This window comes from Oculina patagonica, chromosome 10, assembly GCF_052425735.1.
Source record: "Oculina patagonica isolate OP01 chromosome 10, crgOcupat, whole genome shotgun sequence".
Lineage (NCBI taxonomy): Eukaryota > Metazoa > Cnidaria > Anthozoa > Scleractinia > Oculinidae > Oculina > Oculina patagonica.
Genome location: NC_135767.1, coordinates 19,033,403 through 19,154,297, shown reverse-complemented (window position 1 = coordinate 19,154,297; position 120,895 = coordinate 19,033,403). Strand labels below are relative to the sequence as shown.

General features: G+C 38.3%; 10 protein-coding genes, 1 long non-coding RNA gene and 1 pseudogene across 14 annotated transcripts; 2 read left to right on the top strand and 10 right to left on the bottom strand.

Moving 5' to 3' along the window:
• The first annotated feature begins 1,088 nt into the window (after positions 1–1,088).
• LOC144667322 (uncharacterized) lies at positions 1,089–1,730 on the top strand. Its single transcript, XM_078528712.1, has one exon. It carries the CDS (start codon positions 1,089–1,091, stop codon positions 1,728–1,730), a length of 642 nt encoding a protein of 213 aa, XP_078384838.1.
• A 3,558-nt stretch (positions 1,731–5,288) lies between these two features.
• Positions 5,289–10,654, bottom strand: LOC144667321 (uncharacterized; annotated as a pseudogene). The gene is made up of 4 exons (XR_013573301.1): positions 10,618–10,654; positions 9,859–9,940; positions 8,317–8,464; positions 5,289–6,190 (listed from the first exon to the last, which is right to left on the bottom strand). The product of XR_013573301.1 is annotated as an uncharacterized LOC144667321 (transcript).
• A 4,485-nt stretch (positions 10,655–15,139) lies between these two features.
• LOC144627951 (uncharacterized) lies at positions 15,140–17,343 on the bottom strand. Its single transcript, XR_013566182.1, has 2 exons — positions 16,311–17,343; positions 15,140–15,348 (listed from the first exon to the last, which is right to left on the bottom strand). It is a non-coding gene; the product is annotated as an uncharacterized LOC144627951 (long non-coding RNA).
• A 4,482-nt stretch (positions 17,344–21,825) lies between these two features.
• LOC144629176 (uncharacterized) lies at positions 21,826–22,954 on the bottom strand. The gene is made up of 2 exons (XM_078487390.1): positions 22,833–22,954; positions 21,826–22,519 (listed from the first exon to the last, which is right to left on the bottom strand). Exons 1-2 carry the CDS (start codon positions 22,942–22,944, stop codon positions 21,876–21,878), a joined length of 756 nt encoding a protein of 251 aa, XP_078343516.1. The 5' UTR covers positions 22,945–22,954; the 3' UTR covers positions 21,826–21,875.
• Positions 22,955–25,921: 2,967 nt separating this feature from the next.
• Positions 25,922–81,517, bottom strand: LOC144629148 (uncharacterized). Of its 2 annotated transcripts, none has more exons than XM_078487350.1 (5): positions 81,501–81,517; positions 81,363–81,403; positions 79,723–79,810; positions 27,083–27,228; positions 25,922–26,824 (listed from the first exon to the last, which is right to left on the bottom strand). In XM_078487350.1, the coding sequence occupies exons 3-5, from the start codon at positions 79,794–79,796 to the stop codon at positions 26,184–26,186; spliced, it is 861 nt and encodes a 286-aa protein (XP_078343476.1). In that variant the 5' UTR covers positions 79,797–79,810; positions 81,363–81,403; positions 81,501–81,517; the 3' UTR covers positions 25,922–26,183. The 2 variants fall into 2 exon arrangements, with proteins under 2 accessions (XP_078343476.1, XP_078343477.1); XM_078487351.1 differs by lacking the exons at positions 25,922–26,824; positions 27,083–27,228 and adding exons at positions 77,663–78,585; positions 79,299–79,375.
• Positions 36,635–41,075, bottom strand: LOC144628941 (uncharacterized). Its single transcript, XM_078487063.1, has 2 exons — positions 40,062–41,075; positions 36,635–36,678 (listed from the first exon to the last, which is right to left on the bottom strand). The coding sequence occupies exon 1, from the start codon at positions 41,031–41,033 to the stop codon at positions 40,173–40,175; it is 861 nt and encodes a 286-aa protein (XP_078343189.1). The 5' UTR covers positions 41,034–41,075; the 3' UTR covers positions 36,635–36,678; positions 40,062–40,172.
• Positions 44,911–49,170, bottom strand: LOC144628768 (uncharacterized). The gene is given in 8 exon segments (XM_078486886.1): positions 44,911–45,274; positions 45,996–46,064; positions 46,366–46,562; positions 47,182–47,289; positions 47,605–47,690; positions 48,010–48,111; positions 48,114–48,333; positions 49,165–49,170. Coding segments are annotated over 8 exon segments (1,152 nt in total).
• On the top strand, positions 51,935–54,327 carry LOC144628767 (uncharacterized). The gene is made up of 3 exons (XM_078486885.1): positions 51,935–52,970; positions 53,028–53,252; positions 53,696–54,327. The coding sequence occupies exons 1-3, from the start codon at positions 51,935–51,937 to the stop codon at positions 54,325–54,327; spliced, it is 1,893 nt and encodes a 630-aa protein (XP_078343011.1).
• On the bottom strand, positions 55,603–60,140 carry LOC144667493 (uncharacterized). 2 transcript variants are annotated; one of them, XM_078528914.1, is made up of 3 exons: positions 59,925–60,140; positions 57,338–57,483; positions 55,603–56,540 (listed from the first exon to the last, which is right to left on the bottom strand). In XM_078528914.1, the coding sequence occupies exons 1-3, from the start codon at positions 59,996–59,998 to the stop codon at positions 55,894–55,896; spliced, it is 867 nt and encodes a 288-aa protein (XP_078385040.1). In that variant the 5' UTR covers positions 59,999–60,140; the 3' UTR covers positions 55,603–55,893. The 2 variants fall into 2 exon arrangements, with proteins under 2 accessions (XP_078385040.1, XP_078385041.1); XM_078528915.1 differs by lacking the exon at positions 59,925–60,140 and adding an exon at positions 58,235–58,434.
• Positions 61,988–63,985, bottom strand: LOC144629150 (uncharacterized). The gene is made up of 3 exons (XM_078487353.1): positions 63,657–63,985; positions 63,115–63,260; positions 61,988–62,905 (listed from the first exon to the last, which is right to left on the bottom strand). The coding sequence occupies exons 1-3, from the start codon at positions 63,710–63,712 to the stop codon at positions 62,253–62,255; spliced, it is 855 nt and encodes a 284-aa protein (XP_078343479.1). The 5' UTR covers positions 63,713–63,985; the 3' UTR covers positions 61,988–62,252.
• LOC144629155 (uncharacterized) lies at positions 68,981–70,597 on the bottom strand. The gene is made up of 3 exons (XM_078487362.1): positions 70,542–70,597; positions 69,972–70,117; positions 68,981–69,716 (listed from the first exon to the last, which is right to left on the bottom strand). The coding sequence occupies exons 1-3, from the start codon at positions 70,595–70,597 to the stop codon at positions 69,073–69,075; spliced, it is 846 nt and encodes a 281-aa protein (XP_078343488.1). The 3' UTR covers positions 68,981–69,072.
• A 5,113-nt stretch (positions 81,518–86,630) lies between the features above and the next one.
• LOC144629151 (uncharacterized) lies at positions 86,631–90,690 on the bottom strand. The gene is made up of 3 exons (XM_078487354.1): positions 90,494–90,690; positions 89,596–89,741; positions 86,631–87,588 (listed from the first exon to the last, which is right to left on the bottom strand). Exons 1-3 carry the CDS (start codon positions 90,547–90,549, stop codon positions 86,936–86,938), a joined length of 855 nt encoding a protein of 284 aa, XP_078343480.1. The 5' UTR covers positions 90,550–90,690; the 3' UTR covers positions 86,631–86,935.
• Positions 90,691–120,895: the final 30,205 nt, after the last annotated feature.

Here is a 120,895-nt window from a genome sequence, read left to right as displayed (position 1 = left end):
ACTTTAAGTATTATGTGTTTAATAGTTTTCAACTGAAAACTTTCACCAGCTTTGTAATTTATTTTGAATGTTGAAATACGATGTGTAAAAAACGTTTTTAACTGAACGCATGTGTAGCCTTGCACTGATCAATCCTAGCATTTATTACTTTGCCAAATCAGGTTACATCTAAGGTTATAAGGTAGAAACCCACTTGCATGTGCAGTATTCAAGAAAAATAGCTGAGCGTTATCTCAGAAGGTCTGAACAGTTAAGGGGGAGGGAAGGGTAGTGATGGAAACCCTGTCTCAAAGAGGGAAACTGGATCGGCAGTACAGTTGTCCTTAGCTGAAAGGATAGCCATTGAACAAACACGTAGAAAAATTACAGAGGTCTTTACTGTGACTCAAATATGATTACTTGGAATAGTTTGGTCCGAATTTCAGACCAAATAAATGCTCTACGAATCATGCAATCATGAACTATTTCATTTGACTGTAGACATGGTATCACTCAAATAATAAAGACGTTAAAGTTTAACCTGTGTAAATCGGTGAGAAAAGAAAATTGAGACATTATATTCCCGTAAGTACACCTCATGTTTTTTGTAATGTTTAATAAATGAGCAGCAGTGTTTTATCAAGTTTAAAACACGAGGCGCAGCCGAGTGTTTTAGACTTGATAAAACACGAACTGCGAATTTATTGAACGGCTTAAAAATCTTCTGATGTACATCAACTCATTCTTGCACTAATATTTAGATTTGGGGTTATTTTGACCTAGAAAATTAAAGTAAAGTTTAGCCGTGTCTTTATCAGATATAAAGACACTCATTAAACATTAATTTCTTTTGTATTTTCTTTATGAATTATTAATGAGTTTTTTAACGTTCCTTCAAGCAGTTTCTGTGGAGTCCTGGGACTAGTATAGTCGTCACGTGACAAGAAGGCCGTGTACGATCGAGTTAGTTGAGTTCTTGCCATGTGTGTGTTGTAACTCGGAGTTTACACACTGTTTTCTGTACTAAATACACCACATTTTTGGCGACGAGGAACGTGATCGAATACCACGACCAGGTAGACTAGAGTGAAGCGAAGTCTACGCGGAAAATGCCTACATTTGGGAAATTAGACGAATACAACGAAACGGAAGATTGGCGCCATTACACTGAGCGTGTAAATCACTTTTTTGAAGCAAACGAGACAACCGATCCGGACAAAAAAAGATCCATTTTCCTGGTTAGCGTGGGAGCCAAAACCTACAAGCTTATACGAAGTCTGGTCGCTCCGGAGGACCCGAAGACCAAAACCTCTGAGGATTTAGCGAAACTCGCCCAGGAACATTTCATGCCAAAGCCTTCCGCTATTGTACAACGATTCAAGTTTAACACTCGCACTCAACAACCAGGTGAGACAATTGCCATGTTTTTGGCTGAGTTGAGGCACCTGACCGAACACTGTGAATTTGGGGCAACATTAGATGAAATGCTACGTGATCGGCTTGTGTGTGGTGTTCACGACATCAGAATACAGCGTCGTTTACTAGCCGAACCGAAATTAACCCTGAAGCGAGCGCTCGATCTGGCTCTCGCCATTGAGGCCGCGGATAAGGATGCCTCGGAGATACAAAAGGGGGACCCTCAGGAAGGGAATACTTCGCTCAACAAAGTCGATTTTAAAGTGGAAAAGGGTGGCGAAGTTAATTGTTATCGCTGTGGCGGTAATCACTACCCCAAAAGCTGTCATTTTTAAGGATGCGAAATGTTATGCTTGTGGAAAGTTGGGTCACCTATCTCGAGTGTGCCAGAACAAAAAGAAAGGGAAACTACCACCTCCTAGTACTAATAAGAAGTCAGACACCCCACAGGATACCCATCTCCTAGAGGGGGGAGAGGAGGCAATGGGGAGAGAACAGGGTGTGGGTGCATATTCTTTGTTTACCCTTGGGGGTAAACGACTTTTGCCATACAAAGTACAGCTGAGTGTTGGTGGGCAAGCACTAGAAATGGAAGTTGACACAGGGGCTTCATTGTCAGTGATAAGTGAAGGCACCTACAAACACCTTGTCTCACAAAACAGGGCACCGCCACTGGAGAAATCAGGAATTGTCCTTCGTACATACACTGGGGAAGAGGTCAAGCCCGAAGGGGTGTGTACAGTTGATGTACATTATGAAGGGGGCGAATACTCCTTGCCATTGTTAGTTGTAAGTGGAGAAGGCCCAGCTCTGTTTGGGAGGAATTGGCTGGAAGAAATTAAGCTAAATTGGCCAAGGATTAAGCAACTTACTTCGCATGACAAGCGACTTGGAGAGATTTTGCAGAAACATGCACAGCTATTTGGGGAGGGTCTAGGGACCCTACAGGGGACAAAGGCCAAGATCCATGTGGACCCCACAGCCACCCCCATTTTCCATAAAGCCAGACCAGTGCCATATGCTCTCAGGGAGAAAATTGAGCAAGACCTGGAAAGACTTGAGAAGGCAGGAACCATTGAACCCGTTCAATATTCCGAGTGGGCCACACCCATTGTCCCAGTTATGAAAAGTGATGGCACAGTAAGAGTCTGTGGAGATTACAAGCTTACCGTCAATAAGGTCTCGAAATTGGATGGCTACCCTATCCCCAAGCTCGATGATCTATACACAAAGTTGGCTGGGGGTCAAACGTTTACTGAGTTAGACTTGAGCCATGCTTATGAGCAGATGCTTGTGGATGAGAACTCAAGGGAGTTTTTGACAATTAACACCCATAAAGGCCTTTTTAGATACAACCGCCTTCCGTATGGGGTCTCTTCAGCGCCCGGCATCTTCCAGAGAACCATGGAGGGTTTGCTGCAAGGAATACCTTCGACAGGAGTCTTGCTAGATAATATCCTCATCACGGGGCCCAGCACGGAAGAGCACCTAGACAACATCGAGAAAGTTTTGGGACGCCTTTCTGATGCCGGCTTGCGGCTCAAAGCTGAAAAGTGCCAATTTATGAAGCCCGTTTTGGAGTGCCTGGGGCACCGCATTGACGCAGAAGGGTTCCATCCAGTTGAAGCAAAGGTGAAGGCCATCAAGGAGGCCCCAACCCCAACCAATCCCTCTGAGCTGAAGTCCTTTCTAGGAATGCTTAACTTCTATGGCAAGTTCATGCCCGACCTATCGTCCACCCTGGAGCCACTGCACGAGCTTCTGAAGAAAGATATCTGTTGGAAATGGGGCACAGAGCAACAAGAGGCGTTTGATAAGGCGAAGAATCGACTTCAATCATCAGATGTACTCGTGCATTATGATCCTGAGAAAGAGTTGGTGGTATCTTGTGATGCTTCACCCTATGGTATTGGGGCAGTGCTGGCCCATGTTATGAAAGATGGCTCAGAGAAACCAGTTGCATATGCCTCACGAACACTCTCCACAACAGAGAGGAACTATGGCCACCTAGATAAAGAGGCAATAGCTGTAGTTTTTGCCGTAAAGAAGTTCCATCAATTTCTTTTTGGACGTCATTTCAAGGTCTACACAGATCACAAACCACTTTTGGGGCTGCTTAACTCTGAACGAGCCACACCTCTAATGGCCTCAAGTAGGATGCAGCGATGGGCATTGACTTTGCTTGCGTATGAGTATGAGCTTATTTATCGCTCTGGTGAAGAGAATGGAAACGCAGACGCCCTCAGTCGTCTACCCCTTCCAGTTGCTCCAGAGACCACGCCCATCCCAGGGGACATTGTACACCTTCTAGAGACCATCAACACCAGCCCAGTGGATGCCACTAAAGTGAAGTTGTGGACAGCCCGTGATCCAGTACTTTCTCAAGTTCTGCAGTTCGTCCTTCACGGATGGCCCATGGCAGTCGAAGAAGAAGCCCTGAAGCCTTATTTTGCTAGAAGAGAGGAATTGAGTGTACATGCTGGCTGCCTACTTTGGGGATCCCGGGTCGTGATACCCCCACAGGGGAGAGAGGAAGTGTTGAACATACTTCATGAGTCCCACCCCGGTATTGTTAGAATGAAAAGCCTAGCTAGGAGCTATGTGTGGTGGCCGAAAATGGACTCACGTTTGGAGGAAAAGGTGAAAAGCTGTGTTACCTGCCAAAGCCACCAAAAGAAGCCACCCAGTTCACCGTTGCACCCTTGGGAATGGCCAGGCCGCCCTTGGTCTCGAGTACATGTAGATTATGCCGGTCCTTTTATGGGCAAGATGTTTCTCCTAATTATTGATGCGCATTCTAAATGGATGGATATCCATTGTGTGAATTCTGCCACTTCCAGCGCAACCATTGAAAAGCTGAGGACAACCTTTGCTTCACACGGCCTACCAGAGATTGTAGTGTCAGACAATGGGTCCAATTTTGTTAGCAGCGAGTTCAAGTCATTTCTACAGAAAAATGGCATCAGGCACATTACCTCTGCTCCTTATCACCCATCATCAAATGGCCTCGTAGAACGAGCGGTGCAGACGTTTAAGCAAGGGATGAAGAAGCAAGGTGATGGTACCGTCGAGACCAAGTTAGCTCGGTTCCTATTAAGTTATCGTATTACCCCCCAAAGCACCACGGGTGAGTCTCCTGCTCAGTTACGCTGGGGACGAAGTCTGAGGTCACATCTCGATCTGCTGCGACCAGATGTAGCGGCAAGGGTACATGCAGCACAGTCAAGACAGAAGATACAGCATGATCAGCATAGCCGAATGCGTCAAGTGGAAGTCGGCGATTCAGTGAATGTTCGAAACTACTCCAGAGGCCCCAAGTGGATTCCAGGAACTATCATCCAGGAAACTGGTCCTTTGTCTGCGAGAATTGAGTTGAAAGATGGAACTGTGGTTCGAAGACACCACGATCAACTAGTTGCTCGACCCACAGAAAGTTTCAACCCTGGTGTCACATTACCAATTACTAGCCCATTGCAGCAGGAAGGTGTGGATCCAGAGATAATTGTACCTGATGTAAATGACCCCGAGGTTGCCCATGGAGACAGAGAACCACCCAGTGCAACAATGGTTCGGGACTCGGGGCCAACTACCCCTGTCAGGCGATACCCAGCGAGGAATAGACACCCCCCACAGCGTTTTTACTAATGAACTCATTCCCTCCCCCGTGAACAGTTTTAAGTTTTAGGGCAGAGGCGTTAATTTTTTTTTCTCGTTGACGTTTGTTTTCTTGCTTGTTTAAGAACTTGGGGGGGAGGAATGTGGAGTCCTGGGACTAGTAGAGTCGTCACGTGACAAGAAGGCCGTGTACGAACGAGTTAGTTGAGTTCTTGCCATGTGTGTGTTGTAACTCGGAGTTTACACACTGTTTTCTGTACTAAATACACCTCAGTTTCCCTACAGTTTTACAAATGCCACATAAAAATCTATGAAAAATATTAATATGATAAGTTTGACAATGATAAAAGAAGCGATATAACGTTTAACTCATTTTACAGTCTAACACTGATTATTAAAGCTTCTCTTCTAGTAAACCAAGTTGCAGTTCATAACTGCTTTCATCTTTGAGTATAATGCTGTGAAAACCCTTATATTTTATTCTATTAAAACCCTTAAGCAAGCATTGGGAAACTGAGTCTTCATGTCACATAAAGCGACAACTTAACGAACAAAAATATTTCCGTGGGGATTAGCCACACCTTTCAACTGATTTGACTGGTTTTTCCACACGGATCATGGGTAGGCCAATTTTCGTCCGTGTTGCCGTCAAAATAATAGTTAGCGGAACTCGCTGAAATGATCGGTCCGTTGCAGTTCAGCGCCAATGATTTTGGCACCACACCAGCACACTGCTTAGAAACCTGTTTAACCAGTTTACACGTGATTGACCCCGCCTTCAGTTGCACTATGCTGCCAGTGCCTTCCTTGCATGCGATCCAGTTGTTGATGTTGCTCTTGATCAGGATCTCCTTTCCAATGGTGCGCAACAAAACAAAGTTCATGGCCTCGTAATGCGTCTCACTCAGTGGAACTGTTGTAGACACTCGGGTGTTAGCTCCACTGGCTGTCCAGGTTGGACGCGGGGTGATAGCGTTTTCTCCCTTGTTGAAATTTGAGTAATCTGTGTAACTCCAAACTAATGTCCAGCCCCGTCCGTCCGTCTATTGGTCGCAGTAGGCCTGGAATGCGTTACCATTGGAACCACTGTCTGGATCAATCCAGTAGACACCTGATTGAACTGAAGGCACTTTGAGCTTGAGGTCCTGACAGTTGGACGCTGGGAAATCTTTGGACAATCCTGTTGGTACAAAGTAGTTTCGTGAGATTAGACCAGAAAAGTTAATCGGAGTCACTACTTTCTTAATCCGTCGTTGATAATAGTCAAGGATACTTTAGGCTAGCTCGATATAAGTATTTCAGAAGTTGCTTACAGTGTTCCGTTTAATTTTTTATGTCATTTCTTAACGTCTACGTTTGTTTTGTTTTGTTTTTTTTTTACCTGAAAACAATAGAACTGAGGCAAATTTAAGGAAAATAATAATAAAAAAGCTTTATAACGTCAGCTTTATGTTTACATCAATGTCTCGCTTTTAGAGAAACAAAGGTCATGTGTATTTGAATTATGGCAAGCACAAGTTGAGGTTATCAAATTCTGGTCTGAACACTGAAATTTATAATTAGTAGATTAAATTAGTTGTATATCAGGCATTTCAAAAATAAATAAATAAATAAATAAATAACCATCGAGCTGATAATAGATCTCAATGAATTTCGAAATAAATGAGCGAACAACCCCAAACGACGTTAGTTAATTTGTCTTTTGGAATAGACGGTTCACTCTCTCGAGAATAATGAAACAAAAAGATAAAATTTACAAAATCGGTTGCGGACAATTATTTTTTGGTATTATTTTATCGGTAGCCGACATTTACCATGGGAACCACCATATGGATCAATCCAGTAAACGCCTCATTGAAACGAAGGGACTTTGAGCTTGAGAACTTGACAGTTCAACACCGCGAATTCTTTGGAAAGTCCTGTTGGAACAACCGAGTTACCGTATTTATTCCCTGGGCGTTTATAAAATTTTTGGACCTTGAGAGTGGGCGCTTATTCAAGGTGGGTGCTTATTCGAGGCTGGGCGCTTATTATTTTCACTATTTTTTTGCAAGTAGTACGTTTATTTTACAAGAAAACAATTTATTATAACAAAACTTGAAGATGTACCGAAGCCGAATTTTAACTGTTCATTGAAAGTTTCTTTAAAATACTCTTTAAAATACTAAAAAGCGGCCTTCACACGACAAACTAATGGCCAACTCGTGTTGGCAAACCCAAGTTGGTGTGTGTGAATGACGCATCAACGTCAAACAAGAAGTTGGCCAACTGTTGGAGACAAACAGAACTTGTCTCGATTCTCACCAACCGTTTGCCAACTTGTTTGCCAACTGTTGTTGTGTCGTTCACACACAGCTACTTGAGTTTGCCAACATGAGTTTTGCCAACTTTAGTTTGTCGTGTGAAGGCCGCTTAAAGAAAACTCGATGTTCGGGGTAGTCTCTTACTAGTACTTAGTCAATTTCAAACTCAATTTCAATAACAACCAATACATCCTGTACAATACAACCAATACATCGTGTGCCCTCTTTTTAGGGGGGTGGGGGGGGGGGGGTGGTTTTAAGCGCTTATTCGAGGCTGGGCGCTTATTAACTTTTCCTACCTTCAGGGTGGGCGCTTATTCGAGGTCGGCGCTTATTCGAGGTGGGCACTTATTCGAGATTGGGCGCTTAATCCAATAAATACGGTGTGTGAGGTGGAGCAATAAAGGTTAATAGTAGTCATCAGTCCTAAATCGATCGTTGATAAAGGTAAGTCGGATATTCAGGGTTCGACTCGAGGATAAGTAATTTTATCGTTGTTTACGAACAAACATTCTAGAAAGAATATCCTCTTGCTAGATTTGGAGCTATTACAAATAGTTGTGGGAACACCGGCTTCTTATTGTGTCTTCTTACGGCATTTTTTGTTGTCCACTAAACGATATTTTGGGAAATTTTAATGTTATTTTAAAGGCTTTACAGTGTGTACATAATTGGCTACTTTCTGACTTTAACTAAATACACTGCCACTTAAATATAGTTATTCTTTTTCTCTTTCGCTCAATCAATCGTTATTTAGCTCGTTTGCTCGCTCTCGCTCGCTCGTTTGTTTGTTCGTTTCTTCGTTCGTTCGTTCGTTCCTTCGCTCGTTCGCTCTCTCACTCTCGCTCATTCATTCATTCGTTCGATTCGTTCGTTCGTTCGTTCGTTCGTTCGTTCGTTCGTTCGTTCGTTCGTTCGTTCGTTTGTTTGCTCGCTCGTTCTTTCTTCATTATTCAAAATTGTTTATTGTCCCATGGTATGCTGGATTGATGGAGTGTGTTACCTAAAATGCTCGGTTCAGCCAGTCTGTAAGTTCCTTCAGTCAGTCGCTTGATTACCTCGCTCACGCATAGCAGTGAAGTCTTGCGAAGATAAAGAGTTCCGTTCGCAGGGCCATTTCCAGCACTTTGTATCTTGGCTGATCGAGTCCACTATTGTTAGAGAAAAAACGTTGACATGACTTTGTTATTTGCAAGTCTCATTTGACCACTAAAATCTAAATTGCTTAGTTCTTGGCAGTTTTACTTTGTAATATTTGATTGGAATCGTGTAAAAGCTTCCGTAACAGGGATTGTCATTCCCAGGCGCCTCTCTTTGGTCTCTTTGGTGCGCATTGAGTTCTGGGACTGCTCGCGTGTCGCATCCATCCCACATACCTCGTGCTCCCGCCCTACACAGCTACAACGCACGTACGGGAAGCCGTCAGATCTACGAAATTCTTATCATATTATTAATTAAGTATTTGTGATGAAGTATTTGTGATAGGATCATGATTAGAAGTTTTCCATTCATATATGTATGTATTTTGACTCACTTTTCCTTTACGAAAAATATCAGACAAACAAAAGCTATTATCATTCGATGCAATTTTTTCTTCCTTTTCATTGGCCGAGAGCCCACCACGTGATCTGCAAATAACTGCCTACAAATAATGGTCTGCTTGTGTGTACTAGCGTTTGACAGTGATTTTGCTACAAATAATATTCTGCCCATGCGTAGTTGTGTCCACTTGCGAGAAAAAATGGCAGCTAGTTTTCTAGGGATGAAGAAGAGCGGTTGGATTTTTCTGCTAGGCCCGAAAAACAGAGCGAAGCTACAAAGAAGGCAATGGGATCTCCTCTTATTGTATTTTGGCAATATCTGAAAGAAAGAGAATTGGATGAAGACCAGCTCGTATTATCGAAGGCGAAGTTACGCTTTCGTCAGCAAGAAATAGTGCGATTTCCACTCTGAGGGAAAGCTAACGCTACCCAAACCAAATACCAACTATTTAAAACGAAGTTTTCCTTACAGCGGCGCTATACTCTGGAATAACATGCCCAAATGTCTTAAAAATGCCGCATCAGTTAATAATTTTAAGACAATTATCAAGAAGGTAGCTGACGTATCGGATTCCCACACGGCAATCATGTAAAGCAGTTTTAGTTTTAGTTTCTTTAATACTTGAGCTAATTGTAACTGATGGTTTCCCGTGTTTAAATAAAGTTTTTACATTACATTACATTAGTTCCCGAAGGTACTTTGTGCGAAACAAATTCAGTGATCGAATGAAAAAACAATTATTGAACTCGGTTCTCGCAAAATATCGTGATTTGTCAGTGTCTCGCAGATCAATTATTTGCCTCAGCCTTCGGCTTCGGCAAATAATTGATCTGCTCGCCACTGACAAATCACGATATTTTGCTCAACCTCGTCCAATAACTGTTAATTCACTGGTATCAGATAGCAAACCATCACGTTGGATCGAGTTGTTTGTGATGTTTTCGACTGAGAAAGTACCGCTAATGTTAACGGTGCATTTTAAACATGTAAGCTATTGTCTTACCTTGCTGTTAAGAAACTGGTTGAGAAGCAAAACAAAGCGAAACCAATGTGGAAAACATTTTGAAGTTTTGCATCAGAAGAACCTCACGAATACTGTGGTACGTGAGATCTCAGCTCATTTGACGAATGCTTAAAAAGATTGGCAAATTACTGATAACTGACATGAGGCACCTTTACTTCCTAGCCATTGGGGTTTATCCAATGGGCTCCTGACGTGTCAAAGGGCAGATATAGAAAGATATTTTATGATCAACATTACGTGCAGCCTCCTACGCAGGCGTTCTTGATGAGCCAAAAGAACTTCTAAATAGGAGGCTGAATTACGTGCTTTCTTGGACTAAGTCGTTTACTTAAGGTATTGTACTATTCTGCAATTTTTTTTCCACTAGAGATGACTTATTTGGTAAACATGTTTCAGTGCATGTGGTAAAAAGCTGTGGGGTGCAACCTTTGGCTCATTTCCTAAGCCAGGTCTGAAACGGAAAGGGTGTGTGGTAGCGAAATGGACTCTGAAAGTTCATGACCTTCAGCTGAGGTGTTGCACTTTTGAAAATATATCGATCTTAGGAAAGTTATGCATCTTGCGTCTTCTAGATAAATTACAACACTTTTGGTAAGCCTTTTTGTTGCTTTGATCTGCTTGAACTGAGCTCTGTGCTTGATGATAGAAACCTGGTAAAACACGGCACTAATATTTTTACTTCCGAAATTTAAGAGGGGGAAAGTTCATGAAACAATGCTAGCACCGATTTTATTTTACCTTCACACGTGTATTTCCAGTTTGGAACTGGGAGCATGTTTGCACCAAAGACATTTGATAAAAGACTTTATGTTTCAATTGACAGTCAAATCGGTTTCCATGGTAACACTTCTTAATCTAGCTCCCTCCTCCTCCGACGAAAACAGTTTTTTTTTCCTCGAGGGCTGGGTAAGGCTGTAGTGTAGACTGCTATCCCATTAATAAGAAAAAAAGAGTACTGGTTAATTCATCGATTCACTTTTCAATTGAAAGGGAAGTAAAATGTCGATAAAAGTACTATACCTCCGGAAGTTAGCGGTACATTTTGGGAATCCTTTAGTGGTAAGTCTGTTTCTCGACTCTCCCTCCGGTCCCAGTTCAAACTTGCCACCTCGCCCTCGTTTGCCACTCGATTGTATAGTGCAAAGGTGACTATGCTCGAAACAATAAACAAACCTTTGGAACTGTTTGGGACACCTTCGGAAAGGGAGGAACTAGGTTCAGAGAGAAAACAATTGCAACCTTTGAAGCTTTGAGCAAATCAAGAAATGACCAAGTAAACATGCATCAAACTAAACATGAAGTCTTAGATATGAGTCTCAAAATTTCTAAAGAAAAACAGGAAGGAAATTTATTATTTTTGGTATGATGTTTTTAATTACAGCTTTCAAGCGATCGCATGTGGTCATGAAGACTTTGCACGTTTTGTGCATCCAATAAAATTGTGGCATTCAATACTAAAAATCAATCTAAACGAATCGAAGGATGGGTAAGGTTGCTGATGAACATCCCGTGGGGGGATTAATAAGCCCTTAAAAAAGCGCATGATAAGTTACAAAAGACTCTGCTGTTACTCCTTTTTGCGTGCTTGGAAGAGTCTGGTCTGAATTTCACAATAGAAATGATTTGCGTATCATGCATGTAGTGTTCATTTGGCTGAAGACATCATATCACTCAACACTCATCACAAAATTATTTAACCTGGGAAGTTTCCCGTTAGTAAACCTCATTATTAGTTTTCAGCAGTTCCCCTTTATGAGTTTGACAATGATAAAAGAACTGATTTGAGCAAATCAAGAAATGACCAAGTAAACATGCATCAAACTAAAAAGAAGCTTCTTTTCTAATTATAATAAACCAAACTACAGTTTAAAATAAATGATTTTATCTTCCAGTATAATCCTCTGAAAAATCCGTATATTTTATCCCATTTAAACCCGTTTGGGAAACTGTGTCTTTACGTCTTAGTAAGCGAAGACTCAACGAACAAAAATATTTCCGTGTGGATTAGCCACACCCTTTAACTGATTTGCTTGGCCTTTTCCACAAGGATCATGTGGAGGCCAATCACTATTTGCGTTACTTTCAAAGTAATAGTAGATGTCGCTGCCTTTTAGGTACAGTCCTTTGCTGTGTAGCACTAAAGAGTTTGGCACCACACCAGGACACTGCTTAGAAAGCTGTTTAACCAGTTTACAAGTGATTGACCCCGCCTTCTGTTGCACGATATATAGACATGGTACAAATAGGAGAAGAGTTATCTACTAAAATATCTAAGAAAGGTAATTTACCCTCTAACTGCTTTTCAAATGTAACCAACCAAACATTTGAAAAGCAGTTAGAGGGTAAATTACCTTTCTTAGATATTTTAGTAGATAACTCTTCTCCTATTTGTACCATGTCTATATATCATAAGAAAACCTACACTGGTCTTCTTACTAATTACTTTAGTTTTACTTCATTTAAGTATAAAATAGGTTTAATTCATACCTTAGTTGACAGAGCTTTTAAAATCAATAACTCTAATTCGGGTTTTCGCAAAGATCTCGCTAAATTAACAGAAACTCTTAAACGTAACTCATTTCCCTCCCACATAATTGACAAAATCATTAAACGTTATCTAGATAATGTTAGACTTAATTCCTCTAGTGATGTTAGTATTAGTAATTCTAACAACACCAGCACTCGCTATTTTAAACTACCTTTCATCGGCAATGTATCTAATATAACCCAGATAAAAATTAAACAGTTATCTAGGCGTTTTTGCAGCGACTTAAACATCAAGTTAGTTTTTTCCTCTTTTAAAATAAAGAATTTTTTCAGTTTTAAAGATCCCATTCCTGATGCTATTAAATCCTCTGTTGTTTATCAATTTACTTGTGCGGGATGTAACTCCCGTTATATTGGCGAGACTTCCCGTCATTTTTCAACAAGGATCAAAGAGCATACTTTAACTGACAAAAATTCACATGTTTTTAAACACCTTAACAGTTCATCTAATTGCAAAAATTTATACACATCTGATTGCTTTAAAATTTTGGATTCTGCTCAAACCGTTTATTTTCTTAAATTAAAAGAGGCCTTTTACATTAATAGTTTAAAACCAGATTTAAACACTCAAGTGCAGCATGTCAACACCTTTTTATTTTAATCTTTTGTTCTATTAGTAACGGTCTAAAGCTCACACTGTGAGTAATTACTGTTCTAGACAGTACCAGACAGTACCTGCCACTTTGTAACGGCTTTACCGTTATCTTTTGTTATTGTAATTTTACTTTGTATACATTTCTATTTTTGTATTTGTAGCTTGGGTATATATATAGCCCTAGATTTTAAATTCTCAATAAACTGAAGATGGCATAAGTCATGCCGAAACATGTCTTTAAAAAGTTGTTTCGTGTTTTTAAAATTAGTAATTTTACTAGTGCTTACAAGGAATTTATATTTTACTTGAGAATCTCGCAGCTTTCCGGACGCATTCTGCTTATTTGTCGCTTCAAGAACTAGCTCCCGCTGAATATTCAAAGAAAGCGTTCAACCCAAATAGAAAAACCAAAATTTAGCCGTCGTGGCTGACATTGTCCAAAATACGCAGAATTTCGTCATTTCATGTTGTTGTTCGGCAGAGAACGGCTTTGAAGTGTACCAAAATTCAAAACGCACGTGCATAGTTAAAGCGCGTGCAGATAATTCTGCTCATTAACGTTAAATGCTAATGAGAAAGAACAATAGAGATTCCTGATTTGTTTTCACACCAGCGTGCATTCTACCTATGTCTCACATGACATGCAAAACGACAGCAAACAAAACTTTAAGCTATTTTTGAGCTTTAGCTGTTCTATTTAAAATCAAAGGCCCTTTGGGCTGTCTCGTGTCGTGTATACGAAAGTGATAGCGTTGTGGCTTTGAAGCAAAGAATTTAGATTTTTGCTACTCTATAGTTTCATTGTCTTTTGTGAGACAACTGATTAGCCACAAACTGCCATAAAATTGCGTATAATTAATTAACATAGCGGATTTTGCCAAGAATGCGAACAAGATCTTCCAGGCGTCCGTTTCCCTTTTCGGATCAGTCCCACTAAGCCAAGGGAATCGTTAAAGGGGAGAACGTCTGGGCACTAGGCAGATGTGAGCGGAATCACTTAGATACAGAACCGCGAGAAGACTGGGTGCAAATATGGCGGGAGCTATAAAATTGGCGGTATTTTGAGTAATATTTTCACTTCAGAGACACCGAAAACTGCAATGTCAAACTTGAAATGTAGATCAGGTTGTAAAGAAGGAAATGATAAGTCCGGTAACTCGAACTGGCATAACATGTAGTGTACTATTCGCATCATCATCATTAATTCCTGGGTAATTTCAGTTGTTCTGGTGCGTTGGCTTTCAGTTGACTACTGCATAATGTTTGGTTCTTTTCTAATACAGTCTAAGCCTGCTATTTCGTACTCTGACAATTGGAAGTGGGCGTTATCTTAGTTCTCGCTGTTTGTAGCCGGCTATATATACCGGGGTTTTGTTAGGCTAGCTAAATGCAAATTACTATTTATCATATCCTAAGTTTCGTTTTTATTCTACCTTTCCGAGGGATCAATATCGACATACCTATAGTTTATTCTAAGGCTGTCCCCCTTTTTTATTCTTTTACCTTCAAATGCGTTTTCTAATTTTCTGTCTGATCGGCATGTAATCAACAATTCACATAATTTGACGAGATACTAATGAATCCCTAACCCTTTATAAAGGTGTGTAGCTATTCTGTAGGAATAAATGACCATTCTGATTGTATAGGAATCCTGCTGCTGAAAATAGTGACCCTCTTAAGATCCCAATTGTTGAGATTTATTTAGTGTGGGGTGGATTGAAGAAGTAAAAGTGTGAGCTCTTTGAAAATTTCTCCGGGGTTTCCCCTACAATGGCTTGTACAGGAATGGTACATCTATCACAAATTGAAGTATATGAAAGGTTAGGGAAACAATTGCAACTTAGAAAAACGGGCAGAAGTGCAGTATTTTTTTAAAAAGGTATATGAGGGGTACCTTTTACAATACAGGTAGGTATTGGGGAGTGGGATGGGTAAGTTTAGTTTTACAGGTTAAGCCTCATTGTCAAAGATTATCTCCAGTTCTAAGTCACGCGCGTCCTGCCTAACAATTCAAAAAGAAAGGTGGTGGTGATGGTACATGTCATTGTAATCTAACAATTTTAGTCGCAAGTTCTTTGACTTGCAATCCGCTACTTACAAATAAATCAACACAACACTGTGATACATAAAACAACTTTTAATAAAATTATAATATTTACAAAGACTTGAGGAAAAACAAAACAAAAACAAATTTAAAAAATATCATTCTGCAATTACTATTTACACAAATCAAAAAATTTTCACTTAAACAGGCAATTAAATATTTAGAAAAAAAAAATCAAAAAAAGAAAACAAAAAGCAATAAAATGTAATCCAATCTGTGGAATCTGTAAAAAAACAAAAAAAAATATTGTGCACTTCATTAACCTCTGAGCCTTGCTCTTATTTTATTTTGGGGCGTGTTTAAAACACGAAATGGCGAAATGGCGAAATGGCCAAACGGCGAAATGGCGAAATGACGAAATGATACTGAAGATAAAAGCCAAAGTTATACGATATTACCGTTGTACTGGAATTTTCATATGTTGCCGAATTTATCCTTGTAGATAAGTCCCGAAAAATAAAAGAAACTGCAATCACAAATTCTCCGTCACGTAGACCCGTCACGAACCTATGGGTAATTTGGATTCCAGTCTCTCCCTGTTAACAAGGCGCTGTTTTATACGCCTAGGACATTCTTGATCAAGATCAGTCGGCGTTTCGTTTAGACATCGGAAGAAAATGATTTGTTTATCTCGTATTTGCCACCGAGTCTCGGCTATGAAGTGCTTTAAGCCCCAACATTCACAAGAAATAAATTAACAAACAAAACCTACTTTGCAAAAAAGTTCATACACGATATCAGTGGCAAACGTTCTTTGCACAGAAACGGAGTAACGTTCGATGTCTATATCAGTCCTTCGATACAATGTAAGCTCTGTAGTGCAGTGCAGATACTGATAGGCAACTTGGCAAGTACTAAATTAAAAAAAAATATATCCTGGTGTGCTGCGACCTTTCAGCAATACGTTCAATTTGGCGTTGTGATATGTGACAAGTATTCATTATATTCCTGGGCCAGAACATTGACAGAAATGTTCCCTTGAAATAATTCAGTCTAGACATGTAAACAGAACTACCTTGAAGTTCAAAAGGAAACCAAACTATATTATTTACGTGTATTTATCTTAACATTTTGCCATTTCGTCATTTCGTCATTTCGTCATTTCGCCATTTCGTGTTTTAAACACGCCCTTTATTTTGTTTACTTGGTGGTTTAGGGTTAAGGAAATGTAATACAAGTACTTACTACATGCTATATATGTCCGGCCACACAATAATAACAGTAACCTAACGGGAACAATAACGGTAACGGACGGGAAGGCCCTACGAAAAAAAAAAAACAAAGTTTATTGAACTGAAATCAAACTTTCAAGAAGCCGCAACTTCTAATTTGTTTTGTAGTAGTCAAATTGTTATATAATTTCTTCATTTAGGGTGGCAATGTTAAGCTCTGGGGGGGGGGGGGGGGGTACTCGACATAATTCCAGGTAGAGAGGTGCATCCTTGGCCTCCTATCCCTGATCGTGTTTAAGACTTGATCGTGAATCAAGCTAAGTATCAATGCTGAAATCAACGTAAGTCAGCAATACGGAAGAATGTGTGAACATTCGGCTTGTTACACCTCTGCAGGCATATAAGTCTATCCTGTCTGACATTGGTGCATGCAAGAATACCCCATTTAAGACAAAAAGGGGTGAAATATATACCCCGTTCAAGACAAAAAAGCCTGAAAACCATACCCTATCGGGCTGCACGTGCCCGTTTAGCCCTAATAAGGGAGTGCCCCCACCTCGGGTGTTAAGCAATGCATGATTATAGATCTGGAAAGATACCACATGGGTAGATGCAAAGTTGTATTTCAAAATACCTATGAGCAGCTATGAGGGTCTCTCAAAAAGAACAAATGCAACTGCTTTCTATAGATTTTGCAAATTAATTCTTTCTATATAATTAATCTTTCAAGCACTACAGAAAATTAAAAAAATCCAAATTAGAAATTCTAACATTTTTCTTACCAGATGGTGTGATAATATAAAATGTGACAGGCCAAACACGACTCTCGCTGGTTGCGAAATGTTAGCCTTCAGTCTGTTAACTGTCGCAAAACATTTATCTGTCCAAGTAACGCAACCCGTGACATGAAACCTTAAAAATATATCTATAGCGTGCACGTAAATTTAATTAACCAAAACATTGCTGGCTCGCCTTAGCGAGACAGCACACTATTCTGGTAGTCCTGTGTGTAATGGGTATTCTGTGTTGTGTGTGCGGTTCGGAGCCAAATTCATTCTCGACCCCAGAGCTCTTCTCTTTTGCGCATGACTGACGGCGAGAAGAGCTCTGGGCAACCCTGGAACAGAGCCTATTCTCATTTGAAGTTCGTTGAAACAATGAAAACACCTCTGATTGGTCGATCTGTAACGCGCCAAAATTTGAACGTGCGTTGGGATGGTTGTCCTGGCCCCTGGGGAATTGAATGTCTGTGCTTTATGCAAATCAAAGCTTGTGCACGCAATCGTAATATGTGCTGTTTTCGGATGTATTTCTGTTTGAAGACGACATCAACAGTCTCGGAGCAATTCTTCTTCACTCAAATAAGCATTTTTAATGTATAATGATGTTTAACAACAGACAATCGTCCAAATACGGCACTGATTACAATTACGTGACACGATCTAAATTTGCATAGAAAGCAGACAGTCTAGTCTCTGGGACACACTTGTACAATAGGAGTTGTGGCACAAACCGTGACAACTCGCTCGGCTCGCCCAGGCTCGCCTCGCTCCTTGTCACAATTTGTGTCCACAACTCCTATTGTACAAGTGTGTGCGGAACGCAAGACGCCTTTCTTACCCCCCTCGCGAAACGAGTTGCAAAAAAAAGACGTTTAATCCCAGAAAACTTAAGAAAAAAGAAAGCTGCAATCGTTATGCAAAGCATGGTTAAAACTAACAAAAAAATCGGGAAAGCAGGCGTGGAAATGGTAAAAAAAGGAGGAAAATGTGAGTGGCTTTCACATTCCTAACTTCCTGAAGCAGATTCGCCGGACCCGACAGTGTACCAATCGTTGTATGGCGCCATTGTATTAAATTACAACCAACCTTTAATTGCTGTGCCAGAAATATTTTTCAATTGAACATATAGCACTACTAAGTAAATGGAGCCAACGAGAGAAATTGTTCAACCAAAAGGACCGAGAACGAGAAAGTTTTACACCCAAACCGAAAAATTTTATGACCCAATTTTAGAGCGGTATAGGACCTTTGACTCAACAAAAATTTTTCACGCCTTTATTAAAGAAATCTCAAAATTTAAAACTGATGAGATTAGCAAAGAAATTTTTAAAGAAATGTTGGAAAAAGACTTCACTTTTAAAAAACTTATGAAAGTAAAAAAACCAGAACTTTTTGGTAAAAGTGAAGACTTACCCATTAAGGAAAAAAACGAGGAATTTATTCCCGTAACTTCAGTTTTACCAAAAAAAATCGTTAGATTACCTTACTTTAACAAAATATAATGAAGCTTTTTTAAGATTAGGAGAAGTATACGACTATGTATATGATTTTGAAAATATCCCAGAAAACTTGAGGCAAAAAAAACTGAAATCGCTAAGTAAATCTTGGCTAAAACTAACAAAAAAATCAGGAAAGCAGGCGTGGAAATGGTAAAAAAAGGGTGAGTTGCGTGACATTTTCAGAGAGAGTCTGGAAACCATATTTCTAGTTCTCAGGCCCTTGGACGAGCAGAAAGAAACATGGCGGCCTTATCAGGATTTAGTGTTTGGGCCGATAAAAAACGAAACAGAACAGATATTACAAAAAAAATACATACTACTTATTAACCGAGAGTGAGGTCATTACAGGGGAATCTCAGACCGAGGCCTTGATGTATTGACCGAGCGACAGCGAGGTCAATACATCAAGGTCGAGGTCTGAGATTCCCCTGTAATGACCGAACGGACGAGGTTAATAAGTTATTTATTATATGGCCTTTAAGCACTATTCAAAAAAGAGTATAATCAAGGGAAAAAACACTGGAGGTAAAACTCGCTCTCTGTGGCTCTCTTCGTCGCTCATACTAAAGAAGAATCGGTATGCTTATATTTTTCTTTCAGTTATTGAAAAGATAGTTATATTTTGTCGGCATTTTTGTTGTTTTTGCCCCCTCGCTAGAAGCTTTTACTCAAAACTCAAAAAACCGTCGAGCCGAGAAAAAATTTTCATAATGCCCGGTCATTACAAGAAAATAATGCCCGCTCAGCAGCCAATCAGAGCGCGCGTACTATTGTAGCCATATAATAAAGTACAGTATTGCCTTGATTTATCAATTTTATTAAAATTAAAATACAATTGTGTGCATATATATTGATTTCATCTATTGGTAGCCTAGTATGTTCCTTATTTTAAGAAACTTTTTTTAAGAACACTTAAGAACACTTACAGGCTGATTTTGCAGATTATAACCCTTTATATAAGAACCAAATCAGCCTGAACCGCCAAAGTAGGTGTTCTTATACGCGGGTTTTTACTGTATCACTGGTCTTGTTTCTCCTTTCTTTCCTCAGGACACTCCTGATAGCGTGTTTTCACCAGAGGCAATTGTCAGTCAAGTCTCTGGTAATACTATTTAATCTATGTAGCCCAAGTGTAGCTCCCCCCTCCCACCGAGGGAAAAAACTTGTTTGGGGATGACTATGGCTACACGTAGACTTTAATCTTTATCTCTTTGTGTGGGCTCCGAACTGTAACCATACCTTGGCTATTAACTGATTAAATCAGCAGTTACGCTTGCAGATGAGAAAGAAGTTAAATGTCGACAGAAGCACCGTCGGAAGTCAGCGGAACTTTTTTTTTCGAAAAAGTTATGCCTGCGAGCAGGCTCACCAACAAAAAGCCTGTTTCGGCTCGAAAAATGTTCCTGAAAAGTTGGAAAATAATAATCAAAACTTTAAAACTGTTAGGCACACCTACAGAAAGGAAACTGATCTCAGAACTTTTAGTTCAAGTCGAGAACTAACAAATTTAGCATGAAGTCCGAGATATGATTGAAGGAACTTTTAAAAGAGAAGCGCGAAAAACTTTAAGTATAATGTGTTTAATAGTTTTCAACTGAAACTTTCACCAGCTTTGTAATTCATTTTGAATGTTGAAATAAGAGGTGTAAAAAAAACGTTTTAACTGAACACGTGTGTAGCCTTGCACTGCACCGATCAATCCTAGCATTTATTACTTTGCCAAATCAGGTTACATCTAAGGTTAGAAGGCAGAAACTCATCAGCTGCGCAGTATTGAAGAAAAATAGCTGAGCGTTATCTCAAAAGGTCTGAACAGTTAAGGGGGAGGGAAGGGTAGTGATGGAAATCCTGTCTCAAAGAGGAAAACTGGATCGGCTGTACAGTTGTCCTTAGCTGAAAGGATAGCCATGTTAAAATACCGTAGAGAAATTACAGAGGGCTTTACTGTGACTCAAATATGTTTCCTTGGAATAGTTTGGTCCGAATTTCAGACCAAAGAAATGAATTACGAATCATGCAATCATGAACTATTATATTTGACTGTAGACATGGTATGACTCAAATAATAAAGACGTTAAAGTTTAACCTGTGTAAATCGGAGAGAAAAGAAAATTGAGACATTATATTCCCGTAAGTAACCTCTTGTGTTTTCGTTCTTTCAAGCAGTTTCCCCACAGTTTTACAAATGCCACATAAAAATCTATGAAAAATATTAATATGATAAGTTTGACAATGATAAAAGAAGCGATATAACGTTTAACTCATTTTACAGTCTAACACTGATAAAAAAAGCTTCTCTTCTAGTAAACCAAGTTGCAGTTAATAACTGCTTTCATCTTTGAGTATAATATATAGATTTAGGCACGCCTAAAAGCGGAGCTCCCCATTTATTTAATTTTCACTGGAGCTTACAATGTTTTCATTCTATAGTGAATAAGCGGCTTAGTACTAATGTTTATGGCGGTTTATAGGTGCAAGACAAATTTAAATAGCTCACGGTTAAACTGAATGTCAGCAGTACGACAAAAATAATAATCTTAAAGCGGGGCAAAATCATTACTCATGGTACGAAAAATTACTTTAGAGTTTAGAGTACAGTAAATTATCTGCTTTCTAGCAATAGAAAATAGTTTCGCGATCCTGTTATAGTTTCGCAGCAGTTTAGTAGACTCCACAATATCTATTACATTGATATAGGATATATTCAACGTGCATTACAGAGTCTGTCGGATTAGCTCAATCGGTAAGGTGCCAGTCTGCGGCTCGGGAGGTCGTGAGTTCAAATCCCAGAGGGTCAAGTTTTTTTTTTATACCCCGTAGCAATAAAATGGTTTGTTTATTATATCAACCCGATTTAGCTTTCGAATGCTCCTTCATGTACGATGCTGGCTTTACAGATAGACACGAAAGTCATCGATCGATTATGGCTCTCAATGTCCACTTTTTTAGCGGTCGATTACTTTCTACAAGTAATTTTCAGCCACATTTTGTTTCATTGCTTCTTGTTTTTCTTTTCAAACCTCTTTAAATTTTAAAGGCCGCCTTTATACGGCCTTCTTGCTTCACTCTTTCTACCATCAAACTATGGCCGCCATGTTGCGCGACTCCGTACGTATGTACGCCGTACGTACGCGCCCGCGAACCATGCCGCTATCCCTGTTGACCATGAAAACTCATTTCGATAGTGTTCCTTCTTTCATGGTTATGGTGCTACGCTTAGGAGCTCCGCTATAATGCTGTGAAAACCCTTAAGCAAGCATCGGGAAACTGAGTCTTCATGTCACATAAAGCGACAACTTAACGAACAAAAATATTTCCGTGGGGATTAGCCACACCTTTTAACTGATTTGGCTGGTTTGTTCCACACGGATCATGGGTAGGCCAATTTTCGTCCGTGTTGCCGTCAAAATAATACTTAGCGGAACTCGCTGAAATGATCAGTCCGTTGGAGTTCAGCGCCAATGATTTTGGCACCACACCAGCACACTGCTTAGAAACCTGTTTAACCTGTTTACAAGTGATTGACCCCGCCTTCTGTTGTACTATGCTGCCAGTACCTTCCTTGCATGCGATCCAGTTGTTGATGTTGCTCTTGATCAGGGTCTTCTTTCCAATGGTGCGCCACCAAGCAAAGTCCATGGCCTCGTAATGCGTCTCACTCAGTGGAACTGTTGTAGACACTCGAGTGTTAGCTCCATTGGCTGTCCAGGTTGGACGCGGGGTGATAGCGTTGTCGCCCTTGTTGAAATTTGAGTAATCTGTGAAGGTGTAACTCCAAACTAATGTCCAGCCCCCTCTGTCCGTCTGTTGGTCGCAGTAGGCCTGGAATGCGTTACCATGGGAACCACCATCTGGATCAAGCCAGTAGATGCCTGATTGAACTGAAGGCGCTTTGAGCTTTAGTTCCTGACAGTTCAACGCTGCGAATTCTTTGGATAAACCTGTTGGTACAACATAGTTATGTGAGATTGGGCTACAAATAAAAGGTTAATAGCAGTCTCGATCGTTAATATGCTTCGATACAAGGATTTCTATTTTATCGCGTAGTTGTTTACAGATCTACAACCATAGAAATAATTTACTCGTAATAGATTTGTGGCAACTAGAAACAGTTGTGGGAACCCTTGCTACTTCTTGTGTTTTTCCACGGCATTTCTTAACGTCTACTTTTGTTTTTGTTTTTCAGTAACTTATTTATAAAATATAATATAAAATAATAATATTTTATATTTTGCTTTTCTTGGAGTGGGTTACCTAAAATGCTCGGTTCAGCCAGTTTGTATCTTCCTTCAGTCAGCCGTTTAATAACGTCGCTCACACATAGCAGTGAAGTCTCGTTAAGATAAAGAGTTCCGTTCGCGGCCATTTCCAGCACCTTGAATTTTGGCTGATCGAGCCCACTGGCACTAGAGAAAAAATATTTGATATAACTATGATATTTGAAAGTATCATTTGGTCATGAAAATCGAAATTTCCTAGTTCTTGGTAGCTTTTACTTCGTAATATTTGATTCGAATCGTGTGAAGGCTTCGGTAACAGCGGCTCTCATTCTCAGGCGCCTTTCTTTGGTCGTGCGCGGTGGTGCGAGTTCTGGGACCGTCCTAATCGTCATTTCTTCAAAGCCCCCCCCCCCCCCCCCCCTCCAATCTCGTACTCAACAATGCCACAAAGTCTGAAGGCCAGGGTTAACGTTGCAAAAAAGAAATATAATTATTTTAAGGCTTTTTGACATTTTGAGGATTGCCGGGATGCAACAAGATTAGTTTAACATATCTAATCATAGAAGCTACAAGGCACAAGGCATGTACGGGAAGCTGTCAGATTTACGAAACTTATGCTATTAATTATGTGTAAAACATGAACTATTTGCCATACGATCACACGAATGGAGGTCTTTATCTCATGACTTTCATACAAGTATTTTGTCTAACGATTTTTTTTACGAAAAATAACGGCACATGTGCATTCTACCGCGCCAAACCAAAATTTTCAACTAATCGCGATTAATGCATTAATTTTAAACAAGTGAGCTATTGTCTTACCTGGCTGCCAAAAAAACTGTTTGAGAAGCAAAAGAAAGAGAAACCAATGAGGTAAAACATTTTGATGTTTTGCATCAGAAGAACCTCACAAATACTGTTGAAACACTCGGATCTATCCCGGCGAAATTACACTGAACTTGCACTTGTGGCTGTGTTTGGTACGTGAGATCTCAGCTCATTTGACAAATGCTTTAAAAGATTGGCAAATTATAACTGACATGAGGCACCTTTATTCAATTGTTATTTTGCGTTTATCCAATGGTTGTGCCAAAAGGCAGATATGGAAAGATGTTTCATAATCAACGTCACGTGTAGCCTCCTACACAAACGTTCTTGATGAGCCAAAAGAACGTCTAAATAGGAGGCTGCAAGCTGCTGCATTACGTGCTTTCTTTATTGGACTGATTCGTTTACTTGAGGTATTGTATTACACTGGAACTCGTCTACTTACTCCAAAAACGTCGTAATAAACATTCAAGTCATCATAATTGGCTCGGGCACGTCAAAATTCTGATACACGTTTTCAGTTTGGTAAACATTTTTTAGTGCACGTGGTAAAAAAGGCTGTGAGTCGCAACCGTTGGCTTATTTCTCAAGCCAGGTCTGAAACGGAAAGGGTGTGTGGTAGCGAAATGGACAATGAAAGTTAATGACCTTCAGCTGAGGTGTTGAACTTTTAAAAATATCGATCTTAGAAAATTCATGCATCTTGCGTCTTTTAGATAAATTACAACACTTTTGGTAAGCCTGTTTGTTGCTTTGATCTGCTTGAACTGAGCTCTGTGCTTGATGATAGCAACCTGGTAAAACACCGCATCAATATTTTTACTTCCGAAATTTAAGAGGGGGAAAGTTCATGAAACAATGCTAGCACCGATTTTATTTTGCCTTTACATAATTAGAATAATTGGAACTGGGAGCGTGTTGGCACCAATGAAATTTGAAATATTAATGGTATGTTGCAGTTGTCAGTCAAATCTGTTTCCATGGTAACACTACTTAATCCATCTCCCTCCCCCTACGACGAAAACAGTTTTTTCCTCGAGGGGTGGTAAGGCTGTATTGTGGACTGCTATCCCATTGATAAGAAAAAAGAGTACTGGTTAATTCATCAATTCGCTTTTCAGTTGAAAGGGAAGTAAAATGTCGATAAAAGTGCTATACCTCCGGAAGTTAGCGGTACATTTTGGGAATCCTTTTGTGGTAAGTCTGTTTCTCGAGTCCCAGTTCAAACTTGCCACCTCGCCCTTGTTCGCCACTCGATTGTATGGTCCAAAGGTGACTATGCTCGCAGACTAAAAAAAATGGTAGAAATGTCCCTGAAAAGTTCAAAACAATAAACAAACCTTTGGAACTGTTTGGGACACCTTCGGAAAGGGAGGAACTAAGCTCAGAGAGAAAACAATTGGAACCTTTGAAGCTTTGAGCAAACCAAGAAATAACCAAGTAAACATGCGTCAAACTAAACATGAAGTCTAAGATATGAGTCTCAAAATTTCTAAAGAAAAAAGCAAAGAAATTTATTATATTTGGTTTGATGTTTTTAATTACAGCTTTCAAGCGATCACATGTGGTCATGAAGACTTTACACGTTTTGTGCATCCGATAAAATTGTGACATTCAATGCTAAAAATCAAGTTAAAACGAATCGAAGGATGGGTAAGGTTGCTGATAAACATCCCGTGGGTGGATTAATAATCCCTTAAAAAGCGCATGATAAGTTACAAAAGACTCTGCTGTTACTCCTTTTTGCGTGCTTGGAAGAGTCTGGTCTGATGAGGGCCTCTTTACATGAGAGTTTTCGTCCTGGGATGACTTTCGTCCCGGGAAGAATTCGTCTCGGTGTCTGGTCATTTTCTTGTTGCTGTTTACATGATGAATGATACATGATTTCATCCCGGGACGATTTCATCCCGGGATGAAACACCGGGATGAAATGTCATCCCGGGATGAAACGTGACGGAAAACCCATGTAAACAGTCCTTCCCGGGATGAAATGTAATGTTATGTAAGCACGGGCGAGATGAATTCAACTCGGGCGGGACGACTTATCCCGGGAAGAACACGCTCATGTAAAATGAAATTTTTTTCATCTCGGGACGAAATTCATCCCGGGACGAAACTCATCTCGGCTCTCATGTAAAGAGGCCCTGAATTTCACAATAGAAATGATTTGCGTATCATGCATGTAGTGTTCATTTGGCTAAAGACATGATATCACTCAGCACTCAACATAAAATCATCCTTGGAAAGTCGAGGACAAAAGAAAATTAAAATAAAACACACTAGACATTATTTCCCCGTTAGTAAACCTCATTTATTTGTTTTCAGCAGTTTCCCTTTAAATGCAAATGCTACTTTAAAATATGTCAAAAAAGTGATAACATCTGTTACAGTTCTACACTGATTTTAAAAGCTTCTTTTCTAGTAAACCAAGCTACAGTTTATAATAAATGCTTTCATCTTTGAGTATAATCCTATGCAAAATCCTTATATTTTATGCCATTAAAACCCTTAAGCAAGCGTTGGGAAACTGTGTCTTCACGTCATACTAAGCGAAGACTTAACGAACAAAAATATTTCCGTGTGGATTAGCCACATCTTTTAACTGATTTGCTTGGTTTGTTCCACATGGATCATGGGTTGGCCAATTAGCACGCGTGTCACCATCAAAATAGTAGAAGTGACTGCTATCGTCGAGGGATGGTCCACGGACGTGCACATGAAAGGATTTTGGTACACCGCCGCATTTCATGTTGACCTGTTTAACCAGTTTACAAGTAATTGACCCCGCCTTCTGTTGCACGATGCTGCCAGTGCCTTCCTTGCATGCGATCCAGTTGTTGATGTTGCTCTTGATCAGGGTTTCCTTGCCAATGGTGCGCCACAAAGCAAAGCTCATGGCCTCGTAATGCGTCTCACTCAGTGGAACTGTTGTAGACACTCGAGTGTTAGCAGAGCTGGCAGTCCAGGTTGGACGCGGGGTGACAGCGTTTGCGCTACTCGTGAAACTTGAGTATGCAGTGAAGGTGTAACTCCAAACTAATGTCCAGCCCCCTCCGTCAGTCTGTTGGTCGCAGTAAGCCCGGAATGCGTTACCATGGGAACCACCGTCTGGGTCAATCCAATAGAGGCCTGACACGAGTGATGGTGCTTTCTGTTTCAGGTCCTTACAATTTAACGCTGGGGACTCTTTGCACATACCTGTGTTAAATAAACAAAAAAATAAAATAGAAATAAAGGTAGATACCTTCTATTGCTTTTTCAGTTTTCACAGCAAAAGGTGCATATATTTTAATTAAAGTTTTAATCAATATATTGTTAAAAAAGCTCTACTATTTGGTTTCCAAACATTTCTAACAGTATTAGTCGATGGGTATTTGAAGGTTAGCGCACCAAACGTAAGCGGAAAGGCACTTAAATTATAACTTGGGTAAAGAGGTAATAAATTACTGCAGTTACCTATATTACCTTCATCTGCCAGACGGTATGTTCCATTGATCAGTCGCTTGATAATCTCATTCTTGCAGAGCAGTGCAGTCTTGTAGAGATAAAGATTGCCTTTTTCGTCCATGTCCAACACTCTGTATCTCTGCTGATCCAATCCCCTGATGGTTGAGATAAAGTTTAGTTTTTTCTATTTCTTTTCTCGTCGGCTGTAAACTATTTTGAGATTTAGTACGAGATGGTGATCGTTTAAAAGCAATATAAAAAAACGAATAGTAAACAAAAGTAGGCGGTTAGGTCGCGGGGGACACCTTGGGCTCATCACTATGCATATAAAGATAGCACACACAAGGTGTAACGACTGACGTCAAGAAGTTTATGAGACATTCATGATTGAATAAAAATACCGTATTTACTCGAACAAGCGCCGCCGCGCTAATTAAATTTTTCGCGCCTCAAGTGCGGCGCTTATTCGAGGGCGGCGCTCATTTAAAATGTGGACGTCCGGCACCAAGAATCTACTCTTTTTCAGTAAATCGAAGTCGCGGTAAATCAGGGCGGTAACCAGACCTTTGGCATAGACGTTGCTAGGAGGTTCTTAGGACATACCCCCAGAAAATTTGGAAATCTAGATGCTCGAAAAATCTTTCTTAATTTTTTTCTCATATAAAGGTATTTCTTGAAAAATCTCAATTTTGTTCAACTGGTGCCGATTATTTTCCTAATTAAACATATTCTCTTTACAAGTTTTGGGTAAAAATCAAGTACCTCGTCTTGCCTCTTGCTAGTTACGGCCCTGCGATAAATTCGTCCAAAAATGGTCTTGGTCGTCCTGATTTTAGAAAAGGCCGCCATATTCGACGTTTTAAAACAACCATCGCCAATCTTAAAACGAGAAATTTTCTCGGACATTGCATTGGAAAAAAGTTAGAAAACTGTATTGTCTTACCTCGCTGGTAAAAAACTGCTGGAGAAGAAAACCAAGACGAAACAAAAATGGAAGAACATTTTCGGACTTTGCCTCGGTAAAAGATCAGCTGAAAAGGAGGAAAGTATGGAAGATTAGCAAATTACAACAGACATGCAGCGGCAATTTTTATCAGCCATTTAGAGTAAATTTAGCCATAGGAAGACGGTGAACAAAACCAACCTCGTCCCAGCTAGGGCGTTTTCCCTGGTAAGTTGGAAGATTTTTTAGCGAACGTTCTCAGGTTATTGGAGCGAGCCGTTGAGGGAAAGTTTAGCGAATCGGGTGAGTACTAAATTCAAAACCTTGAACGTGAATCTTTAATTACTGTTTTGCAGTAACATCACGAAATCACATCATAGTATGAACTCTCATCCTGCGCCGCATGCTAAGGGATTAAAAATCCAGAAAGTAAAAGGAAAAAAACCCTCAAATTATCGTTTTCTAACGTAGAAAGGCAACAATGAAATAATAAAAACTCGAAAATAAACAAATATGGTTTCGACTGACGAAGATTAAGACGGATTACAATCGACAAACTTGAATTTTTTTTCAAGATGCCTTGTCCGTGAAGTAGCTCCTTTAACCTCGACCTCCTTGTTCTTCAAAGGGATTTAACAGTGAGAAGTATTAAGATGGTTTCCACCCAACATTCGAGCAATACAGGCAAAAAGAAAGTTTCCAAAAAGGCCTCTTAGCATGGCAACAGTTTAAGTACAGCTAACAAAAACCGGTCAAAAATTTGGCACTCAAGCTGACCCCGCGAGAGAAAAATGGATTTGAAATTGTCTATATTTTAGTTAAAACGGGCGTTTCACGCCAGTTCAAAACAAAGTGGCGCGCGTTTTAAACATTTTTACGAGGATTGACTTTAATTTTCTCGAGAATGCTTTAGAGTGTAATTACGGGGTCACTAAGACAAACGAATTTCGATAAGATCTTTAAAATAGTATACAAAATGTTGCCGTGCTATGAGTAGATTTTTGGTACTTAATTTTCGCACTCGTTGCTCGAACCTTCCGCGGAATCCGTCTTAAGTTTCTCAAAATAATAACCAATTCGACAATAATTATTAAAAAAAAAAATTAAAAGAAAGTTCCCGAATTGCTGCGCACATGAAGGAATCTGACAAGTCCGTTTAAAAGCCTACTAGGATATTTTGAGTTTTCCAGTAGGGAGTTGGTGCCACTTCGGTCATTTCGTAGTTTTAGCTACAAAGGTAAATTGCCAGAGGTCAGATAAAAACAAATCACTAACCTTAAGGTAACTCAGCGCCTGGAAAACAGCTTAAAGAGAGAACAAAAGAAAAGAAGTCAAATTCGGTATCGCATAAAGAAAAATCAACAACTAAACCAGCGCTCCTTCGATACTCACTTTTCGCTATTTCAAACTGAATGCGCCTTTTGTTGAAGAGCGATACGTTATACGTTAGAATGGCTCGTTAAGTGGTCAATTTGTCCACTGAAATAAAGTCATCAATTCTTTATTAATTTGTTTGTCATGTTTTGTTTTCATAGCCTAATTCACTGAAGTGAATTGCTTCTAAGGTCGATTCGACCTGAATAAACAAAAGTGACTGTAGCCTTCATATCAAATGGATTGCGATTCTATTGAGTTTTCTAACTGTCCTTTGTTAACAAAAATTCAAAACATAAGTTATTGCAAAAGATTGATAAAGAGAAAAGAAATTCTTGCCCTTTATGCAAACTTAGCTATGGTGATTAACAAACTTGAGCAATAGTTTAAACTGTTAGAAGGTGTTTTGGACAACTTTGAGAAAACGAATCTATGTGTACAAAGCTAAATTAAACTTAAATGATTTTTTATTTAACCGCTTTGAGAACACGGCACCTGTGTATATAAACCTAAATTATACCTGTATAATTGCTTTTAACGATGAATTTGAAAGCATATCGTGTTTGCAAATCATTTGATTTCACACAATAGTATTTGTCAAACGAACACGAAACTCCAGTCCTCGTGCGTTGTATTTTTCTTTCAGTTTAGAATCTTTAAATTATAATTTGAACTTATTTTAAAAGCAATGGCATTGGTATTTGTCGAATGGACCGTTTTCTTCCGAGATGTGGTACAACTATTCATTTATTTGTCAGTGTGAATAGGCACGCAAATTTCGTTGGTGAGAATATAACATGTGTTATATTTGAGACCTTGTCAGTGTCAGTTTGTCCCCGGGGTGGGGGGAACTGCCTATGTAATAAACTTTAAGGTGAGGCTCCGCCCGAATGGGGTACCGTTTTCAAGCTGTAGGTATATAAAAGGCTAGGGATTTTACGAGTTGGAGTATACAAAAGGATAAGGAAAACTGTCACTTAGGTATTTAAACGGCTACCAACTGACGAGGTTTATTGAATAAACTAGCATTGTAGTCGCGTATGTAGATGTGTGTTAAAGTTAATGCAAATTACGTTTTTCCTTATCAATAAGGTATTTAAAAAGACCTTTGAAAATATCTCGAACATACCCACCTAACGGCCGTTTCATTAAGTATTTTACGGAGTTATTCACGTGAAAAATTAATAAGAGAACGGTAGTCCTTTTCTACGTATGTGAAAAAGGTACCATTTTCCTATAGAATGTATAAAGAAGGGTTACCTTTTCTGTCTTAAATGGTACGGGAAGGATAAGGGTTAAGACTTCGGGGGGAGCCTTCCCGTATAAATTAAGTACCCCTGGGGTTTGTCACATCAATGCAAATAGACTCTAAGTAGTCCGTTGTCTAATGTTTGTTGTTGCCTTTGATGATTTGTTTAAGACGAACAGCTGAGATATACGTTGTCTAATTTTTGTTTAGGATTTTACGTTACAGTAAAAACCCGCGTGTAAGAACCTGCTTTTTTAGAGTTTGGCAAAACAGGTTCTTATATTTTGGGGTACTTACTGGCATTTTTTAGCTTCCCTGTGCAATTCTTGATCTCTAAAGACATCCTTTTTGATAAAATACAGTTATTGTATTATAAATAAAATAGTTTAACCCCACATATAAGAACCTTTTGGGGTATTAAGGAAGCAAATTTCTGCCAGGAGGTTCTTAATTTCTAGGTTCTTACACGCGGGTTTTTACTGTATTTGATCACGAATGTTTGAGTTCTCGGTGATAAGTGTGTTTGTTTGTCACATTTATGCAAATATAAAACCTCATTTTTAACCCTAAAGGAGCTACAATGCGTGTCATTAAAGCCATTTTTCTGATTTTTTTCAATTCGAAGGAAACCTCAAAATAAGAGTTTTTCTAACCTAGAAAAACATCAGCGGAGTGATTTAAACCCGAAAATAAAGAAGGATGGTTTCGACTGATGAAGATAATGATGGATTACGAACGACCAACTTTAGATAGTTGCCAATTTTTTCATGGTGCTTTGTTTTTGACGTAGCTCCCTTGAATATTGATTTCGCATTTCTGATCTTGTAAATATAACATGAATACTCGCATGGACTCGAGACCAGGGCTGAGCATATATAAAATACAGAAAGTAAAAAAAAAAAATTATAAGAACGTCTTATTTACAGTAGTCAGATATCTTGGTCGTAATCCTTGACTTGCATACTACGTAGGTCTTTCATTTTCACTCACTGATGTAAGCGTCTCTGGTCGTACTTTCTATTAAGTGTGATCTCAGTGTAGTTTCCGACTTGAAAAGAGCGCGTATGACTCGTGCAGTCGTGTTTCACTCACGATCGCCCCTAAAAACGACTGCATTGGAGGTTACGTTGCTGTACTTAGCGGCGAAGTTGTTCAAACAGTCAAATGCTATATGGAAGTATATGTTAGCCTGCAAAAGTTGGTCAGAACTTCAGATGAAATAATTTCTGTAGCGTGATCACCCACCACAAAACGTTGAATCCTTTAACGTAGGTCGACAAACATGAGTAGTGCCTTGAAATTGAGAAATTAAATCCGACATTAATTTCTCGTAAATACAAAATTATTGAAAACCCATTCTATTGCAACATTATATTAATCATAGGTTTCCTTAAGAATACCACAAAAGTATACAGCAAAGTATTTAAATGATCAGTTTCATCTTGATACATTTTTACATGATATTCAGTTCCTTATATACAGTCTACTAAAAGCATGCTTATTTGTTTTCGGAAAGCAAATGAAATATAAACCCAGGTTAAATTCAGCTCCTTCCGACAGCTTTATAAAAAGCTCTTTAATGGAAAGAAATCATTCAGTTTATAATTTACAAGCAAATGCAATGCTTTCTAAGAACCCTTAGCCCATTAAATCTTTTAGCTGGCGTTGGAAATTTTTGCTCTCAAACAGCTTCACGTTATTTTTTACAAAGTCAGCCGTTTAGGAATTAAAATGTTTCCCTGTGGATTAGTTACACCATTTAACTGATTTGGTTTGCATGTTGCACATGGATCAGGAACAGGACCTGTGTTTTTAAAAATAGCAGCCAAGTTATTCCCGGAAAGTGCAGACCGAAAAGCTTCGAGGCTAACCAAGGAGTTTTTTTTATTTTTTTTTTATTCATTTATTCATTCACACACAAAAAAAAATACTTACAATATTACAACGCTATTTACAAAATACTATATACAATTCACAATACAGTGGCGACGGATCAGAAATATTACAAATTAATATAAGAAGCGGTGGAAATCTTTCACTAAACAATATAAAGAAACTATATACTACACATAGGAGAAGGCGAAGAAGTTGTCAGACAGCTGGTGTATATGTACTTAAAGAAGTTGTTCTATTCTATATTTATAAATGATTTTACTTATAAAGTCCGAGATTAATAATGAATCGTTCTGGAGTTTCATTTTATAAATATAATAACACATGTATAAAAGAGTGTAGTTTAGCTTTCTCTTTAATTCATCATTCGGTGTATTGGGAAGGCCAAATAAAATCTCTTCAGTATTGAGTGAAAAGGACGAGTTGTTGGTTGAATTGAACCACTGCAACACCTGCTGAATGAAAGACTTTGTGAAATGACAGTCAATAAGCGTATGGTCTCTCGAATCCGTTTCTCCGCAGTATGTACAATCTCCATCCTCCTTAATCTTAAATATGAAAAGCTCCTTTTTAGTTACAAAAAAACTATGAATGACCTTGAAATGAAATTCTCGCAACTTGTTATTCTTTAGCAGTTTTGTGAACCGATTGGAATGTTTTCTTCCAGTTGATGTTTTCGGAAGTAAGTGATTTTTCCCAACGTTTCGGCCCCGTGTGGCTGTTTGTATGGATTTTATTCACTAACAGCCAATAAAAATCTTTGGCTTTGGCTTTCGTCAAGTTTAAGAAACTGTTATTGTCGACCTGAAAGGACGTCATATCTTCAAAACATATACCGCTGTCTTCAGAATTAAGTAACTCTCTCGCTTTTTCGAGTAGGTGGTTTGGAATTGCACTTATGGCTTGATAAAAATGGAGAAACGATGTCTTTTTAAGATGAAATTTGGATTTAAAATCCGCAAAAGATAGAACTTTACCCTCAATGTCTAAAAGATCCATGACCGTCTTAATTCCTTTGTTTAGCCATTCATGAAACAAAAAGGGTTTCCCTCCTATTAGTATTTCCTTATTATTAAACAGGATTGTGTCATGAATGTTATGACAATTGTAAAGCGATTTGAGTTCTTTAAAATATAATAGAATGTCCCTGTAAAAACGTGATATTTCTTTTAAGTCCTCCATCCGATAATTACACTTCAGTAGAAATTCCAATCCGCCATATTTTCGGAAATAGTAATTCGGTACCGCTTTCCAATTTGGGTCCCCATTTTTTAACAGTCTAGGGATCCACGCGAGTCTTAAAGCCTTTATCATTATCTCTATGTCAACCATTCGCAGTCCTCCATTTACGTGGTCCTGGTAGGTACTAGTTCTTTTAACCTTGTCTCTTTTATTTTTCCATAAAAATTTAAAAAGACGGCCCTGCACATTTCCTATAATCTCATTTGGTACGTCGATATTCGAAGCAGAGTAAACGAGGGACGATACACCCATTGCCTTAATAATAAGAACTCGATCTTCCAAATAAGGTCAAATCTCGCGATCGCCAAATGTCTAAGTTTGCCTGAAGCTTTTGAATTTTTAGATTAAAATTGTGCTGATTGTTACCGTTACTATCATATGAGAAAAAGATTCCTAAAATTTTCACTGGGTTTTTAATCCAAGTCAGTCCTAATGGTTTGTCGCTCTCATTGACTAATTTTCCAAGCCACATAGCCTTTGTTTTTTTCTTAAATTTAGTCTAAGTCCTGAGATATCCCCGAAGGATGCTATGATATCAAGTCCCTTTTTCACTGATGTTAAATCTGCACAGAAAAGATTAGTGTCATCAGCAAACTGACTCAATTTGATTTCCCTATTCAAAAGAGATATACCTAAAACCTCGCTGCTCTGACGGATCTTATTGGACATAAGTTCCGCTGTAAGGATAAACAGGTATGGAGAAAGCGGACAGCCTTGTCTAACTCCAGCAGAAGGTTTGATCCAATCTGTTTGTTTACCACTGCACTTTCAATGTCACTATAAAAAACGGTAATCCATCTTCTAAGTCCGTCTCCAAAGTTAAACAACTTTAGGGCATGTTGTATACAGGACCAGTCCAGGGTATCAAAAGCTTTGCGAAAGTCTAGCGACAAAAGAATACCTGGGATATTACATCTCTGCGTTTGTTCCATTATATCACTAATGAGTCTTATATTTTCCCCTATATATCTGTCTTTTAAAAATCCTGTTTGATCTGGATGGATAATTTTCGACAATACCGGTTCAATGCGTCTAGCAATAGCTTTGGAGGCGATTTTGTAGTCTATATTTAACAGCGTTATTGGTCTCCAATTTTGAAGGTAATTTAGGTCAGAATCGTCTTTAGGAATTAAGCTTATAATTCCTCGGCGTTGTGAAATTGAAAGTTTTCCCTTTTCATACCCTGCGTTAAGGCAGTCAACTAAATCATTTCCGACAAGGTCAAAAAAGAATGAATAGAATTCAGCAGTGAAACCATCTTCCCCAGGATACTTGTCGTTTCTAAAAGAATCAAGAACTGTCTTACATTCCTCATAGGTTAAGAGGCCTTCCAAATTTTCGCGCTCTTCATTAGAGAGTTGAGGAACTGTTATATCCTCGGTAAATTGATTTAACTTTTCTCCCATTACGCCGATTTTCGAGGAATAAAGATCCTTATAAAAGTTCTCAATTTGCAAAAGAATTTCTTTGTCGTCCGTTATAGTATTTCCTTCTTCGTCTTCAAGCTCAGAGATAACCTTTTTATTGTAGTTCTTTTTCTCGAGGTTAAAAAAGTATTTCGTTGGACGCTCGCCATTTTCAAGCCAGGCGCATTTTGCTCTGAACTTTGCTGCCTCTCCTTTGGCTTTATATAATTCCTGTAATTCCTTTTTAAGAGCGTCATACTGCTTCAGTTCTTGGTCGATGTTTCTCAATTCATCACTTGAGTAAATTATCCAATCTAACTCATCTAGTTGGTCTTTTACCTCGAGTTCACGACTCTTTTTAACTTTTACTTTCCTTTTGGCATATGAAACAGTAAACATACGTATTTCCATTTTCAGAAGCTCCCAAAGAATTTGCTTATTAGTGACATCTTGATATTTGCTTTTGTATATAGGAAACAGTTCGCGTATCTGCTGGATATAGTTTTCGTCTTCTAGTAGACAATTATTAAACTTCCAAAATCCTGGACCTCTTGTATTTTCTTTTCCCCATTGAAATGTCAGGCAAACCAGCTTGTGGTCTGGAGCGATAGAGCTTTGGATATCAGCTTTCTGAACAGACATCCTTAGAGTTTTAGCTATTAGGAAATAGTCTATCCTTGATTTCATTTTTAACGCCTTAGATTCGTAAGAAATTTTTTTAACATTTGGGTGTTTGACTTTTTGGATATCTATGAGATCAAACATGTCCATCGTGATAAGTAAGCAGTTTCGGAACGCCGTAGGCTTCCACGGTACACCACCTTTTTTGTCATTCTTTGTCAAAGTGCAGTTCCAATCACCACCTATAACGAGAGATGTTAATTCTGATTTGTCGATTAGGCAATTGTTAAGTTCCTCGATGAATTGAAGCTGATCTTTTTTATTATTAGGTGCGTAGATGTTGCAGAGAGACAATTCCACACCATTAAAATTTAAGTTAATTAAGACTATTCTTCCCGAGTCGTCGTTTTGTGGTTTTGGGAATAAACTATTTTTGTGTCTCGCACTGATGGATCTATTAAAATACAAACTCCTCTACTATGATGAGAACCATGCGAAAAAATTATGTCGCCACCCCATTCGCTTTTCCAGAACGATTCATCGTTAAGACCAGAGTAAGTTTCTTGTAGGAAGTAAAATGACGCTTTTTGATCTTTGAGGAATGAAAAAATACTTCTTCTCTTTTCACAATCTCTCAATCCTCGAACGTTTAGTGAAAGAATTTTGCATAAATTTTTCTTTGACATTCTTTTACGATGACCACGTTGACACTGAATAATTAAACTGATAAACTTGAATAATAAATAAAGAGTATCTTAATAAATAGCTAGATAACAACAGACGAAAAAAAAAAACACAAACCGAGTAATAACAGTACAAAAAGTTAATCAGAATATGAGAAACTTGCCCCTTCCTAATCTAATAAACCTATTCCCAACTTTTTTTTTTTTTTTTTTTTTTTTTTAATTTTTTCCTTTATTGATATTTACACACTTAACATTACATAGGTGATTGGAATAAAAAAAAAGTAACAAGTGTTAATTTACATTTAAGTAACAGATGATAATAATTTTCATATAGCAAGTTTACATCAATAGTTTGGACTTTTAATAATCGAAATTAAAACAAGCAACAAAAAGAAATAAGCAACAACAGCAAAAAACACACGGGAAAAAAAAAAGCGAATCTAGCACTATAATTCCTTACTTATTATCTGGGACAATATATCCACTTCTTTTCGAAATATATTTTCTTATTAATTTTCTTTTCAGTTTCATATTTAATAAGTATTTTGTTCTGATAGCCTTGAATTTTAGGATATGTTTGGTTTCTTCTGCAGTCCCACAAAAACAATTTTCCAATAATAATAAAATAATTTAGTAAATCAAGTGAAGGGCATTGTTTTGATATTATTCCAAACAAAACGTTTTGCAAAGTAAGACGAACTGCTTGATTTGACAAGAGGTACCAGTAAGATTCAAAATCATTCCAAAACTGCCTGACGTGGGGGCACTGGTAAAAAAAGTGATACAAAGTTTCTGGTTCCGCCTTACAGAAAGTACATAAATCATTTGTTCTGTAACCAATTTTGTGTAATTTCGTGTTCGTGTAAAGAATATTGTTAAGTACTTTGTACTGAAAGGCCTTTACATATGATTCGAGTACAACAGAATGAGGTAATGCGAAAAATTCTCGTAGTTGATCATCCGAAATATTGAAATCGCTTTTCCATTTATGAACAATATTAGGAGGCTGTGCTTTGTTCATAACAAGAAGCGAATAATAATCTTTTGATTTCTTTTTCTTCACGTCGAAGATGTTGTGGTCAATGAAAAATGAAGGAGATGTAAGTGACGGGCATGTATATCTACCTTTTAAAAGGTTGGGTATAGAGTGGCGGAGGCCTGTCCATTGTAAAAAATTAGTTTTACTTATTTTATATGAAACGCGGTCAAAGGAGTCAATATTGTTTAAATTGAATAGCAGATCCTTTATACAGATGATTCCAGATTCAACATAATTTTTGTAATAAACAGGCTTTTTGTCTATTCGTATTTCTTTGTTATTCCAAATGATGTTTTGCCAGTTCCTTTCGGTAGCAAAATTTTCGCGGAATTGCGACCACCACAATAACAGTTCACGATAAAACTGGGAAGAGATTGTATAATCGTTAACATCGTAGTTACAATTAAAAAAGAAAAGACCCCCAATGGATTTTAATTGGCGTTTTAAGTACTGCTTCCATGTTCCATCATTTCCATTAAATATTCGTTTTAGCCATGCTAATCTTAAAGATTTAACCATGCTCTCTAGGTCGATCATTTTTAAGCCACCTTTCCCATATTCATTTATTGTTGACAAGCGTGTTACTTTGTCTGTTCCTTTCCACAGGAATTTAAATAGCAATTGATTCAATTGTTTAATCAATTCGTTAGGTGTGGGCAAAAGCGAGCATGTGTAAACAAATTTTGGGATTAGAAATGATTTTATAATTGTCACCTTTCCGTAAATTGATAGGCCTCTTGAGGACCAAATGTTGATAAGCTTTTTGATGCTGTCCAATCTTTCAATGAAATTCTTTTCTTTAAGCAGTTTCTGATCATAAGTGAAATACACTCCAAGGGCCTTAATCGGTTCATTTGGCCATTTGATTCCGAAGGGTTTCGTTTTGTTTTTCTTAGATAATCCAATCCACATGCCTTCGGTTTTTGTACAGTTTATCTCAAGTCCCGAAATCGCTTTAAAACTATCCAATAACTCAAACAATGTTTTTGCTGAATTAATGTCTGAGAGCACTGCAGTTGTATCATCTGCATATTGTAAAAGCTTAGTTTCCTCGTTCTCGATCATTATTCCTTTAATACTTTTGTTTTGACGAATAGCGATTGCCAGAGTTTCAACAACTAATATAAAAAGGTAAGGGGAGAGTGGATCTCCCTGTCGGACACCTCGCTCAAGCGTAAAATATTGTGAAGCAGTACCATTATTAATGGTGCAGCTTTGTATGTTTTTATAAAACGTTTTGACCCAGCGAATGAAGTCTGGTCCAAAATTAAAAGCTTCTAGGCATTTCAAAAGAAAATCCCACTCTACACTGTCAAAAGCTTTTTTGAAATCAATAAAAATCATGAGGCCTGGAATGTTTTCTTCGACAGTGTAGTCCATTACATCGTAAATAGATCGAATAGTTTCGCCTATAAAGCGATCCTTGACGTATCCTGTCTGGTTGTGATGAATAATCTCGGGTAAAACATTTTTAATTCTTGAAGCTATTACTTTTGACATAATTTTCGTATCAACATTAACAAGGGAAATTGGGCGCCAATTTTCAAGGAGTGAGCGATCTTTTCCTTTCTTCTCGATAAGAGTGATCACCGCTTGTTTTTGGGAGCAGGACAACTCACCTTTTTCAAAACACTCATTTGCACATCTTATAAAACTGTCGCCAATTAGAGGCCAGAATTTTTTATAGAATTCAATAGGAATGCCATCGTTTCCTGGTGTTTTGTTATCGCGAAAGCTATCAAGGAGGCAAGAACATTCTTCTAGCGAGATTTTACCCTCACACGCTCTTTTCTGTTCCTCGGAAAGTTTTGGTATATTTAAATCACCTAAAAAGGTGGACCTTTTTAGGGCAGTGTCTGGATCGTTATTGCCACTTTTATATAAATCACAATAAAAACGTTCCTGTTCCCTTAAAATGCAAGTCGGATCTGTATTAATTATACCATTAATGTATAATTTTCGTATACATTTCTTGACATGATTTCTTTTCTCTAAGTTCAAGAAATATTTTGTACTTTTTTCACCATGTTCGTGCCATCGAGCACGTGTACGTATAATTATTCCTTTTGTTTTCTCTTCATAGAATGCTTCCAGTTTTTCCCGAGCTGCGTGATAGTGAAAAGTGTTGGAGTCACTTAACGTTTTATCTAGTGTTTTCTTTGCCTTGTCGAGTTCATTTTGAAGATTTCTTTCTTTCTCAACTCTTTCTTTCGCTCTCTTTTTCGAATGCATTATAGTATGCGCTCTAATGTTATATTTAATCCAATCCCAAGCGCTACGGTCGTCTGAAAGTTCTGTTTGTCCTTCTGCCGTCCAAATTGGAATCATTTTCGTAACACTATCTACATATTCTTTATCTGTAAGAAAGGAACAGTTCATCTTCCAAAAACCAGGGCCTTTAAGCTCTTTATCTATCTCTTCAAATTCTAAGGAAATTGCGTCATGATCTGTTCTTATGGCAGCGACTATATCAGTTGATTTTACAAGATCGTTTAAATTATTCGAAATTAGCCAATAATCCAGACGACAAAAAACTCTATTCTATGGCCTAGAATATTATGAAAAGGGCGGCATTTTGGCGACTAAATGATTGCCGGAATACATTTTCAGTTAAGCTTTTTATGCAGATTAGTCAACATAATAGTACTAAAGTTCATCTAAGTCTTCTTCGCGGAAAATTCTTACAGGTCTTCCTTCAGGGGAAGTCTTGATAAATACTTTCCCGTCGATCGACCATACGCTGGAGACGAGATCGTCCTTTTTCATTCCGTTAGCTTTACCAAAGAGATAGCGTCTGAAGTTTGTTAAGTTCTCATTTATAAATATTCGATCTGTGTTAATGGCCGACGCAAAACTTGGATATAAATCGGCCAACTTAATATCTTTTAACTTGGTACGTTGCTTATATAACTTGCTTTTTGCCTTATGGCTAACAAACTTTGCTATAATCGTATTTCTAGCTCCTCGGCGCTTTAATTTGTGAGAAATTTCAATATCATTAGGTGTTAGGTCAACTTCTAGCACGTTAGCTACTTTCAAAACTACCTCTTCTGTCGACGTATAACAGGTTTCTGGGACTCCTGAAATCTCCAGCGAGTTTTTCCTGGTGTACTGTTCCAAGTCATCTAAGGAGGTCCACAGGTTATCTGTTTCTTCTTGTTGTTTTTCCAACTTCACTTTCGTGCGAAGAAGTTCGCCCTTGAGTGATTCGTTTTCCGACTTTAATTTGTCGACTGACTCTTTTAATTTGTTGAATTCGCGGCCTTGAGCATCAAATGAAGTTTTTAACGCAGATATTTCGTCTTTAAGGCTTTTATTGTCCTTAAGAATCGCATTCACCGACCCCTGCAAATCCAATAGCATCGCCTTCAAGTCTGACAGTATTGGCTCCGCTTCTGCTTCTTTGGAGGTCTTGTCATCCATATTAAACGGACGCTTCGCTTCGTTTACCTCATCATCAGTGGAGCCTCGTGCGCCTCGTTTGTTCTTCTTAGAGTTCTCCGGCATAAGGTGACATTAAAGCACAGATTTCGAGCGAAGTTTCGGCCAAAGAAAGAGGGAATGGCTCCCGCTCAAAAAACACAACCGTCCTCGTGGACGTCACGCATGCTCTGTGTGGTAGCGAGTTAATTTCAGAGAACAAAGCAACGTGACCATAAAATAATTGGGAACTAGGGAACAAAAGGAAAATCAAGCTGAAAATACAGAAACAAAAGCTGTGTTTCTGATGTTTTGGGTAGAGGGATCATAAAAATCGACACAATACTTTAACGCCTTTTACGGAACAAGCCTGGGTCGTGAGATAAATTTCCTTTGAGGCCCACAGCTTGCGAAACGGCGGCAAAATTGGTGTTAGTTAAAGCGCTGACATTAAAAGAGCCTGCTGGTTGTGCAGGGTTCTGTTCTGTCGTGGGAATGGTTGATGGTTGCACTGTCAATTTCAAGCGCGTTTTCTCTTTAATCCGATGGCCTGATCGTCTTGGCCCATTTTGCTCGTTTTGGGCGGACAGACAGGACGAATGACTTTCCCCGAGGACGCTTTCTGGGAGACATGACTTAGAAATGACTAAGAGATGACTAAGCTTACTTAAAAAAACGTCGTAATAAAAACATAAGTAATATTTTGATACGCGTCTCAGTTTAGTAAGCGAGGAGTTGCAACAAATTAACTGTTGGTTCATTTCGCAAACCAGGGCTGAAACTCTTAGAAAAAGTGTGTTAGGTGTGTGGTAGCGAAATGGATACCGAAAGATGACCTTCAGCTGAGGTGTTGCACTTTGAAAATATGTCGATCTTTTAAAAATTTATTTATGGATCTTGCGTCTTCTAGATTAAGTACTACACATTTGTAAAACATGACTGTTTGTTACTTAGATCTGCTTTGGCTGAGCTCCGTGTTTAAAGGGACACTGGCAACCAGTGTCCTTTGCGCGCCTCTGTTGTTGTTATTATCCGGGAAATCGCTTGCTCGTTTCTCAATGAAAGTGTTAACGCGCGTAAAATAGAAGTTGGACTGTAAGTTGTGAAGATGGATGAAAGTTTATTAGATGTTACAGGAGAAGAAAGCAATGCAGATTTGCCAGTTAATCACTATGGCTCACCAGTAGCTCCCAGAAGCCTACAAAATCATCCAAGCAGAGTGGTGAGTCTCAAGAAAATTCTTACGCCGGTACCTGTAAAATTGTTTTGATCTGGCCCAACTTTCTCGTTCACGATTAAAACAGAAATATAATTAGAAATATTTATTTTACGTTGGTTTCTTTCAGACATGCCAATGCAAGAACACTTGCAGCGGTAAAAGTGGAAAACACCGCGGTTGTGTATGCAGAGATGCGGGTTTGAGTTGCTCGGCGAACTGCGTGTGTGGCAGCAATGCCAAACCGTGCAGGAATAACAAAGCTGCCCCTACCTCGGCCATAAATGAAACAAACAGACCTCAACCTCCAAGCAGCGCTTTAGAGAGGCATCAGCTGGCGCTTGAAAGGGAAAGAGAAAGTGTGCAGGTAATTTTATTCGAAACTTTTTGTGTTAGATAGGCGTTACAGTACAATGATGAACAAAGTATGTAGTGATCAGTAGTACTACGTCCCTTGCACTTTTCAACTTTCACAAATCTCATACCACTCGAATCTTAATTTTACCGGTTTTAGGACTACTGTAAGTAGACGACTGTGTTATCAGCTAAATTGTTTTTTTAGTTGTCAATTGATTAAATTTGTTTGATGTTTATATGTCAAATTTTATAGCAGTTATCGAAGACTTCCTTCCCTTATTTTTCTGTCTTTTCGATATTCATTAACATCCACAAGTCTTTAGTTTTTTGACTGTCAATTTACACTTTAAAAATGACAGTTCTATTGTAGCTGTAAAAATTCTGGAATTGTTATTGCCTGTCTACTGATGGCAATCATTTTTCTGGAAAATTTAATTGCATTCAAGGTCTGATAGCTCAAATTGTTAGAGTGATTTCATTTAACCCGTGAAATAATATCTACCAGTTTGTGCGTAGTAGTCAAAAGGAAACAAAAGAAAACAATGGAATTTGTGTGTAATAGTATCTAAAAGTGTAATAACTATTTCACGGGTTTACTGAAATCACTCTATTTCTCACAATTATCAGGCTTTCATTTTAACACTGAGCAATGAAGAACGAAATAGGCTCCTCCTTGATGTGCTCTGTACAAGACGTGGAAGCCTTGATTATGTAAGAAATCTCCTTAGTAGAGACAATGACCCAGAACCAGATGGTCCAGATGGTAGAGAAAGTGTCAACTGGTGTGTCTGTAACATCTGCATTGATATGGGCAATGACGAAGAAAACAAATGTTGTGGAAAGAGATCGCGTGTCACCTCATATGAAATGTTTCGAAATGTGGTCTTGGACAGAGAGGTACTCACCTTAGCAATCCGGGCAAGATGCGACATTCGAGCAGAGGATGCAGAGTATGAAATGACAAGTTATCGTAAGGCTGCCTATCGCCAATATATTCTCTGGAAATATGGAAAGTTGGGTCGAGGGAATCGTAGGGTCTGCCCATCATGTGTTGTAAGGGTTGTCCGTGAAGCATACCCTGCACCAGAGGGTGCTGCATATATGGGCTTCAGAAGAAATTAATTTTTTCTTAACCTGTTATCATACTAGAAAGGCCATGGCTCTGGACAATCTTCAAAAAAACTAGCGGCATACGAGCCTCGACTCTGTATGTACACCAAGAATAAAAAGCTGGCTTGTTTTAGGCTGTTCAATAACCCGAACAAAGGTCATCTGATCTACATGTACCCTCCAGAAACCTCTCCTCCCCCAATTTAACATAGAAAGGACTCAACAGACTGAGGAAATATACCTTTTTATTTCAGGGAATACAATTTTCGTTTGTCATAACTGACTCATTGCCTCTATCTTTTACGAGGAGAACAGAGTGTAGCTAATTAATGTTAACATTGTTTTCTTTACAAAAAAAACAGCTGTTACTAATGATAATAAATAGAATTGTGAATTAAAAGGTGTGGGTAAGTCTAATAAAAGTACTCACACAAGTTCCTTCTTGCTTCACACCAAACCACGAACCCATAGTCCCCAGGCTCCCAAGTGGGGCAGAGCGAAAAAAGAAATCCGCAAACAAAGGGAGCACAGCGTTGCCTTGGCGTAATAGCAACCACCCTTGGCTCACTATGCCCCTATTTCTTTTTGGCCCTGCTCCACTTGGAGTCTTTTTGCAGGCTACCACCCCCCAAAAGGTTTTGCCACCTAACTGATTTGTTGAGTTTAGACTAAAAACCGAGCAAATAATGGTAGCAATAAATCATATCAACCACATTTTTTCCCTCAGAGTACTACATTTTTCAGGGACTGAATCGAGTTGACTCCAGATTTGCATCTTCAGCGAGATTTTCTATTAAAATTTCTGTCCTCCATTTTTGACTAAACTGACATATCTCAAACTCCACAAAACAAAACCAATATATTCATGTAATCACCTTAAATTAATTTAAAATCCTAGGTAAGTGTTAATCAGCTTTCAAACATTTTAGCCAAGAAGAGGGGCCTAGAGGAATGAAATGGGAACTGGGATTTGGGCAAATTTTCATTGGGGAAATTTGGTTTGGGTCACTGAGACTGGGAATCGCAAACAAATAAATAGTAGAACTGGGACTGAAAATTTGGGAAACCAATAGACTGGGAAAAGGGATTCGGGCAAAATTTGGGTTAAGAAAATGGGATTTATACCCCCTTGAGGAAGCTCTGAGAAGTGTCAATGCTACCAAATAAAAATACTGTAGTTTTCAGGTCAATAAGATTCCAGAATCTACATACATGTTTATACCAAAACTCAACAGACTTTAAAGGGTGCATAACCCCAAGAATACTGAGGTCTACATTAACTCACTCAGGAATGCACTTCTTACTAAAACGGGACAGTCTATCCTTTACTAAATCCTTAGTGGCAGGTGCATCTTTCATGGCAATGGTTGCTGCAAGTCGCTTAGGGTGGTTTGTTGGAATTTCCATTCGCTGAACAATAGACTCAGGATTAATTGCTCTTTTTTGAAGGATTTTTGCTGCCAGCAGTGGCCAATGTGGATATTTTTTTCCTTCTTTCACTGGTTCCGCACGCCAGTTTTTCGACCTCTTACTGTACTTCCTTTTGTACTGTACTTGGCCACTAGAGTCTGACACGTCCTCACGGTACAAGTTAAAGTTGTGATCAAGTGCAGCCAACAGCACCCTTGCTACAAAAACATCATAACTGGAGAAACAAAGAAACATCCCATAAATGAAGGCATCCCGAAGAGGGGGGGGGGGGGGTACTCCGGTTTGTTGAAGACGGGTATGATTTAAGGAATTTTCGGGTTTGAAATTTTCGATTCCTTGATTTTTTGGGTTGGAAATTTTGGCAAGTATTTTTTGGTGACTTGATTAAGATAAGGGGATTTTTTTGGGTATTAAAAACCAACTTAAGTGCCTGGCGCTGCCTTCACGTATTTATGGTATGATGAATAAAAAATACAAGCGTCCTTTGTGTTTTGTTATTGCCCCTACTGGCAATTTTGAGGTAATTTGACAAGGGATTTTTTGGGGGTTATTTTGGTCCATGGACTTTTTTGGGTAATGTTGGAAGACTTAGGGATTTTTTTAGGGTCCTGAGTTTTGCCTCCATTCGATCATCCCCGTCATTTACAGATCAGAGTACCCTCTTGGGGAAGGCATATTGAAAAATACCAAATAGTATGTTACGTAAAGGATTAACAATGAAAAGTATCAATTGATTGGAAATTGGTAAAAAAGTGCACACATAAACAAAAATGAAAAGGGTGATGACAATATTCCCGGTAATGTTTCTGTCAAAATAATAATTAATTTGGGGTTGACCCAAAGCTCACCATGCGCACCTAAAAAGTAAATGCAGTGGAATCAATAATTATGTACAATAAACCTAACCTATCTATCTGAGAGAATACGTAACTCACCTAAATGTAATTCTCTTGGGTGCATACTTCAACATCATTGAATTAAAACACTCTAGTTTGCTGGTATGTCTATTTACATAAAAGGACAAAACTTATGTTAGTTTACATCTTTATAGGAAAAGCAGATAGCAAACCTGATGTCAAGAATAATCAAGAATGAAGACGTTGGAAAAAGGATCAGATTTAAAATGTACATCTTTTCTATTACAAAGGCTGAACAGCTGGTACTTTTTTTTCTATTGCCAAGGCTATACAGCTGACACCACAGTTAAATTAAAAAACTATTAAATAAATGTTATACTTTTGGTATGCAACCATCAGAGTATATGCATACAAGATCATTAAATAGTAACACACTTACAATACATACCTGAACTTAACATAGAATGCCAATGACTTTAACCAATGTCGATCTGCAACTATGTCGCGTACTGCCTTGTGAGCTTTTGAATCCATTTGGAGAAATGTCTTACCATCCTCAGTAGATACAAGGGGGCCATGTGAGCATTTGCCCTCCCACCACTCATGCTCACCACAAATATGGTGCAAGACACCAAGCCACATGTCCTAGCAAAACATTTAAAAACAAAAACAAGAACTTTGTTGCATCGATGCAAGCAAAGGAACAAGATGACAAGAGTTCTAAGGGTCTTGCAATCCACCTTGAGAAAAAAAGATGGGGGGCTATACCACTATATGTTGCAAAACTAACACAGCTAATACAAACATATAAAGCTGGTTTCTTTTTCAACAATGTGTCCTTGTACTGTACAAACAGAGTTGCATGTGCTAAGTTTGAAGTTTTTATAACTTTTACATGTACACCTGAATGTATGTTTTTTATAAGCATTTTGTAGGTTTTTGTGCACCAAGAACTATGGGTAAATGTACCAGTGGCCATCTTTTGGTGTACTGTGGATTTAAATCACCTATGGTGCTGGTACATCTCCACCCTAGATACACACATGCAAATATTGCACAATTAAAAGGTGTAAAATATATCCACTGGAATGCAACACTTGGAACTATGTTTAGCTGAGGCCAAGCACTTTTTTAACTCTTACTTTTGCCAACATTTTACATTTCAACTTTTGCCAACTATTAACAAAAAGAGTGCTTGAATGCCAGTAACAAATGGTCCACAACAACTACATAATATATTATTTTTATAGCTATTAAAACTAACCCTCAGTGTTTCTTCATCCCCATCACACTGCTCAGCACAGTACCAAAAGTGATTCCGTATTGGTTCAATCCATTGTGCAATATCTTCACACCCTTTAACCTTAGCAGCCTGGCAATAAAACAATCACAAAATTAATCGAAAACTGCACCGTATGTGTGATCACTTGTTTTTGTAGAAGGCACATGTACACACAATATACGGAACCACTTAACTTTACTTTCAGTGTTTATTTTCGTTTTGATTTTAAAGATGAAACTTGCACGTGTAATAGCTGAAAGAAAATAATTATTAACAAGAAACACGAACCATTATTTACCATTTGATAAAGTCCCCAAAATGTCTTATGGTAAATAACTAAAATGTAATTATTATACTATTTGCAAAAGAAGGCCGTAGATAAAAACCACAAGAAAATAAACTTACTGCAGTCAATTTGGCTGTCAATTTGCATGACTTGTGCCAAATGTCAAGAGAGTGAAAGAGTTGTGCAAGATCACTTGGGTTCTGCTCTATGAGTACAAGAAAAAATAAAAAGTGGTTTAAAACAGTTCAACAATACATGTAACAGACAATCTACTCTGGTAGAACAATGGGGCACTTAGCCTTTTGAATTAGCAATCATTAAACTAAGAAGGTTATAACTACTGACAATTTTAATTCGCTCCAAAATGCCATCTTGAGAAGTTGGTTCAATGGATCAGGAAATGTTCAAGTACTTATGGAAGAATACTATTTCAAGATAAACTTCCAGAATTATTCCACCTGCACCTAACAATATGAGTATCGTGAGATCCTAATTTTACCAATTTTAATTTCATGTACTATTACCTTTGAGAGATCTTACTAGGGCGATGATCATATTTGAGGCATCCGTGACTATGTCAACAATTTTAAGGTCTTTCATTGCACGCTCAATCAATCTTTATAAGGCATGGTTACCGAAGTCCCCCCTGTCTCTCGATTGTCCACTACCTCCAGGTCTACTATTACATCCAAATAATGTTCCATGAGTGTATATACACAGTATTTGGCACTGTGTCCTGGGGAGTCGTTTCGTCCGTCACCAGCTAGGACAAGGTCACTTCCTTGCAATACCTCCCATACCTTTTTTACCTTTTTCCTCGTACTCGAGGAGCCGGCGTTCGAGGACGGCTATTTTGCTTCGCACTTGAAGAGTTTTTAGAGTTTTTCAGAATTTCCCCATGTAAGAGAGCTTCTGCGAATTCACTGTTAGAATTCTTCTCGAATCAGAGCTCCTTCTTCCTCTGATTCCAAAGTTTCAAAGTGGAGGTCGCCAGCCAAACAATATGGCGCCTTTCCTTTCTTGGTGGGCGACCTTTTTTACAGGCTTCATGTCCCTTTTTAAACGAAAATATCATCTCAATGGGCTTTAAAACGAAAAATATAAATATAGAAGAAACTACTTTTCAAACTTTGGAACATCTAGATGTCTGAAGCACAGCGATGGAAAGCGATATATATTTACCTCTCGAAAGTCAAGTAGTTTCTGTAATACAGAAATAGTTGCCGGGACGAGAGCGTGCCCGCAATGTATTCTGGTTGCTAGTGTCCCTTTAATAATAAAACCCTGGTAAAACACCGCGCCAATGTTTTTACTTCCGAAATTTTAGAGGAGGAAAGTTTCATATAGAACTGATTTTATTTTGCTTTTACATGTTTCAGTTTGGTACTGTAAGCATGTTTACACCAAAGACATTTGAAAAAATGTATGTTGCAGTTGTCAGTCAAGTAACACTACTGGCTAATCCACGTGCGAGCAGGCTCACTAACGATAAGCCTCTCGACTCGCTCCTCTGGCTCCCAGTCCCCACTCGCGCGAATCGCCCAACGGTAATCTTGCTCGCAGACTTAAAAAAAAAATATATAAATTGGACACGAGAGAATTGAAGTCATTAGTTTTAATCATTATGTTGTGCGTGAAAATAGTTGTGTAATATCTTTTTGTTTCTTTTGTTTTTCTACCGGCATAGTTCCGTTCGTTCCTTTGCTTTAGTTATTTATGTAAATTTAGGTTTCGTTTTCGTTTCAAGTATTGTCAAGTAGATTTTCATTATTATTCGGGTTTCAACGTTGGATGAAATAAAATCGTTGGGACATTTTCGAAGTTTTCGAGGACATAAGGACAATCTTCGTTTAAGTAGATCATTGGACGTGTTTATAGTTTTGGAATTAATCGAGTGTATCACGTAATCGGACATCGTGGAACCAATGAATGTTTCTTGTGAACATTTTATGGTAGCAGAGCGAGGTTTCAAATCATGTCAGTGGACGGCGAGCATAGCGAAGCATTGGACGAAGGAGAGGAGCGAATTGAAAACCTAAAGCAGGAAAAAGCGAAGGATAAATCGGCATTTACCAGAGTAAAGAACAAGCTGTTGTAAGTTCTGGATGAAGAAGATTATCCGAGCCGGCGGGAAGTCAAGCAAGTTTGTCAAAACCTTTGCGAAGTGTAAGAACGTGCCGTGGACACAATGGAGAAATTATCGCAAGAGTATTTACATACCAAAGAGAAAGAGAAACGCAAAAAGGTTGGAGACGAAATGGACAAACTAGAAGTAGAATTTTCCGAAGCTCATGACAAGGCACAAGAATATTTGGACAATCGAAAGGACGACTTATCGAGTTTGGCAACTGATGCCTCGGAAAATACTCGCCGGCGCCGAATCGAAGAAAGCGTACAACGCAAAAGCGTGGAAAAGCAAACTCAAGAAGCGGGAACAAGACATCGCTCGTTCTAAAGAAGATTTAGAAGAATTAAATCGTCAATATCGTAGTCGCTTATTAGAAGAAGAACAGCTTCGAAATTTGAAAGAATCGCCGGAAAAGTTTGAGCTTGGAGGGCTGAAAACAACAAAATTTCGCGAGGAGAAATCGACAGAGAATCGTTCAAGTACGCCATCGCTTGGCAAGGATATGTGGAAACAACTCAAGCGTGTTTCAATTCCCGTATTTAATGGAGATAAAAAATTGTACGAAGGATGGAAAACAGCGTTCATGGCATGTGTTGACAAAGCGCCCGCAACACCAGAGTACAAGTTGCTTCAGTTGCGTCAATATTTATCAGGCGAAGCACTAAAGGTCGTGGAGCCTTTGGGACATTCTGCGGCGGCCTATGAGGCGGCTAAGGAAAGATTGGAACGAAAGTTTGGTGGAAAAAGACGTCAGATCGCTCTACATTTAGAAGAATTGGAGAACTTCAAGCCACGTCGTCCTGGGTATGCAAAGTACCTCGAGAGACTTGCAGATTTACTTGACGTAACTGTGGTCAATCTAAAGGAGGCCGGTCGACATGACGAGTTAGGAAACGGATCGCTTTACCTCAGTTTGGGTAAGAAATTGACGGAAGCAATGCTAGCGCAATATCATCGGTGGATTTACGAAAATGGTCGTTGGCAGTCAGTAGAAACACTGAGAGAGTTCATTATCCAAGAAGCAGAATTCCAGACTGTGGCATCGGAAACAATTCGAGGCTTGAGCAAACGTGGGAACAAGAAAGATAACGGACTGACTTTCTTTGGCAATACGCAGAAATCGTCAGGAAACCAGAGAAAAGTTGGATTTCGGCCGTGTAAAGTTTGCAGTGGTCACCATGGAGTTTGGCGTTGCAAGAAATTCAAAGCTATGAGTCTCCCAGAGAGATGGGAAGCCGCTAAGAGCCTAAAACTGTGCTATCGTTGCCTAGGAGGAGACCACAGTGGAGAGGAATGTGTTAGATCGAGGATCTGTGGGATAAAAAATTGTAAGAACACTCACAACCGATTGTTGCATCGAGATTCTGTACCGTCAGATCGAAGTGATCAAGCGAACTCTGTTGATCAGCGGGAAAGAGTTAATGGGCCATCAGAAGATACCCAAGCTGATGCAGGCAGTGAAGCAAATAATGGCATGGAGAGAAATCCAGTGGTCGTTTCTCCTCCCCAGGAGCCAGTTGAGCAGCCCACAGAGAGGTCACACACCAGAATGACTACACATGGCGTTCAACCCAGATTTGTGGCACTTCGGACCGTACCGGTGTTTCTACAGAACGGCCATCGCAGAATTAAAATAAACGCGTTATTGGACGAAGCATCCACTAAAACCTATGTAAATGCTGACGTCGCTGCTGAGTTGGAACTTCAGGGTGAACCCCAAAAAGTGACTGTGAATGTTTTAAATGGCCAGACTGAAACCTTCGAGACTACGCCAGTTGAGTTCGAGTTGGAGAGTATGAATGGTAATGTGATGACCAAGATGAGTGCATTCACAGCAGAACGAGTCACCGGAAGTATGAAAGTCATTGACTGGGAAAAGCATGTTGGCAAATGGACCCATCTAAAAGGGATACAGTTTCCAGATCTCGGCAAACGCCCAATTGTGGACTTGCTGATCGGAGTCGATTATGCGGAGTTACACTACTCATTCGAGGTCAGCCCGGAGAACCAGTTGCCAGGCTTACACCATTGGGATGGACTTGTACTGGAATTGTTAGTGGGCTCACAGGTGGTAAACTACAGTCAAACTTCGCGCAAACGTATTTTGTACGAGAACAGTCAGACACAGATGAGATTAGCACCTTCTTCGAAAATTCCGGGAAATCAAGAATCCTATTTCGTCACGTGAGTGTCAAATTCTCAATCACGACGAACAGTGCGCGTTACAGCAAGTTCAAAAATCCCTCAAGTACGTGGATGGACGATATCAAGTGGCAATTCCATGGTAGGAGGAAGATCCCAAACTACCAGATAACTATGGCATGGCGCTGCGCAGATTGTGCAACACGGAGAAGCACTTACTGAAAAGCCCAGAGATAGCAGAAGCCTACTCGAAAAATTTTACTCAGTATTTGGAGAAGGTCTACATTCGCAAGGTCGACCCGGCCGAGGAGAAACCATCTAAGAAGTGGTACCTGTCTCATTTCCCAATTGTGCGACCCGACAGAACTACAACTAAGACTCGAATCGTATTTGACGCCTCCGCGAAGTGTGACGAAATCTCTCTTAATGACGTCATCTATCAAGGTCCAAAATTGCAAAGAGATTTGAACGATGTTTTGCTGCGATTCAGAAGACGCCCTGTTGCACTCATATGCGACATTGCCGAGATGTATTTGAGAATTGAAGTCGCTCCAAAGGATCGATCGTGTCAACGGTTCTTATGGAGATCGTTGGACCAGCAGAAAGAGCCAGAAGTGGTTTTCGGGGTTAACTCGTCGCCGTTTCAAGCCCAGTTTGTCTCTCAAGCTCATGCTGAGAGGCATAAAGATGAGCTGCCCTTAGCTGCTGAAACAGTGTCCAAGTCAACCTATATGGACGACAGCATGGACTCGGTGTCGGACGATAGTCAAGGTATTGAGCTGTACAAGCAGTTAGATGAGCTGTGGAACAAAGCCGGAATGCACGCTTGTAAATGGTTGTCCAATTCTCCCAAGGTACTAGAGAAGATACCAATCGAGGACAGAGCATCAGAAGTGGACATCACTAAGGAGCCCCTACCAACGGTGAAAACACTTGGAATCACGTGGCTACCAGAAGAAGACGTGTTTACGTTCAAGGCAAATCCACCTGAGGAAACCTATCAGTTCACAAAACGAAATTTCCTAAAGAAGATTGCCACATTATTTGATCCAGTTGGTTTCTTGGCACCATTTACCGTTCGGGCGAAAGTCATGATGCAAGAAATGTGGATCGCAGGACTTGACTGGGACGAGCTATGCCCAGGAGAGTTGATCCACAGATCTCGAGAATGGTTCTGCGAGTTGGAAGAATTGCCCGTGCTCAAAGTTCCCAGATGTTTACGATTTGGCCCATAACAAGTTGCGCTTTCAGAGACGTTGCATACATTTGTAGATGCGTCGCAAGATGCTTATGGTGCTGTTGTCTATTCAAGAGTTGTCTATGAGAGTGGATCGGTATCGACACGCTTAGTCGCAGCCAAGTCAAAAGTTGCTCCACTGACGACAACAAGTATTCCTCGTTTAGAACTGTTGGCGGCAGTCCTGGGACTAAGGCTTACTGAGTCTACTTCCAGAGTTTTCAGTGGTGCACTGGGTCAAGCAGTCTTCTGGTCTGTCAGTATGAACGTTCTGTGGTGGATTAGAGCAAGAAGTCGTAGATTTAAACTCTTCGTAGCAAATCGTGTGGGAGAGAATTCAAAGTTTAACGAATCCAAAACAGTGGCGCTACATTCCAACCCATGAGAATCCTGCTGACCTAATTACGAGAGGCATGAGAATATCCGACATGGCCAAGGAAGAAAAGTGGTGGAATGGTCCTGATTTTCTTCAAAACGAAGACCACACTGGCCTGTCAATCGAATTAAAGCAGATCTGGTGACAGAGGAAAAAGAAATCAAGAAAAAGGCTCAAGGCAGAAGAGACAGCTCACAAGCAAGTGAAAGAAACGAAGACTGGACAATGGTTACAGTTCACGATCATGATCAGTTGTGGCGTCTCAACCCAAAACGCAAAGTTGGTCAAGGTTGATAAGAGTTCAAGCATGGGTTCGCCGTTTCATAGACAATTGTAGAAGTTGCAAGAGAGAAAATGGAGAATTAAAGTCCGAAGAAATTGAAGACGCTGCTATCCAGGTGATCAGGAGCGTACAAAGAAAGGCGTTTCCCGATGAGTATTTAGCACTCCAAAAACAAAGAGAACTACCAAAGAAGAGCAAGTTACTCGGATTACAACCATGGCTTGACGAAGAGGGTCAAATGAGATGTGATGGACGCCTCAAGTATGCGGAATTCCTACCACATGACGCTCGCTTTCCAATAATTTTGCCTCGGAAGAACTGTGTGACGAAGTTGATCGTCAAACACTATCACGAGAAAGGGAATCACGCGGGAGGCACGAATCAAACGTTGGCGACCTTATCGACACGCTTTTGGATCATTTCCGGTCGAGAAGAAATTCGTGAATGGGAGAAGGAGTGTAACGATTGTCAAAGAAGGAAAGCTAAAGCGGCAAAGCAAGTGATGGCTCCTCTTCCACAGATCAGACTTCGATCTCGCTTGAGAGCCTTTTCTCGGACTGCCGTGGATTTTGGAGGGCCATTCGTCATCGTGCAGGGAAGAAGAACACGTACACTGGCCCTTTGGTCGAATCACCGAAGTTTTCAAAGGAAAAGATGGGCACGGAGCCGGAAGTAAAGAGAAACTGACTTGAGAAGTGATTGCAGAAGTGATAACAGACAATGATGATGATCACGAGAATGAACTAAGAAGTTTTGGATTTAAATATCTTTAATGCTGAACTGAAACTAAAGGAACACTCCCCTTGTTACCGACATTATCATTGTACTAATATGCTATGGCATATCAATGAGCGGGAGAAATGGACACGAGAGAATTGAAGTTATTAGTTTTAATCATTATGTTGTGCGTGAAAATAGTTGTGTAATATCTTTTTGTTTCTTTTGTTTTTCTACCGGCATAGTTCCGTTCGTTCCTTTGCTTTAGTTATTTATGTAAATTTAGGTTTCGTTTTCGTTTCAAGTATTGTCAAGTAGATTTTCATTATTATTCGGGTTTCAACGTTGGATGAAACAAAATCGTTGGGACATTTTCGAAGTTTTCGAGGACAATAAGGACAATCTTCGTTTAAGTAGATCATTGGACGTGTTTATAGTTTTTGAATTAATCCAGTGTATCACGTAATCGGACATCGTGGAACCAATAAATGTTTCTTGTGAACATAAATGTCACTGAAAAGTTTGAGAAGAATAAAAATAAAAAACTTTGGAACTGTTTGGGACACCTTAAGAAAGGGAGGAACTAAATTCAGAGAGAGAACAATTGCAACCTTTGAACCGGCTTTGAGCAAGAAATGACCAAGTGCTATAAATGCCATAATTGACCATGCCTCAAACTAAACATGAGATACGAGTCTAAAAATTTCTAAAGAGAAGCTCAAAAGCCTTGCTCTTTTAACAAAGCTGCGCGCTTTGGAAATTATTATTTTTTTTAGTATGATGGTTTTAATTAAAGTTATTAACCGATCTCATATGTAGCCTTGCACGTTTTGCGCATCCAATAAAATCGTAGCATTCAATACATACTGTGGAAAACCAAGTTACATCGAAGGGTTGAAGATAAAAAACTTGCACGTGCATTGATAGGGATAGCTGAGCATTATCTCAGAAGGTCAGAACACATAACAGGAGAGGGGTGGAGGTACTGATGAACATCACGTGGGGGATAGCCATTACAAAGCGTATGAAAAGTTACAAAGGACTCTGCTATGACTCCACTTTGCTTGCCTGGAAGAGTTGGCATGAATTTCATAAACTAGAAACGGCCTGCGTGCAATGCATGTAATGTTAATTTGGCCTGAGACTTGATATGACTTAGCATTCAACACAAAAATATTTAACCTGGGAAAATTGAGGACAAAAGAAATCTGAAATGAACCACATTAGACATTAGTTTCCCGTTAGTAAACCTCGTGTTTATTTGTTTTTTGCAGTTTCTCTACAATGTTGCAAATAGCGCATAAAAAATAAAAAAAAATATTAATACGATAAGTTTGACAATGATAAGAAACCGATATAATGTTTGACTCATGTTACAGTCTAATGTTACAGAAGTTTCTCTTCTAGTAAACCAAGCTAACTTCATAATGTTTTTTGCAAAGCTGTGTAAAACCTTATATTTTTTTCCATTAAAACCCTTAAGCAAGCATTGGGAAACTGTCCTCGCGTCACAGTTAGCGACGACTTAACGGACAAAAATATTTCCATGTGGATTAGTCACACCTTTTAACTGATTTAATTGGTCTTTTCCGCATGGATCATGGGTAGGGTAACTGTCACCTGTGCTACTATCAAAGAAATAGTACGCACTGTTGCTGGAGAGGTACGGTCCGTAGGAGTTATGCACGACGAAGGATTTCGGTACTACACCAGCACACTGCTCAGAAACCTGTTTAACCAGTTTACAAGTGATTGACCCCGCCTTCTGTTGCACTATGCTGCCAGTGCCTTCCTTGCATGCGATCCAGTTGTTGATGTTGCTCTTGATCAGGGTTTCCTTGCCAATGGTGCGCCACAAAGCAAAGTTCATGGCCTCGTAATGCGTCTCACTCAGTGGAACTGTTGTAGACACTCGAGTGTTAGCTCCACTGGCTGTCCAGGTTGGACGGGGGGTGACAGCATTTGCTCCACTGCTGAAACTTGAGTAAGCTGTGAAGGTGTAACTCCAAACTAATGTCCAGCCCCCTCCGTCCGTCTGTTGGTCACAGTAGGCCTGGAATGCGTTACCATGGGATCCACCATCTGGGTCAATCCAGTAGACGCCTGATTGGACCGATGGTACTTTAAGCTTCAGGTCCTGACAGCTCTTCACTGCGAATTCTTTGGATAGCCCTGTAGTCCAACGTAACAAGATTAGACTAGAAAAGTTAATACCTGTCACCTCTTTCGTAAATCGATCGTTGATAAGAATCAGTGATAGTTAAGGCTCGATATAAGGATTTCTATTTCAGTATTTGTTTACAGATCTAACCATAGAAAGTTTTTCCTCGTGATAGATTTGGGCAACTAGAAACAGCCGTGGGAACCCTTGCTACTGCTTGTGTCTACTTTTGTTTTGATTCGTTTTTTTCTCAATAACTTTATAAAATACGGAAAATTTTAATGTTACATTGTATGCTGGATACACCGCTACTTAAACTATTCGCTCGTTTGTTCGTTCGTTTGTTATTTCGTTCTTTCGTTCGTTCGTTCGTTCCTAGTTTGAACCGATGTGCCAAATTAAAGGACTGCCAATTAAGATGCTGCATACGTAGGATCTGTGAAAGATCTAATCAGCAATGGCTCAGTAGATCTTCCTTAACGCGACATTGGCATGATTTTCAATTTTTTTTGCCTATTTTTCAATAGACATGCGCTGTGACGTTCCAGTTGGCAGACATTTGAATGTGACGGAGCTCACCTGAGGTCATCACCATGTGCTATTTACAAGACAACTGATCTTCTACTCTTAAACTGCTACATTATGCTGACGAGGCCCAGCCATTCGAGGCAGCTAGCTGGCCATGGTTGCATTTTGGCTTTCATTTTGTGCTCTATCATGCCGTTTACATATTGCCAGCCTGGCTTATTTTATTTGCGTTCATATTTTGCATCTCTTTATTATTCATAGAAACTCGCATGATACATACCTAAGATGCTCGGTTCAGCTAGTCTATAAGTTCCTTCAGTCAGTCTTTTGATAATGTCGCTCACACATAGCAGTGGAGTCTTGTGAAGATAAAGATTTCCGTTTGCGTCCGTTTCCAGCACCTTCAATCTACCCTTAACCTGCCCACTAGAAAAAATAGAAAAAAAAAATGACACGATTACACTGTTGAAGTGTCTCAGCTGTTCATGACAATCTAACCTGATCAGTTCTTTTTAGCTTTTACTTCATAATGTTTGGTTTTTATCATGTAATCTTTTCGATAACAAGGCTGCCCTGGGGCTGACTCATCCCCAGGCGTTGCTCCTCGAGGTACGCGGTGCCCGTTGAGTTCTGGGACTGTTTGCGTTTCGCCGCATTCCCAAAAGCCTCGCGCTCCCTGTTTTATCGCACTTTACAGAGGAAATACAACGTGCACTCTGAACTGTTTCTCGATATGTCATTGCTTGCAACACCTCCAACTCCCCCCCGCCTCACCTTACCCCGCCAAAAGAAAATATAAGTGCATAACAATAACGCTATCTAGCTTTTTAACGCTTAAAAAAATTTCTTGACATTTTTTGTATTGTCAGGATATGCAGGATAACATTTACCTCTAATTATAACAGCTACTAGCTAGACACGCACGGAAGCCGTCATGTTTACGAAAATCTGATATCATGAACTATTACATAATTGATTGGAAATCGGCAATTCATATATATGTTTTGTCTCGCGCTTTCTATACGAAAAAATTCATACGTCCATTCTGCCGAAGCAAACCAAAAATTTGAACTACAGAACGAACAAGAGCTATCAAACCATCACGTGGGATCGATTGTTTTCAACCGAGAAAACAACACTACTGAATATCTGTTCAAAAAAGCCGTAATTGTATTACCTTGCTGTTAGGAAACTGCTTAAGAAACAAAGCAAAGTGAAACCAATGTGGAAAAACATTTTGAAGTTTTGTATCAGAAGAACCTCACGAATACTGTACAAACACTCAGATCGATGGACTCGAAGTTATACTGAACTTATGGCTGTGTTTCAGTACGTGAGATCCGTCTCAGCTCAGACGAAGAACTGAAAAGGAAGTCTTCTGGAATATAATCAATATACGCGAAAGGTTGGCAAATTATAAATTGATACGAGACACCTCAGTTTATCAGTTATTTTGCATTTTATCCAATGCACGGTGGTGGATAGAGATTCAGTGTCAAGGGGTAGATATAAAAAGATGTTTCATGATCCAGATTTTCGTACTTTCTTCGACGGAATCGTTAACTAAGCTCCTATAAGAGTCCTATTATGAGTGGTTTAATTGGGTACCTAAACATTCCTCATAAGTGTTTACAGGTTATTGAACATGTTTTGGTCCACTTGGTTAAAAGCGGTGAGTTGCAACAGACTTTTCCTTAATTTTGCAAACAATGTCTGAAACGGAAAAGGCATGCTAGCGAAATGGATACCCAAAGTTGACCTTCAGCTGAGGTGTTACACTTTCAAAAATATGTCCGTCTTAGGAAATTTATGGATCTTGCGTCTTTTAGATTACTGATCACGACACATTTTTAAATCACCATTCAGTTGTGCAGTCAAAACAACCATAAACTGGATGGCGTTTCCTGTGTGTCCTGTAGCTACTATTATTAGATGTGTTTCGCGTCAGTACATGTCAAGAATGTTTATTACAAGCTGTAAAATGCTAGATAGCGTAATTAGTTGAAAATTATTTGAAAAAAGTAATCATGATTAGGAGTGTACTAAGAGAAAAAGAGGCGAAACAAAAGCATGCTAGAAGTGTATGAACCTCCCCCCCCCCCCCCCCGTTAATTTGCAAGTTAAAAGCTTGTATGTTTCTGCGGAAATAGAATCACGGCAATGTCGTGTTTTTTCAAGCGTCTGATTCCAGCGTTTTGTTATCAAGCACATAGCTCAGCCAAAGCAGATCAAAGGAACTAACAGCTTATAATTAAGATTGTAGACAATGAGACGTCAGTCTGATATTTGTGACCTAATTTATGAATCGATCTTTGTGCATTGTATAATTAGTTCTGTGAACTTTGTACTAAGCTATCATTTTGAAATGGAGCGAGCAGCTTTTGCCTTCTTTCTACCCCCACCTACCATCCCAGGGCGATTGTGTATTAATTTCTGATTTACTCTTTTCCTCTTAACTTTGATAGCAAAATTTGGTTTATTCCTGGTATCAGGTCTTGCATTAATCTTAAATTCGAAAACTCATCTAGCTTATGTCATTATTTTGCCTTCAATCTCGTTAGTTTCATAGTCGCTGTGGACTTCCGAAATCCGTTGTTACGTAAAGCATATGCATGAACAGTTTGCGGTGATAGGAACATGATTGGAAGTTGTCGATTCATATATACTTTGTCTCACATTGTCTTTACAAATAACGTCACACGACGTCCATTTGCTGAACCAAACACAATTTGGAACGACAGAAGGAAGTAAAGCTACTGCTATCAGTTAGCAAACGATAACTTTGAATCGAGTTGTTTACAACTGAGAAAGCAACGCTAATATGTATTTAAATGCATTTAAAAAAAACAAGTGAGCTAATGTCTTACCTGGCTGTTAAGAAACTGCTCGAGAAGCAAAACAAAGCGAAAATAATGTGGAAAAACATTTTGGAGTTTTGCATCAGTAACACTGCACAAACACTCACTCGACAAATGGATGGTATCGAAGTTATACTGAACTTGTGGTTGTGTTTGATACCGTAAGATTTCAGCTCAGTCGAAGAACTGAAGAGGAAGTGACTGCTGGAATATGCGTGAAAGTTTCGCAAGTTATAACTGATATGAGATACCTATATTTATCAGATATTTGGCATTTTATCGAATGGACAGTGGGGATTAAGATTCAGTGTCAATGGGGTGATATAAAGAGTGTTTAATGATCCAGATTTTTGAAATTTCTTTTACAGAGTCGTCAACTAAAACTCAGTTAAAAGTCAGTTGAATCATGATGCTCGAAAAGTTGACAGCCTGTGACTGACATGAGACACCTCTATTTATCAGCTGTTTAGCATAAAGATTCAGTGTCAAAGGGGAGATATAAATAGATTTTTAAAAATCCACGTTTTGGTGCTTTCTTTGACGGAGTCCTTAACTAAAGCTATTGTAAAAGCCGTAAAAAGTCAAAAACAGTTTGGATGCAGGGGACCACACAACGAAGTCATTTATAAGTGATTCGGGGACATTAATATTCCTCTTAAGCGTTTACAGTTTGGTAAACATGTCTTATTGTACTTGGCAAAAAATTGGTGAGTTGCAACAGACTTTTGGCTCATTTCGCAAACAATGTCTGAAACGAACCAGGTGTGGATAACGAAATAGATGCCGATAGTTGACCTTCAGCTAAGGGGTTGCACTGTCGAAAAGATGTCCATCTTAGAAAATTTATGGAACTTGTGTCTCCTAGATTACTGACCGAAAATAACTGTTTGGTGCTTTGATCGATCTACTTTAGCTGACGTCTGTGCTTGAAAATAAAACTCTGGAAAAACACGAAATTGCCATGTTTGTACGTCCGCAGAAAAAGACAAATTCCAAACAAGCCGTACAAGTTACACTCAGATAGATCGACTCAAAGATACTCTGAACTTGTGGTTGTGTTTGATACATGATCGACGCCTTAGCAGCTCAGATAAACGACTGAAAAGGAAGTCTGCTGGAATCATGATGCTACAAAGGTTAACAGCTTATCTGACATAAAGACACCTCTTTTTATAAGCTATTTTGTATTTTATCCAATGGACAGTAGTAAATAAAGATGCAGTGTCGAAAGGTAGATACAAAAAGATGTTTTAAACATCTTTAAAATAATTCGTGCTTTCTTTGACGGAATCTTTAACTAAAGCTATTGTAAAATTCGTAATAAGTCATTACAAGTGGTCCGGGTATCGTCAAAGGATTTGCATGTTGGTAAACATGTTTCAGTGCACTTGGTAAAAAGCGGTGAGTTGCAACAGATTGCTGGCTCATTTCGAAAACCAGGTCTGAAACGTAAAAGGTATGGGTAACGAAATTGACTCGAAATGGATGCTGAAAGATGATCAGCTGAGATGTTGCACTTTAAAAATAAACCGATCTTAGAAAATGTATGGAATTTGCGTCTGTTAGATTGCTGATTAGAACACATTTATAAACAACTGTTTGTTGCTTTGGCTGAGGTCTGTGCTTGATAATAAAAGGCTCGAAAAACACGACATTGCCATGTATGTACTTCCGCAGAAACAGACAAGTTTTTAACTTGCAATTTGAGAGGTTAAAGGCTCATACACTACTGCTCTCTTAAATTAAACTGACTCAGCGATATTAGCGAAAAAGTTTTAAATTTTTGAAAATTAAAAGGGACGTAGAAAGTGGAGCGACGCATTCCATCTTCCAGAATGGTGATGCGAGTTTTCAGCCCATTGACAATTAGCAGTGATTATGAATATAGGGAAGATAAAGGCTTGCTACGATAAGTTTGGTCTGATCCTGAGACCAAAGAAGAAAATGGTGATTCCGAAATGTCGATTTTGTAAAGGATTTGATATCATTTAGGACAATTAAGAGCAATGACTCTTTGGATACACAAGGATGAGTAAAAACTTAAAATAGAAGAATCACATCAAACATTTGTTCCCAAAGTTTATTTTTTCAACAGTTTCACATAATTGCAAATACCAAATGAACATAGAAATGAAAAAAAAAATGTCGTGACATTCAGTTCCTGCTACAGTTTAATATAATCAACTGTTTTAACAAATTAAATCATCGCTCACAGCTAGTTAGATGCTTTACATATAATCATTGTCAGGAAAATTCCTACCCCATCATTTTTTAAAACCCTCAAGCAAGCACTTAACGCCGTTCTTAACTTAGCTATGTCAGGCGTCACGAATTCGGTTAACGAACAAAAACATTTCCGTGTGGATTTGCAACTCCTGTTAACTGATTGCCTTTATCTGTACCGCATGGATCATGTGCTGGCCAGCTACCTTTCTTGCTTGCGTCAAAATAGTAGTAGGCACTGGCACTACGTCTGTTGAGGGACGGTCCGTTGCTGTACATTCTGAAGAGGTCTGGCACTACACCAGAACATTGCTTGGTAACCTGCTTAACCAGTTTACACGTGATTGACCCTGTCTTCTGTCGCACCAGGCTGCCAGTGCCTTCCTTGCATGCGATCCAGTTGTTGATGTTGCTCTTGATCAGGAATTCCTTGCCAATGTTGCGCCACAAAGCAAAGTTCATGGCCTCGTAATCTGTTTCCCTAAGTGGAACTGTTGTAGACACTCGAGTATCAGCTGAGCTGATAGTCCATGTTGGACGCGGGGTGACAGCATTTGCGTGACTCGTGCTGAAACGTGAGTAATATGTGAAGGTGTAACTCCAAACTAATGTCCAGCCCCCTCCGTCCGTCTGTTGGTCGCAGTAGGCCTGGAATGCGTTACCATGAGAACCATCATCTGGGTCTATCCAATAGACGCCCGACACGAGTGATGGCGCTTTCTGTTTCAGGTCCTTGCAGTTTAAAGCTGGGGATGCTTTGCTAAAACCTGTGTTCAGAATGAATAGAACAAAAAATTACTTGAGTGTGTTACGTATATGGTCGTGACTTTTCCCTCGGATTTCTTCATTAATTAGGCATCCAGTTTGAGTACATTGTTTAGCAAGAACTGTGACTATAAAATAGCAATATCTTTTTTAGTTGAGATTACAAGTAAGGCGTTTAGGATTTCCATATTATGATAAACTAAATAATTACCTATGGCGTTCTCTTGTACCAGATGGTATTTTCCATTAATCAGTCGCTTGATAATCTCGTTTTTGCAGAGCAGTGCAGTCTTGTAAAAGTAAAGATTGCCTTTTAAGTCCATCTCCAGCACTCTGTATCGCTTGTGATCCAATCCTCTGAAGGGTAAATGAAGCAAGTTTAGTTTTGAAATATCGCAATTTGGTTAGTCTTCTCTGCGTAATAAATCGACAGATTATGTGGCAATGAAGTGCTTAAATCTTTCCTTTCAAAGCAGTGTTAAACAAAATATTAGGAAAACTACATTTTTGAATTTCATGAATTCAAACGCTGTTCAGTGGATGAAATAAATATCTTTACTAAGGTAATTTGCGCATATATGTTCAGTCAGTAATGTTTTCATTTTTGTTTCAAAATTCCGCTACAAATTTCTGGCCGAATCGAGAGCAACTTAAAACTACCTGTCAATGAATCTGCGCAGTCAATTATTCGGACAAAATTTAATGAAAATCACCAACGCTATCAAATAAATCGAGGAAGAATAATTTTCTCACCTGATTGTTGAGAAACAGAAGACGAAAGACAAACCAAGCAGAAATCGGAACAACATCGTTTTCTTTCCGCGATCGCAAGCAAGAAGAAGGAAACTTCTCTGCTATCTTTGCTGTACTCTTGTTATAAGAATAATGATCTATAGAGAAACATTGACTCAGTAAAATCGAATCAATGTATAATTTATAAGATAACAAGATAAAACTCGTAGCATTGTATGTTTAACTTTCTGAGTTTTATTCAATGGTTGAGTTGGAAGAAATGATTTTTATGCAAAAGTAAGATACGAACAATGAACTGACAGAAAGACATTTCTTCGTTTACCTTGGAGCATTTAGGCAAATGAAGTTTCTTTGTTTTTAAAAGATTCTGTATTGTAGTTTCTAGGAATAACGAAGCCAGCCAAAGAAATCGAAAATGAAACAAACTTATCGCAATTTTTTTCTATCGCTCTACTTTCTTGTAGGTGCAGCCTCCACGTAGTTAAAACGAAAAAACGTTTTTTTTATATATTGCTGGGAAATTTTTCTTTTTCTGGAATACAGAAGTAGATTAATCAAAATAGCTGTTATTTCTGAAACTTTTGAAACGGCTCGATCAAACACTGATCAAACTTTTACATGTTCCCTGTAATAGTGTCATTAATATATGTAAAGCAGAGCTATTTAGATTTGGATGTTAATTTCACTCACAACATTTGGTTTAAATTTAACTCATTTGCGGACGCTCGCATTAATGGCTAGAAACGTCGCGTTCCCCTCTAATAAATTGTGGAATTGATTTATGTGCCGAATCACAGACAGGCCTCATACTCCAGGAAAAGGGCACTCAGCAAAGAAATTTGGCTTGACTGTGTATTTGCGCAGCAAAAATTTTAATAGAGCATAGCTTTTGAAATAAAAGTTCTCTCCAGATTATCGTTTTACTGTAAATTACTCCATTCAGTCCATTTAACGATAGCCGGTCAAAAGATTTAGCTGGACTGTTGACTAAATTTGAGACGGTTTTTGTTTTGTTATTTTGTCACCCGTGAAAAATATATTGAGCTTTTACAGAAGAAAGAGAACCTCTAGAAAGATAGTTGTGGCCAAAATAAACTGGAAACGAAGACGCCAAATAGGACCGACTCAACTGACAACTACATTTCGCGCTCGTATGCGCCAGGTAGTATATGCTTCATATTAAGAAACTTTTGTTTGTTTTTGTCTCGTCTTTCAGTTATGATATTCAGTGTTCTCGCGACAATCGAGGGCGAAAATATATTTATTGAATCCTAGTACAAGAACAACTTGTGGGTTGTATCTGTGGTCAGTTTATTTCGCTATGATTGAAATGGCCAAACGAAAGTAAACAAAACCACCACAATATGGCGGAAATAATTTGCTTTTATTTTGACTTACTTGACATGCTGTTTGTCTCTTCACTGGTGGGTCTGTAAATTCCACTCTCCCAGATCAATTAGTGTCCTAAGCAAAGTTCGTAGCGCCCATGCCCGCGCTTTTAGTTTTATCTGTTCTTCTCTGCCCTCGTGTGCCAGTCTCTCCTTCTCTACACGTCCTTCTCTCCACTGAGTCTTGAGAGCTGTAATTTCTTTATGATCATTACAATACTCGGGTTTCCTTCACCCTCCATTCGTAACACAAGTTCTATTCACTGGCACAGTTTCAGCTTCGTCTACTGACTTGTTTAATCACTGACCGTCTCGGTTCGCCATCCTAAATTTCTCATTCCTAGTTCACCAGCCAGTTAACCTTTGATAGTTTTCTTTCAAAGTCAATCCTGTTGGCATGTGTTTAGCTGGGGCTCGTTATTTTGTAGTATTTGGTCGATCCAGCTATTTGCAATGCGTTTTTTAAACCATTTAGTTTTGTAACCGCCGACCGGTTAGCTCAGTTGGTAGACCGACGGACTACCGTGCGGGAGGTCTCGGGTTCGAGTCCCAGACCGGACCAACACTCAGGGTCTTAAAATAACTAAGGAGAATATGCTGCCTTGGCAATAACATCTGCAAATGGTTACTGGATATTCTAGTCTTCTCGGATAAGGACGATAAACCGTAGGCCCCGTCTCCTGCATCTTCAGTGTTATGGTCAGCAGGGGACGTAAAAGAACCCACACACTTATCGTAAAGAGTAGGGCATGGAGTTCCCGGTGTTGTGGTCTGGTCTTTGCCCGTTGTACTGTGCTTACGGTGAAATGCTCGGAGATATTAGCTGTATAAGCTACTCTACAAATCCGAGGGTAAACAAAAGTGATGATGATGATGTATACGCGAAGTGGGCGCGAAGGAAGTTAATTTCCTCTTGTGAATTAAGTCTCGGTGATCAAACAATGCACAATCGCTAGCGTATAAATATGCGAATTTGCGTAGAACGAAATGTGTTCTCACAAGTTGTCACTCTATAAGAAATAAAGTCTATAAATGGGAGCATGCCGATTTAAAAATCGTCGCACAATTTTCGCAATTTAGAAACCGATGTGAAATTTAACAGTGTCTGTAAGGTGTTCCGATCGCGAAGTCAATTTAAATTATGCCTTGTGAATTATTCACAATAATTTATTTTATTAAAATTGATAAAGCACAGAAGAAAAGGCGAATAACAAGCTAGAAGAATTCTTTAATTATTTTTTCGTTAGAATGAACCTATATGGAAAAAAATATGGTAACGGGAAACTTGCAGTCGTGTTGTTATTTTTAAAAGTTCTTTATTCATTTGTCTGTGAATTTTACGCAGATTTTGAGTTGTCTTTTGGCTCGACGTCGAAAGAATGAAGCGATTGACATAGCAAAGATAGTAATCATGACACCAGATAGTTCTTTCTTCAGTTAACGAGTGACATTTTGTAAACATCGATTTTGTTTTTTGACGGGATTCTGTCCTTAAAGATGAATTCCAGTCCGTACTGCGCAATCTCGGCTGCAATGTTTATGTGAGCCTCACACGAAGGAAATGTTTACAAGCAAAACTAAAATTCCGCGACAAACTTACCTTTTTCTTCATTATTAACGCCAGATATCCTTGCAGAACAAATAATAACGAGTAGAAGAACCTTGACGCTATTTCAAACCGACGTTTCAGCTCATCGGAAATTCTTGAACGAAACGAACTGTAATGGCGGACTAAAAAACTTCATGTATGCTGTCACCGAAGTGTAACGTTTCAACGAATTCAAAACAAAAACGAAAACAAACCCCGAGTCTGCGCAGTACGGACTGGAAATCAGCTTTAAAATGTAAAATAGTTACTATGAACTTTCGGAAAAAAAAAAAAAACAGAGAAAAATAAACAAACACACTGAAGGTTGTTTTAGCGAACTGAAGCAGCAATGCAGTAGTTATATTCAGTGAGTTTAATAAAGCCAAAAAGGTGATTAGGAGACTATTTTTAGGTAAGAAGTTGACGAATTAAATATTAAGTTGGCGCTATTGCTAAAACATTTCCGAAACTCTTGATACGGCCTTGTTCAAACAACGAACTTTTACTTGTTCGTGACGCAGTGTATGCAAATGAATGTCTTGAAGTTTTTATTATTAATTTTTATCTGTACATTCACCAACGTTCGAAAGAAGTGTACTGTCCGCGAATGATTACTTCGTATGTTTCTGCATAGGAATTCAACCGTAGAATTGAATAAACTACCCGCAAACAGTAAAACAGAGACCAAAAACAAGGAAATTAAAAATGCTTTATAAAGTAAGTTTTAATGTCTCACTTTGAGCGAGACAAAGGTCATATGTATTTCATCATGAAATATGGCGAGCACAAGTTAAAGTTATCAAATTCTGATCTGAACACTAAACTTTATTAGATTTAGTTGTATATCGGGCATTTCAGAAAAAAATAACCCTCAATCTGTTAATAGATCTCATTGAATTTCGCAAATAAATTGTCGAACAACCCAAAACAACGGTAGTTAAGTAATTTGTCTGTTACAGTATACGCCGTTCACCCTCTCAAGAATGATGAAATAATAAGAAGATAAACTTCACAAAATCGGTGGCAGACAATCACTTATTGCTAGAAGGAAAAATAAAACTTTTGGCATTTCTTTGTTCGTACGATTTTTTTACGTTTACTGCTATCATTAGTTCTTCTTGTCTGTATCACATTCGAGCTGCCGCTTCAACTCCGATGTAAAGAAGGGAAACAAGTTTCCTGTCGTGAATTCATTTTTGGCTCACTAAAGGAAACCTTATTCTTTATCAAATGTAAGACGTTGAACGGAAACAAAGATAGGACAAGTTATCTGTTATGGCTTATACAAGCTGTGGTCAATAACTTCTTATTAATTAAGAGAATTCATCATAAACTCGGCCGACAATGGCTGAAACATTCTGAAAACGTGGCAAACTTGGTGTGAAACGGACTTAATGTTTGCATAGAAATCGCCGATATAAACCATCCTAGCGCCCAAGCTTTCTCTCCTGCCTACTTTTGACGTCATGAATTTCTGTCGTCCGATCATGACATCACAGACGTTCATGACGTTCTCTCGCGGGTCGGTCTATTTCGTTCCAAGGCCGTCATTCACGCTTTGCACTCGCCAATGAAAAGACCCGTACATGGTCTTGATTGAAATTCCAGGTTTTTTCTTCTTCCCGTCCCTAAAGCGACAGAAAGAGAGACCAAGTCATGCTCTGTTGTTTTAGGAATGGAAAGAAGAACAGCCTGGGAACGAGGTTGTGTGCACATGATGCGCATGCCCTTCTTCCTTTAAAAAAGTCGTACAGTTACATTTTTTCAATATTTGACTTTAGATTTGATCATTTTGAATAGGCACTTGGCAGTTATAGACACGTCACTAGGCTTATTATTGCCAGAGTCTTTATTCGTCCTCCCCTCACATTCTAGGGATAAGAGGAAGATCCAAAAACTACACCAGCGATGTAAAATGTGCCCCTCCTAGAAAAAACTACCAAGGGCTATGATAGCTTTAACTGCCAAAGTTTGTTTTTAACGTCGCACAAAAAGAATTAATGATTCATACATGAGCAATAGCATTTGAATAAAAAGGAATCACTCAGCATCTTTGGACTAAGAGGACAACTTAAAGCTGGTAATGAAGCTTGCGTTTTAAAAGAGAATAGAAAGATCACATCACACATTGGCTCCAGTTAATGAAAAATCCCATGCCGGGTTGATTTCTTTTCAGCAGTTTCCTTACAGTAATTTTGCAACAGCACAAATTTAGAAATGTTAAGTAGTGTGATTAGTACAGGTTTAACACTGATTAAAAGTGACAACACATTAAGTTTTCTTTTATCTAGTGTTTTATCTAGAAACAGCTGTCTTTCCAACAGACAAAATCATTGAGTTTTACCTAACATAATGCCTTGACTATAAGTCTGTGACAATTCTTATCCCATTAATACCCGTTAGCAAGTTTTTTTTTTTTAGCGAAGTCTGCGAAACTCGTTTAGCGAACAAAAATATTTCCGTGTGGATTAGCCTCACTTTTTAACTGATTTGCTTGGGTTTTTCCACATGGATCATGCACAGGCCAATAACTACCCGTGTCACCATTAAAAAAATAGTATAAGCTTCTTGCTGCAATGTACGGTCCGCTGCTTGCTAACTTAAAAGAGTTTGGCACCACACTAGCACATTGCTTAAAAACCTGTTTAACCAGTTTACAAGTGATTGACCCCGCCTTCTGTTGCACAATGCTGCCAGTGCCTTCCTTGCATGCGATCCAGTTGTTGATGTTGCTCTTGATCAGGAATTCCTTGCCAATGGTGCGCCACAAAGCAAAGTTCATGGCTTCGTAATGCGTCTCACTCAGTGGAACTGTTGTAGACACTCGAGTGTTAGCAGAGCTGGCTGTCCAGGTTGGACGCGGGGTGACAGCGTTAGCTTTACTCGTGAAACTCGAGTAAGCTGTGAAGGTGTAACTCCAAACCAATGTCCAGCCCCCTCCGTCCGTCTGTTGGTCGCAGTAGGCCTGGAATGCGTTACCATGGGAACCACCATCTGGGTTTATCCAATAGACGCCTGACACGAGTGATGGCGCTTTCTGTTTCAGGTCCTTGCAGTTCGACGCTGGGGACGCCTTGCTCAGTCCTGTGTTCAGAAATAACAACAAAAAATAAAAACAATTGGCATACATTGCCATGACTTTTCCTTGGGCCGTCTTTGTTAACTGAGCATGCAATTTTTGTACATTTTGGAGCAATAGTTCGGTTTCGTGATCCTCTTGAACTATAATATCTTAAGTTAATGTAATAATTTCTTAGTGTTGAAGGAAGATGCAAGGAATAATGTTCGATAAAGTGTTCTAAGAGCATTTTAATCTTGTAATAAACTGATATAAATTACCTATTGAGCTCTTTTGTACCAGATGGTATTTTCCACTGCTCAGTCGTTTGATAATCTCGTTCTTGCAAAGCAGTGCAGTCTTGTAAAAGTACAGATTGCCTTTTAGGTCCATCTCCAGCACTCTGTATCGCTTCTGATCCAGTCCTCTGAAGAGTGAGTGAAGCAAGTTTAGTTTTGAAATATCGCATTTTGGTTATTCTTCTCTGTGTAATAAATCGACAGATTATGTGGCAATGAAGTGCTTAAAGCTTCCCTTTCGAAGCTGTGTTCGAGGTTAAACTATTTAATTTAATAATGTATTGGGAAAACTTCATCTAAATTTTCTGAATTCAAACGCTGTTTTATAGATGAAATTAACATAGTTTCTCTCGTACTTTCCGTAGAATATTTTAGACAGTTCTCCTTGTTTTTTCAATATTCCGCAACAAATTTCTTCGGAATTGCTGGCCGAATCGAGAGCAACTTAAAACTACTTGCCAATAAATCTGCGCAGTCAACTATTTGGACAAAATCTAATGAAAATCACCAACGCTATCAACTAATACGAGGAAGAACAATTAATTTTCTCACCTGATTGTTGAGAAAAAGGAGACGAAAAACAAAGCCAACAGAATACGGGACAACATCGTTCTCTTAGCTTTCTGCGGTCACAAGCAAGAAGAAGGAAACTTCTCTGCTGTCTGTGCAGTAGTCTTGTTACAAGAATAATGGTCTCTAGAGAAACCTTGACTCAGTAAAATCTAATCAATGTATAATTAATGGATAACAAGATAGAACTCGCAGCAGTGGATGTTTAACTTTCTGTGTTTTATCCAATGGTTGAGTTGGAAGAAATTATGTTTATGACAAAAGTAAGATATAAAGAATCAATTGACAGAAAGACACTTCTTCGTTTACCTTGGAGCATTTAGGCAAATAAAGTTTCTTTGTTTTTAAAAGTTTCAGTATTGTATTTTCTAGGAATAACAAAGCCAGCCAAACAAATTGAAAATCAAACAAACACATCGCAAATTTTTCTATCGCTCTACTTTCTTGTAGGTGCAGCCTCCATGTAGTTAAAACGGCAAAAACGCTTTTTTGTGTGGCTGAGAAATTTTTCTTTTCCTGGAATACAGAAGTAAATTAATCAAAATAGCTGTTATTTCTGCAGCTTTATTTTGGAAACTCTTGAAACGGCTTTGATCAAACACTAATCAAACTTTTGCATGTTTACTGTAGCTGTGTTATTAATATGTTATTTGAATCAGAGCTGTTCAGATTTCGACGTTAATTTCACTCACAACAACATTTGGTATAAATTTGACTCATTCACAGATGCCTCAAATACAGTTCAAATTAAAAATTAGCAACGTTACGTTCCCTTCTAATAAATTGCGAAATTGATAAATATGCCGAATAAACAGGCTTCATACTCCAGAAAAAGGCTCTCGACGAGGAAATTTGTGTATTATCTCTGTATTTTAAGAGATCAATTGCGCAGCAAAAAATAGGTCACCAAGGGTGACATGAGTCTAATGCCGTATGGCATAGTGATACAGATTGCGCGGTTTTCGTAAGCCGGTTAAAATTGGTTAGAGGTTTGTGTTCGGGAGTTTAATTTAAAATGCTTATAGCAAGCTAGGGGCATCGTGGATGATTATGGATGAAAACGAAACAGTCATAAATGTTATATGCTTCACAAAATTTAAAGTATGAACAGGAGTTGATGTTACTTCTTCCGTATTGTCCGTAAAAGCAGAAACGATTAAACATTTGGACAAGATTGCGTGACGATTTACAAAAAGCATGTTCATTACAACAAGGGTTGAAGAACTTCACATCGTTTTCTTTCAGATTTTTCACCATTTTGATGATGACTCTTGAAACAGATTTTGCAATAAAAGCACTTGAAATAGTGACTGTTACTCCATTGTACTGTAAGCACTTAGTGACAGATTTTCCTAAAAACGGGTGTAAATGCTCACGTCAATATAATGATGACCTTTTGAACGCTGGAAACTAGGCAATTATTATCGAGCTACCATACACAGGAGCGAAGACTGTTTATCATGATGTACAAATTTCGCGAATCATCACTTCCATATCAATGTAACCATTTTATGATTTTTCTAGCTGTAAGAAGAACTTAAGATCTCTGAGAGTCGTAAAAGCATGAAATTCGATTTCAGTGTATGACAAAGGCCGGGACAGTCTAATACTGCAAAGCGGCCAAACAAACGCATTTTGATTTAGTCGCGTAACTTGATTTACATTTATCCATGTACATCTTTTATTTTTGAAGGTTTTTGTTTGCACTGTAAAGAAAAAATTGGTCAAAATTCGAATGACTTAAATACAAAAACCGAGGTCAAGTTTTCTATTTTTTAAAACAAAATAAATATTTGGTCGCATTGTGTAAATAAACGCGAGTCGCCGTCGAAATATTTTTTTCTCAAAGACGTCTTGCTTTTTAAGCAAGACGAAAACACAAGTGCTTAACTGAACTGAAAACGAAGATTTATTTTCACAAAAAGCTTACAAATGTCTTAACTGGAAAATTATTTCGTCCTGTTCAAGTGTTGAATAATCGTGACTTGAGAAAGAACTTTTAATTATGCGTGGGAACACGTGTCGCTGATTGGCTGTTTTTAATTGAAACTAATCGTGCGTGTCCGTACGGAGTCCGTTCTTGCAGCTGGTCATTGTTTTCTACATTACAGCGAACGATTATCGATCCCGAACCATTCCCTTGGGATTGCTAACAGCATTTTTCACATTCTCGTTCCCAGAGCCTTCCGTTTCTTTTGGTCACGTGGTCGGCGAAACGAAGGGCTCTGGTAACACTGACTACCGGATGTCGTAAAATCCACGACATCCGGTAGCGCATGCCCACTGCATAAATGTTCGTCTGCGCCTGCTCAGTAAAAGAAAGGGGAAGGCTGGGGCTGACTGAGACGAGAAGAAAGCGAATTTGAAAGAAGATACGACATTTGAGTTTGGCGTTCGAAAGAGCCGTACAGCAATCCTTGCTACAATTGTCGGAAGACATCAAGAAACAAGGAATGGAACAGGAAGTCTGCAGATAGAAAAGTTAGAATCCAGAGGAATTGGAGTCATAGTGTTTTAAAAACACGGAGTCGAGGATATCATCAGCTGATAACATTCCGACGGTTGATGATACTGTGAAATTTATTTATGGCCATGCGGAGGTATTGTAGAAAATTCAGAGCTAAAAAAGCGGCTGAGCGATGAGGTATCATTCTATTGAGCGGCGGTAAGAAATATCACATTGAATTTCAAAGTCTTCATGTATTCATGAACTCCATTTAGTGTGTATATCTTGTGTAAGCTAAGTTGATAGTGCAAATGTTTGCAATATTTTTAATGCAATAAAAAGTACAACCGAGTTACACCTTACAAAAGATGTACTTGTCATTTGTTCATAAACAAAGGTCTGCTTCGTGAATACGTTATTCCAACAAACTCCCAGTGTTATTCGGTCTTTTTCCGGTAACATTTTCAAACTTGCCCGCTACATCTTCAATTGTTTCGATGACCGGAAGTATAACGAAAATTGCGTAGAAGAGTTTCATTTTTTTACCTAATTACGCATGCAGTTTTTATCAGCCAATCAAAATCATATTTTTTACCGTTACCAGGGCCACTACGTCATGTCATTTAAAAAAATACGCGTGGCCCTGGGGAAGAGGATGCTTTTTTCATATAACAAAGAGTCTAATGCGCATGCGCAAAGCGCACGCAAGCATTAGACTCAAAAAATAAATGTTAATAGAGCATTGTTGAAAAAAAGTTCTCTCCAGATTCTCGTTTACTGTAAATTACTTCAATTCATTTAACGATAGATTTAAAAAGATTCAGATGGACTGTTCACTAAATTTGAAAAGTGTTTTTGTAGTTTATCATCCGTGAAAAATATATCGAGCTTTTAAAGACGAAAGAGAACCTCTAGAAATTCCTCCCAGCGTGATAGTTGTGGCCAAAAAAATTGGAAACGAAAACGCCAGATAGGTTCGACTTAAACAACTACATTTCGGGCTGGTATATGCGCAAGGCAGTATATATGTCATATTAAGTCATATTAAGGGCATTTTGTATGTTTTTGTCTCGAAGTTCTGATAAAATCTTTTTATCACCGGAATATTCGGTTACGTTGTTCAGTGTTCTCGCGACAATCGATGGCGAAAATATATTTATTGAATCCTAGCACGAGAACGGCTAATGGGTGATATCTATGCTAAGTTTAGTTCGCTATGATTGAAATGGCTAAACGAAAGTAAACAAAACCACCATAATATGGCGGAAATATTTTTCCTATTTTGACCTACTTCAGTCACTTGACTTGCCGGTTGCCTCTCCATGCACTCATGGGAAAAGGAATGGGCCTGTAAATTACTCTCCTCCAAAACAGTCTGTCCTTTTCAAGGCTCGTAGCGCCAATGCCCGCGTTTTATAAATGCATTTATTCTTCTCCAACCTTGTCTGACAGTCTCTTCTGGTCTTCACTTGTTTTTTTCCTGTCTTGTATTCTGTGTCTTGCTCTCCATTCGTAACGCAAGTCCTATTCACAGTTCTATCTTCTTCTTCTAACTTTTTTAAATACTGGCCATCTCGGTTCGCCTTCTTTCACTTCTCATTCCTCGCTCACCAGCCAGTATACCTTGATAGTTATCCTCCAAAGACAATCCTGTTGGCATGTGTCTAACTGGCGCTCGCTATTTTCTAGTATTTGGCCTATCCAGCTATTTGCAATACGTTTTTTTACCATTTAGTTTTGTATACGCGAAGTAGGCGCGAAAGAAGTTAATTTCCTCTTGTGAATTTAGTCTCGGTGATCAAACAACACACAATCGCTAGCGTATAAATATGCGAATTTGCTTAGAACGAAATGTGTTCTCACAAGTTGTCACTCTATAAGACATAAAGTCTATAAATGGGAGCACGCCGATTTAAAAATCGTCGCACAATTTTCGAATTTAGAAACCTATTATTTCGATGTGATTTTCATCCGTCACTGTAAGGTGTTCTGATCGCGAAGTCAGTTTAAAATATGCCTTGTGAATTGTTCACAATTATATGTAAACAGAAAGAGCACAGAAAAAAGGCGAATAAGATGCTTTTAAATTATAATTATATTTCATTAGAATGAACCTATATGGAAAAAATATTTTACTGATTAATTTTCAGGGAATTAGGCGGGCTTTGGTGGCGGGAAACTTGGAGTCGTGTTTTTATTTTTAAGAGTTCTTTATTCATTTGCCTGTGAATTTTCCGCAGATTTAATTTAAGGTGATCTTTTTGCTCGACGTCGAAAAAATGAAGCGATTGACATAGCAAAGATAGTAATCATGACACCAGATAGTTCTTTCTTCAGTCAACGAGTGGCATTTTTGTAAACATAGCTTTAGTTGTTTGACAAGATTCTGTCCTTAAAATGTAAAATAGTTACTATGTACTTTCGGAAAAAAAAACAGAGAAAATTAAACAAACACACTGAAGGTTGTTCTAGCGAACTGAAGTAGCAATTTAGTTATATTCAGTGAGTTTAATAAAGCCAAAAAGGTGAGTAGGCGACTATTTGTAAGAAAGAAGTTTAATATTAAGTTGGCGCTATTGCTAAAAGATTTTCGAAACTCTTGATACGGCCTTGTTCAAACAACGAACTTTTACTTGTTCGTGAAACAGTGTATGCAAATGAGTGTCTCAAAGTTTATATTTTTAACTTTTATTTTGAACATTCACTAACGTTAGAAAAAGTGTACTGTTCGTGGATGATTACTTCGTATGTTTCTGCATAGGAATTCAGCTGTAAAATCGAATAAACTACCCGCAAACTGCAGTAAACAGAGACCAAAAACAAGGAAATTAAAAATGCTTTATAAAGGAAGTTTTATGTTTATATTAATGTCTCACTTTGAGCGAGACAAAGGTCATATGTATTTGATCACGAAATATGGCAAGCACAAATTAAAGTTATCAAATTCTGATCTGAACACTAAAATTTAGTAGATTTAGTTGTATATCGGGCATTTCAAAAAAACAATAACCCTCAATCTGTTAATAGATCTCATTGAATTTCGCAAATAAAAGGGCGAACAACCCAAAACAACGTTAGTTAAGTGATTTGTCTGTTACAATATACGGTGAATAAGAAGATAAACTTCACAAAATCGGTGGTAGACAATCACTTATTGCTAGAAGGAAAAATAAAACTTTTGGCATTTCTTTGTTCGTACGATTTTTTTTTTTTTACGTTTACTGCTATCATTAGTTCTTCTTGTCTGCGTCACATTCGAGCTGACGCTTCAGCTCCGATGTAAAGAAGGGAAGCAAGATTCCTGTCGTGAATTTAGATTTGACTCACCAAAGAAAACCTTATTGTATATCAAATGTAAGACGTTGCATGGAAACAAAGATAGAACAAGTTATTTGCATGTTAGGCCATATACAAGCCGTGGTCAATAACTTCTTATTAAGCGAATTCATCATAAACTCCGCCGTAACATTCTGATAACGTGGCAAACTTGGCGTGAAACAGATTAAATGTTTGCATAGGAATCGCCAAATGTAAATCATCCTAGCGCCCAAGCTTTCTCTCCTGCCTACTTCTGACGTCATGAATTTGTGTCGTCCGAACGTGACGTCACAGGAAGGCTTTTGGCGGGAATTCGTTCTCCAGCGGGTTGGTCTATTTCGTTCCCAGGCTCTTGTTCACGCTTCGCACTCGGATATGAAAAGACCTCTGTATGGCCTGGATTTAAATTTTCGTGTCATATGAAAACAATTCCAGGTTGTTTCTTCTTCTCGTCCCTAAAGCGATAGAAAGAGAGACCAGATCATGCTTAGCCTGTGTACAGTCGTCCCCCTTAACGCGGTGGTAAATGTGAATTTGAGTGAAATTTTAGGAGGTTTAAAGAAAAGGAAAGGAGAAGTAAAATTGTTTTTGAAAGACCACCAGACAGTTGACCCTTACGCAAGAGCACTCCAGGTTGTCAGGGGACTGTTTTGGTGTCTACCTACTAATTTTAAACTTCAAATTCTAATTTAAAATCACACTAAATATTCAATACTTCTTATTTCTCCAAATTTTACTACTACGAGATATTTGCATTAAACCCACGTTAAACGGTGGAAAAACGGCTTACACATGAACCCCCGCCTTAAGAATAAAAAGCAGAACAGCCTGGGAACTACAATCATTGACAAAAGTGTTGACACATTATTTATTAAGGCCCTATTTTATTGTTATTTGGTCTTTTTTCACTCCATCCAATGTTCTTCAACATTGGATGGAGGAAGGGGGTATTTTAGTAGACAGTCATGAAATTTTAAAACTAGTGATTATTTTGAATAGGCAGTTGGTAGTAAAGGACGCGTAACAAAGCTTATTGGCAGAGTCTTTATTCTTCCACTCCTTAGATACTGGGGATGACAGGACGATCCAAAAAGTACACCAGCTTAGTTAACCCTTCCCCTTTTAGAAAAACGGGAAGCATTAAAACAGGTCAGATCAAAAAGCTACCAAGAGCTATGGTAGGTTTTGCTGCATCTGTTGGTCGCATGAGAAGAATTAATGATTCTAAAAGGGACTGTGTCATGGCTGAGTTAAGTTTATTTTATTAAGTTTTGCTAAATACTGGCTGCATGAGCTTGAACATAAAACAGAAAAAAACACATCACACAGTGGCTCCCGTTAATGAACAATCCCATGTTTATTTTTTTTCAGCAGTTTCCTTACAGCAGTTTTGAAACAACACAAATTTATATGATCAGTATAGTTTAACCCTGATAAAGACTGACATCACATTAAGTTTTTTTCATCTAGCTAGTGTTATAAAAGCAGCTGCTCTTCTACATGTTCTTCTGACAGACAAAGTGATTGAGTTTCACTTATTAAATCAATGCCTTGACAAAAAGGCTGTGACAATTGTTATCCCATTAATACCCGTAAGCAAGTATGCGAAACTCGTTTAACGAACAAAAATATTTCCATGTGGATTGGCCACACCTTTCAACTGATTTGCTTGGGTTTTTCCACATGGATCATGGACAGGCCAATTAGTGCCCGCGTTGCCGTCAAAATAATAGTAAATAGTGGAACTCGCTGTTATGTACGGTCCGTACGTGTACAATATCAAAGAATTTGGCACTACACCAGCACATTGCTCAGAAACCTGTTTAACCAGTTTGCAAGTGATTGACCCCGTCTTCCATTGCACCATGCTGCCAGTGCCTTCCTTGCATGCGATCCAGTTGTTGATGTTGCTCTTGATCAGGGTTTCATTGCCAATGGTGCGCCACAAAGCAAATTCCATGGACTCGTAATGCGTCTCACTCAGTGGAACTGTTGTAGACACTCGAGTGTTAGCTCCACTGGCTGTCCAGGTTGGACGCGGGGTGACAGCGTTTGCTCCGCTCGTGAAACTTGAGTAAGCTGTAAAGGTGTAGCTCCAAACTAATGTCCAGCCCCCTCCGTCCGTCTGTTGGTCGCAGTAGGCCTGGAATGCGTTACCATGGGAACCACCATCTGGGTCTATCCAATAGACGCCTGATCCGAGTAATGGCGCTTTCTGTTTCAGGTCTTGGCAATTTAACACCGGAGACTCTTGACATATTCCTGTGTGAAACAGACAAACAAGGAAATAAAATAAAATAAAATAGAATAAAACACGCAAGTTATTTTTCTATTATTAAACCGCAGTAATAATTGGAAAATCAAATGCCTGCGTTATGGTCACGTGGCAATCCACTATTTTACAATGTTGGACAGCCGTGTATCCTATTGGACAGCAAAATGCTGTCCGGAATATTTAAAGCATAAGGAATTTTGACAACTGTCTACAAAGACTTTTGGTCCAAAAACATTTCCATATTGGGTTTGGAGGTTTGGACGAATCCAGGTTAGTCTCCTTGGTTTCCGTTGCAAAAAGTCTTTTAGCAATATGCTGTTTTAATCTTTGGTTACAGCGGTTTTTACTTAAGTGTCGAAAGTTTGCTTTGGTTTTGCATTAATACGCTTAGAGTTTATAAATCCGACGACGCGCCACTTTCTCAACCTACCAAAACTAAAACCAAACCCAATCGTGTCTCTATCTCGCTTGCACAGGTTTTCCTGCACTTTGTGCCGGCTACATGTACTTCTTCGCGTTTTTATTGGTTCACTGGATTATCTGTGTTCTTTGAAACCGGCCAGTGAAATTACTTTGCCTTTGGGTCTCCGACAATCAAGTGAAAACCGCTCTAGCATAAATTTCTTACAGTGATAGTCGACGATAAGATAAATAGCACTTCAAACAATAGGAATAAATAGTTATGAATGACTGTAGTTACCTTTTTTACTGTCATCTGCCAGTTTATATGTTCCTCTGGTATATTTCATGTCCAACACTTTGTGTTTCTCCAGTCCCCTGGTGGTTAACATACGTAACATACCGCAACTCTCATTTTGTTTAATACCGACCTTAATGGTGTTGATACTTCATGAATGTTTGAATAAACATTCAATAAACGCTATATTATTGTTTATGTTACAGAGTTTTAAAAAATTACATACATGAAGTAAATTGACTATAAATTATGAAGCTTATGATCTAGCTCTCAGGAAATTCACAAACGTTTCATCGTTCTACCTACTGTTTCGCATTATAATTAATACACCGATCAACTGATCTATTGACTTTCGAAGCTAAGGTTAAAACGAGAAAGTTTCACGGATGTTGCATTAGAAACAAGTTAAAAAACTGTATATTCTCACCTTGCTGTTATTAAACTGTGGGAGAAGATAACCAAGGCGAAACAAAAGTGGAAGAACATTTTCGGATTTTGCATCGGTAAAAGATCAACTGAAAGGGAAATAAGTATGTAAGGTTAGCAACTTAGATACCTACAGCAGAAGTTCAGTTGCGCCAACACTTATTAGTTATTTTGAGTTTAATCATAAGGAAGGAGTAGACAGGAGTCTTTATTAGTTATGCAACAAACTGCAGATAGTAACTTTAAGGAGGCTCGATGTAGTTTTTTTAGCCGAAGGGTGGTTGTTTTGAAAATTAAAATTATCTAGGAAGCCAATGCTCGATTTTTGCCAAAATACACCATAATGATCAAATATGACCAAATTTTAATTTTTTACCCGTCACTTAGCCACAAAGGTTACCATAGCAACGATTGACGTTTTCTTTTGTTCTAAAACAAGCTTGATTTTCTCGAAATCTAGATTGACTCTTGGTGTTTATTTTTTGATATGTTAAAGTTTAGTAGATTGACTAATTGTTGACGAAATTTTAGAAAAATCTGTAATAACTACATCGAGCCTCCTTAAAGCGGTTTCCGTTAGCTTTGGTTTTCCATTACTACGCTAAGCGATCGGTTTTTAATACTCGAGCTACTTTCTCAACCAGTAAGAAGTAAAACCAAATTCAACCATTGAGCGCAAACACACGTTTTCCCGCGCTTCATGCAGCTACATATGTTTGTATCTCCTTCTAGTTTTGTTTGGTTCACTGGATTGTTTGTGTCTTTTTTTGTGATTGGCAAAAGCTAATACTTTGGTTTTGGATTTACGACACTCGATTGAAAACGGTTTTAAAACCGCTTCTGCTTTATATATCCACCAAATAAACATAGAATAAAGTATTGTTAACATGTAATTAATGCTAATAACGACAGATACTTTGGCGACATTACGACGCAATGGCAATACATGCATGTCAAAAAAAAAAAAACCAGTTGTCATGGAAACGACAAAATCGGTGAGCACGAAACGCTAACGTCACAATATTCTTAGTTAAATTTTGAGAAAACCATCAAAATTGATGAATAAGGTAAATGGTTTTAAAATTTCACATTTTTAAAGTTGGTACGATCTGTTGCAGGAACAATTAAAGAATAGAGTGAGTACTGGATTCAAGTAATGTTTTGCAAGTTTATAATGCTGGTCAGAGTAAAGCAACGTCGTGAAATCAATTCACATAGTATGGATACCAAATCTTTAAGCCGAGAGATTAAATTCGCAAAAAATAAAGGGTGAGTGTGAAATCAAAGCAATTCAACGCAGATTAAAATCATACAACAAAAAATTAAATTATCAAAAATTCGGTAAGCAACACTCAACTTAACCGCAAGTTTGCTGTTCTTCAAAGGGTACTGAGCAATGAAAAGTACCACGTTTCGTATAAACATATTCCATTCGACAATGATCACAAAAAAACTGAATAGAAACGCGGTTCCCGAACCGCTGCACTTGATACTGAAGTCAGTAACAAAACCTTTAGTATATTTTCAGTTTTCTGTTGTCTTACTACATCAGCTATCGCAATGGGGAATTTGCGCAGGTTTTGAATTTGGTATTTTTACCTAGAAAGCTAACTTGAAGTTAGAGTAAAAAATACCACTTACCTTAAAGTAACCCAGCACTTGCACTGATAAACAAACTCAAGCTAAAATAAAGAACAGAAGAAAAATCAAACTCGATATGATACGAAGGAAGAACAACACCTTCACACTACGATGAACAGGAGCTTATTCAATACTTACTTCTTGCTGCTTCAAACTGAATGCGCCTCTTGTTGAAAAGCGATCAGTGTTATATGCTAGAATGGTTTGTTTTAGACGTCAATTTGTCCGGCTAAATAAAGTCATTAATTCTTCATTAATTTGTTTGTCACGTTTTGTTTTCATAGCCTAATGCACTGGAGGAGAATTGCTTCTGAGGTTGATTCAACCTGAATAAACAAAAGAGACTGCAGACTTCAGATTTAATAGGTAGTTATACAAGTATAATTCAGGTTTATATACACAGGCGCCATGTTCTAAAAGTTGTTAAATAAAAGCAAATTTATAGGTTTAATTTAGTTTTGTACACACAGGCTTCGTTTTCTTAAAGTTGTCCAAAACAACGTCTGGCAGTTTAAATTATTGCTCAAGTTTGTCAACGTCACGATACTAGCTTAGGTTTCGTTAAGGGCATATGAATGCAAGGATCGCTCTTTTCTTTATCGATCTTTATCAGCAACTTATATCTGACTTCTGTTTTCTAATTTTAGAAATAATGAGATACTTTTAACAATCTGAATTTCACCAAAACAAAATGGGGTGAAAATTTTGGTCTAATACAATTGATTTTAACGATGAGTTTGAAAGAAGGCTGTGTTTACAAATTAACTTCACACCATCTTAATTTTAGTCAAACCATCACGAAACACCAATCGGAATGATTTGTGTTTTTCCTTCAGTTTGGAATTTTGGTAATTTAAAATTTCACTTATTTTCATTCAAGCTAATATGTATGATACTGGTATTTGTCGTATGGAGCGTCTTTTTTTCAATTTCCGAGATGTCGTGCATGACTTGAGCTACAATTCATCGCAACAATTTCTTTATTTGTCAATGACAAATGTGATTCTGCACGCAAATTTTGTCGGTGAGAATATAACATGTGTTATATTTGCGTTCTGGATGATTATTGTGATGGTTTGCCCCCGGGGATGGGGGGAACTGCCTATTGTGGACTATATGGGGACACTTCGCCCGAAAGGGGTACCTTTTTTTCAAGCTGTATGCATATAAAAGAGTAGGGATTTCACGAGTTGGAGTATATGAAAGGGTGGCTAGGAAAACTGTCATTTAGGTATTTAAACGGCTACCAACTGACGAGGTTTATTGAAGAAACTAGCATTGTTGTCGCGCATGTAAATGTGTGTTGAAAGTAAATGCAAACTACGTTTTTCCCTTATCAGTATGTTATTTAAAAGGACCTTTGAAAATATTTCAAACATTCCCACCAAACTACCGTTTTATTTACGTATTTTACGGAGTTGTTCACGTGAAAAATTAATAAGAAAACTGCAGTCCTTCTGTACGTTCGTGAAAAAGGTAAGTGTAAAGAAGGGTTACCTTTCCTGTCGAAAATGGTAGATAAAAAGATAAGGGTTTAGAACTCCGGGCGGAGCCTCCCCGTATGAAATTTTTTTCGAGTACCCTCTGGGGTTTGTCACATCAATGCAAATAGACTAAGTGGTCCCTTGTCTTCTGTTTGTTGTTGCCTTTGTTGACTTGTTTAAGAGGAACAGCTGAGATACACATTGTCTAATTTTGGTCCCACAGTGTCAACAGTCTCTGTTAGGATTTTGCGATATTTGATCACAAATGTTTGAGTTCTCGGTGATTAATGTGTTTTTTTGCCGGTCACTTTAATGCAAATAAATCTTATTTTTTAACCCTTAAGGAGCTATGCATGTCACAATATTTTAAGCCATTTTCCCGATTGTTTTCAGTTTAAAAGAAACCTCAAAACTACCAACGGAGAAATAAAAGCCCGAAAACAAACAAGAATAGTTTCGACTTAGCTTACGAAGATTAAGATGAATTTCGAACGACCAACTTAGCTCTTGACGTAGCGCCCTTGAATATTCGCATTTCTGGTCTTATAAAAATATAACATAAAGGCTTCGAGTCCATATATATGAGTCTTTATATAAATTTTTTGGAAAAATGTTTCCCAAAGATCGTCTTATTTACAGTAGTCGGCTGTCTTGGTCGTCTCCTTGATTCTGTCCTGCATACTATAGCTAGGTCTTCCAGTTTTACTTATGTAAACTTTGCCGCAATGATAAGGAAACCTACCAATCACGCCGTCTTGCTTAGCCGGGTCGACAGCGTCTTTTAGTCGTACTTACTAAGTGTGATCTCAATGTAGTTTCTGACTACATTGAGATCAGCGCTTATTCATTAATCAGCGCTTATTCATTAATAAGCGCTGCTCTCAAATAAGCACCGCGGTGCTTATTTGGCTATTTACAAAGAGACTGTGAAACTGTGTTCATGTTACCTATTACATATCAATCGAAATAATTTTATATTAAATTGTGCATACCTAGTACGCCCCTCACTAATTTTATCTATATTTCCCTCAGTGTTTTAACGGGAAGTTGAAATAGGCGCCGCTCTCGAATAAGCACCGCACCTTTAACAGGGAAAATGAAATAAGCGCCGCGACGCTTAATCGATCATTTACGGCAGTGCCTCTTAACGGAAAAATTAAATGCGAAATTAATTTCTCGTAAATGCAAAATTATTGAAAACCAATTTTATTGCAACATTATTTATCACAGGTTTCCTTACTAATGTCACAAAAGTATATAGCAAAGTATTTTAATATAATGATCAGTTTCCTCTTGATACACCTTTACATGATATTCAGTTCCTTTTACAGTCTACTAAAAGCATGTACATTTGTTTTCCAAAATTAAATAAATTATAAAATCAGGTTAAATTCAGCTCCTTCGGACTTCTTTATAAAATGCATTGGAAATCTTTGCCTTCAAACAGTTTCACGTTATTTTTTACAAAGTCAGCCGTTAATATTAAATAAAAGTGTTTTCCTGTGGTTTATATAGTTACACCATTTAACTGATTTGGTTTGTATTTATAGCAGCCAAGCTACTCCCGGAAAGTGCAGACTGAATAGCTTCGAGGATAACCCAGGGGTTTCAGAGTGCAAAGCAACATGACCATAAAATTGGAAACGAGGGAACAAAAGAAAAATAAAGCTTGGAACACGGGAACAATTGCTGTGTTTCTCATATTTTAGGGAACTGGGATCATAAAAATCGACAAAATACTTTTACGGAACAAGGGGTCACGACAAAAATTTTTCTGTGAGTTTCTCAGCTTGCGAAAAAGCGGCAGAAATGTTGTTCGTTGAAGTGCTGACCTGGTTGTGCAGGCGTCTGTTCTGTCTGTGAATGGCTGATGGTTACGCTGTCAATTTCAAGCGGGTTTTCTCTTTAATCCGATGGCCAAATCGTATTTTCCCGTTTGGCTTGTTTTTGGCGGTCAGACACGAGGGAAGACTTTCCACGAGAACGCTTTCTGGGAGGCATAACTTACAAATAAAATGAACAATAAGACAGCGTAAGATAACAATAAAAATATTGTGAAATCTACATGCTGACCGTAAAAGCAACATAAAAGCGTACCTTACAAATCACTCGCCAATTGTTTTCTGGAAATGTGCCTAACAGCTCGAAGAGGCTAAATTCAAGACGAAAGGAGATATAATTGAAAACCGTATTATGTCGTATTCTAACGCAACATCTTTTTAATTGCAAATAGCAATCGTGAGCATATACCGAAAATATATTCCAAATAGAAGGTCATAATGAGTAAAAATTTGAGAGAGCAGGAAATAAAAATGCCAAGAGTTCAACAAAATAAAAATGCGGAATCGCAAAACACATTACCAAGTGCATTGGACACTTTCCCTCTGAAAATGGCGAAAAGGGGGTATGTACACTCTGGCAAATGGCCAATGGCAAAGTGGAAGCACTATACAAACAATATCAAACGCGTTAAAAACACGATACTAAATCTCGTGGTCCAAAGGACGGATAAAAGAAACCTGCCAAGTGGGAAATTCCCAAAACTAACTATAAAAATAGGCAAGGTAAAGAACAAAATCGGCTTGGTCAAATCAAAGATGAACTGGAAATAAAATTTTAAAAATACACTGCTCCTCAAATTGAATGCGAAACATGAAGCCGCCGATAAAGCTCTCTACCATCCTAAAAATCCTCAAACTGCGATGGAGTTTGTATTGACCTAAATTATTAAGTTGAAAACCATCACGATAATAAAATGGGACTTACAATTCTAGAAAAAACCTGTGTTTCCAGTAAACTACATAAGGAATAGGTTCTTGTCTTCTAAACGAGCAAGGAGAGTATAAGGTCATCGCACAATTCAAGTAAAAATTGTTAACGAAAATCGCGACTATAATGAACAACAAGAAACTTATGTAAACGATGGACATAGAGGTGACCGAAACCAATTGCACAGGTTGATGTCATTTTGCGGTCATGGTCTGCCTTAAAGTGCATATGAAGCGAAATTTTTTTCTGTCGTTTTTAGTTCTGCAATATGTATATAAAAATACTGTAAACATTAAAATTCTACTGAACAAAGATTCGAGCGAATTTTGTGGCTATAAATACTGTTTTTCTGTCAAAAAAGTGTCCGGAGACTGGGTCGAGTTTATATTGCGAAATCCTGGCTGTGACGTCACCTTGGTGGTAGCTTGGTTGCGAAGGTTTTGTTTACAGTAGAGAATTCGAGTAAAAGGATAAAAAAAAAACTCCCAATTAGGCCGACGACTTCATTGGCGCGGCTTATTGTAGTAAAGACGAACTCAACCAGATCATCACGGTTTATTGTCGCTTCATTTCATCCAGGTCCTATTTTCACCTGGGAAATTTCCGAAACATCAGTCGCCTTTGTAGACATCGATATCAGTTCTATCAAGGGTAAGGGCTTATCGATTAGTGCTCAAATATGCAAACTCTTTTCCTCTTACAATAATGGCCACGCGTTTGCTTAATTATTTTTTTTTATAATGATTTCAGATCAATCTAAACCTTTAAACTTCACAGAGTTGACCCAGAAGGTCTAAAGACGCAAACATTAAGAGGATCACGGAGGGATATGTAAACGAGAGGGAGCCCACCAACCAAAAATTGAACGGAAATTTCCTTATTTTTTCTCCGCGAAAACAAAACAAAAAACAACAAGCACACATTGAGGCCGCAGAATGAGGGACTTAGTTATAAAACAAACGTTAAGTGTGAAATTAGAATAGAATAGATAAAGATAACATTGTTTTTTCGTTAATATAAAAACCTGCATTTATTTCTTAAAACCTTAATCTACAAATGTCACTTAAAATGAAAACAAATAACTGTGAACAATTACATCTTGGCGCAAGTTAAAAAATGATCAGTCCCTGTTAATTTTTTAATAAATAATGGTTCGTGGACGACTAGAGAATACTGCCTCGAGAATAATCGGCTGTATAAATACCTTCCCTCTTGAACTTGCATTAACTAGCATTTGGCTAATAAAAACAATTGCGTCTGCATTCAGCTTCCTGTTATTGGTTATTCTTAAGGAAATCAGGCCTCAGAAAAATCCGGCCTTTAACGAACAAAAATATTTCCGTGTGGATTAGCCACACCTTTTAGCTGATTTGGTTTGTTTGTTCCACATGGATCATGGGTCGGTGACCAGGTGCCGATGTTACCATCAAAATAATAGTAGGTCTCACTCTTGGCACGAAGTCCCGGTCCATATTTTTCAGACCCGGACCAGAAAAACTCTGGTACTACTCCAGCGCACTGGGGGGAAACCTGTTTGACCAGTTTACAAGTGATTGATCCCGTCTTCTGTTGCACTATGCTGCCAGTGCCTTCCTTGCATGCGATCCAGTTGTTGATGTTGCTCTTGATCAGGAATTCCTTGCCAATGGTACGCCACAAAGTAAAGTTCATGGCCTCGTACTGCGTCTCACTTAGTGGAACTGTTGTAGACACTCGAGTGTTAGCTTGTTTGGCTGTCCAGGTTGGACGCGGGATGACAGCATTAGCGCCAGTCCAGAAACTCGAATATTTTGTGAAGGTGTAACTATAAACTAAGGTCCAGCCCCCTCCGTCCGTCTTTTGGTCGCAGTAGGCCTGGAATGCGTTACCATGGGAACCAACGTCTGGGTCTATCCAATAGACGCCTGACACGAGTGATGGCGCTTTCTGTTTCAGGTCCTTGCAGTTCAACGCTGGGGACGCGTTGCTCAGTCCTGTGTTCAGAAAATAAAAGCAATTGGCTCGATAGACTTAAAACTGGTTTTGTGCTCAGTCAGTATTCAGTAAGGGACGGACCATTAGAAAAGTGATGGGGGGGGGGGGGGGGGGGTGGGGGAAAAACAAAAAAAAAATTCATGCAAGCCAAAATGGTAAGAAAAAAAAATCGTGCAAAGGGGAAGGCAAAGAAAAAAAATTCGTGCAGAAGGAAAGGTTCTAATAAGCTCTGAAAATACCTGTCATCATTTAACGCTTGATGAGATCAATTATTCGACGAAATATATGGCGGAGAACGCTGAAAATAGCATTTCCGAGCATAAGAAATTTCAACATTTTCTGGAGGAGCATGCCCCCAGACCCCCCTAGATAGATTCTGATCATAAAATTCGTTTAGCTCGTCTCTCTCCAGCCTGCGTAGATTGCTTACTAGTTAACTCATTTCTCAAACAGATGAATGGTACAGTGGTTGTAGTTTCTGTTGTCAATTCCTGTCAAATATGATTTCTGCAGTAATTAGTACTGAATTTCTATTACGTTTTGTTTTAGTTTTTGCATATGTTTATGTCTAAGTTTTCCCACGGACTTTACATAGAAATATGTGAAAAACACCCAGGGGGGTACTCCGGCTTGTAAATGACGGGGATGATCGAATGGAGGCAAAACTCAGGACCCAAAAAAATCCCTCAGTCTTCCGACATTACCCAAAAAAATCCCAGGACCAAAACTAACCCCCAAAAAATCCCTTGTCAAATTACCCTTAAATTGCCAGAAGGGCAATAATATAACACAAAGAAAATCATAAAAAAATTGAACGCTTGTGTTTGTTTATTCATCATACCATAAATACGCCAGGGCCGCGCCAAGGCACATTAGTTCGTTTTTAATACCCAACAAAATCCCCTATTTAAATCAAGTCACCCAAAAAAATACTTGCCAAATTTTCCTACCCCAAAAAAATCCCGGAATCGAAAATTTCAAACCCAAAAAAATCCTTCGATCATCCCCGTCATTTACAAACCGGAGTACCCCCCCTGGGGAAAAACACAAATCTGTTATACGAAGTGAGAAATTCATCCTGCTTTGGTGTGTTAAGAACCAAAAGAAGATGTACATAGAATCACAGTGTCCATTATGGATATAGGACACAGGGTGGTGTATGATTGAGATCGCACTTTAAAAGCTGATGTCAATTCAAAAACCTCTAATCCATTACAGACAATCAAAAAGACTTTTTCCTTATTAACTATTTTTTGTAGAAAGGGGTGAATCATGTTTATTTCCAACCTTCGATCAGGGCTTGGTCAGTCAATTTTGAGCTAGAAGGAAGGGGTGGGTCACATATTTTTCTTTTCCAATTGCACCGCCCCTTGACCCCCTTACCCCTCCCCCCTCTCAGTACTTATTGACAGTCCCTAACGGATGAAATCAATGAACAACAGCATTTTTAAAATATTTAAACTATTAAGCAAATAATCAACAAAGCAACATTTGTCAAAAACATTGTATAAAGTAGCAATACATGGCATTTGTCTGAAAAAAAAAAAAAACATTTGTCTAAAAAAAATTCGAGCAGAGGGTTTCACCCGAAAAAAAAAATTCCTGCACAAGAAATGGACAGAAAAAAAAAATTCGTGCAAGCCGAAAATTCCCCACCCCCCCCCCCCCCCTATCACTTTTCTAATGGTCCGTCCCTAACTGGGAAATGATATCTTTGCACACTGTCCATGAGTGTTTCGTTTCTGAAACCTTTTAGCACAGATCAACAGATGTAAGCATACAAATTACTGAATTCTCCTAGCAGGTCTTTTATAATTTTCTTTTAATTCTAAGTGGAAGAATTTTGTGAAGTCTCACTTTTTAAATCATTTTTATGTAGAATGAATGAATGTTGGTGTCATTAGTTTTATGACTAAAAGTGTTAAACACTGTTGGTATTAGTTTTGTCAAATTGACTCCATTGATAACATTAAGGATCGAAATCATAAATGAGGTAAATAAATTACCTATTTTACTCTCATCTGCCAAAAAGTATGTTCCATTGATCAGTCGTTTGATAATCTCGTCCTTGCAGAGCAGTGCAGTCTTGTAAAGGTAAAGATTGCCTTTTGCGTCCATGTCCAACACTCTGTATCTCTGCTGATCCAATCCCCTGATGATAAAGAGAACATAGTTTTAAAAACATTTCAGTTGGCCGTAAATTGCGCCTGTAGACTATTTTGTGATTCAACACGGGATGCTTGATCGATTGAAAACAACTAACATCAGTCAAGTCAAGAACAAAATATGTGTTTAATAGTAGGATAGGATAGTAACTTTATTTAAACACGGTACATTCATCAGAAATACAATTATGAAATACTCATGGTAATAAATACAATACTAAAAACTAAACAATACTAGTCTATACTAACATAACTCTGCTTTACATGAATGCCGTGTGCTATAACAAGTAAAAAGCTAGTTTGGGACTAAGAAAAATGATGTCGGCAACCAATTAGAAAACCATTGAGAGTTTGTGCCTGCCGCAAATCAGGTGATAATCTGTTCCAAAGCACTGCACCTTGGTAACTAAAACTGTTTTTTTGATAGTTTGTGCGCGGCAAAGGAACAGCGAGTTTGCCCACGGTGTCTCTCAGTTCGTATTGAGTTATATTACTCCTATCAGTAAAGATAGATTGCAAATAGGTAGGTACAAGACCTTAAGAGATTTGTAGAGATTTGTCAGAGCTAGTATTAAGACAATAAACCGTGAATTCTTGAAGACTACCATTTATTACTGCTGTAAGCGAAACTACTAAAAGCGACCATTTTGAGTGGTATCAACGAGTACTCCACAGCCTGAGATTAATTAAAAACTTCCTGTTTATAGAAAGTGGAAGTATAGTGTATTCTCGAGCTCACCTTGTGATCGAAAAGCAGGAGAAGAAAAAGATTCCCAACACAATATGGAGCAACATCGTTAAACAACCGTTTGCTGAGTCTGTGATCAAAGCCGACAGAGGTGTAATTTCGCCGCTTTCCTTTATCAGATGAGTTAATATGAAGTATAATCTTGGGGCTTTCTCTACTAGAAGCTTTGATTAAGTAAATGGATAATTAATATAACAAGATAAAACTTGCGGCTTCTATTGTTTAACCCTCTTAATTACTGTCCAATGGTGGACTTCGTAGAAATGTCAATTAAAAGTGTCACTGTCATTATATACAAAAGAAAACATTGACAGCTAGAGTTATTATATTTTTCCTTCAGGCGTTTTATCAATTGGTTATGTCTTTGTATTTTAAGATGATCGTAATGAAAATTTATCGTCCTGTGTAGCCAACTGAATCGAATAATTTAATTTAAAATTGAAGTTGTTCTGTCGCACTTTAACAGTTTAGCTTTCTTTGTATACAGTTAAATACAGTAAAAAAACCTGTGACTGACAAAACATTGACCGTAATATATGCTACTGCATTTTAAAAACTCTTGCATTAAGGTCTTAAATTCCAACATCGAGCTTTGTATATTTTCGTATGCATAGCAGTGCCGGCGATGCTAATGAGCTGAGTTACTCAAAATAAGTTGGGAAAAAAATAAAAGCCAACCAACTGAAGCGAATAATTTAATTTAAAACTGATCTTGTTATGTCACAGTGTTACAGTTTTGGTTTATTCGTATACAGTTAACACATTACAAACGCTGACTGGCAGAACATTGATCGTTATATGTGCTATTACATTTCAAAAACTCTTGCGTTAGGGCATGGAGCTTTTGTATGTTCATTAATACTATACGTGGCAATGCGATGCAAATGAGCTGAGCTACTCAAAATAAGTTAAGGAAAAAAATAGCAGCCCAAATACAACTGTCTAATACATAAGTTGTATGACTAAATCTTGGTTTTCCTTTGTCGGTCTCAAAGACAAGGCCTCACGAGTTTTGATCGATCGCAGTGAATTAGCATGAGCACTGTATCGGTAGACACTTTTACAAAGTAAAACGTTTCGTATGCTATAGTTTAATATATGTTATGTATAAACGAAAATTTTGGAAAGTTCTGGCGAATAATAGCAAGTTGCTTTTGGTGCAAACAAACTATCGAAACTGTGTCACAGTTGCGGACAAAAATACACAATAATATCAGTGGGTGACAAATCAAAAATCGTTCGCCAGAAGATTAAAGTTTCATTTTGAAACAAATGCGTGACAAGCGTTAGAGATGTTATTGGCTTGCTTCGTCACATCTGCTTATCTACCATAAGCTTCTCGAGTCTCTCTGACTGAGTCACCTTTGCTGCGTATTAGTTCAAGCGCGATGACGAAAAAAATGGTTGACTGGGTGGTCATTTGGGTTGAAAGAAAACTGGTGTAGGACTGCTTCGTGATGGTGGTAATGGATAGCTGTGCAATGTTCTTGGGAGCGGAAGTTGAGTCGGCGCTTGTCTCGGTTCAATCATATTTGCGGGTGGTAAACAGCCATATAGCTTGAACAGCCCAGCGACCGTTTATATAAATATACCTTTCAACTATTGGAGCTACTGTTTTTACTGTTTACTACTTTTTTTGTAAGAAAGAAAGTTAAATAAAAAACTGTCAAAAGTGAAATAAAAAACTGTGACTGCATGTCACAAATAACCCTCTAAATTCGCTTAAGGCAACTCAATGCAGAGCACGATCAATCCACAGTCAATTTTTCGTAACTTACCCCAGAATTAGTATTGTTTCTATTAAGTTATTTATTAACCTGCGGTTAGGAGTTCTTTCTTGCAGCGGGAGGAGGAAGAAAGCCTGATACAATTACTTGCCGAGTCGTCTGTAAAAAGTCCAGAAGCTGGACAAGCTGGATTTTTTTCTAATTGGTATAATATCGGTATATTTTAAACCTGTATACTGTATACCAAAATACTGCGTATATTTTATTTAACCATGGTTACTTTTATAGACAAATTCTAGGTATATTTTATCCATGGTTACTTTATACCAAAATTCGGGGTATATTTTACCCATGGTTACTTTATACTCAAATTCTGGGTATATGTGACCCTCCACGGGAAAACAGGGAAAAAAGTAAACGCACGGGCACGCGTGTCATGAAACGGCACGCTAAGCGTATCACACATCGCACGGATATGCGCATATTTAATAAGTAAAACAAAGAATGGCACGGTTGATATTGTTTCGCACGCTAAAGCTTTTATCTAAGAGCAGTGTGCTATTTGACAAGCTAAACGTGCGATATGACACGCGTGTGAAAGGACACGCGTGCGATATGACACGCAGGCGTGTGATAAGACACGCTTCCCAAACCAGGCTTCGTTTGTAACTTTTACATTTAACCTTTTTATGGCACGAACGGGTCGAAGCTATCTAAAGAAAAACATGCTAGACAGAAAAAAAAATGCTTTTCAATTTTTTGTTATCACACTTAGACAAACAAGCTTGCATAACTTATGTACTTACCCGATGAACGTGCATAACAGTTAGCTAATTCCAGATCGTACGAAGCTTATGCATAAGGCGAAAATAAAATAGAAATAACTTCGATTGAAACCACGATATTTAATTGTGCTTTTAAAAATATAGATTAATCACAAGAATTCAGTTAATCGAAATCTGTCGATTGCAAGCAAACTTCGCAAAGCGATTTGTAAACCCACGCCCAGACCACTCGCGGCTAACCGGGGAGGAACTGAAATGGCTACCAGAAACTGGACGTTTTAAAAGTTCGTTACCTGGAGACGTTGCTGCGACAAAAATATGACTCGGATACATTCTCAGAACAGAGAAGTGGGAAAATGTTAAGAATAAGATTAACACTCGGTGCAGGGTAAAACGGCGAACTGTCCTTTGCATACTACAAAGACAGATAGATTTTAACTAGTAATAACATATTTTTTACTCTTTTTGCTATCGTACAAGAACTTAATAGGTTTCCTAAAAAAATTATGTCAAAATTGAGGTGAAAGCATTATTGCCGGAGAAGTAAGAGTCGTAAGAACGCGTAACGTAGGCAATAAAGTACTGTTGAAATGTAAACATGTAAAATACAGTGTCATGCTAAGAATATTTTTCTGACTCTTTTATTGTCGGGCAAGAATTTTAACTTAGTGGTTTTGTCAAAATTAATAGGTTTCCTAAATATTTTAACCATGGTTACTTTATACCCAAATTCTGGGTAGATTTTAACCATGGTTACTTTATACGCAAATTCTGGGTATATTTTAACCATGGTTACTTTATACTCAAATTCTAGATCTGGGGTTACTTTATACCCAAATTCCGGGTATATTTTAACCATGGTTATTTTACACTCAAATTCTGGGTATATTTTAACCATGGTTAAAGTACTCATGGTTAAAATTTGCCCAAAATTTGGGTATAAAATAACCATGGGTAAAATATACCCAGAATTTGGATATAAAATAACCATGGGTAAAATATACCCAGAATTTGGGTATAAAATAACCATGGGAAAAATATACCCAATATTTGGGTATAAAGTAAACATGGTTTAAATATACCCAGAATTTGGGTATAAAATAACCATGGTTTAAATATACCCAGAATTTGGATATAAAGTAACCATGGTTAAAATATACCCAGAATTTGGTTATAAAGTAACCACCTGTAAAATGTACCCAGAATTTGGGTATACAATAACCATGGGTAAAATATACCCAGAATTTGGGTATAAAATAACCATGGGTAAAATATACCCAGAATTTGGGTATAAAATAACCATTTGGGTATAAAACAACCATGGGTAAAATATACCCGGAACTTGGGTATAAAATAACCATGGGTAAAATATACCCAGAATTTGGGTATAAAATAACCATGGGTAAAATATACCCAGAATTTGGATATAAAATAACCATGGGTAAAATATACCCAGAATTTGGGTATAAAATAACCATGGGAAAAATATACCCAAAATTTGGGTATAAAATTACCATGGGTAAAATATACCCAGAATTTGGGTATAAAATAACCATGGGTAAAATATACCCAGAATTTGGGTATAAAATAACCATGGGTAAAATATACCCAGAATTTGGGTATAAAATAACCATGGGTAAAATATATGCCCAGTATTTGGGTATAAAATAACCATGGGTAAAATATACCCAGAATTTGGGTATAAAATAACCATGGGTAAAATATACCCAGAATTTGGGTATAAAATAACCATGGGTAAAATATACCCAGAATTTGGGTATAAAATAACCATGGGTAAAATATACCCAGAATTTGGGTATAAAATAACCATGGGTAAAATATACCCAGAATTTGGGTATAAAATAACCATGGGTAAGATATACCCAGAATTTGGGTATAAAATAACCATGGGTAAAATATACCCAGAATTTGGGTATAAAATAACCATGGGTAAAATATACCCAGAATTTGGGTATAAAATAACCATGGGTAAAATATACCCAGAATTTGGGTATAAAATAACCATGGGTAAAATTTATCTAGAATTTGGGTATAAAATAACCATGGGTAAAATATACCCAGAATTTGGGTATAAAATAACCATGGGTAAGATATACTCGGGATTTGGGTATAAAATAACCATGAGTAAAATATACCCAGAATTTGGGTATAAAATAACCATGAAGAAGATATACCCAGAATTTGGGTATAAAATAACCATGGGTAAAATATACCCAGAATTTGGGTATAAAATAACCATGGGTAAAACATACCCGGAATTTGGGTATAAAAAAACCATGGGTAAGATATACCCAGAATTTGGGTATAAAATAACCATGGGTAAAATATACCCAGAATTTGGGTATAAAATAACCATGGGTAAAATATACCCAGAATTTGGATATAAAATAACCATGGGTAAAATATACCCAGAATTTGGGTATAAAATAACCATGGGAAAAATATACCCAAAATTTGGGTATAAAATAACCATGGGTAAAATATACCCAGAATTTGGGTATAAAATAACCATGGGTAAAATATACCCAGAATTTGGGTATAAAATAACCATGGGTAAAATATACCCAGAATTTGGGTATAAAATAACCATGGGTAAAATATACCCAGAATTTGGGTATAAAATAACCATGGGTAAAATATACCCAGAATTTGGGTATAAAATAACCATGGGTAAAATTTACCTAGAATTTGGGTATAAAATAACCATGGGTAAAATATACCCAGAATTTGGGTATAAAATAACCATGGGTAAAATATACCCAGAATTTGGGTATAAAATAACCATGGGTAAAATATACCCAGAATTTGGGTATAAAATAACCATGGGTAAGATATACCCGGAATTTGGGTATAAAATAACCATGGGTAAAATATACCCAGAATTTGGGTATAAAATAACCATGGGTAAAATATACCCGGAATTTGGGTATAAAATAACCATACCCAGAATTTGGGTATAAAATAACCATGGGTAAAATATACTCGGAATTTGGGTATAAAATAACCATGGGTAAAATATACCCAGAATTTGGGTATAAAATAACTATGGGTAAAATATACCCAGAATTTGGGTATAAAATAACCATGGGTAAAATATACCCAGAATTTGGGTATAAAATAACCATGGGTAAAATATACTCGAAATTTGGGTATAAAATAACCATGGGTAAAATATACCCAGAATTTGGGTATAAAATAACCATGGGTAAGATATACCCAGAATTTGGGTATAAAATAACCATGGGTAAAATATACCCAGAATTTGGGTATAAAATAACCATGGGTAAGATATACTCGAAATTTGGGTATAAAATAACCATGGGTAAAATATACCCAGAATTTGGGTATAAAATAACCATGGGTAAAATATACCCAGAATTTGGGTATAAAATAACCATGGGTAAAATATACCCAAAATTTGGGTATAAAATAACCATGGGTAAAATATACCCAGAATTTGGGTATAAAATAACCATGGATACAATATACCCAGAATTCGGGTATAAAATAACCATGGGTAACATATACCCTGAATTTGGGTATAAAATAACCATGGGTAAAATATGACCAGAATTTGGGTACAAAATAACCATGGGTAAAATAACCATGGTTAAAATATACCCAGAATTTGGGTATAAAATAACCATGGGTAAAATATACCCAGAATTTGGGTATAAAATAACCATGGGTAAAATATATCCAGAATTTGGGTATAAAATTAACATGGGTAAAATATACCCAGACTTTGGGTATAAAATAACCATGGGTAAAATATAACCAGAATTTCGGTATAAAATAACCATGGGTAACATATACCCAGAATTTGGGTATAAATAACCATGGGTAAAATATACCCAGAATTTGGGTATAAAATAACCATGGGTTAAATATACCCAGAATTTGGGTATAAAATAACCATGGGTAAAATATACCCAGAATTTGGGTATAAAATAACCATGGGTAAAATATACCCAGAATTTGGGTATAAAATAACCATGGGTAAAATATACCCAGAATTTGGGTATAAAATAACCATGGGTAAAATATACCCAAAATTTGGGTATTAAATAACCATGGGTAAAAGATACCCAGAATTTGGGTATATATTAACCATAGTTATAATATGCATAGAATTTTTGTCAGGCGTGTTTGCAGGTCCAATGTTTTTGTGACATGTTTGGTGTATAAAATAAATTTGGTTGTGTTGTTCGCACAACAATTATTCGTCAACAGTTTAAAGTTAAGTGCGCCAGTAATGACTATGGATAACAGAGGTACTCACGAATGTTTTAAAAATATGAGAAATATAACTCTTCTAAAAAGCCAGGCTACAGTTCGTAAATGCTTTTACTATTAAGTATGATGTATCTGTGTGAAACCCTTATATTCATTTAAAAACCTTAGATTTGCATTGGGAAACTGCGTCTTCATGCCTGCGTCACAAAAAGCGACAACTTAGGGAACAAAAATATTTCCATGTTGGTAAGCCACTCTTTATAACTGATTTTCTTGGTCTTTCCACATGGTTCATGGGCAATCTTTAAACATTTTGTGCTACTTTCAAAGCAATAGTACCCGCTACTGCTGGATAGGAACGGTACGAAGCCATGTATATTACGTCAACGATTATAGCACTACACCAGCACACTTCTTAGAAACCTAACCAGTTTTTGCTTTCTGTTGTACTATGCTGCAAGTGCCTTTCTTGCAGGCGATCCATTTGTTTACGTTGCTCTTGGGCTCTTTTCCCTCTTTTCCCCCTGTAAAAGCTCGTCGAATAGACTTTGAATCAAAAACGTACTTTTTACCCAGTATTTATACTGTTAGATTTTCGCAGTTCATTACTTAAAGTATAGCAGCTTGTATGAAGATTATTTTTACCTGTTGTGCTGTATTCTACCAGAGGGTATGTTTTTAAACACGTTACCTATATTCTCTCACCTAAATGTTAAGAAACTGCTGGAGAAGACTGAAAACAAAGCAAAACCAATGTGTGAAAACATTTTGGCGTTAGTTTAGAATCATCCTCAGTCATGACAATAAATGAAATGAGACACTGTGAATCCTGGTCACTGAAAAAAAAAATAATTCAGTGGCTCAGGTGGGACTCGAACCTACGACCTTCGGGTTGCATGACCACTGCTCTACCATCTAAGCTACAGAGCCACAGATGGGAACAGCGCGTGAGTGAATCCCATATGAACTTACATGTGAACAGGAGTTTCCTGCAACGAACATGTGAAACATGTATTACATGTGAAGAACAAATAAATGCGGATGAACAGTGTTTCGATTGTAGTTTAGAATATCATCCTCAGTCATGACAAATAAATGAAATTCGTCACTGTGAATCCTGGGGGTGGTTGGGGGGGGGGGGGGGGGGGTGAGCACTTTCCAAAAAAAAAATTCTGCGTAGGGAAATAAAAAACTGAAAAAAATCGTGCAAGGTTGTTTATGAAGAAAAAATATTAGGAAAATATTAAAATAAATCTTTGCCCGACCTGTGCTGAAAAAGTTTATTTCCCGAAAAATATACTACCACCCCTCCCCCCCCCCCCCATTCTCCTCGTAAAAAAATAATGGTCCGTCCCTCAAGTCCATCAAGTTAATTTTATTACGTCCGATAAATACAATTTACTCGGCCGCTGTGTTCGGTTCTTTCATAAATGACAGCCAATTAAGGAAAAAGAATTTAAAAATAGTTTATAAACAAAAAAAGGAATAGTTTTAAGGCCCTTTTGTCGAAAAACCAAAAGAAGTGTGAATTTGGGCCAAAAATTATGCTGTAAATGTATGCTGTGAACTTTCCAATGGTTGGAGTTTTCGACACAGTAGGCAAATTAAAATCCCATGGTTTAGAGCAGTATTTGTCACCAATGATACTAAAACGAGTAGAGTATACACTAATTTCATTGTTTTCATTGTTTGATCATTAGCACTTATTGTTAGATGTTGTATAACAGATGAAATAAATCAAAAATTCAAAATAAAAATTCAAAAAAAAAAAAGGTTCGACATAACGTGCGCGAAAGTATTTCCATTCGCTTATTCGCTCCCATAGATCTGTGAGTTAGCAATTGCGTTAGCCGGGATTCCACGGTAAGATCTTGGTCGTGTATTCTTTAAACGAGATATACTTCGATCAAGTTTTCTGTAACTTACAAGATGGAGGATGACACTTCACCCATTGGAGCTGCTGTGAGTAGGATTTTTTTACTAAAACCTAATTCTTATAAGATCGCCCCGATCGTCTCTATCGCATCGATCGCTGGCAAATACTGAGACAATCGTAGGCGATCTAAGTGATTGGAAGCGATTGGGTGTTCCATATGGTCGTACCGATCGCCTGGTATGAGGGAGGACCTAAAAAATGCAACCAACCAAACGTAAGACGGAATCCGCCAGGACTTCGAGTATTAATTGGATCAAATTATGTACCAAAATGAGATTGACATCTTTTAAAAAATTGTATATGTGTGTTAGTGTTTTAAATATCTTAGATCATCTCTAATAACACCAAACATCGGAAAGTTTCGAAGTCTTACTGAATTCCACAGAATCGATTTTAAGTCGACGATTTTACAAATTAAGTTATACGAGAAATTTCACCTATAGTTTACACGATTCTTGTACTCGTTAAAATTCACTTTTCTCACCCTCTGATAACAAATTGATACTGGTGTTAACACGGATAATTACTTACTTCCTTAACTTTTAAAAAGGATAGTCAATAACGTAGTAGGATTTAAATTATTCTGGTACTCGATTTTTTTGTCCAACTAAAATATTTATTTTAATTTCCTGACGGATTCTATCTTTAAAATAGAAATTAACGAACACTGATAGAAATTAACGTTATCAACGATGTAATTGTTTGCGTCGCATTAACGGCTACGCTTGCTATAGCAGGGGGGTGGGTAGCAAATTTCCATACATTTTCTTGAAATCTGAATGATTTTCTCACATCTTTCAAAGCAATCAGTATGCAGGTAACCGGCGGGTATCTTAAAGGCGCATGACGGATCTCTGAGCTTACCAAAACAAATTCAACAAACACAATAGCACAACGTCCAGCGAAACAGTCCCCGCCAATACTGTTCTTATTTATGTGACCGTCGACTACGTTTTCTCATTTATGTATCCTGTTCCTACTAGATTAAATGCTATGCATATAAACAAGTATGTATGTGTTGCTTTGGCGAAGCTCTGTTTGCTGGGATAATGAAAGACAAGACTACCATTTGGCAGATTTTGGCCACGGGTGTGGCCGTTTATTTTTATATCAAGGATAGAAATCTTAAAATATGGAAACCTTAAACTATTATCCCAGCAAAGGTGAGGGAGAACCCGCCAACCCAAATCAACGACGACAGAACAGAGGGAGGGGCGGGAAGGGAAAATTAACTTGACTACTTGAAAGCCGGCCATGAGGAAAAGGGGCGATGTAACCACGCCTGCACGACCTACATGTACATGTAAGAGCCCGTAAAATGTGACCGGAAGTATTCGTTGGAAGGGATTACACCGGAAGCTGGGAAATACTTACGAAACAAGCTACATAAACCCATTTATTTTTGCAAAATAAATATCTTTTATGTATCCTGTTCCTACTAGATTAAATGCTATGCATATAAACAAGTATGTATGTGTTGCTTTGGCGAAGCTCTGTTTGCTGGGATAATGAAAGACAAGACTACCATTTGGCAGATTTTGGCCACGGGTGTGGCCGTTTATTTTTATATCAAGGATAGAAATCTTAAAATATGGAAACCTTAAACTATTATCCCAGCAAAGGTGAGGGAGAACCCGCCACAGCCCGCCATGAGGTACGAGTGAGCGGGCACCCCCACCCGAAGCCAAAGCAACAGACGAAGAACACAAACATTGTGAACTGAACTCCAGAGCACATAATTGTCAGTAGGTAAGGGGGATAGAGAAATCTGGCACATAACAGTAAAGAATATGGCCACTGGAAATCCTTAGGACAACTGTAGTTAAGGATGAACCTAATAACTCGATAAGCACAACTTACAGGTTAGACTTATTAGCAATCTGAATGACAATAGTCAGTTACAATACTGCTCCGAAAAATTTTGACAATGTATATCGCTGCTTTTATGTTATGCTCCGATCTATTACTATTTTGTTGGTTTCAAGATAATATATGTAGAAGTTGCCTATTTCCAGAAGTGCTATTGAGCTTACTCAGAGAGTTTGCATTCTAACCTATGATTAAAAATACCCTGCTCTATGGCTGGAAGTAGGACAATGGCTGAGACTGTAATCTGGAAATAGATTGGACTGATGGAATTGCTAGTCTAAGATAAAGCCAAGGATTAAACTAATACCCATGACCTACTTTCCTAACATGATATAAGATTGTATGCATCGCCCAAATAAAGGACATGAAACTGGGAGCACACCTTAAGACGACCGACAACCATACCTGTGAGGCGGTCCAAGTGGACTGTGCACGTCGTCAGTCACACTGATAGGTGGTTTTGTAAACTGTTGCCTAAAAACACTTGGCCCCTGCACAAGTGTGATATACATATACTGCTAAGATTAGTGACAATTATAAAAATTGTTGGTTTTCAACTAAGCCTCTTTTGACTTACGCCCTTTAAAGATTGACCTAAACAGAGCTGAGCAACTACATACTAGATAACTAGTAAGTAAACGGAGGCCAGAAAAAACCTGCCACAAAAAACCCCATAGGGAAAAATTGGTCAGGAAATCTGGGTAGGAACCAAGGCTCAAGCTCTAGCCCATCCTACAGGGCATTAACTTATATTAAATTGTAATAACTATTAATTGCTTTATACCAATACAAATGTGCTCACATTATATAACCAAACACAGCAACTACACGTAGATCTCAGATTATTGGCCGTTGCATAACAGTTCAGCCCTACTATATCACAAAAATGAAAATTGATTCCATTTTTAACGAAGTCAGTGGCCCCTGCGCACATGGTTTGATAAACTAATTATGGCATTTATGAACTGCCAAATTTTGTTAATGTTAAAAGCTTTCCCAAGAATAGGAAACAAATGGCCCCTGCACAAATGCTTCCGATTTGGTAAATTATGAGACTAAACATAATTCTATCACAGACTTGGCCATTGCATGACAGCTCAGCCCTATTATATCACTTAAAAGAAAATTGTTTCCATGCTTAACCGAGTGGCCCCTGCACACTTGGTTTGATAAACTGATTATGATCTTTATAAACTGCCAAATTTTGCTAATATTACAAGTTATTTGCAAGAATAGGAAACAAATGGCCCCTGCACATATGCTTCCAACATAGAAATTATATAACCACATGTAAAGACAACAAATCTATCTCAGGCTTGGCCATTGCATGACAGTTCAGCCCTCTGTGGCTGGACTCCTTAGAAGAAACCATCATGAGCTGCATTTGCTGAGGCAGAAAAATCAAGGTACACAACTTCCTGAAGGGTTGAGGAATATCAGGTACAGGGCAAATAACTGCAGGTCAGCAAGAGAAACTGTCTATTTGGAAAAGTACCAAAATGTTGAAGGCCATTAATGGACTTGAGGTACACTGTCCGGAGCTGAAGCAACCTGTAAAGCTAATAATAATAAAACCTCCAAATGGGTAGTTGGCCAAAAATAAAAGCTAAATATCATAAGACAGCCAAATGATACCGTTGAATGTCATCAAAGGTTCCAAAATGTCAGCATATATGTACTCCATGAGAACAGTTTTTACCCTTACAGTATCACATGAATAAGTATGTTACTTCCAGTCATGGTAGTTTAATCTTGACCTCTTGGATAAACCAAAATAAGTAACGGTACATTTTGATTTTATAAAGCAAAAGAAAAATATCTTACCCAGTGCAAAGATGGTTTTATGACTTTATAAGATTTGTTCAAGAGTAATATAGAACCTGCCCTTATCTTTATTATACAAAGAGCAAACGAAAGGGGGGAATTTAAGGAAAGGGCATTACAAGCAGAAGCTGAGGTACGATAATATGCCCAAATCCATAAGATTGTACCTGATACGCCGATCAGAAAATATTTAAGACAAAATTTACAGTATCCTTCTATGCTGATATGTTAAACATTGAGAATTGTACACTTGTACCTACACTTTCCTAGTAATCAACAAACATCACTTTCAGGAATGATTAACATAGTGACCCACTCTTTGAATTAATGAGCTAATAAACAGGTGATAAAATGGATATTGTTGTGCTTTGCATTCTTGAATTCTTGGTTTTGACGTGATGTAATCAAAATTCGAAAGCCTAGAATCGCAAGACCCCTGACTTTTTATCCTTCAATGGCAATTAGACGTGCATAATATATATCCTTTTGAAGGCTTTTAGCTCGATATCATTTGCCGTCTTTAAGTTAGAGCATTTTGAATAACGTACAGACCTGAGACTTGGACAAGTAGTTTATATAGTAGTTTTCTACTACTTGTAATTTTTGACTCAATAGTTTTGGATTTATTTGTTCGCGACTTGACAGTGAAATCCACCTATAGCCTTATAGTAGATAAACATAACGCAGATACTCTTGGCCCCTGCACAAAAGATCTGCGCTATGCTAGAGGAAGATATTCAGAATAGCTGGATATTTTGCGAAACATTTTGGCCCCTGCACAAACGCCTCCACCCAAGCGACTCTATACAACAGGGTGTGGGTGTCCTGGCATTTCTGAAGGTGTATTGCTTACCAATCGACGCCTCTTGGCTACTCTGCTTTAGTAGCTTTGTGTTCTTTTAGGAGGAATTCTGGCAACGAAAATAAACTTTTAGGCCGTATTGTGAATGTAAACAAGAAAAAGTAGCGCAAAGTTCCGCTTAGAGCTTGGATGGACAGTGGTAAACCGTGCATGCCTGAAGAAACAATAGCCAAAAATAGGTGCCCCCTGAACCACACAACCACAAGATAGGACGACATAAACATATGGCCCACAAAATTCTATAACACCACAAGGATGTAATAGGCATACATAATGATGCAACAGCATAACCTGGTACATGAATGGCACAGAGCAGTATTGCTCCCGCCGAATAAGTATCATGACCCATGCTGAGTGAAGCCAAAAGACTGTACGTCCATAACAAACAAATGTGTGGCGAAAATAAGGAGACCAAAACAAAGTTGTGGCTAGTTCAGGCTTGGCTCTGGAGAGACAGTGGTATGTCTTCAGTACAGAGCCGCTCAAGTGGAAGCATCTGCTCCCTGCGAAGCCAGCTCCCGGATTACGGAGCCGTATTTCATCAGGGCTGGGGTATCATGGGGGGCCTTCTCAGCATAGATTCCTGGGCAAATAAGCATTCGTCCACTACAAAAGATAACCCTTCTGGGTACACACACATTTTGAGGAGCGTGCAATTAAGCTGAAAACTGGCTACCCTTTAGTTCCCCCTGGACCATGGTTGGTCTCAGCCCTAAGGATCTTAAGCAAACATTACCTGGGAACACAATGATAAAAATAATAATGATATATAACAATTGTGTGTGATAACAATTATCAACACAACGGTGCGTAACACATGAATGGCACAGGACAATGCAAACACAATGCCTGGCCGAAAGGATAATTCTACACCGTGGAATGTTGTACAGGCACAAGTGGGATATAATAAACCCCAACTTGAAAACCTGACAAAAATGGAGTATAAATCACTCCAGTTGAAAGGGGTAGAAACTATGACATATAAACATGGTAAAATTAAGAATTATTCTACCCAAATATCCAACACCGTGTCTGTAGCATAGAAGTAGTAAACATAGAATATAAGTAGTCGCAACATGTAACACAGAACAGTGTACAAGCAAAGTACATGTATAGGCAAGCCGACAATGTGGTTATTATATTAAACTCTCACAATATCTGTATGATACAATTTGATAGACATGTACATAAGTCCCCAACACATGTTCGATAAGTTAACCCCTGTAAGAATATTTACCGTGAGAGAAGGCGAATAATGGGAGAATAGTGGAGGGATGTGCACAGCAGCAATATGACCGTAAAATATAGGTAGACTCAACCTGTAACAAAATACTGTGTACAATGTGGTTAACACTCCCGCGATATCAGTACAACACAATTTGATATAAAAAGTCCATCTAGAAATTGCTTCTGCATTTCTCCATGATTATATATGTTTTGTCTTTGAATTTGAAATAAAGTTCTTCGAAGGGCAACCCCACGCGGCCCTTTACGGGACAACAAACAAACGAAGCCACTAAGGCCAATTATCAAAGATTTGTCGATATAGTATGCTGCAAGCAAGCTGGCTTACAACGGTGTAAAAACACACCGCCAAAAGAACGCCGTTTGCAATACAGACAGGCCTTACGCGACAAAAACGTTCAGCAATTCACGGTAAACATAAAAGAGAGCTATTGCGCTTGTTCGCTATAAATTACTAATAGAAAGTAAGGCAGAGAGGCCCTCAGTCGCTCGATAGCCGGCGCCGTGAAACTATAAAGTTATATGTCATATTGCTAGCAATCTAACCAAAAATCAAATACTTAACTTGTAAATAGAGCATCCTTGCCACTCGTTACTTCGATAGGCTGCAAGAGATGGATCACAGATTGAAGAATACAAACGATTAAAGTTGATGGCTCGAACCTAGCAAAATTAACTTGACTACTTGAAAGCCGGCCATGAGGAAAAGGGCGATGTAACCACGCCTGCACGACCTACATGTACATGTAAGAGCCCGTAAAATGTGACCGGAAGTATTCGTTGGAAGGGATTACACCGGAAGCTGGGAAATACTTACGAAACAAGCTACATAAACCCATTTATTTTTGCAAAATAAATATCTTTTGTGTCTCTATGATGAGCAAACATGTTTTGTTGTTGTTCTTCGGTGATTGTCATTAAATTATACGACGGCGGCAATGGTAATGAAATCGTGGCGATCGAATTTTTCAAGTTTGTGTTTACCACGATGTTTAGGAGCTCTCGTTTTCCTGCTCTATAAATTTTTTGGTTGTCTTAAGGTGCTTTTCTTGAACTAAAATGTTGTAAAAAAGGTGATTTTGGGGCGTATACTCTTATATACACTAGATGTTATACATAACCTAGAGTGAATTACAATGATGATTCGATATTTCTCTCGCTGAGAAAAATCATACCTTCACATGAAAAAGATATATATAACAGTTTAACCTCTCCACACGGACACCTCTCTAATACGGCCACCTCTCTATTACGACCATTCTCCGATGTCCCAAAGAAATTCTCATATATTTTCTTCTTTAGAAAAAACACTCTATAACACGGACCCTCTCTAATACGGACAACGGAAACTAAATCTCCGTCCCAGGGAGCAAATTCATGTAAACTAAAATTCCTTATAACAAAAACAATACACGAATGGTCCGAAAACCTTAAATAAATCACTTTAATTGTGATACAAAAAATAAATATAAAAAGAAAGTGTTTCCTCCTTCTTTAAAGACTTCAAGAACATGTTCAATCTAAATCGAAAAATTGGCGCTTATTTCTAATGGTCCGCCCCTAAACAAAAGTTGTGTGCAATCATGGGTTGCTAAAGTTACAAAATAATACATGGTAATTTTCTTAATGAAATGTTTCTTTTCTTATTCAACTCGATATCCGGCACCAGTGAGCTGAACACTCGAAGAAAAAAATTCATATCTCCGTGCAACCATGTATAACCCTTAATTTTTCTATAACATTTAGGGTAACAGCAATGGTGCCAGTGATCCCGAAACTTCACCCCCAGCACTAAAGAAGCTAAAACGGGTAAGCCTTATTCTGAGGTGATTATTATTATTATCATATTAATTATAACAGCATGTCTGAGACTATTATTTTGAGGTAAAGGCATGTGCAATTTGATCATTATTATTTAATTTTTTACATTGGCAGTTTCATTTTATCGACAACGCAGTTGAAAGATCAAAAGTGGATGCACGAACAAGGCTGTCAATTGAGAAAAAGGTGAGCTTGATGTAAGAATTTTACGATGTTATCCTGAACGGTGTTTTAAATTCGCGTGACGAGCCCTACCGTTACGTTTGCGACAGTTATCAAATCCCTCTCATTCCAAAACAAAAATGTTAATTTAAGTACTTGAAATGACACTTTTACCCGCCCGAATGTCACAAAATTGTAAGCTTTGCGTGACGTTTCCTTGTTATTTCAAACACAAGTACAATAGTTTGTCATTGAAGTATTAACAGACAGTGTAAATCTGCTATTTACCATGCACTATACTAGATGGATGAGTGGTACGAAAGAACTAAGATGCCAGTGCTGATGATTTCTTTAAAGAATGGACAGCCTTGTTTTTCCTGTAAGTCATTTTTTTTGTGTGCATGAATGAACCTGCTTGTTTACTTTCTTTTCCAAAACAAACTTTTCGAACGTTTTTGCAAGGAAGTAGACAATTTCATTATAACTCGATATTTACCATTTGACAGGTCCAAAAGGCTTAGAGTGTTCATTTGTTTCATTTTTTAACAATCGAGAAGTTAGCCAAGCTTTTTGCCGCAGCATCGGGGAATCCTGCGAACCAAGTAAGTTTATTTGTACTTTTATATTCTGGATTTCTTAATTTTTTTTATAAAGTGTGGGAAGTCCACACATTGATCGTGCAGTTTTTCTGATTAAAGAATCAATTTTCATGTCCCCTACTCTCCTAAGTGCCCAGACGCCCCTTTGGGCTCGTCACGTGTTCTACCCACGAACGCGTGACTAGGCCAGAGAGCGCATGCACAGAAGGCTAGTGTTAGCGCTTTTTGATGTGTTCCGTGGTATTTGATGTACCCAAGGCTTTGGATTGAGGTACGTAATGCACATACCCCATGCGAGCAAGTCTTATGATGTTGTTCCCAAAACTAGCTACACCGCACTCCTTACACCAGCGCCTTATACACCATTTTAATAAGTCAAGACGCCATTTTGAATATTTAGCTTTCCGCGAATGACGTCGTTAATAAAATATTCATTTGTGCCTCGACGTATTTAAATAAAGTATCTGCCATTGTTATAGGGCGAGGTGTCATTTTGAATATTTTATTAATGACGTCATTTGCGGAAAATAAAAATTCAAAATGGCCCCTTGACTTATTAAAATGGTATATATCCAGCGAAGCTGTGCTAAACCAGACGGCTTCTTGATAGCCTCCAAAAGAAGGCTTTCTTTCGGCTTGTCATGCAATCTTTTCTGCGGGACAAGCCAAAAGACATCTACGTAGAAGGCTAGCTTCTAGATTCAGAAAAAAAGTAATCAAAAGTGTTAGTGCTCAGGGAAGGTTCTCGAGTTCCAAGTACTCTGGTTGAGTATTGTTTCTATTTTGAAAATTCAAAATTTAGAGACACCTTCTTGAACAGCAGCTTTCGCAAAAATGTAAGGAAAATTTCAAATAAATCGGTCCAAAGATGGCTGTGAAAGAAAAATCTATACCCACACAAGAAGCATTGATCACTGTTGCTGCTGAAATCTAAATTTTAAAACTACGTCATTTTATAAACCACAGTTTTTACTGTATTCGTTTTACATAGTTGCCCCCAGTGCTGCTGTACCGATTCTCGACGATTATTCGAGTTTCTCTGTCTCAGACTTGAGGGCGTTTGTCATTGAATCTGTAAAAAGTAGTGGTAAGTTGTTCGTTTTGTCTATAACAGTACATAGTTAAATAATACTTTGGCCATACAGAAGAATCCCGCTTTCTCGAGGAAAAAGTCATTAGTCAGAAAATTAGAAAATTAAAGCACTCATCACAATTAGGATTAAAGCTACTCAAACGTCTGTATAAAAATATCTTGTCAGCTTGACTTTCCTTTGTCCGAGTTTTCCTCCTAGTTTTGCAAGCGAGTCAGTGATCACGAGTACGAACTCTTTTCACGAAGCTAATTTAGTTTTCGTCGTCGTCTATATAATAAACATCTTATCAATTGACGAACTATTTGTAGGTCTGTATAGGAGAATATTGTCGTCGGTCCTGAGTATAGACCTCACTGTTTATGGTCTGTACTTACAACCTCACTGGCCAGTCTTTCTGCTCAGTTTATATTATAAAAACTAAATATTACACTTCTTTCTTTTTTAGTAAAAACAAAAGTGGTATGGGGGAGGCCTGCCTGCAAGCCAACTTGGTGGCCAGTAGATGTCGCTTTTCTTAACCCTCATAATGCTGGGAAGAAGGAACATCGGCGCAATGGGTTGGTTAAAATCATGAATGCTTACGGGAATTTTGTTAAACACCACCAGCAACAACAACAACAACAACAACAACAACAACAGCGGGGTCGTCGTCAGCAAGGTCAGAATCAGCAGCAACCGGTAATAAATGATCCTTGTGACACCTCATCTGTTGAAACGCGACTGGCCGACAAATTTGGAAGTCAAAGCGTTTATTTGGGTGAAGACTGGAAAGCAATAAGAGACATCTGTCCAGAAGAAAGGGTGGATGATCTCACGAGGATCATGGATTTATTGAACGAGGAGGTAAGAGCGATTGAATGCTAGTGAATGCTTTATTTCTTAGAATAGTTACATATTTTAGTGGGACTTCGTCCTGCGTTGTTCCTTTTGCTTGGACTCTAACGCTATCACAACGTTTGTTAAGCAGAAAAATCTCACCAGCTGGTTACCGAAATTTCATGCCATTCAAGAGAAATCTTTAATTGTTGGATTACCTTACACAGTAAACGACGCATTTAGCACAGCAGAAATAGTGTGATAATAATTAAAATTCAGTGTTTTTATCATGTCACTGAATATGCTGCCTTGAGCTTTTTATACTACAAGCAAAATTGTCCAATCAATAGGTATTACGTGACCTTCATTTATGGGTACCGGTGGCACATTAACAAAAATATCACGTTATTATTATTGCCTTATTATTGGTTTTGTAACGTTTTTGTAAACATCACTTTTGAAGGGTGAAAGTTATACGTTGCTGTCCGAACGAGCCAGTGAGGAGCTTTTTCCCTACCTTAACAACTTTAGCGTGGATTTCCTAGAAGAGTTGGCTAAAAAGATTTACCCTCATCTGCATCACGCAAAAGCTTATCATCATCACGATTATAAAGGCTTGGAAAGGATGCCTGAAGGGTAAGCTTACGTGTATGTAGCCGTGAGGGATAATAACCCTATTCTTTATTAATTAATCAATCCATCAATTAATAATTCTTATGGAACGGAATTGTTATGTAGTGCTTTTGCTGCTACATGGCAGAGCGTCCTTATAACATATTTCTTTACTCCCATCATCGTGTTGTCGGTATTTAGTGTGCCGAATACATGATTACTTACTTACTTATCCTCATCGGGCCCATGAGGACTCTTGAAGCCGGGAATACATGATTACAGTTGATAAAATTGATCGCAACTGCTTAACGTCTTGACCTATGTAATATAATCTATTGTGTTTTCAGTCTGCTTTTTGTGCTGCCATGTTCACTTTAAGAATTGACGTCCAAAACCAAAAAAGGGAAAATTTCCAAGGACAACTTAAGACATACTAAGAAGTCTTTTTTTTTTTCTACTTTGCAATAAGTCAAAAATAAAAGTTGACTACACGTTCATGGAATTTTGTGTGAATTAAGGTTTCATCCTAGCCATTTCTTTAAAAAACTGTCATGATATCAATATGTTAGGTAAGTATGAATATTTTTTATTAGGTACCTTTCATACCTTCCTGCTGACGCAACTGGTCTGGAGCCTTTCAAGTCCTCTCCTTATGGCAACTGTCTGTGGTGCAGCTTGTCCATTGCTGTTCAGGGTAATGAGAAATTCCAAAGTCAGTTAAGACTTGGAGCAGCTGTTGAAACTTTGTGCAATCTTAAAGAATTCGTTACACAGGCAGGTGTCTTTTAATCTCACAATGATGTAACATGTTAAATCATTATTCCGCAAAAACTACCTACACTTGGGCTCATGCCCAACAAGTTAAGGCACTCAACAATGTTGGAGCTAAAAGATATGTTTATTTTTTTATTATGGTGTAAGATAAGAAAAATGAAACGATGATGGAATAGCTCTAAGCTATTGATCGATTGCGACGTTTCGACTGCATTATTGCTAGTCTTCATTAGGCGATGGGGTCGATTGTTAACGTATCGCTGTTTGTGATATATTGGTTCGCTGCTATTGGTCCATTTTCGATCCTCATTATAGATATTATTACGAATGTTAGATGTTGGTCCCTGGTTGGTCAGTATTGTTTTTGATCGGTTGCTGAGCTTTTTTATCGTAGACCTGTGCTAGCAAGCTTCAGGAATTTCGATTTCACTACCTTGAGCTTTATTAAATGAAGTCTTCTATGGATAACCTCTGGCCCTAAAGGTTGTGCGTCCATCAGTTTCATTTCACTGTCTTTAAAGATGTGTTTATTGATTATCGCGATAGGAAAGATGAACGTTTATTTTTTTGTCTCTCGATGGAATCGCTTTGAGTTGTTAATCGCGACGTTTTAACTGAGCTGTTTAGGAATATTATTTTCTCACCATCTGATCTCTAAAGAATTATTTTCTCTATTTGTTTTTTTGTAACGTAAATTTATTTATCACTCCGTTAATAAACTTGATCTGGTAGTAAAACGTCTGCGGCGAATCTAACTGGGTTATCGAATGTTATTAAATCTACAGATTTCTGCTACACTAAACAATAAGTCTGAAGCAATGCAGTGGGCTAGCACTGTCGCATCAAATGACAAAATCGTCAAAGACCTGCAAGGGAAACATTCTGTATCTGAAGTTGTCAAAGGAGTCATCTTAGAAGAAATTAAAGGAACTCTTGTAAATTTTACATATTCGGGTAAGCCTGCTTAATTGTTTTTTCATTTTTTTTCGTTTGTTAAACTAAATCCCGCTCAATGACAACAATAATAACAACAACAACAACAACAACAAAAATGAAAGTTGTACATATGCCGTAGTACAAATTGACTGGTGCTTGTTTGTAGGTCGTTCGCGCGAAAATCTTCTTACATTGCAATTTTTTTAAACTTTCATCACTGTTAGTTTACGAGTTACTCGTCACATTGTAAAAATGTAAAAAAATGGGGTCACCGAATTCGTTTCCGCGCTACTATAATTTAAAGAAGGTGCTAATTTGAATAAATTTGACTTCGTCACTCGATATGACCTCAGCGGCTTCTGGTGACAAAATATTTGAAATGAATCGATGATGGCCATCTTTCTTTGTCCCAGTTTATTCAAGTGGGTCTATTGAACAAAAATATTTCGCTCTTGAGGTCTCTCAAGTTAAATCTTTTCTTTAAGAATTGCATTTGCGAACATTCAAGACTGCAAAATCTGACTGATTTGATCGCGCGCGAGAAGACTGAAAAATAAAAAAATAACATACCTCCAACATTCAAATTTGGCCCATTTTTTGTCAATCGGTAGAGGTTTATCATAAATGGTAAAATGCCCCGAAGTTAGCGCAGCGGCTACCCACCCTATATGTGTTTAGAAAGTTCTCTCAGCGCGCGTGCTCGTGCATGACGTGGCAAAACGTTGCGACAGAAATTATGTGTGCAGTAAGGATGGGCGTAAACAATTCGCGCAAACGTCCTTAAGTGGCGCGCCAATTTTTATCAGTTCTTGGTCATTTTTTGCACTTGCTATGCAAAACACCTGGCAAGTGGATGGAACATGGTTGCAGAAATTAATAGTTTTAGAGATAACTGCGTAGTACTCTAGAACTGATGCCTCATATTGTACTGTAAAGATGAATATATTTTAAACATATTTACGCCGACAAATTATTGCTTTTGTCTAAAAAAAACACCAATGTGAAATAATTTATTTTATGTACGTATTTATATCTTTGTTAGGACTGTTTCAAGTAATGATGGCTTCCCATTTCCTGAAAAGGGAAATCCGACAGTTCATCAAGAAGCCTGCTGCAGACCATTTCCACAGTACAGTAGCACCTCTGAATTCAAACTCTACTGCCGGCGGCTCCATCCTGGGAAATACAATCAACATTCTTTGGGTACCTGCTAACTTAGGGGGAAAAACGTTCAATCACATAGTTCCCCTTTTGCCCTACAAATGTGGCTGCGTAGGCAACGATTTGTGTCTCTTTAGTTATGGAATGAACAAGGAGTGGAAGGAAAAAAAATCTGAATTTGTTAAATGCAGCAAATGTCACGAAATGTACCATGCCTGTTGCCTGGGTTACACAAAGCGACAGTTTAGCCGCATAAATGCAGACTGCGGTTGCCAGTCCCTACAAGAAAATTTGGAGAGCAAAGACAGGTATTTGTAAAGAAAGTGTAGTTAATAAAGATTTTGTTTTAGGTGATTTTATTTAGTCTGCGCTTTTAGCTTCTTTCAACTGATGAGTTTACGTCGCAGAGGTGACAGCATGTACGTATACAACATGAGACTCTGCGTTGGTTATTTCCTTGGGTGTTTGAAGTTGCCACCCAATTTAAGTATCGAATCGCTTCACACCGAGTTAGAGCGCGGATGTACTGGACTGACAAAACTTGTTTGGCTCTACTGAAAATCTTGATAACATTTGATTCCACGAAATTTAAATTTGGAATTGGTAATCGTGGACGCACTTGATAAACTCCAAACACTTTGATAAACAAGGTGTCAATCACGTTAAAACCGCACACCTTCTGGTACTTGGCACTCGGTTAGAAAGAGTCGTCTTTTCTGGATGAAAAGAATCGTTTTTGCAGCTTGCATTTGTGTCTTAGAAGTTTACTCAATGGTTGCGGTCTTCGCCTACCGCGCTTTCGTTTTGATCAGTAGCGGAACTTGTACTTGGGCAGTTTGAAAATTGTGCCTATCAATGATCATTGCACCCCGTAAGTGCAACGTTTACTTTAAGATTATGGCATATTTATAATAAATCTGTCAGTTTTGACTCCTTGACAAAACTTTTTCCTGCTCCGAGGCAGGACGACGGCGTCTTTGAAGTTTGCTGAGGACTTGACAAAGTTTGGTAGATTAAAAAATCACCTGGCGCAATCGTACGGGCCTGGGAACAGATTTCTTGCAAAATAAACAAACCATTGTCCATTGCGTCCGGGCCCTTACTGAGTTGTATGCGTTTTCCAGATAGTGTATATAGAATAAATGACAATCATAAATTGGATTATACCTTATCTGATACCATGATCGATCATGTTATATTTTGAAAGATTTTTAAACCGATCTGGTTGCCTTTTCTAAAATTTCCTGTGGTTTCCGTTCACCTTCATCACAGGAATAAAGGTGTTTTTTCATCTTAATCAGGTAGATTGCTCTGATGAAGGTGGACAGAAGCCATCGAAAATTTAGTAATAAAAAAGCAACCAGTTCAGTTAAAAAATATTGGCTCAGAAATATATTATCATTTTATTTTTATTTTTATTTTTTTTTTTTCATTTCGTTAAATTTCATTTCATTTTTTACTACCTAGGACAGTGTACGAAAGTGTCAAAAAAATGAAGTCCACCGTCCTAACCAAGAGAGTTTTGAAGGTTTGATGTAGTCACTTCATTCAACGCGCTGTTTGCTTACTTTATGTCAGTAGAGCGGGTTTCACTTAAGTGTCGAAAGTAATTCGCGTTTGCATTGGTGTTGCATTAGAGCGGTTTTCACTTGAGTGTCGTAAAACCAAAACCAAAGTAATTACTCTGGCCAATCACAAAGGTCACAGACAATCCAGTGAACCAATCAAAACTCGAAGCAAATACATGTAGTTGGCACGAAGCGCGGGAAAACGTGCGCGAGCTAGTCACGATTGGTTTTGGTTTTACTCCTGATTGGCCGAGAAAGTGGCGCGAAATTTTTAAACCAATCACTAAGCGTAGTGAACGCAAAACCAAAGCAAACGCAATTACTTTCGACACTCAAGTGAAAACCGCTCTACTACGCTCAGTGATTGGTTTAAAACTCACGCGCCACTTTCTCAGCCAATCAGGAGTAAAACCAAAACCAATCGTGACTAGCTCGCGCACGTTTTCCCACGCTTCGTGCCAGCTACACAGTGTATTTGCTTCGAGTTTTGATTGGTTCACTGCATTGTCTGTGTCCTTTGTGATTCGCCAGAGTAATTACTTTGGTTTTGGTTTTACGACACTCAATTGAAAACTGCTCTAACTGATTTCGTTGCTATTAAAGTGTGTTTCAATCATTTTTAATACTATCAGCAAAAGTACTGTTAACTTCATGAACCACTCATTTGTCTTTTATACGTGCATGCTCATTGGCTGAGAGCACGTCAGTAAAACCCAAACAGTGCAGAAAATTGAAATTGAGTGCAAAAAGTGAAAATTGAGTGGAGAAAGTTGCCCCACGGACGTATAAGCAAATTCATACCCCTACCGTCGTACAAGGGGGGCGGGAGGTGGATGGAACCCCTCCCCGGACTTTTCGTTCTATTAAGGCGCAGCGAATATATTTTGCACTGAGTGAAAAGCTCGTAACAAACTCTACAAGATGACATAATTTGTGTTGGCTGTGACGTCATATGATGTCATGTGACGTCAGTATAGCCGCTCTCTTGGACATATTGGATAAAAACTGGTATAATAAAGTAAAATGCTAAAAATGACGATTTTTGGCAAGACCTGTCTGTTATTATGACGTTGCTATGGCCCCTTAAATATCATGGACACATGATTGACATATCAAAATTTCCGCAAGGGATGAATGAACAGTTACTAAACGTTTCAGCATTGTAGAGTAAATCCTCTTTTCAAAAATTCGAAAAAACCTTAAGGGGGGTGGCTTCCCCCCTCCCCCCCCCCTTGTATGTCCGAGGGTTAAAGTTAAATTTTTTGGCAGGACGTCGCAAAGGCGCAATAAAACAACATGGTGGCCGCTGCCGGAGTGTTTGGAGAAAGCAAAAACATATCGATTCATGCAAAGCTTGACCGATTAAACGAACATTATAAGTACTCAAACCAGTACTTGACGTTTGTGCACACAAGATGGGCATAAATTATGAGACTATGAGACTTCTAAAGGCTACGAATCGATTTTCTCAGGCGTTCGCTCGTAAAGAAGGAATTTTACAAGTCTGAATTGAAGTTACACATTTCAGCTAATAACCACATCACTGAACGAGGATAAAACGAATCGAAAAGGTTAGCGACCAAGCACGTCTTGTATGTCATCCACTTGCAGTGAAATTTTTGTATGTTTATTATCAACAAGACATCACATGATTTGTTCGTGTAGAATGAGATAAATCAGCACTCGTAAATTTTTCAAATACTGCAAATTGCACTCGCCCTATGGGCTCGACCAGCTTGGTAAGCCTTTGAGAAATGTACTCGATCGTGCTGATTTATCCCAAAGTGTACTCGAAATCATTTAACTATCTATACTTGTTGTTTCTTTGTCTTATCTCTGTAGGACGTGGCACGTAATTTGTTCCAACAACGAACCCTTTCAATCCGTAATACAATCTTCCACAATACCGGTCGCTTGTTGAACCTAGAGATACCATTGCTCATGCAAGGAACAGGACCCGTCAAGTCCGAAGATGTAGTAAGCATAACACTTTGTTTTCTTTGCGGATAAAGTTTAAGGTCTTGCACCGAGGCTTTTCCTATTTAAGTGACAGTCATGAAAAATTGCTGATATTTTTTATCCGTTTCTTTACAGGTGCACGACTTGATGCAGTATTGCAAGGCTATCGTGCCAAGTTGCAGCATATCATTTGACACGACTACCCGGCTAACCCAGTTTTTATCAGAAGTTCTTATTCCAGAGGTACAGACGTATACTATGCAGAGTTATGAGCTAGCTTGTTCTTAATACTATGTCATATATACTAAGTCAAGCTTTTTTTTTCAACAGGCCATTATTCAAGTCATAATGAAGTCAGAAGGTTTGAATTACTACCGCGCAAATATTTTTTTCGCCAATGTATAACTTGACCAGTCCAACCTAGCCTAGCCTCCTCCTATTCTTATTATTATGGAGGTTTGTGACATTTCCATGGTTAAAAGGTCTCATCTCACAGTCTTTGTTCATACATGTGTTATCTTCTGGAACATCCTGGTCTTCGTTAATTATTTCCAGCAATTGTGTCTTCTTAATCATAACCGATGTCAGCGCCTACGATATACCTGGAAAAGAACAAAATAACAAAGGCCCAATTAGCATTTCTTTGAAGTAAGGAATGGCATATCGGACACAGGACCCGAAAGATTAGCCAATAGCGGAAGAAATCTTCCTGAAGTGAACATAGTTTGCATCGAGAGCAGGGAAAAGGTGTAGCCACAAATAGCAGTATTTTGTAGGTGAGTTGTAATTAAGCTGCTGTGCATTTTCAACAAGAGCTCTTAGAGCTTACAACTGCGCTGGTCTCGTGAGCACTTTAGGGGAGCCATGTGGGGTGAACAAAAATGCACCCCCGCCCCTCCCCTTATCCCCTTTACATGCGTCGAACACTGTTGCGACTGACAAACAAGATGGTAAGAAAACACTTTGCGTGACATTTCATGGTTGACTAGTTCCATCCGAAATTAAAGATTTTTCTTATATGCTAATGGTGGCCAAATTTAATTCCCACGATCCTGATCCGTGAAACAAAAAAATATTTTAAATCAGCATCCAGTGTTGTCTTGGATTTACCGTTTAAAGATTGAATAACCAGCTCCGAAAATGGAATATTGGAGTAAATAAGAAAATCAAATTTGAGAAGAACACTAGACCTGTGTTTTGCTGAATGGAAATTCCCTGGGGAATTAATTTATCAATGACGTAACCCTTGCAAGTCAGGGCATGTTTGTCTCAGTGGTTTTCCATCAGATTTCAGAAATCCTATAGATGACACAGTTCCAAAAATAAATAACGCTAAAAAGTCGAATAATTCGCACTTAACATGCTAAGTTTAGACCAGAGGATTTGGTTAGTTTCCGTTTGTAGCAGATTTAAACCATTTCAGAGCATTGCGTGATTCTTGCCGATCAGTGCCTTGTGAAAGTAAAAATTTGTTAACGCCAGCACATTCCAGGACACAAACGTAATGTAAATAAATGTAAATTCTTGCCCGCTAAAGCGTATTTATTTAAAGCGTGAAATTTTAGTATTTTCTTTGATTCAAACGCCTCAAAATACTTCACACTGAATTTTGTAAGTAAAGATTAATGGATTCGCAAAGATTTGAAAGGTAGCTGATAATAGCTTTGAAAAACTACGTGACTCGAGGTCTAGCCGATCGAAAGTAAAACTTGTCATGTCGGCACATTCTTTTACACCAACGTAATGGTATTTATTCACAGATTCTGGCCCGCTGAAATATATTTTTCTTTCGACGCATGAAAATTTAGAATTTCCTTTGAATAAAACGCTTCAAAATCGAATATTTCACACTAAACATTCTTTGTAAAGACAAAAAATAAGAAAATGTTTCCATTTGTTACTGATTTGTAGCTTCTAAACATCGCGTGACATGAGCCTGACCGAGTGGAGGTTTGGTACTGGTCACCGACAAAACGAAAAATAACAAGAAGCTCTTAGAGCTTAAAACTGCGCTGGTCACGTGACCACCCTAAGGGAGCCATGGCGGGGGAGTGAAAAAAAGATAACTAAAAAATATTGAACAACTTGAAGTGAAATGGGGAAAAAATAAAATAAATAAATAAATAATTCCACATCCTGACAGTGGAAAAAAAAGCCTTTGCCATAAAAGTTGACCCCCCCCCCCCCCCCTTACCCTAACCCGCCTCAAACAAATTATGGTCGCCCTAAAAAAAACACCCGCTTTCGAAACAAACCCCGAATATTGATTTCATTACGTCTGGCGTCTGGCTTCACGCCAGGAACGTAAGTATCCGTGAGAATTTCGATAGTATTCTCTCTTTGCACAGAATAATCTCGTTCCCAGATCTCGTGGGCGAAGCAGAAGGCGAGATCTGGTCAAATCCGATTTGCACCACGTGATTGCCTGTCAGGAATGTGGCAGGCGAGTCAATTGTGCATGCCCTAGACAATTCTAAGAAAATGGCAATCAGAAGGATCGCGGCCTCTGGGGACGAGAATGGGCAATCAAATGAATATCCAATCCTCAACCAAATGAATAACGAATGCTTTACCATTCTCGTCTTTCCAGGAATAATATCTAGCAGAGTATTTTACTAAAGAATTAAGCAGAAGGCAATCATGAAAGCTTTAGGTCGGGTAAAAATATTTATTTGATTTAAAAAAACTGTTCATTTGGCGGCGAGACATGTCTAGATTTTATGCAAATTAGATCCGGTCACGTAATCAAACATAAATATTCTTACGGCGGATTCTCTGTTTTTAAACATTGTTATTCGTCAGAAATAGCTTTATAATGCTACAAACAACTAAAACGAAATCTTCTTGTCTTTTGAGGCCGACTGTAAACAACGAAACGTCTCAAAAACGAATATATTATGATTGCGTGCATGATCTATAATTTGCATAAAAAACAGACATTGAATTCTCTTGGGGCCACATCGCACGTTCAAATTTTAGCGCTGTGACAGCCATGCTTTGAAAGAGCCAATCAAAAAAATTGAATTTTCTTACTTGGCCAGATCTCGCCTTCCGGCTTGTTGCCCCTCTTTCTGTATTACAATAGGCGGTTGTTAAAATGTAGCGAGTGACAAACATGATGATAAAAAAAGACACCTTGTGTGACATTTCATGGTTGACTAGTTCCAGACGCCATTAATTATTTTTCTTTTATGCAAATTCTGGCCGAATTCCCACGCGTGGACGCTGAAGCCGTTTTTAGCACAGAGGGTATTCCCCTAGCCTACCAAATGACGTAAGCGGTATAAGTCAGGGCATGTTTGTGAAGAGAATTTTTCTTCATATCTTTAAAATCCTTTCAATAACACAGCCTAAAAATAGATTACGCTTAAAAGAGAAATACTATGCAATAAATTTGTTTAGTAAAGACCAAAGGATTCGCAAAGATTTGAAAGGTAGCTGATTAATAGTTTTGAAAAATTACGTGACTCGAGGTCTAGCCGATCGAAAGTGAAACTTGTCATGTCAGCACATTTTTTTCCACCAACGTAATGGTATCTATTCACAGATTCTGGCCCGCTGAATTACATTTCTCTTTGAAAGCGTGGAAATTTAGTATTTTTCATGAGTCAAAGGCTTCAAATTCGAATATTTCACACTAAACATTCTTTGTAAAGACAAAGAATAACCATTTGTTTCCATTTGTTACTGATTTATAGCTTCTAAACATCTCGTGACATAACCTCGACCGAGTGGAGGTCTGCGTCTGGTCACCGACAAAACTAAAAAAAACAAGAAGCTCTTAGAGCTTAAAACTGCGCTGGTCACGTGACCACCCTAGGGGTAGCCATGGGGGGAGAATAAAAAATGCACCCCACCCCCTTATATCCCCTTTATCTGCGTCAAACAATGTTGCGACTGACAAGCAAAATGGTAAAATTTCATGGTTGACTAGTTCCATCCGCAATTAAATATTTTTCCTATATGCTAATGCTGGCCAAATTTAATTCCCACGATCCTGATCCGTAAACCGAAAAAACGCTTATCCGGACGACGGGATTTTTTGGGCGAAGGTTTACAACAACTGCCCCTGGGTCTCCGAGGATAAACTTTACAATTGATAAGTACGTCTGGCTTCACGCAAGGAACGTAAATATCCGTGAGAATTTTGACAGTATTCCCCATTTGCATAAAACTGAAAATGGCCCAATGACAATGTTTCGCAGTTTCTGTTACTACTATTTTTGAACCTCTTCAACAGTTCAAAATTTATTTGACCCTGTTTCGGTTTTCGTATTACAATAGGCGGTTGTAAAAATGCAGCGTCTGACAAACTTTGTGTACATTTCATGGTTGACTTGTTCTAGCCGCGATTAATAATTTTTCTTATATTCAAAATCTGGCCGA

Excerpts from the sequence above, each read along its gene's own strand:
- LOC144667322 (XM_078528712.1), top strand. The coding sequence starts at position 1,089 with ATGCCTACATTTGGGAAATTAGACGAATACAACGAAACGGAAGATTGG.
- LOC144629176 (XM_078487390.1), bottom strand. The coding sequence starts at position 22,944 with ATGGCCGCGAACGGAACTCTTTATCTTAACGAGACTTCACTGCTATGT. Across the intron at positions 22,520-22,832 it reads GGCTGAACCGAGCATTTTAG|GTTTATCCAAAGAATTCGCA; the intron begins GTAACCCACTCC and ends TTGTACCAACAG.
- LOC144628941 (XM_078487063.1), bottom strand. The coding sequence starts at position 41,033 with ATGCCGGAGAACTCTAAGAAGAACAAACGAGGCGCACGAGGCTCCACT.
- LOC144628767 (XM_078486885.1), top strand. The coding sequence starts at position 51,935 with ATGGCGCTGCGCAGATTGTGCAACACGGAGAAGCACTTACTGAAAAGC. Across the intron at positions 52,971-53,027 it reads CGTGCTCAAAGTTCCCAGAT|ATGCGTCGCAAGATGCTTAT; the intron begins GTTTACGATTTG and ends ATACATTTGTAG. Across the intron at positions 53,253-53,695 it reads AGCAGTCTTCTGGTCTGTCA|ACAATTGTAGAAGTTGCAAG; the intron begins GTATGAACGTTC and ends GCCGTTTCATAG.
- LOC144667493 (XM_078528914.1), bottom strand. The coding sequence starts at position 59,998 with ATGCAAAACTCCAAAATGTTTTTCCACATTATTTTCGCTTTGTTTTGC. Across the intron at positions 57,484-59,924 it reads AGCAGTTTCTTAACAGCCAG|TGGGCAGGTTAAGGGTAGAT; the intron begins GTAAGACATTAG and ends TATTTTTTCTAG. Across the intron at positions 56,541-57,337 it reads AGCTGAACCGAGCATCTTAG|GGCTATCCAAAGAATTCGCA; the intron begins GTATGTATCATG and ends GTTGGACTACAG.
- LOC144629150 (XM_078487353.1), bottom strand. The coding sequence starts at position 63,712 with ATGTTGTTCCGATTTCTGCTTGGTTTGTCTTTCGTCTTCTGTTTCTCA. Across the intron at positions 63,261-63,656 it reads TTCTGTTTCTCAACAATCAG|AGGATTGGATCACAAGCGAT; the intron begins GTGAGAAAATTA and ends TTTACCCTTCAG. Across the intron at positions 62,906-63,114 it reads GGTACAAGAGAACGCCATAG|GTTTTAGCAAAGCATCCCCA; the intron begins GTAATTATTTAG and ends TTCTGAACACAG.
- LOC144629155 (XM_078487362.1), bottom strand. The coding sequence starts at position 70,597 with ATGTTGTCCCGTATTCTGTTGGCTTTGTTTTTCGTCTCCTTTTTCTCA. Across the intron at positions 70,118-70,541 it reads TCCTTTTTCTCAACAATCAG|AGGACTGGATCAGAAGCGAT; the intron begins GTGAGAAAATTA and ends CTCACTCTTCAG. Across the intron at positions 69,717-69,971 it reads GGTACAAAAGAGCTCAATAG|GACTGAGCAAGGCGTCCCCA; the intron begins GTAATTTATATC and ends TTCTGAACACAG.
- LOC144629148 (XM_078487350.1), bottom strand. The coding sequence starts at position 79,796 with ATGCAAAATCCGAAAATGTTCTTCCACTTTTGTTTCGCCTTGGTTATC. Across the intron at positions 27,229-79,722 it reads CACAGTTTAATAACAGCAAG|GGGATTGGATCAGCAGAGAT; the intron begins GTGAGAATATAC and ends CTCAACCATCAG. Across the intron at positions 26,825-27,082 it reads GGCAGATGAAGGTAATATAG|GTATGTGCAAAGAGTCCCCA; the intron begins GTAACTGCAGTA and ends TATTTAACACAG.
- LOC144629151 (XM_078487354.1), bottom strand. The coding sequence starts at position 90,549 with ATGTTGCTCCATATTGTGTTGGGAATCTTTTTCTTCTCCTGCTTTTCG. Across the intron at positions 89,742-90,493 it reads TCCTGCTTTTCGATCACAAG|GGGATTGGATCAGCAGAGAT; the intron begins GTGAGCTCGAGA and ends CTTTATCATCAG. Across the intron at positions 87,589-89,595 it reads GGCAGATGAGAGTAAAATAG|GACTGAGCAACGCGTCCCCA; the intron begins GTAATTTATTTA and ends TTCTGAACACAG.